The 121,896-nt window shown below is 47.4% G+C and overlaps 2 protein-coding genes across 7 annotated transcripts; one reads left to right on the top strand and one right to left on the bottom strand.

Moving 5' to 3' along the window:
- Nucleotides 1–5,564: 5,564 nt before the first annotated feature.
- LOC144491420 (DNA-directed RNA polymerase II subunit RPB4) lies at nucleotides 5,565–25,517 on the bottom strand. Its single transcript, XM_078209218.1, has 4 exons — nucleotides 25,432–25,517; nucleotides 11,419–11,599; nucleotides 9,933–10,028; nucleotides 5,565–6,019 (listed from the first exon to the last, which is right to left on the bottom strand). Exons 1-4 carry the CDS (start codon nucleotides 25,502–25,504, stop codon nucleotides 5,941–5,943), a joined length of 429 nt encoding a protein of 142 aa, XP_078065344.1. The 5' UTR covers nucleotides 25,505–25,517; the 3' UTR covers nucleotides 5,565–5,940.
- A 30,855-nt stretch (nucleotides 25,518–56,372) lies between these two features.
- LOC144491421 (serine/threonine-protein kinase PAK 2-like) lies at nucleotides 56,373–114,790 on the top strand. Of its 6 annotated transcripts, none has more exons than XM_078209222.1 (16): nucleotides 56,382–56,708; nucleotides 65,199–65,280; nucleotides 88,284–88,489; nucleotides 93,902–94,002; nucleotides 97,879–98,023; nucleotides 98,150–98,184; nucleotides 99,491–99,601; nucleotides 100,337–100,472; nucleotides 102,540–102,603; nucleotides 102,852–102,900; nucleotides 105,397–105,509; nucleotides 105,803–105,920; nucleotides 108,133–108,232; nucleotides 110,403–110,599; nucleotides 111,980–112,117; nucleotides 112,865–114,790. In XM_078209222.1, the coding sequence occupies exons 3-16, from the start codon at nucleotides 88,303–88,305 to the stop codon at nucleotides 112,949–112,951; spliced, it is 1,581 nt and encodes a 526-aa protein (XP_078065348.1). In that variant the 5' UTR covers nucleotides 56,382–56,708; nucleotides 65,199–65,280; nucleotides 88,284–88,302; the 3' UTR covers nucleotides 112,952–114,790. The 6 variants fall into 6 exon arrangements, with proteins under 6 accessions (XP_078065346.1, XP_078065348.1, XP_078065347.1 ...); XM_078209221.1 differs by lacking the exon at nucleotides 65,199–65,280 and adding an exon at nucleotides 65,742–65,856 and having other exon boundaries at nucleotides 56,466–56,708; XM_078209220.1 differs by lacking the exon at nucleotides 65,199–65,280 and having other exon boundaries at nucleotides 56,373–56,708.
- The last annotated feature ends 7,106 nt before the right edge of the window (nucleotides 114,791–121,896 follow it).

The raw sequence follows: 121,896 nt of genomic DNA on the forward strand, positions 1-121,896 counted from the left end.
ATGCCAGGCAACAGAACCGAACCCTATGTAGCATCTATGGGCAATGGATGGTCGAGCAGTTAAGAGAATCTCGACCAGGTTAGCAGGGGGAAAGTTCTGTCCTGGATCAGTGATGAACAGATTGAACACCTGTACCGGGGAAAAAGACACCCCAATGTCACTAACTGTCAATTACGGCAATTGACCAAGGTCTGGTCTAACGATAGTTGTAGAGGAACCCCGGGGACTGGACTAGGAATGGTGCTGGGGATCCCAATAATTTTAAAAGATACGGTCGGGTAGAGACTTTTTGAAGCCGAAAATATAGGGATCATTAAAGGAAGGATGTGGATGGGATACCAGGGGACTCTACTGTATGTGGTTGAGAAAGGAGGGAAGCTCATAGGCACCAGTCTGGAGAAATGTGAACACACAGACAAAATGGTCGTGTGCCCATATCTGGTGTATGAAAATGAACATGCCCTGTGTGGATTCAGAACAACCACTGACCTAAATTATACATTGGAAATTCAGGATGTCACCTGAGTAGCTTAAAAGGGGGAAGGAGCATTTTGTATTACAACCTTGCTAGAAAATTACCAGTATGGGGCAGCCGTTTGTAACACCCAGAACACTACCTTTTGCATTAAACCACAGATTCCCGCTAGGATAGGATTAATTGAGATGGTAGACATACACAGAAGAGAGAAAACACTAATAAATGCTAGCGAGAAATTGAGACAAAGCCTGGGAGACTATTTTGAAAAATTTGATACTGGGATAACACTTCTCCCCAAGAAACTTCAACAAATTCGGACACAATTGATCACAGCACACAAGACCTTTGTCAAAGTGGTGCAACAAACAAGGGAAATAGAAAAGAACATTAGTGAAATTAGAATCACTACATGGTGGGAGGACCTCTGGGATTGGGCTTCAAATGTCCAAATCCACCCATGGGGCCACATTCTGTCACACCTGACCGTAATAGGAATCCTACTTATGGCAGTGTACCTAACCATCCTCACATTCATAATCGCCTGATGGAAGAAGGAATTTCTGCAAAACTTGGACTTGGCAAGGGCCATCCGACATCGGGAGAGGCTCTACAATCAAGAGCCTTGATACTCTCCCATCTATACTTAATATGTATAGTCACTTGTCATTTTGTACTGTTTATTGCTTTGTATATACCCGATTGATGTATTGTTTCTTATTGTTTTTTTAAGTTATTTTACTTCATTTAAATTTGTTGGTACTATTGTGGGTTAGGGATGATGCTATCAATCCCAGATTCGGGATACTTGCTTGTGAAGATGGTTTGGTAAGAATTGAGAGATCCGGTTCGCTGACGCTCATTGAATCAAGAGGAGGGAATGTGGTAATATAAACAGGGCCTAGTTTTAAAGCTAATAAAATTGGATATCCTAAATTAAAGAATTGGGCATATTAAAATCAAACACAATCAAACCTCAGGCAGGCCAATTGTACAAATACACAAACATGTCTGGGCCTGACCCATCAATCACCCATCAAAGGTCATTGCACTCTACTGATACTTAGCAGGAGATCATTGCACCTCATTGAAATGCACCGGCCTATCATTAGAAGCCCAGATCGGGCCAGACTTTCTGTCGCCGAGAGTTCATAAAATCCTACAGTGCAGAAAGAGGCCATTCGGCCCATCGAGTCTGCACCAACCACAATCCCACCCAGGCCCTATCCACATATCCCTACATATTTACCCACTCACCCCTCTAACCTATGCATCCCGGGACACAAAGGGGCAAATTTAGAATGGCCAATCAACCTAGCCCGCACATCTGCAGTTTACATGTAAGCAACAGCATGGAGATGGACACCTGGGAGTAGGCCCCCGGTGTCCTGTCAGGCAGACATCAAGAAACCCACTGGGTATTAGAACCCCCTCCTGGGACCTCATTGGCCAGAAGCCAGAGAGGTTTCTGGAAAGGCAAGCAGGCAAGGGGATAAAGGAACACATTTTCAGACACACCAGCAGCGAAGACTCGACAAGGGAGGCGGCCTTGACCATTCGGAAGACTGACCAGAGAAGGAAGGAAGGAAGAAGCTGCAATCAAGACTCACCTTCGTGACGACGGACCAGAGGGACTCAGAATCAAGCCTGCAGTTTAACCAAACCATCTTGCGGGTAGTATACTTGAATCTGGGGTATCCTCTTGTTTTATGTGGGTAATTTAAGGGTTAATAGTGCTGTTATTAATAAACTTGTTGAACCTTTACTTGTGTTTGTCCTTTGTCCATCTTGCAAATAGGGGCACCGGGGTAAAACCTTGTAGTAAGCAAACTGGTCGGAAGTATCCGAGAATTAACAGGTACAATAAAAGTCTGCCTTAAACCAATCTAAATTTTGTAGATAATTTCTCCTTTAACTTTTCTTATTGCAATGTTTACTCCCAAAGCGCTCACCCACATGCCGCTCAGTGACCTAATCTATTAGCTGATAGTACTATCAAGTTATGCCACCACCCTTGTAACAGACAACATTGATTTAAACTGGGAGCTAAAGTACAGAGATTGGGGTTATGAGAGAATCAGAAAAATAAAAACTATTATTTAAATCAAAAGCCAGGATAAAGCAAGGAATATGGGTTAAGTTGAGGGGCAAAGCAAAACTGAAGAAATGTTTTAAACTCAGGGCACAGAATAATATATCAAATGGGCGGCACGGTAGCACAATGGTTAGCACTGCTGCTTCACAGCTCCAGGGTCCCGGGTTCAATTCCCGGCTCGGGTCACTGTGTGTGTGGAGTTTGCACATTCTCCTCGTGTCTGCGTGGGTTTCCTCCGGGTGCTCCGGTTTCCTCCCACAGTCCAAAGATGTGCAGGTTAGGTTGATTGGCCAGGTTAAAAATTGCCCCTTAGAGTCCTGAGATGCGTAGGTTAGAGGGATTAGCGGATAAAATATGTGGGGTAGGGCCTGGGTGGGATTGTGGTCGGTGCAGACTCGATGGGCTGAATGGCCTCCTTCTGCACTGTAGGGTTCCTATGATTCTATGAATTTATTCCAAAGCTCAGGAGGTACATTTGGAAAGGGGAGTTCATTTTAAAAAAGGGACATTGGAAAGGAAAGTGAATTGAGAACCAAGTGAAACCATGGGTTTATCAGAACTATAGAATCATGCAAGTTTCACCATGGGAGACTTTGTCGACTTGCCTCACTGCTTCCACACTCTATCCCCGTACCTGACTGCTGTGCATCAACTGCTGACTCAGCTAATATAACAAGAAATTTTGGGATTTAACATGGGATAAGCTGTTCTGTGATGAAACATCCTCAATCTCATCTGAGAAAATTTAAGTTGAAATATTGGTTAAGAGAGCAAACCTGAATGGCACACTTAATGATGCTTTCATTCTCCCCAGGTTAGATTTCAGTTCATTCCGAGGTGCTGAGATTCCTCAACAAATATTTAGGAAAATAAACAACATAAGTATAGCTTCCAAATCTTTTACCGGAACCCCAAAATATGGGATTTTAAAATTCATTCGTATCACTAGATGGCATCAATCATGGTCAGTATAAATATAAATGTCAGTATATAAAAGTAAATAATAGTATATAATAATAAATATATAATAATAGTATTAAATGTCAGTATATAAATGATTTGGAGGAAAATGTAACTGGATTGATTAGTAAGTTTGTGGACGACACAAAGTTTGGTGGATTTGCGGATAGCAATGAGGACCATCAGAGGATACAACAGGATATAGATCGGTTGGAGACTTGGGTGAAGAGATGGCAGATGGAGTTTAACCCGGACAAATGTGAGGCAATGCATTTTGGAAGGTCTAATACAGGTAGGAAATATACAGTAAATGGCAGAACCCTTAGGAGTATTGATAGGCAAAGAGATCTGGGTGCACAGGTACACAGGTCACTGAAACTGGCAATGCAGGTGGAGAAGGTAGTCAAGAAGGCATACGGCATGCTTGCCTTCATCGGCCGGGGTATTGAGTTTAAAGATTGGCAAGTCATTTTGACGCTTTATAGAATCTTAGTGAGGCCGCACTTGGAATATAGTGTTCAATTCTGGTCGCCACACTACCAGAAGGATGTGGAGGCTTTGGAGAGGGTACAGAAAAGATTTACCAGGATGTTGCCTGGTATGGAGGGCATTAGCTATGAGGAGAGGTTGGAGAAACTTGGTTTGTTCTCACTGGAGCGACGGAGGTTGAGGGGAGACCTAATAGAAGTCTACAAGATTATGAGAGGCATGGACAAAGTGGATAGTCAGAAGCTTTTTCCCAGGTGGAAGAGTCAATTACTAGGGGGCATAGGTTTAAGGTGCGAGGGGCAAGTTTTAAAAGAGATTTACGAGGCAGATTTTTTTTTTTTTTACAGAGTAGTGGGTGCCTGGAACTCGTTGCCGGGGGAGGTAGTGGAAGCGGATACGGCAGTGACTTTTAAGGGGCGTCTTGACAAGTACATGAATGAGATGGGATTAGAGGGATATGGTCCCCGGAAGCGTAGGGGGTATTAGTGAAGTCAGGCAGCATGGTCAGTGCAGGCTTGGAGGGCCTGTTCCTGTGCTGTAATTTTCTTTGTTCTTTGTAAGTGAGCACCAGGGAGGGCTGTGTTTATGAGGCAGTGACGTTAATACTGAAAGCATTGTTTGGTTTGAATATCAGATTCTGCTGGAGCTACTCATCCTCAAATAGACCTGGCAAACAAATTAAATTCTGGCTTCCCCCCTCCCCCCCACCAAATTCAACTGTGTGCACGTTAATCCCTCAATCCCAGTCTGTGCCAATGCAGTCACTCACAGCTGAGGTGGCAGAGTGAGGGGCACAAACAGACTTATCTAACCACTTTACTTGGGTGGCACAGTGGTTAGCACTGCTGCCTCACAGCACCAGGGACCCGGGTTCAATTTCAGCTTCGGGTCACTGTCTGTGTGGAGTTTGCACATTCTCCCTGTGTCTGCGTGGGTTTCCTCCGGGTGCTCTGGTTTCCTCTGCAATCCAAAGATGTGCGGGTCAGGTTGATTGGCCATTCTAAATTAACCCTAGCGTGGGGGGGATTAGCAGGGCAAATGAGGGGTTACGGAAATAGGGCCTGGGTGGAATTGTGGTCAGTGCAGATATGATGAGCGAATGGCCTCTTTCTACATTGTATGGATTCTCTGTGCAGCCCCTTCCTGGTGGATACTGGATGATGTCCCACACATCAATTAAGCCACTATGACTCACTGTGTGTTCACAGATCAGAAATAAAGCAGTGAAGCCAAACACAACAATGCCTTCAGTATAGAGAGACACTTTGCATTTGCTGGTAGCTCTTCCTCTCTCATTTTCCTGTTGTATGCTGTTGAAGCACTGGTTAGAGGCAGTCCTACTCAGATACTATATCTGTACAGATAAGTGTGCATGTGGGATATTAGGGCAGTTCAATAAAACACAGCTTGTTTACAAAAGGTACCATGTGCCCTACTTAGCTGCCATTGTCAATAGATCATTGCTGTGACTCAAATCTATTCTCAAGGATCAACTTCCTTTCTCTTCTGACTTCTTTCAAACAGAATCAAATGTCAACCGCGATCTGACGTGTGCGTCCTCACTTTAATAAAACAATAATTAGAAAATGTCCTATGAGAATTTGTTACAGGATTTCACTGTCAAAAGAAAAAATTGACGTACAAAATATCCAGCATCTAGACATCTGAATGAAAAAAAAGATCTTTCCTTCTGGTGATTCCAGAGTATATTTTACACTCTGGACCTCATGAAATGTGCGATTGATTGATTCTGGATCTAAAACTAATCCAAAGGTTTATCAGGTTCTTTGATGTCACCAGCCTGGTTGAGCTTCAGCCAATTGCCTCTTCATCTTCACTCAATCCATGGCAATGGGAATCATCAGCACCAGTGTTCAGCTGAAGAGCATGAGGAAGAGCTATGGCTTAGAAGAAGCTGGTGTTAATACTGAAAGCTTCGTTTGGTCTGAATATCATCAAGGATCTGCTGGAGCTCCTCATCCTCAAATCGACCTTCCAAGCTGAAATTCAAAATGTAGAGAACGGCAGGGATGAAAGAGAAAGACACGAATATACTGCAATCACCATCACAGAACAAAACCATCTATTCCACATGCATATTTAAAACTTGCCAAACCCTCAGCAAACATATCTAACAGAGGTCAAACAAGAAATGTTGACACAGGGTCATTGGTTTCAAGCTCAGTATAGCTGATTCACAGCATAAGCACTTATTTGTTCGGGTAGATGTAGAGATGGAAGCGTCTCTAAATGGCTCAGTTTGCCAAAGAATTGGGTTGCATGGTTTTGAGGCGCAGAGCCCGATTTGGGTTTGACCCTCACTACATGTTGATTAAGCTGACCTCTGCCAGGTGGAAGTAACTGAAGGCTGCAGCCAATAACAGTTTCCCTTGCTGAAGACAGGAGGGGCATAAAGCAATTAGGATTGTGTTCCTACACATCTAGTAACCCACCAGGAAGTGGTTGAGTTCAAGTGGGAACATAATTAAGGTGAAGACTGACCACTAGAGCACAGAAGCTGCTGTGATCAGGGGTATGGTTCTCCTGCACAGATCAATGATCGAGGAGGGAGTAAAAATTTCAAGGCAAAGGGTCAATCAGGACCAAGTGCAGTGGAACATGTCTGTTTTGGTGATTTCAAAGCTAATCCCCCTTGCTGCTTTCTTACTCTGGAGCCAATTGACTTGGCTCTTTTAAGTTGGTCGAGAGAACCAGAAAAATGATGATGATCAAGTTGTCACAATAAACTGCAACTACCAGAAATGTCTTCCAGAGATCCATATATATATATCGCCACTTTATAACGATTTGAAAGGATATTGCGCACAACTGGTTTAGCCATCCACTGCTAGATCTGGCTGGACTACATAAAACACTATGGAGCCCTACTCATCTACTAAAACTGTTTGAATCCGGGATCATTCTGGAATGCAAAGTTAACCCCCAATTCTTTTATCAACTACAGACCATCTGACTAAACCCTTCTCCCCTCACCTCCAACAAGTGCCAGTAGCTCTTATTACTAAGATTGAGACAATCCAAACAGCTGCCTCTGCCATGTCACTCTCTTCCAGTGAGCCACCAAGTAAACTTCCTTTAATGCTCTCCCCAGCCCTCGCCCTGAACTCTCATCTTTCCCTATTTCTCTACCTCTCCTCGTGTCCTTTGAACTCATCTTGTACATAGCACCCACTTCTATTTCCCTCCATCCAATTCCCACCAAACTGATCACTCAATTTCCCCTCTTGGTTCTCATATTAGCTGATATTGTTAACGGTTTCTTCTCTTCCCATGTTGTTTCTCGCTCCTTTCAATCTGCCACCATCACATCTCTCCTCAAAAACAACCTTTGACGCAAGCGTCTTTGCAAATAACAGTCCCATCTCCAACTTCCCTTTCTTCTCCAAAGTATTTGGTGTTGCCTCTGTAATCTGCGCCCATCTTCCGAGAACCCCATGTTTGAATCCCTCCAATCAGGTTTCTCCCCCACCACAATATTGAAACAGCTCTTATCAAAGTTACAAATGGCATCCTATGTCACTGATGAAGTAAACTTTCTCTCCTCATCCTTCTTAACTTTCTGCAACCTTTGACACGACTGATCACACCATCCTCCTCCAATACCTCTCCTGTCATCCAGCTGGGAAATACCACTCTCATATGGAACCTTCTAATCTATCTAATCATAACTAGCCACTTGTAATAGCTGCTTTTCCTGCAACTGCCACTGTTACTTCAGGTGTGTCCCCATCCCCAAAATGATCCTTGCCCATCTTGGCAACATCTGAAATGACAGCATTAGTTTTCACATAAATGCTGATGAGCAGCTCGACCTAATCAGCACCTCTCTCAACTCCTCCGTTATTAAATCAGAATGCTTATCTGACACCCAGTTCTGGAGAAGCAAATATTTTCTCCATTTAAATACTGGGAAAACTGAAGCAACTATTTCTGGTTCCCAATCCAAACTCTGTTCCCTCATGACTAATACCATCCCTCTTCCTGATAATGGTCTGAGATAACACAATTTTGGTATAATATTTGATCCCGAAATGAGCTTCTGACCTCATTATTTGTGTCATCACTAAGACCGCCTTTTTCCAGATCCGTGACATTTCCTGACTTCCCTATCTTAGCTCATCTGGTGCTGAAACACTCATTCATCTCTTTGTTACCTCCAGGTTTGACTAATCCAGTGCACTCCTAGCTGGTCTCTCACATACTACCCTGCGTAAACTGGAGGTCATCCAAAACTCTGCTGCCCTTGTCTTAACCCATTTTCTTATCAGTTCTGTACTTGCTGATCAACATTGATTTTAAAGCTCACACCCTTGTTTTCAAATACAAAAATGGCCTTTCCCCTCCCTCTGCATCTCTTCCGAGATGTCTACGTTCCACTAATTCTGGCCTTGTGCATTCACAATTATAATTGCTACACCATTGGTGGCCATGCCTTCAGTTGCCTGGGCCCTAAGCTCTGGAATTGCCTCTCTACATCTCGCTTTCCTCTTTTAAGACTCTTCGTGAAACCTCTCTCTTTGACCAAGGTTTTGGCCATCTAATCTAATATCTCCTTGTGTGGTTCGGTGTCAGACTGTTGTATAATACTCCTGGGATGCATCTTTATGTTTCATTATGGTAAAGGCACTGTATAAATACAAGCTGTTCTTGGTGGGTTTTATCGATACTCAGCTGCAGGAAGCTCTGGATGATCCACAATTTTGTCAGAAAAACTAGTTGGGAAGAACACTTTATTCAAAGTTGACGATGGATAGCTATATCAAGGCATTATCACAATACAGGTGGAATCTGGCCCCATGTTTACAAGAGGAGCAGTATATTATTGAAGAATAGAACGGATCCCTGGGGGCACCACAGAGGTATGGTGCAAGAATAAAATAAGCCATTGCAGGAAATGTGCTGAATGTGAGACGTTATAAAGGACGTGGCATGTTCAAAGCTGCTACCATGGAAATGGATAACACCACAGAAGTGCTGGGAGGATGCTGTGTAGTCAAATTCCTCAAAAGCCATGAAGAGGTCGAGGTGGGACAGAATACAACGATAGTAGTCACACAGGATATCATATATAGAGAGGATTAGAGAGGCGGGTTGAGTAGGACAGAAGATCTAAAAGGAAACAAAAGAATGCCACAACTAGAGTATTGTTGAGGGCCTTCTGACTAGTATTGGCCTCTAAAGAGTTAGCGGAGCAGCAGATTCTGAATGCATCTGCCCATCTAAAAATGTTCACTACAACTTCTAAATCTTTTATCGTAACCCCAAAATAGGGGATTTTAGAATTCATTCGCACCATTCAGTTCACCGCAGAAAAGACAATGTGACTAATGACAAGGGTCTATCAGCTTGTGGATCATGGAATGATCATAAGCCTTGTCTTGGAACTGCAAACACTAATGCATGAATCACCAAAGGACTTGCCAGAGATCTTCAAAAGCATTTCATTTTAATTTCATTTCACTCTGGAAACTAAAAGTTAGACAATACAATGTATTTTGCTTGGCAGAAAATGGCGTCAAGCAACAAGTTTCCAAAGTCTCTGCTGTAGTTCACAACATGGTCAAACTCTTAACTTCTTGTGCTTGTCACTTTTTTTTTTCATCTTTTTTCTTTACATAAAAAGGATTTGGAAAATGAGCTTGTTTTAAAATATCACTTTTAAAGCAAAGCATAATCACAAGTTTAAATTGTGTCCCAAGATGAAAGATAGTTAATGTGCCAATGGAAGACTGTAAGCCCTAGCAATTTATTAACCTTGTCTTGGTAATCGATAAACACCTGGCATCCATTGTGCTGGGCTGTCATCCATTCCCTTTAGGCCCAAATAACCCAGTTATAGGAAAACAACCATAAAGCTTGATCAAAGTCACCACCTCAGAACAGAGCACTGACCTGGGAATGAGAGCTTTGGCCTCCTCAGCCGTTTCGGGACACAGGTTGGCCAGACTGGCCAGCTCAAATTTGTGCAATTTTTTCTGTAATAGCAGACTACAAGAAAGAGAAAACGAAAGTTATACTTCAAATAAAACCCAGAGATGAACTCACACTCAACTCAATCTTTCCACAAGAACCCATTTTCCTATTTGGATTCTGTACCACCATTTCCACTGAGCAGAACAGTCACCTATAGACATTGCAGGTTCATTTGTCTGGCTGATTGGGATATTTGTTTCTCTACCCAACCCCCTGCCCTATCCTTGGATGACAGGCAGAGGGTGCGCACTGAGGCATCTGGCAGCATCAACCAGGAACAAGCTTGTAACATGAATGACATGGACAGAAAATGGCTAATATGATAAACATTGTGAAAATAAAATTGAGAAATTCAGCTGACCACTTAATTGTTCTTTCATGGCATGTAATTGGACATTGTCCATCCTTAAATGCCCTTGAACAGAGTGGCTTGCTCAGCCGTTTCAAAGGGCAGTCAAGCGTCAATCACATTGCGGTGGGTCTGGACTCAAATATAGAACAGATTGGTTAAGGATAGCTGATTTCCTAAAGGACATTAGGAACCAGATGGTTCAATGATAGTTGTCATGGCCACCATTAAAATGACTAGCTTTATATTTCAGATTTATTAATGTAATTTAAATTCCTCTAGCTGCTGTACATGAGCCTGGCCTTTTGGATGACTAGTCTAGTGACATTGCCACTACACCATCATCTCCCCCACGTGATAAGGGATTCCTCTGCACTTACTAAATGGAACCGCAAAGCTATAAGGAAAGAAGGGTTTGTCTGTGATTAAGCACAGAGAAGCTTAAACAAGAATGAAAAAAAACAATTGATTACTGTACGTGTAAATTTACAATCATAGATAAAATAATGGGTAGAAGACAAATTACTTTGGGGAGAATAAACAAACTATTGAAGGAAAGCAACTCATGCTGCTAGGTATCAAGGGAAGTCTCCTCAAATCACAATTGAGAGATTCCAGCTGCACACAAGGAGGATCAGTGGTTCTAGGGTATAAACACTGCTAGTCTAAGTGGACAGCTTGAACTTACAAGACCGGTGATCAACCCGAGCATCTAAAGCTTCAGGTGAGCATATGGACAGGTTATCAGTTTACAAAATTCTACAGTACAGGAGGCGACCTTTTGGCCTATCACGCCTATGCCAACTCTATGAAGTAGTTACCCAATTAGTTCTCATCCCTCTGCTCTTTTCAATAGCCTTGTTATTCTTTCTCCTCTTCAAGAATATTTATCCCACGCCCTTCTGAAGGTTTTATGTGATTACAATGGCTGATGGATCAATGTGAGGGAAGACGGAAGCCTTTTTTTCTTAAAGCTTTGAAGCTGCTAACCCTACAAACAGGATACACACCGCATATTGTAATTCACTGAACATTTTGAAATCCACCTGTACTGACCTCCTGACACTGGCGATGGTCTCCCTGTTTTTGAAGCGGCTGAATCTGGCTGTGTAGTTTAATGTTTTCATGAAGACTTCAGAGAGCTCCTGTTCGTCCTCTGCACTCTCATTCTGCTGCTTCCTGTGCTCCAGCAGCATGTGTACTTCAGAGTTCAACAGGGTCTCCGAGCTTTCAAATTCTGAGAACACAAAAACCATCCAAATGGAACTAAACCTTCCGTCAGTTGCCCCACTATAACCCTCTCAACAAATCGCTCCCTCGAACGGTACGCTGCTGGAGCCCCAGTAACTAGCATCTGGCATCGGGTTTACTGCTTCTGTTCCTGTTTATTGCGTTCCATACGTAAAACACCCACAATCAGAGTGGTTAGAACAGTATTGTACCCAAGCAGAGGGGGACAATCAAAGGATGAACTCATCAGATCACACCCACGCACCCCCATACTCTGAGTGTTTGCTGGGCAGTAAATGGTACATATACTTTGGGCAGAACCCAATTAATAAAGGTACCAAAAAAGTGTCAAGTAAATAAAGCTTTTCTTAAATTTAAAAAGGTCCTGAAAGAGGCGTGATAACCACCACAAGAAATGGCATTGACCACATTGCAGCATTATTTTCATTCTGCACAGTGATCAGGTGCCCATGTCATGTTTCATGTGACATTTTCTAAAATTTCAATCGTGAAATTAAGCAAATAAAACACACACAAAAGTGGGGGTTACTCAGCTGGAAATAAAACAGCCCAAAGGAGAGAATGTGGTTTTTTTCTCATGTCGAGCGAAGGTACAGAGTTTCCTTCACATTGTTCAGTTAAAAATCACAACATCTGTTTACTGTCAAGTCCACATTGGCCAGAGATTTAAAGGGTGAGTGGATTGGGGGGGCTTCATGGGAGAGGAGAGTGGTGTTGATGGGGCAAATAAATTGCTGAGGGAGCCTCAGGGGGGAGGGGCAGGGAGAAATGGAGGGGGTTGGGAGAAATGGAGGGGGTTGGGAGAAATGGAGGGGATGGTGCAACCACCATTCCCCCTCAAAACCCCTTGCTCCCTGCCCCTTCGCTCCAAACGCATCAATCCCTCTCAGCCCCTCAAATTCCCCTTCCCCCCCCCCCACAAAACACCCCAAACCCCCTTGCTTCCCGCAACCCCTCTTCCATTTCCGAAGCCTCCTCAGTTCCCCAAACCCCCTCACTTGCCCCAACTTTCCACAAAACTCACTCGCTTACCCCAACTTTCTCCAATTCCCTTCTGACCACCAACTTTCCCCAGACCCCCTTGCTCCCCCATTACTCAAGCCTCCTCACTTGCCCCAGACCCCCTTTCTCTGAACTGCCTTGCTTTTGCCAACACTCCCTGAATCCCCTCCCTCCCCCCTCTGACTTTCCCCAACTGTCGCCCCCCCCCCCGACTCTCCCCAACCCTCCGCCCCCCCCGACTCTCCCCAACCCTCCCCGACTTTCCCCAACCCTCCGCCCCCCCACCCTCCCCCCGACACTCCCCAACCCTCCGCCCCCCCGCCGATTCTCCTCAACCCCCCGCCCCCACCCCCCCGACTTTCCCCAACCCTGCGCCCCCCACTGACTCTCCCCAACCCTCCGCCACCCCAACCCTGTACCCCCCCCGACTCTACCCAACCCTCCGCCCCCCCGACTCTCCCCAACCCTCCGCCCCCCCCGACTCTCCCCAACCCTCCGCCCCCCCCCCGACTCTCCCCAACCCTCCGCCACCCCAACCCTGTACCCCCCCCGACTCTACCCAACCCTCCGCCCCCCCCCGACTCTCCCCAACCCTCCGCCCCCCCCGACTCTCCCCAACCCTCCGCCCCCCCCCCGACTCTCCCCAACCCTCCGCCCCCCACCGACTCACCCCAACCCTCCCCCCCCCCCCGACTCTCCGTCTCCCCCCACCCCCAACACTCCGTCTCCCACCCCCCCAACTCTCCGTCTCCCCCCCCCCCCCAACTCTCCGTCTCCCCCCCCCCAACTCTCCGTCTCCCCCCCCCCCAACTCTCCGTCTCCCCCCCCCCCCCCCAACTCTCCGTCTCCCACTCCCCCCCCCCCCCCCCGACTCTCCGTCCCCTCCCCCCCCCCCCCCGGGACTCTCCGTCTCCCCCCCCCCCAGACTCTCTGTCTCCCCCCCCCGCCCGAACTCTACGTCTCCCCCCCCCCCCCCGACTCTCCGTTTCCCACTCTCCCCCCCCCCCCCCTCCCGGACTCTCCGTCTCTCCCCCCCCCCCCCCCCCGCCGGACTCTCCGTCTCTCCCCCCCCCCCCACGGACTCTCTCCCCCCCCCGGACTCTCCGTCTCCCCCCCCCCCCACTCTCCGTCTCCCCCCCCCCCCGACTCTACGTCTCCCCCCCCCGCCACCCCGGACTCTCCGTCCCCCCCGTCTCTCCGTCCCTCCTGGACTCTCCGTCTCCACCCCCCCCCCCGGACTCTCCGTCTCCCCCCCCCCCCGACTCTCCGTCTCCCCCCCCTCCGACTCTCCGTCTCCCACCCCCCCCGACTCTCCGTCTCCCACCCCCCCCCGACTCTCCGTCTCCCCCCCCCCAAACACTCCGTCTCCCACCCCCCAACTCTCCGTCTCCACCCCCCCAACTCTCCGTCTCCCCCCCCCCCAACTCTCCGTCTCCCCCCCCCCCCAACTCTCCGTCTCCCACTCCCCTCCCCCCGACTCTCCGTCTCCCACCCCCCCGACTCTCCGTCTCCCACCCCCCCCCCGACTCTCCGTCTTCCCCCCCCCAAACACTCCGTCTCCCACCCCCCAACTCTCCGTCTCCACCCCCCCCAACTCTCCGTCTCCCCCCCCCGCCCAACTCTCCGTCTCCCACTCCCCTCCCCCCGACTCCTCCCCCCCCCCCCCCCCCGGGACTCTCCGTCTCCCCCCCCCCCCCAGACTCTCTGTCTCCCCCCCCCCGAACTCTACGTCTCCCCCCCCCCGAACTCTACGTCTCCCCCCCCCCCCGAACTCTACGTCTCCCCCCGCCCCCGAACTCTACGTCTCCCCCCCCTCCCGACTCTCCGTCTCCCACTCCCCCCACCCCCCTCCCGGACTCTCCGTCTCTCCCCCCCCCCCCGGACTCTCCGTCTCCCCCCCCCCCTCCCCCCCCCCGGACTCTCCGTCTCTCCCCCCCCCCCCACGGACTCTCCGTCTCCCCCCCCCCCCCGGACTCTCCGTCTCCCCCCCCCCCGACTCTCCCGTCTCCCCCCCCTCCGACTCTCCGTCTCCCACCCCCCCGACTCTCCGTCTCCCACCCCCCCCCGACTCTCCGTCTCCCCCCCCCAAACACTCCGTCTCCCACCCCCCAACTCTCCGTCTCCACCCCCCCAACTCTCCGTCTCCCCCCCCCCAACTCTCCGTCTCCCACTCCCCTCCCCCCGACTCTCCGTCTCCCACCCCCCCCGACTCTCCGTCTCCCACCCCCCCCCCGACTCTCCGTCTTCCCCCCCCCAAACACTCCGTCTCCCACCCCCCAACTCTCCGTCTCCACCCCCCCCCAACTCTCCGTCTCCCCCCCGCCCAACTCTCCGTCTCCCACTCCCCCTCCCCCCGACTCCTCCCCCCCCCCCCCCCCGGGACTCTCCGTCTCCCCCCCCCCCCCCAGACTCTCTGTCTCCCCCCCCCCCGAACTCTACGTCTCCCCCCCCCCCCGAACTCTACGTCTCCCCCCCCCCCCCCGAACTCTACGTCTCCCCCCCCCTCCCGACTCTCCGTCTCCCACTCCCCCCCACCCCCCTCCCGGACTCTCCGTCTCTCCCCCCCCCCCCGGACTCTCCGTCTCCCCCCCCCCCTCCCCCCCCCCGACTCTCCGTCTCTCCCCCCCCCCCCCACGGACTCTCCGTCTCCCCCCCCCCCCCGGACTCTCCGTCTCCCCCCCCCCCACTCTCCGTCTCTCCCCCCCCCCCCCCCCCCCCCCGACTCTACGTCTCCCCCTCCCCCCCCGGACTCTCCGTCTCCCCGTCCCTCCTGGACTCTCCGTCCCCCCCGCCCCCCCGGACTCTCCGTCCCCCCCGGACTCTCCGTCCCCCCCACCCCCCCACCCCCCCCCCCCCGGACTCTCCGTCTCCCACCCCCCCCGACTCTCCGTCTCCCACCCCCCCCCGACTCTCCGTCTCCCACCCCCCCCCCGACTCTCCGTCTCCCCCCCCCAAACACTCCGTCTCCCACCCCCCAACTCTCCGTCTCCACCCCCCCCCAACCTCTCCGTCTCCCCCCCCCCCCCAACTCTCCGTCTCCCACTCCCCTCCCCCCGACTCCTCCCCCCCCCCCCCCCCGGGACTCTCCGTCTCCCCCCCCCCCCAGACTCTCTGTCTCCCCCCCCCTGAACTCTACGTCTCCCCCCCCCTGAACTCTACGTCTCCCCCCCCCCCGAACTCTACGTCTCCCCCCCCCCCGAACTCTACGTCTCCCCCCCCCCCCCACGAACTCTACGTCTCCCCCCCCCCTCCCGACTCTCCGTCTCCCACTCCCCCCACCCCCCTCCCGGACTCTCCGTCTCTCCCCCCCCCCCCGGACTCTCCGTCTCCCCCCCCCCCCCCCGGACTCTCCGTCTCTCCCCCCCCCCCCCACGGACTCTCCGTCTCTCCCCCCCCCCCCACGGACTCTCCGTCTCCCCCCCCCCCCCGGACTCTCCGTCTCCCCCCCCCCCCCCCCCCCGGACTCTCCGTCTCTCCCCCCCCCCCCACGGACTCTCCGTCTCCCCCCCCCCCCCGGACTCTCCGTCTCCCCCCCCCCCCCACTCTCCGTCTCTCCCCCCACCCCCGACTCTACGTCTCCCCCTCCCCCCCGGACTCTCCGTCCCCCCCGTCTCTCCGTCCCTCCTGGACTCTCCGTCCCCCCCGCCCCCCGGACTCTCCGTCCCCCCCACCCCCCCCCGGACTCTCCGTCTCCCACCCCCCCCGACTCTCCGTCTCCCACCCCCCCCCCCGACTCTCCGTCTCCCCCCCCCAAACACTCCGTCTCCCACCCCCAACTCTCCGTCTCCACCCCCCCAACTCTCCGTCTCCCCCCCCCCCCCCCAACTCTCCGTCTCCCACTCCCCTCCCCCCGACTCCTCCCCCCCCCCCCCCCCGGGACTCTCCATCTCCCCCCCCCCCCGGACTCTCCGTCTCCCCCCCTCCCCCCCCCCCCCCCCGACTCTCCGTCTCCCCCCCCCCCCGGACTCTCCGTCTCCCCCCCTCCCCCCCCCGACTCTCCGTCTCCCCCCCCCCCGGGACTCTCCGTATCCCCCCCCCCCGGGACTCTCCGTCTCCCCCCCCGACACTCCGTCTCCCCCCCGCCCCCCGACTCTCCGTCTCCCCCCCCCCCGACTCTCCGTCTCTCCCCCGCCCCCCGACTCTCCGTCTCCCCCCCGCCCCCCGACTCCCCCCCGCCCCCCGACTCTCCGTCTCCCCCCCGCCCCCCGACTCTCCGTCTCTCCCCCCCCCCCCCGACTCTGTCCTCCCCCCCCCCCCGGCACTCTCCGTCTCCCCTCCCCCCACCCGGGACTCTCCGTTCCCCCCCCCCCGGGACTCTCCGTCTCCACCCCCCCCGGACTCTCCGTCTCCCCCCCTCCCCCCCCCCCGACTCTCCGTCTCTCCCCCCCCCCCCGACTCTCCGTCTCCCCCCCGCCCCCCGACTCTCCGTCTCCCCCCCGCCCCCCGACTCTCCGTCTCCCCCCCGCCCCCCGACTCTCCGTCTCTCCCCCCCCCCCCCCCGACTCTGTCCTCCCCCCCCCCCCCGGCACTCTCCGTCTCCCCTCCCCCCACCCGGGACTCTCCGTTCCCCCCCCCCGGGACTCTCCGTCTCCACCCCCCCCGGACTCTCCGTCTCCCCCCCTCCCCCCCCCCCGACTCTCCGTCTCTCCCCCCCCCCCCCGACTCTCCGTCTCCCCCCCCCCCGGGACTCTCCATATCCCCCCCCCCGGGACACTCCGTATCCCCCCCCCGGGACTCTCCGTCCGTCCCCCCCCCCGGGACTCTCCGTCCGTCCCCCCCCCCGACTCTCCGTCCCCCCCCCCCCGACTCTCCGTCCCCCCCCCCCCGACTCTCCGTCCCCCCCCCCCCGACTCTCCGTCCCCCCCCCCCCCCCGACTCTCCGTCCCCCCCCCCCCCCGACTCTCCGTCCCCCCCCCCCCGACTCTCCGTCTCCCCCACCCCCCCCGACTCTCCGTCTCCCACCCCCCCCCGACTCTCCGTCTCCCCCACCCCCCCCCCGACTCTCCGTCTCCCCCACCCCCCCGACTCTCCGTCTCCCCCACCCCCCCCCCCCCGACTCTCCGTCTCCCACCCCCCCCCCCCCCGGAACTCTCCGTCTCTCCCCCCCCCCCCCCCGGACTCTCCGTCTCCCCCCCCCCGGACTCTCCGTCTCCCCCCCCCCGGACTCTCCGTCTCCCCCCCCCCCGGACTCTCCGTCTCCCCCCCCCGGACTCTCCGTCTCCCCCCCCCCGGACACTCCGTCTCCCCCCCCCCGGACACTCCGTCTCCCCCCCCCCCGGACTCTCCGTCTCCCCCCCCCCCGGACTCTCCGTCTCCCCCCCCCCCCCCCCGCCGACTCTCCGTCTCCCACTCCCCCCCCCACCCCGGACTCTCCGTCTCTCCCCCCCCCCCCCCCCCCGACTCTCCCCCCCCCCCACTTTCCGTCTTCCCCCCCCCCACTCTCCGTCTCCCCACCCCCGACTCTCCGTCTCCCCCCCCCCCCGACTCTCCGTCTCCCCGCCCCCGACTCTCCGTCTCCCCCCCCCCGAATCTCCGTCTCCCCCCCCCCCGACTCTCCGTCCCCCCCCCCCCCGCGACTCTCCGTCTCCCCCCCCCCCTCGGACTCTCCGTACCCCCCCCCGACTCTCCGTCTCCCCCCCCCGCCGACACTCCGTCTCCCCCCCCCCCCCCCTCGGACTCTCCGTACCCCCCCCCCGGACTCTCCCCCCCCCACCCCCGACTCTCCGTTCCCCCCCCCCCCCGACTCTCCGTCCCCCCGTCCCCCCCCCGGACTCTCCATCGCCCCCCCCCCGGACTCTCCCCAACCCTCCGCCCCCCCGACTCTCCCCAACCCTCCGCCCCCCCCCGGACTTTCCCCAACCCTCCGCCCCCCCCCCGACTCTCCCCAACCCTCCGCCCCCCCCCGACTCTCCCCAACCCTCCGCCCCCCCCCGACTCTCCCCAACCCTCCGCCCCCCCGACTCTCCCCAACCCTCCGCCCCCCCCCGACTCTCCCCAACCCTCCGCCCCCCCGACTCTCCCCAATCCGCCCCCCCGACTCTCCCCAACCCTCCGCCCCCCGCGACTCTCCCCAACCCTCCGCCCGCCCCGACTCTCCTCAACCCTCCGCCCCCCCCAACCCTCCGCCCCCCCCGACTCTCCCCAACCCTCCGTCCCCCCCGACTAACCGCCCCCCCGACTCTCCCCAACCCTCCGCCCCCCCCCCGACTCTCCCCAACCCTACGCCCCACCGACTCTCCCCAACCCTCCGCCCCCACCGACTCTCCCCAACCCTCCGCCCCCCCAAACCTCCGCCCCCCCCCGACTCTCCCCAACCCTCCGCCCCCCCCGACTCTCCCCAACCCTCCGCCCCCCCGACTCTCCCCAACCCTCCGCCCCCCCCCGACTCTCCCCAATCCTCCGCCCCCACCGACTCTCCCCAACCCTCCGCCCCCACCGACTCTCCCCAACCCTCCGCCCCCCCAAACCTCCGCCCCCCCCGACTCTCCCCAACCCTCCGCCCCCCCCCCGACTCTCCCCAACCCTCCGCCCCCCCCGACTCTCCCCAACCCTCCGCCCCCCCCGACACTCCCCAACCCTCCGCCCCCCCGACTCTTCCCAACCCTCCGTCCCTCCCGACTCTCCGCCCCCCCGACTCTCCCCAACCCTCCGCCCCCCCGACTCTCCCCAACCCTCCGCCCCCCCGACTCTCCCCAACCCTCCGCCCCCCCCGACTCTCCCCAACCCTCCGCCCCCCCCGACTCTCCCCAACCCTCCGCCCCCCCCGACTCTCCCCAACCCTCCGCCCCCCCCCGACTCTCCCCAACCCTCCGCCCGCCCCCCCCGACTCTCCCCAACCCTCCGCCCCCCCAACTCTCCCCAACCCTCCGCCCCCCCCCCGACTCTCCCCAACCCTCCGCCCGCCCCCCCCCGACTCTCCCCAACCCTCCGCCCGCCCCCTCCGACTCTCCCCAACCCTCCGCCCGCCCCCCCCGACTCTCCCCACCCTCCGCCCGCCGCCCCCGACTCTCCCCAACCCTCCGCCCGCCCCCTCCGACTCTCCCCAACCCTCCGCCCGCCCCCTCCGACTCTCCCCAACCCTCCGCCCGCCCCCCCCGACTGTCCCCAACCCTCCGCCCGCCCCCTCCGACTCTCCCCAACCCTCCGCCCGCCCCCTCCGACTCTCCCCAACCCTCCGCCCGCCCCCCCCGACTCTCCCCAACCCTCCGCCCCCCCCAACTCTCCCCAACCCTCCGCCCCCCCCCCGACTTTCCCCAACCCTCCGCCCGCCCCCTCCGACTCTCCCCAACCCTCCGCCCCCCCCAACTCTCCCCAACCCTCCGCCCCCCCCCCGACTTTCCCCAACCCTCCGCCCGCCCCCCCCGACTCTCCCCAACCCTCCGCCCCCCCGACTTTCCCCAACCCTCCGCCCGCCGCCCCCGACTCTCCCCAACCCTCCGCCCGCCCCCTCCGACTCTCCCCAACCCTCCACCCGCCCCCTCCGACTCTCCCCAACCCTCCGCCCCCCCCGACTCTCCCCAACCCTCCGCCACCCCCCCCGACTCTCCGCCCCCCACCCGACTCTCCCCAACCCTCCGCCACCCCCCCCGACTCTCCGCCCCCCCCCCCCGACTCTCCCCAACCCTCCGCCCCCCCCGACTCTCCCCACCCCTCCGCTCTCCCCCGGACTCTCCCCAACACTCCGCCGCCCCCGACTCTTCCCAACCCTCCGCCCCCCCCGACTCTCCCCAACCCTCCACCCCCCCCCCCCCCCCGACTCTCCCCAACCCTCCGCCCCCCGGACTCTCCCCAACCCTCCGCCCCCCTGGACTCTCCCCAACACTCCGCCCCCCCGGACTCTCCTCAACCCTCCGCCCCCCCCCCGACTCTCCCCAACCCTCCGCCCCCCCCCCGACTCTCCCCAACCCTCCGCCCCCACCGACTCTCCCCAACCCTCCGCCCCCCGACTCTCCCCAAACCTCCGCCCCCCCGACTCTCCCCAACCCTCCGCCCCCCCCCGACTCTCCCCAAACCTCCGCCCCCCCGACTCTCCCCAACCCTCCGCCCCCCCCCCCGACTCTCCCCAACCCTCCGCCCCCACCGACTCTCCCCAACCCTCCGCCCCCCGACTCTCCCCAAACCTCCGCCCCCCCGACTCTCCCCAACCCTCCCCCCCCCCGACTCTCCCCAACCCTCCGCCCCCCCGACTCTCCCCGACCCTCCGCCCCCCCCGACACTCCCCGACCCTCCGCCCCCCCGACTCTCCCCGACCCTCCGTCCCCCCCGACTCTCCCCGACCCTCCGCCCCCCCCGACTCTCCCCGACCCTCCGCCCCCCCCGACTCTCCCCAACCCTCCGCCCCCCCCCGACTCTCCCCAACCCTCCGCCCCCCCGACTCTCCCCAACCCTCCGCCCCCCCCGACTCTCCCCAACCCTCCGCCCCCCCGACTCTCCCCAACCCTCCGCCCCCCCGACTCTCCCCAACCCTCCGCCCCCCCCGACTCTCCCCAACCCTCCGCCCCCCCCCCGACTGTCCCCAACCCTCCGCCCGCCCCGACTCTCCCCAACCCTCCGCCCGCCCCCTCCGACTCACTCCAACCCTCCGCCCCCTCCGACTCTCCCCAACCCTCCGCCCCCCCCGACTCTCCCCAACCCTCCGCCCGCCCCCTCCGACTCTCCCCAACCCTCCGCCCGCCCCCCCCGACTCTCCCCAACCCTCCGCCCGCCGCCCCCGACTCTCCCCAACCCTCCGCCCGCCGCCCCCGACTCTCCCCAACCCTCCGCCCCCCCGACTCTCCCCAACCCTCCGCCCCCCCCGACTCTCCCCAACCCTCCGCCCCCCCGACTCTCCCCAACCCTCCGCCCCCCCCGACTCTCCCCAACCCTCCGCCCCCCCCGACTCTCCCCAACCCTCCGCCCCCCGACTCTCCCCAACCCTCCGCCCCCCCAACTCTCCCCAACCCTCCGCCCCCCCCGACTCTCCCCAACCCTCCGCCCGCCCCCTCCGACTCTCCCCAACCCTCCGCCCCCCCCGACTCTCCCCAACCCTCCGCCACCCCCCCCGACTCTCCGCCCCCCACCCGACTCTCCCCAACCCTCCGCCACCCCCCCCGACTCTCCGCCCCCCCCGACTCTCCCCAACCCTCCGCCCCCCCGACTCTCCCCAACCCTCCGCCCCCCCCGACTCTCCCCACCCCTCCGCTCTCCCCCGGACTCTCCCCAACCCTCCGCCCCCCCCGACTCTCCCCAACCCTCCGCCCCCCCCGACTCTCCCCAACCCTCCGCCGCCCCCGACTCTTCCCAACCCTCCGCCCCCCCCGACTCTCCCCAACCCTCCACCCCCCCCCCCCCCCGACTCTCCCCAACCCTCCGCCCCCCCCGACTCTCCCCAACCCTCCACCCCCCCCCCCCCCCCCCGACTCTCCCCAACCCTCCGCCCCCCTGGACTCTCCCCAACACTCCGCCCCCCCGGACTCTCCTCAACCCTCCGCCCCCCCCCGACTCTCCCCAACCCTCCGCCCCCCCCCCCGACTCTCCCCAACCCTCCGCCCCCACCGACTCTCCCCAACCCTCCGCCCCCCGACTCTCCCCAAACCTCCGCCCCCCCGACTCTCCCCAAACCTCCGCCCCCCCGACTCTCCCCAAACCTCCGCCCCCCCCGACTCTCCCCAACCCTCCCCCCCCCCCCGACTCTCCCCGACCCTCCGCCCCCCCGACTCTCCCCGACCCTCCGCCCCCCCCGACACTCCCCGACCCTCCGCCCCCCCGACTCTCCCCGACCCTCCGTCCCCCCGACTCTCCCCGACCCTCCGTCCCCCCCGACTCTCCCCAACCCTCCGCCCCCCCCGACTCTCCCCAACCCTCCGCCCCCCCCGACTCTCCCCAACCCTCCGCCCGCCCCCTCCGACTCTCCCCAACCCTCCGCCCGCCGCCCCCGACTCTCCCCAACCCTCCGCCCGCCGCCCCCGACTCTCCCCAACCCTCCGCCCCCCCGACTCTCCCCAACCCTCCGCCCGCCCCCCCCGACTCTCCCCAACCCTCCGCCCGCCGCCCCCGACTCTCCCCAACCCTCCGCCCGCCGCCCCCGACTCTCCCCAACCCTCCGCCCCCCCGACTCTCCCCAACCCTCCGCCCCCCCCGACTCTCCCCAACCCTCCGCCCCCCCCGACTCTCCCCAACCCTCCGCCCCCCCCGACTCTCCCCAACCCTCCGCCCCCCCCCGACTCTCCCCAACCCTCCGCCCGCCCCCTCCGACTCTCCCCAACCCTCCGCCCCCCCGACTCTCCCCAACCCTCCGCCCGCCCCCCCCGACTCTCCCCAACCCTCCGCCCGCCCCCCCCGACTCTCCCCAACCCTCCGCCCGCCCCCTCCGACTCTCCCCAACCCTCCGCCCGCCCCCCCCGACTCTCCCCAACCCTCCGCCCCCCCGACTCTCCCCAACCCTCCGCCCGCCGCCCCCGACTCTCCCCAACCCTCCGCCCGCCCCCTCCGACTCTCCCCAACCCTCCGCCCCCCCCCGACTCTCCCCAACCCTCCGCCCGCCGCCCCCGACTCTCCCCAACCCTCCGCCCGCCGCCCCCGACTCTCCCCAACCCTCCGCCCCCCCGACTCTCCCCAACCCTCCGCCCCCCCGACTCTCCCCAACCCTCCGCCCCCCCGACTCTCCCCAACCCTCCGCCCCCCCCGACTCTCCCCAACCCTCCGCCCCCCCCGACTCTCCCCAACCCTCCGCCCCCCCCGACTCTCCCCAACCCTCCGCCCCCCGACTCTCCCCAACCCTCCGCCCCCCCCGACTCTCCCCAACCCTCCGCCCCCCCCCGACTCTCCCCAACCCTCCGCCCGCCCCCTCCGACTCTCCCCAACCCTCCGCCCGCCCCCCCCGACTCTCCCCAACCCTCCGCCCCCCCGACTCTCCCCAACCCTCCGCCCGCCGCCCCCGACTCTCCCCAACCCTCCGCCCGCCCCCTCCGACTCTCCCCAACCCTCCACCCGCCCCCTCCGACTCTCCCCAACCCTCCGCCCCCCCGACTCTCCCCAACCCTCCCCAAACCTCCCACCCCCCGACTCTCCCCAACCATCCGCCCCCCCGACTCTCCCCAACCCTCCGCCCCCCCGACTCTCCCCAACCCTCCGCCACCCCCCCCGACTCTCCGCCCCCCACCCGACTCTCCCCAACCCTCCGCCACCCCCCCCCGACTCTCCGCCCCCCCCCCGACTCTCCCCAACTCTCCGCCCCCCCCCCGACTCTCCCCAACTCTCCGCCCCCCCGACTCTCCCCAACCCTCCACCCCCCCCCCCCCCGACTCTCCCCAACCCTCCGCCCCCCGGACTCTCCCCAACCCTCCGCCCCCCTGGACTCTCCCCAACACTCCGCCCCCCCGGACTCTCCTCAACCCTCCGCCCCCCCCCCGACTCTCCCCAACCCTCCGCCCCCCCCCCGACTCTCCCCAACCCTCCGCCCCCACCGACTCTCCCCAAACCTCCGCCCCCCCCGACTCTCCCCAACCCTCCCCCCCCCGACTCTCCCCGACCCTCCGCCCCCCCGACTCTCCCCGACCCTCCGCCCCCCCCCGACACTCCCCGACCCTCCGCCCCCCCGACTCTCCCCGACCCTCCGTCCCCCCCGACTCTCCCCGACCCTCCGCCCCCCCCGACTCTCCCCGACCCTCCGCCCCCCCGACTCTCCCCGACCCTCCGCCCCCCCGACTCTCCCCGACCCTCCGCCCCCCCCGACTCTCCCCAACCCTCCGCCCCCCCCGACTCTCCCCAACCCTCCGCCCCCCCGACTCTCCCCGACCCTCCGCCCCCCCGACTCTCCCCGACCCTCCGCCCCCCCGACTCTCCCCGACCCTCCGCCCCCCCCGACTCTCCCCGACCCTCCGCCCCCCCGACTCTCCCCGACCCTCCGCCCCCCCGACTCTCCCCAACCCTCCGCCCCCCCCGACTCTCCCCAACCCTCCGCCCCCGCCGACTCTCCCCAACCCTCCGCCCCCCCCCGACTGTCCCCAACCCTCCGCCCGCCCCGACTCTCCCCAACCCTCCGCCCGCCCCGACTCTCCCCAACCCTCCGCCCGCCCCCTCCGACTCTCCCCAACCCTCCGCCCCCTCCGACTCTCCCCAACCCTCCGCCCGCCCCCTCCGACTCTCCCCAACCCTCCGCCCCCCCCGACTCTCCCCAACCCTCCGCCCGCCGCCCCCGACTCTCCCCAACCCTCCGCCCGCCGCCCCCGACTCTCCCCAACCCTCCGCCCGCCCCCTCCGACTCTCCCCAACCCTCCGCCCGCCCCCCCGACTCTCCCCAACCCTCCGCCCGCCCCCCCGACTCTCCCCAACCCTCCGCCCCCCCCCGACTCTCCCCAAACCTCCGCCCCCCCGACTCTCCCCACCCCTCCGTTCCCCCCCGACTCTCCCCACCCCTCCGTTCCCCCCCGACTCTCCCCAACCCTCCGCCCGCCCCCCCGACTCTCCCCAACCCTCCGCCCCCCCCCGACTCTCCCCAAACCTCCCACCCCCCGACTCTCCCCAACCCTCCGCCCCCCCGACTCTCCCCAACCCTCCGCCCCCCCGACTCTCCCCAACCCTCCGCCCCCCCGACTCTCCCCACCCCTCCGTTCCCCCCCGACTCTCCCCACCCCTCCGTTCCCCCCCGACTCTCCCCACCCCTCCGTTCCCCCCCGACTCTCCCCACCCCTCCGTTCCCCCCCGACTCTCCCCACCCCTCCGCTCCCCCCGGACTCTCCCCAACACTCCGCCCCCCCCCGACTCTCCCCAACCTCCTTCACCATCCCCTGTTCTCTCGCCTCTATCCGCCGAATATCTTCCCTCGCCCCGCGGTACCTTTCGGAAACACCAACTGGGAAGCGTCCTCCTCCACATCCCCGACCCGGGCTTCACTCCCGCAGGCCGCCATTTTCAACCCTGGCTGACTCGGAAATAGACCTGTGGTGGAGCCGCATGCGCAACAACTCTGTGCAGACTTCGTATCGCCATGTTTGATACTGGCGGAAGCCGGTTGCTAAATGAATAATGTAGCTGTTGCCTGGAACCGACACCTTCCTCTTTAATTCTTCTTGGAATGAGGAACGCAAGCTTATCATGGTTCTAAATTACTGTGTAGGTTGAGTTCTATGGGGAAGGATAAAGCGTGTCCTCTCAATTTTTTGCGTGGGTAATGTTCGATCAAAATCCTGCACCATCCCCTCTGTGCATCCAGGTCTTTCTCCGTGGTTGTGTGATATGAGTAAGCTCGTGTTGTGCTGACTCCAGAAGTTATGGTCCTATGTCACTCCAGTCTGGGAATTTAGCTATCTCTGGCAGCGTGAGTATTAAGCTTTTGGGGCAGAAAATATTTAGGAGAATAGTTCAAAGGATGAGTGACCTTGACTTAGATAGGAGAAACTGGGGTTGTTCTCCTTTAAGAAGAGAAGGTTGAAAGAAGATTTGATAGAGATGTTCAAAATCATGAAGGATCCAGATTAGGCAGCTGGGGAGACATTGTTCCCTGTTGGTGAAAGGGTTAAGAGCCAGATGACAACTGATCTAAGATGATTGCAAAAGAACATGGGTAAGAACATTCTTATGCAGCAAGTAATTAGGATCAGGAGTGTACCTGAGAGTGCAGTGGAGGCAGTTTCAATCGTGGCTTTCAAAAGGAAATTGGATAAGAACATGAAGGGAGATATTTTGCAAAGCAGCAGGGTAGGGACAGGGCAGTGGGATTAATCAAATTGAGCCGACACAGAGTTGACAGGCTGAATAAAAGCAAATTACTGCGGATACTGGAATCTGAAACCAAAAGAGAAAATGCTGGAAAATTGCAGCAGATCTGGCAGCATCTGTAAGGAGAAAAAAAGAGCTGACATTTCGAGTTCAGATGACCCTTTGCCAGGCTGAATGTTCTCCTTCTGTACTGTAAACATTCTGTGATTGTATGGGCTCCCAGTTTAACAAACTGTGCCAACCAATTCGAGTCATTGCGATGAGAATTAGACAGAAAAGAAAAAAACTCGCATTTGGAATCATAGATTGGCTACAGCACAGGAAACCATTCGGCCTGACATGCCTGTGTCAGTTCTCTGCAAGAGCGACTCACTAGGCTTAAGCCCATCTTTTCCCTGTAGGCCTGCAAATATTTTCTCTTGAGAAATTATCTAATTCTCTTTTGAAAATCATGATTGAATCTGCCTCTACCACATTTTCAGGCAGTCCATTCCAGACCCAAACCTCTTGCTCACGTCACCAGTATTTCTTTTGCCAATCACCTTAAATCAGTGTCCTCTGGTTCTTGATCCTTTCATCAATGGGAAGAGTTTCTCAAAGGAGGGGGAGGCCTAGAAATGGAGAGGAAACAATGGAGAGAATGCAAGAAGTAGGAGCTGGAGTAGACCATTCAACCTGCTTGATTTGATAAATAGAGTTGCCTCTATTTCACTTTCCTGTCTGCTCACCCAATAACTATGAGCTCCCTTGTCAATCAAAGTCTGTCTAATTCAGCCTTGCATATATTCATTGAGCCAGCCTCCGCTGCTCTCTGGGGAAGAGAATTGCACAAACTAAGGACCCTTTGAGAGAAATAAAAATTCTCCTCATCAGTCTTAAATAGGAGACCCTTTATTTTTAAATTAAGAAACCCGAGTTCTAGACTCCTCCACAATGGGAAATATCAATGTCTGGTTGCATTATGATTGTGTCAAACTGTCTCAGAATCATATATGTTTCAATAAAATCATCTTCTATTTTTCTAAACTCCAATGGTATAGGCACAACCTGTTCAACCTTCATTCATCCCAGGAATCAGTCAAGAGAACCTTCTAATGAAATTCTATCCTTTCTTAAGCAAGGATACCAAAACAGTACAAAGTATTCCTGATGCAATCTACACCGCTGTAACAAGACTTCTCTACTTTTATATTCTATTCCCATTACAATAAAAACCAACATTCCATTTACCTTCTTAATCATTTGCTGTAACTGCACATTAATGTTTTGTGATTCATGTACCAAGATACCTGGATTTTTCTCTACTAGAGTTTTGCCATCTCTGTCCGTTCAAATAATATACTGCTTTTCTATTTTTCATGCCAAAGTGGACATATTCACATTCTCATATTATACTGCCATCTTCTTGCCTGCTTACTAAATCTATCTGAATCCCTTTGTAGACTCTTTATTGTCCTCTTGATAATTTACTTTCCAAATTATCTTATGTCATCAGCAAATTTAGCAACCATACATTCAGTCCCATCATTCAAATCATGTATATAGATTGTAAATAGTTGAGGACACAAAAATAATTCATTTATCCCTACTCTGTTTCCTGTTAGTTAGCCAATCCTCTATCCATGCTCATATACTACCCCTGACACAATGGGCTCTTACTTTGTGTAGTAATTCTTGATGTGGCACACAGTATCAAAAGCTTTTCTGTAAACCCAAGTACACCACATCTATAGGTTTCCCCTTAACCACCTTGCTCAAAGAACTCTAATAAATTAGCCAGACACCATTTCCCTTTCACAAAACCACATTGACTCTGTCTGGTTGTATCATGATTTTTTAAATGACCTGCTATTATGTTCTAATGGATTCTAGCACTTTCCAGTCTGGCTAACTGGCCTATAATTTCGGTCTGCCCCCTTTCTTGAATAGAAATGTTACATCTGTGGCTTTCCAATCCATCAGGACCTTTCCAGAAACTAGGACATTTCAGAAGATCAGAATCAATGCATCTACTATCTCTGCAGCCACTTCTTTAAGATCCTGGGATGCAGGTCATCAGGCCAGGTGCTTGTCAGCTTTTAGTTCCAATAGTTTTCCCAGTACGCCTTCCCTAGCGACTGTAATTATTTTAAGTTCTTCCCTGCCTTGATTCCTCTTGATTTTCAAGTATTCTTGGGAATAACAGAGAGAGGAGTGAGAGACGAGGAGGGATTGGGGTGGGGGGGTTGGTGATGGATAGAAATGGAGAGGGAATAACAGAGAAAGAGGGAGGGTTAGAAATAGAGAGAATAACATAGAACGAGGGATAGACTTGCAGAGTCCAAATGACCCTTTGTCAGTCTGAATGTTCTCCTTCTGTGCAGTAAACATTGTGATTGTATGGGCTCCCAGCTTAACAAACTGTGTCAACCAATTCAGGTCGTTGCTATGAGAGTCAGACAGAAAAGAAAAAAACTCGCATTTAAAATCGTAGATTGGCTACAGCACAGGAAACCATTCAGCCTGACATGCCTGTGTCAGTTCTCTGCAAGAGCAACTCATTCGGCTTAAGCTCATCTTTTCCCTGTAGGGAGAGAGAGGGGGAGCAGTGGAATGGAAATGTAGGAAACAGAAAATAGAAGCAGGAAGAGGCCATTCTGCCCTTCGATTCTGCTCTGCCATTCATTATGATCATGGCTGATCATCCAACTCAATCGTTTGATCCTGCCTTCCCCCATATCCTTTGATCCCCTTTGCCCCACATGCTATATCCAACTGCTTCTTGAAAACATACAATGTTTTGGCCTCAACTACTTTCTATGATAGTGAATTCCATAGGCTGACCACTCTGGGTGAAGAAATTTCTCCTAATCTCTGTCCTAAAATGTCTACCCTGTATCCGCAGGACTTAGAGAGTCTGGTGAAATGCTGCAATGGCAATAATCTCTCCCTCAATCTCAGGAATATAAAGGGGATAGTCATCGACTTCAGGAAACATAGTGGAGGACGTGCCCCTGTCTATATCAAAGGTGATGAAGTGGAGATGGTCGAGAGCTTCAAGTTTCTCGGTGTTCAGTTCACCAAAAATCTGTCGTGGTCCCTCCACACTGATACCTTGCATTAAGTTGATGTTTCTCGACATGCTAGTTATGACTGTAACACTACATTCTGCACTCTCTCCTTCCCTATGAACAGTATAGCTGTATAGCGTGCAAGAAACAATACTTTTCACTGTATATTAATATAGGTGAAAATAATAAATCAAATCAAATGCTATAACTAAGAAAGCCCGCCAACACCTCTACTTTCTCAGAAGGCTAAGGAAGTTTGGCATGTCCACGATCACTCTCACCAATTTTTACATATGCACCATAGAAAGCATCCTTTCCGGATGCATCACAGATTGGTATGGCTCCTGCTCTGACCAAGACCGCAAGAAACTACAAAAGGTTGCGAACATAGCCCAGTCCATCACACAAACCAGCCTCCCATCCATTGACTTCATCTACACTTCCCGCTGCCTCAGGAAAGAAGCCAGCATAATCAAGGACCCCGTGCACACCGGACATACTTAAATCATAGAATCATAGAATCCCTACAGTGCAGAAGGAGGCCATTCAGCCCATCGAGTCTGCACCGACCACAATCCCACCCAGGCCCTACCCCCACATATTTTACCCGCTAATCCCTCTAACCTACGCATCTCAGGACTCTAAGGGGCAATTTTTAACCTGGCCAATCAACCTAACCCGTACATCTTTGGCCTGTGGGAGGAAACCGGAGCACCCGGAGGAAACCCACGCAGACACGAGGAGAATGTGCAAACTCCACACAGACAGTGACCCGAGCCGGGAATCGAACCCAGGACCCTGGAGCTGTGAAGCAGCAGTGCTAACCATTGTGCTACCGTGCCACTCTTCAACCTTCTTACACGGGGAAAAAAATACAAAAGTCTGAAAACACGTACCAACTGACTTCTTCCCTGCTGCCATCAGACTTTTGAATAGTCCTAACACATACTAAGCTGATCTTTCTCTTCACGCTATCCTAATACATGTGACAATAATCAAACAATCAGACTGTGATTCCTGGTTCTGGAAACCCCCACCATTGGGAACATCCTTCTTTGGAATGGAGAGGGAATAACAGTGAGAGAGGGAGAACAGCAATGGATAGAGTCCCTGAGAAAAAGGGGGAGAGACTGGAATGGAGTGTTACAGCTTTAGCTCAGTGGGCAGCAGTCTCACTTCTGAGTCAGGGCCCAACTTCAGAGAACTTGAACTCAAAACCAAGACTGACACTCAGGTGTTAATCATAAGGAATAGCTGCACTGTTGAAGGTGCTGGATAGAATTTTCCCCTCCTGCCAGTGGCAGGTTTTGTGGTGGGCAGGAATGGAAAACTTGGAGGGATTCCCAGTCGGATTCCCAGTAGCTGGAAAACAGATTGGAATTTTTCCCTCGCCACTTTCATGGCTGGTTAATGGCGGGTCAGGGATGCCAATGACTGGTGTCGGGAACACCATTTGCATGAATTACCATGTCGTGAATACTCATTAAATATACTACTCGACAGAATCACATTCCGCCTTCCAATCCTGCCAGTGGAATTCAGACCGGTCTGAAACACATTTGAGAATTGAGTGGCACGCATTGGTCAGCCCTCACTTCGCTCGTGACTTTGAGATGAGTACAACACTCAAAGTTTACCTGCAGCAGTGCTGCTCCAGTTTCTACGCAATAGCAGTGTGAAAGCACACTGGTGGGGTGTAGGGGTGGTCTGCTCACCGTGGATGCCTCCATTCTCCAGCAGGACACCACTCTGCAGTAGCTCTCAGGCAGGACTGCACTCTTAATAGAGATCAATATTGCAACTGGGGGAAGGAGGCGATGCTAAGGAAAAGGTGAGGGATATATGAGGGTGCAATGGGGTATAGACGGTTGGAAGGTGGGTGTGGATAATGGACACAGAGGGCGAAGGGGCAGCATGGTGGCACAGTGGTTAGCACTGTTATCTCACAGTACCAGGGACACGCATTTGATTCTGGCCTTGGATAACTGTCATGTGGAGTTTGCAAGTTCTCCCCATGTCTGCGTCGGTTTCCTCCGGGTGCTCTGGTTTCCTCCCACACTCCAAAGATATGCAGGTTAGGTAGATTGGTGCTGTTAAATTGCCCCTTAGTGTCCAAAGCTGTGTAGGTTAGATGGATTGGCCGTGGTAAATGCACGGGGTTATGGGGAAAGGGCAGAAAGGAGGGCCTGGATGGGATGCTCTTTCAGAGGGTTAGTGCAGACTCAATGGCCTCTTTCTGCACTGTAGGGATTCGATCGGATTCTTTGAAAGAGTTGGGAGGGGACAGGGGAGGGGGAACAATGACAGACAGAGGGGAGATTGAGGGAAACGGGAGCCCGATATGGGAGGCCAGAATAAAGATACACAAGACGTGGATGGTGAACTGTATGAATGAAGGGAGGATGTACCTTGATTCCAGGATAGGAAGGGGGGGGGGGGCGGGTTATGTTAGTGTGGGACAGGAGGGATGGGTTGGACAAAGCCTCATGGCTGAGGGGGAAGGGAGACTGTGTTGTGATTAGTCACGAGGGAACGGGGAATTTATTGAAAGACAGTCAATGTCCATGGCCAGGGGCCAACAGGTCAGAGTGAGAGATTAGAGGCTGTCCATCGGCCCTGTGGATCTCTCAAGGTGAGCAATTAAAGGCAGTCCTGGGGCCAGACTTCAGGGATGTACATGGCATGCATGTCATACACTCGCTCCAGGGAGGAGTAAGGCCTTTGCGCTCAACTGCGATAAGGCACAACTTGGTGTGCAGGGTGTGCTCACGGTCGGTAGTGATGGGATTGTCTGGCTTGGTACCAGGCTGTAGATGGGATGATCATGGATCAGGGAGAAATCTGCAGTCTGTAAATGGGGGACTCTCCTATATGTGACCATGCACACAGCCTCGAGATGGGGAGGGGTGAGGTTCTCATGGGACATGGAGACGTCAACAGTGATGGGTCAGGGAGGAAGACTGGAATGTCCACCACAACAACAGTTGGACCCAGGGTTGTGGGGGGAGGCTGGAGGATAACCAGAGGGAGATCTACCTGCACACCATGAGGTTCCAGAAAAATTGGAGGGGTCTGAGGCAGTATGGGAGGAGCAGTAAGAAGTCTCACAACACCAGGTTAAAGTCCTTCAGGTGCCACTCACCTGATGAAGGAGCAGCGCTCCGAAAGCTCCTGCTACCAAATAAACCTGTTGGACTTTAACTTGGTGTTGTGAGACTTCTAACTGTGCCTACCCCAGTCCAACGCCAGCATCTCCACAGTACGGGAGCAGCACATTGCTGGACTAAGGGACCCTTTCAGGGGACACTCTCAAACCTTGGGTCACAACATTGAAATGGAGTCAGAGCTGAGAGAAAAGAGGAAGACTTCAAAGAGGAAGGTGTCATTGGAGCCAATGCTATTTGGTTCGCCTTAGTGAGGAACTGCAGGAGTCATTGGCTTCAATACAATTGCTCCATTTCAGTATTATCAGAGAGGAATGTGATAACAGAATAGAAGCAAGTGTTAAGGAGGCACGGCTGCTGCATATCTGTCAGATCATCAATGAAAGCCTTGAATATGCTTTCTCCAATTGGCATGGAGAATGTGGCGTAGGACATCCAGTCGTAACTCATGTGCAAGTTAACCTTAATCAGTATACCAGATCAGCAATTGCAGGAGTAAGTTGGGTAAGGTGGCGCATTCAATGAACGCATCCAAACTTCTTCCAACATCTGTGGGATTGAGATGTCAAATATTAGGTTTGGCATCTTGGTCACCAAGATCCATGAGCTTGCACCTCAGCTACAAGGCTGTATCAGCGAAAAGCTGATAGCACAGACACAACTCTCTGTTGCAAATAAGAAGGTTTACTATATTTGTCCAATATTCATTCATCTGTTGCATCTATCCGTTCACAAAGAAAAGAAGGATGCTGACTACTTGATGGCAGTGATCAATTGAGGGGGAGAAGGAGAAGTCCAAAGATGTGCAAGTTAGGTTGATTGGCCACACTAAATTGACCCTAGTGTCAGGGGATTAGCAGGGTAAATATGTGGGGTTACGGGATAGGACCTGGGTGGGATTGTGGTTGTTGCAGACTTGATGGGCCGAATGGCCTCCTTCTGCACTGTAGAGATTGTATGATGATTCCATGAATCAGTTCCATGGTCCAGGGGAGTTCCATCAAGAACCAGAGGATGAAGAGCTTAGACCCGTTCCATAGATGTGACTCATGTGACCAAGGATCTACAGAAGACATTCCTATCTGGAAATGAGCAAGAGACAATGCTGTGCAAATCTGCACTTGTCAAGAGTTTGGTGAATCATGTCTACCACATTCTGCAGGAGGATCTAATGCCTCGTGGACTGAGTGGACATTCACTGCCAATGATCTTGAAGGTAACCAGTGCATTCAATTGTGTTGCCTGTGGTTCATTCCAGGGATCCAGAGCAGCATCTCACAATCCTCAGCACATAAATGTATCAAGGAAGTGACAGATCCCCTCTACAGGAAGGCTCATCATTAAGTGAAATTCACACGCAAAGAAACTAACCAGGCTGCTAGTTTTCATGGCCTTTAGCCTGCAGCTATCTCAGGCTTCCCTGGAGTGCAGGGTGCAATCGATTGCACACATGTGGCTTCAAGGGCTCCAGGGCAGCAGCACCTGTTGTTCATTAATAGGAAAGGATTCAATTTCCTGAATGTTTAACTGATGTGCGATCATCAGAAGCACATCATGCACATGAGAGTTCCCATGGCTTATACATCCTGAATCATTCCCAGATGCCTCACATATTTGAAGAGCCTAAGTGATACAGGGCTAGCTGTTTGGGAATGAGGATACTCAAATGATAGCTCATGACATCTGTGCTTCGGAGGTGAGGTCAACGTGGCGCATATCTCAACACGATCCATCATCGAGCAGACCATTGGCATCCTGAAGATTCGCCTCTGATGTCTGGACTGCTCAGGTGGGGCTCTGCAGTATTTTCTGCAGGCTGTATCGTGCACAATCGTGGTCTATTGCGCTCTTCACAACCTGGCACTTCTAAGAGGTGAATCCCTCACCAGAGGGAGACATGGAGGAGGCTGAGAGCTCCTCAGACAATGGAGAACAGGAAGGGCAAAAAAACTGAAGAGGGAGGTGAGGGTTGGCTTCCATGTGCGGATACAATTGAAGGACACTATGTGGAAAACATCCCCATGCCACACTAATAGCCATAAGATTCCAGGAGTAAGATGCAGACAACAGGAGGCAGCCACATTCTTTCCATCACTTCGTGCCATGCCTGTGCACCAAAAGGCCTTTAAAACCAATAACATCGAGAGCAAGCTCAGCATTTGGATTTGCACCTTCAACCCTCGTGACTCATCAGGCCGTAATCTTTGGATAGGTCAGTGGCAAATAATGTATCAGTGCATTATATGAAGTGAAAGTCAGCACAAAGGGCAGTCAAAGGACTTGATGCAGTCGTCATCACGTTAATGAGAAACTTCAGCGGACACAAATGCACGCATGGTTGGGGAGATCATCATGACAGCAGGTCTTCTGCTCTGGCACTACCAAGAAGAAATAAATTGCAGCTAACTCTCCAAGGCTATTGAGCAGGCCTACCTCCATGTTATCTTGGAAGGAATAAAGGTTACTAATGCATTTAGCACAAACTTCCAATAAAGAGTTTGAGATATCGAGAGTTGAGTAACTATCATGGATCAGGCAGACCTCACTTGAGGTCACAAAGGGAAGTGATCACTGAGGGGGAGCATGGCTGCCCCTCACAATAAGAGGCCACATAAATGTATATGCATGACACTTTCAAATGATTAGACCACTTTCATGAACAGCAAAAAATCTGCATGATATGTAGAGTGATGGAACTCCTGTGACCCAGAAGTGATTTCAAAACTTCTTAATTTTCCTACTCTTGCCGCTATATCTGGGTGCAGCCCTAACATCCACAGCAGAGGTAGAGGTAGCCTGCTGACTGCTACACCTTATTGTTTAATATGACCATGGTGTTGTCCTCCTGAGGCCCGAGGCCTGCAAGGCTCCGGCCTGATAATGGTTTCCTGCTCAGGGGCAGATGCACCCTCCTCAGCCTGACCAGGTGGAGTTGATGGGGTCACAGGCAGAGGGCACTTGGAGCAGAAGGACACTCTTGGAGTGTCCTGTGGAGGCTCCAAGGGTGCCTGGCTGAAACCCTTCCTTCATTTGGATGCCTGAGGACCCCTCCCCGATTCCTTGAAGAGAAGAGAGCACTTGAAGGGAGATTGAGGTGTCTCCTTTTCACCTGGCCTCTGATGGATCGTACCAATGCCTATAGTGATAGAATGCGAATCCAAGTACATATCTAGTACAGCCTGCTGGACCAGGGTCTCCCAAGGTGGCCATGGTGACCTTAAGGTGCTTGCATGTTAAAGCCACGGCATCAGACAGAAAGTGGACAAACGCGTCCATCCTTTGCACTAGTCTGTTGACTATCTCACAACTCGATCTGATTTTCCACCGCCTGTCGTTGCATCTCCAGCACTTTTCCGCGGCCATTTGACTCAGACTCAATGGGTACCTAACCTGCAGCAGTCTTCCGAGTGCCAGAGACCAGGGCTGTCACTTCCTCCGACTACTGTGGAGACGTGTCAGTGAGGTGTCCTCCAGAATGTGATTCCTAGCTTAATCTAGAACTATGAGCCACAGAGTTGTGTGTCTCTGCGCTGGTGGAGGGTGCAAGTGAACACAGCGATGTATCTTCTTCTGGTGTCTCCTCTGTAGCCTCCTCTGAGGTGGGCTGGGGGATGGGGCTTATGTTGGCCCTGCTGGTCTGCCTGGACCCACTAGTGCCTGTAAGAGAAAGAAGGTAGATTAAGTTCCTGAACATGCTGAATAGAAGCTTGCATGTTACTCACTGTGAATGTCAGGGTGTGATCAACTCATGAAGGGTTCATCCTTAGTTGGTTGCTGGGAGAGGCCAATCTCACCTTTCCCACAGGAGTGATCCCCGTTTTTTACCTGCCTGCAGGGTGGCATCTTCCTTGAAGTGAGTGAGCTCCTGGATGACGGCTGTCCCAGGATCTCCAGGATCTCTCCCTCCTGTTGTGGGCAAGCTTGGCATGAATTAAGACAAATGTATGGAATGTGATGAGAATGGATGGAGCACAGGCTGGGAAGCAAGAATGCCTCCTGTATGTGATCAGTAAGGGCTGGTGGAGTTCGTGCAAGATGATAGATGAAATGTTGGTGATGTTAATGTGCCATGAGGCAACCTGATTTGATTTGATTTATTATTGTCACATGTATTAGTATACAGTGAAAAGTATTGTTTCTTGCGCGCTATACAGACAAAGTATGTCATGCATAGAGAAGGAAAGGAGAGAGTGCAGAATGTAGTGTTACAGTCATAGCTAGGGTGTAGAGAAAGATCAACTTAATATAAGGTAGATCCATTCAAAAGTCTGATGGCAGCAGGGAAGAAACTGATTGAATTAAAGCATTGTTACAGGGTTTAAAAGAGTAAAAGCACATTTTTAAAAGCATAGAACGAGAGTAAAAGATAGAATTAGAGGGTACGCTGGGCACAGCTTGCAAAAAGTCACCATGCTCTGGGGCCATCTTGGAATTTTTAAACATTCAGTGCTGATGTCTGCCCCGCTAATATTGTGTGAGATCCCTGAGCAGTGTAACCCTTTTGAGTGCATGATGTCATGATGAGAGTGAAAGATTGGAGTGAACTGAAGATTGACTCATGCTGGTAAAGTGAATCATTCATCCTCTCCCTGCACTAGATGGTGTTTCTCGGGTGCGTGCCCAATGAGCTGACCTCCCTTGCAACTACCTCCCATGCCGGCGAGGTGAGGTTGATTGGTTCTGCAGCCAACCATTGGATAGTAGACATCCTGGTATTAGCGCATTCCTCTTGACAAAGCCTCGAGGAAACTGTGGCTAAATCTTGGTGCAGTCTTCTTCTTGTGTGCAGCTATCTCAAGACATCTCTTAAGACAGCTGGGCTGGAGAGAGTAAATGTGTCTGTTCAGCTCGTGTTTAAGAAAGATGTCAGGACCTTCAACTGCATTAGGTAATGCCAGAACAAGTGAATCCGTTCCCAACTTGCCATGTGATTCAGAGAGATACCTATACATAATTAATTAGCTTCCGAGCACAAAATTGGGCATGGTTTTCCGCCACTCCGACCAGCGGAAAATGCATCGCAGAACTTGCCCTGCATGGGCCTTCATTTTACCTGCTGTGTTTCGGATGAGGCATTAAACTGAGGCCCTGTCTGCCTTGAGGCAGCCATTTGGACTGAGGGGAATAGGAGCAGGAGTTGGCCATTCGGCCCCTCAATCCTGCTCCACCATTCAATGAGATCATGGCTGATCTGATTGCGGCCTCAACACCACTTTCCTGCCTACCACCATACTCTTTTAACTCCCTTGTTAATCAAGAAACTATCTAACTCAGCTTTTGAAATATTCAATAAAAATGCTTACACGTCTCTCTGGAGAAGAGAGTTCCACAGACTCAAAACCCCCTGAGAGAAAAAAAATCTTCTCATTTCCATCTTAAATGGAAGATCCCTTCTTTTTAAACAGTGTCCCTTAGTTCTACTCTCTCCCACAAGGGGAAATATCCTTTCAGCATCCATCCTGTCAAGTATCCTCAGGACCCTATATGTTTCAATTAGATCACCTCTCATTCTTCTAAACTTCAATTAATACAGACCCGACCTATCCAATCTTTTCTCATAAGATAACCCCCCTCATTCCAGGAATCAGTTGAGTGAATCTTCTCTGAACTGCTCCGAAGGCAGTTATGCCCTTTCTTAAATAAGGAGAACAAAACTGTTCAGGGTACTCTAGATGTGGTCTCATCAATATCCGATACAAATGTCATAAAACACCCCTGCTTTTATATTCCATTTCTTTTGCTATAAACAACAACATTCTATTTGCCTTTCTAATCACTTGCTGTACCTGAATACTAACTTTTTGTGATTCATATACCAGGACGTTTTAGAGTTCTGCAATCTCTCTCAATTTAAACAACATGCTGCCTTTTATTCTTCATGCCAAAGTGGATGAGTTCACATTTTTGCACATTATACTCTTGCCTGCCAAATCTTTGCCCACTCACCTAACTTATCTGTACGCTTTGGCAATTCCTTATGTCCGCTTTACAAATTACTTTACTAACTACCTTTGTGTCATCAAAATATTTAGCATCCACACTTTCAGTTCCATCATCCAAGTCATTGATATAGATTGTAAATAGTTGAGGCCCCAGCACTGATACCTGTGGCACACCACTTGTTACATCTTGCCAACCCAAAAATGACCCATTTATGCCTAAGCCTTTTAACTACCCAATTCTCTCTCCATGCTGATAAATTACCCCCTACACCATGAGCTCTTATGTGGCATCTTATCTTTTGGAAATCCAAATATACTACATCCACAGCTTCCCCTTTATCCATGTTGCTTGTTACCTTCTTAAAGAACTCTTAAGAAATTAGTCAAACACAATTTCCCTTTCACAAAACCCTGTTGACTCTTTCTGATTGCATTGCGATTTTCTAAATGTTCCATTATAACCTCCTTAATAATAGATTCCAGCATTTACCCTATGTCAGATGTTAAGCTAACTGGCCTGTAGTTTCCAGCTTTTTGTCTTGTTCCTCTCTTGAATGGAAGAGTTATATTCACCATTTTCTAATCTGAAAGAGCCTTGACAGAATCCAGGGAATTTTAGAAAAATAATTATCTCAGCAGCTGCTTCTTTTTAGACCCTAGGAATGAAGTTCATCAGGACCTGGCAACTTGTCAGCTTTTAGTTCTAATAATTTTCTCAGTACTTGTTAAGAGGGGAAATCCCCCACGTGAAGGTCAGGACCCTGAAGTGGGCGTAGAGGCACATGGGCACTTAGGATCGTGAAGCACAAGTGACAAAGGTCATTTAGCATCAAACTCTGTAGTGGGGAACAAACACAGAGTTTCCCACTTGTTTGCATAAAAGTTTGTGTACTTGTCTGTCACGTTGTAAAGTGGTGTGGAAAAGGAGCTGATCACTCTGACCTAGAGCCGGACTCCGGTGGAGGAAACACGTTGCCGAGGAGGTAATCGTGGCCTTGAGTATAAATAGAAACCCTAACGGTGGAGAAAACACGTTGCTAAGGAAGTAATTGTGGCTGGGGTAGTGAGTATAAATAGAAACCCTAACGGTGGAGAAAACACATTGCTAAGGAAGTAATCGTGGCCGGGGGTGTAGAAGTCTGTGAGATGACAGATAGAGAAACTAAGTGGGGACCTGCGGGTTCTCTTATTGATAAATATATGACAGACAGACATGCGCTGATTAAGGAGATGCAAAGGGATGGCTGGGATGTTTCTCAGACCTTAGAACAACAGAGAAAGTGGGTAGATGGGGAAAAGAGAGACAAAACAAAGAAGGCAGGGATATTATTAGTACATCAATTAGCTGGACTAATTGGACAAGTAGTCACCTCCACTAAAAAGTGGAACGAAGATAAGGATAAGATTAAAAAATTAGAATCCAGAGTAAGGGAATTGGAGAAAAGGAATCGAGTATTAGAGGAGAATCAATGGGGAGGGGAAACTGTTCCTCTGCCCCCTTATGAGTCCACACAACAGGGATCAACCGCCCCTCCAGAGGAAGGGGAAGCGCTAGAACACAACTTGGCGTCAGTAACCCGAGGGGGAACGGACGCGCAGCCAACAGCAAATTACAAACCAATCACCCCGGGCAAAAGACAACAGATAATGGCCTCCCAGGGTAAACTACAACCTAGAAGCGCAAATACGAAATTTTGGGAAGAATTAGATACGGTTTGGACACCAACTGCACCAAAGGGATATACACCAACTGGTCAGGGCCGCATGTCCAGCGGACAAATGGAGGCAGGTAGCCGGAGGGCCCGCCATTCCCCCAGCACAAGACTACAGTGGGGGACGTTGGACACATGCAATAGCCCTAACAGCAGAAATAGATGTCCAACAGGCACCCATCACCCTGTTTAAAACAGAAGTCCAGAGAGTTTTAGGAAATGCTCCTACTAATTGGAGTAGAATCACAACAACCAAGCAACAAAAGGGGGAAGGAGCTTCTGAATACGGGGAACGGTTGTTCCAAGTATACCAGGAATGCTCAGGCCAAGGAAACCCAGGCCGTGGGGATCGAGCCTTCATCCAGGCTTTCAAGGATGGGCTCTCCAGCGCTCACCAAACCATCCTAAAAATGGGAGTGATCATGTCCCAGGATTATGATGAACTTGTGGAATGGGCTAGTGGCGTACTTGGAGGCGGGGAGGAGAAATCTCAGACGAGGGTAAGACAGGAAAGAGTAGCCACCTACGGTAGCGGGAACGGAACTAAGCCCAAACTGACCTGTCACAATTGTGGCCGACAAGGGCACTTTGCAAAGGAGTGCTGGGTCCCAAGGAAAGGAAATAAATTTGGAAACAGTGGGAGACATTGTAATCATTGTAATAAAAATGGACACACGGAAGCAATATGTTGGGACAAACATGGAAGACCCCCGCCCCGATCCATGTCCACAGCGGAATTGGAGGAACTAAAGAACCTCTGAGGTCAGCAAGGCTGACGGCCTGCAGCCCCCATTCATAAGGGTAAGAAGGAGGGAAGGATCTATGTGTCTGAGGCAGGCAATGTGAGAAGCTGTTGGACACAGGAGCATCCATATCTGTCACCGACCTTCCCTTACCCACTACAAGTAGAATGATTTATCTAACAGGGATAGGAGGGAACAAAACACCCGCCTACCTGAGCGAGACCACGTTAGTAGAAATAAATAATTTGTATATACCTATGAGATTCTATGTATGTAAAAATAACGAGGATACAATAATGGGAAATGATTTAATGAAGGAGTATGAGATTTTGATTGACTGTGGGAAGGGAGAATTCATCTGGCCAAAACGGGACGGCCGGAAAACCGGAATAGGAAAACTCACAAGTCACTTTGAGACCATCAAGGTGGCAACAGCCACCACCAGAGATTGGCGACTAGAAACAAAGGGGTTTGGAGCCTCTATGCCTCTGTCCCCGGAGTATGGGCTGAAATGAAATCAGACACTGGCCTAACCAAAACTGACCCGATAAAGGTGCCCGGACCGGAGCATAAGCCCCACCGACAATACCCGATAAAACCGGAAGCAAAGGCAGCTGTAGTGGAGATAGTTAAAGGGTTAGTGGAGAAAGGAATCCTGAGGGAAACTACGAGTACCACTAACTCCCCTACCTGGCCAGTGAGCAAACCCGACGGAAGTTACAGACTCACAATAGACTACACCGGCCTCAATAAAGTCACATCCAAATTGCACCCCATTGTAGCAAGCCCCTCGACAATCCTGAATGGATCGTCACCGGAGCATAAAACCTTTACAGTATTGGATATAGCCAATGGATTCTGGTCCCGACCCTTGGATCCCGAATCCCAAGACAAATTCGCATTTACAGTGGGAGACAAACAGTACACTTGGACTCACCTACCGCAGGGATTCCACAATAGCCCCGCTATCGTCCATCGAGTAATGAGTGACATCCTGAACAGGGTAGAACTACCAGAGGGTAGCACGATTCTACAATACGTGGATGATATATTAATAGCCTCAGAATCTAAGTCAGGACATCAGGGAGCACTATACCTAGTGTTGAATGAACTGAAAACCGCAGGGTTAAAGGTGAGCCCCAAAAAGGCACAAATCGGGAAAGCACAAGTCCTGTACCTAGGACACTTAATATCACAAGGGCTTAAAGAAATGCCAACAGACTGAAAGAAGGCAGTACAACAAATGACGCGGCCAGTCACCGTAAGAGGAGTCAGGAAGGTGCTGGGACTGTTTAACTATAGCCGAAGTTTTATCCCGGAATTTGCAAAATTGGCAGAGCCTATACAGAGACTAGTTAAAGGGGTAAAGGCAGCTTTAAACTCCGTAGAATAGGGACCTGAACAAGAAGAGGCCTATGATAAGTTAAAGGCAGAACTGATATCAGCCCCCGGACTGGGACTACCAGATTCCAATAAAGATTTCCACATACACTGTAATAATGAAGGGGGTTTCTACTCTGCAGTAGTAATGCAAGATCATGGCGATAAACGGAGACCCATAGGCACAGTAGCACAGTAGTTAGCACTGCTGCTTCACAGCTCCAGGGACCTGGGTTCGATTCCCGGCTTGGGTCACTTTCTGTGTGGAGTTTGCACATTCTCCCCGTGTCTGCGTGGGTTTCCTCTGGGTGCTCCGGTTTCCTCCCACAGTCCAAAGATGTGCGGGTTAGGTTGATTGGCCATGCTAAAATTGCCCCTTAGTGTCCTGAGATGCGTAGGTTAGAGGGATTAGCGGGTAAAATATGTAGGGATATGGAGGTAGGGCTTGGGTGGGATTGTGGTCGGTGCAGACTCGATGGACCGAATGGCCTCTTTCTGTGCTGTAGGGGTTCTATGATTCAAAAAAAATACTATTCAACAGCAGAAGGGCCGGTAGTAACCGGACTGCCAAGGTGCCTTAGATTGTGCCACCTGGGCCGTAAAGGTTAGCGAACCGATGGTAATGACAGGAAATATAATCCTCCACACCAAACACACCTTGGTGGAAATGCTAAATACAGGAAAGTTAAGGTCCGACTCGAACATAAGAAGGGCTAAATGGGAAGCCGTCCTCCTACCTCCCAGCAAATTAGTTATAATAGTAAGGGATACAGGAGATAACCCAGCAGAAGGAATTTTGGATACAGGAGAACCACATAACTGTGGAGACATAGATACGGGTGTAGAGGAAGGTAGGGTAAAGGATGTACCTTTAGCAACAGCTGAGGAGACCCTTTTTGTAGATGGCTCACGTAAATACGTGGAAGGATCACCCCGGACAGGATGGGCAGTAGTAAATGACAAATTGGAAACGGTAAAGTCAGAAAGAATTGACGGAGGTCTATCCGCGCAGGTGGCGGAACTAGTAGCACTCACAAAGGCACTAGAATTGTCCGAAGGAAAGACGGTAAACATATATACTGATAGTAGGTACGCATTCGGGGTAATACACGATTATATGACGGCATGGGATAGAAGGGGGTTTGTAACCATGGGAGGAACTCCTATTAAACACCAACAAAGGATCGAGGCATTGCTAAAAGCCAGCAAAAAACCCCGAGAAGCGGCAGGAATAAAAATTAAAGCGCATCAGAAGGAACCAGAAAGGGATAACCCAGATTGGTTAAATTATAAAGGGAACCAAGCCGCAGATAGAGCAGCGCAATTAGCATTAGAGCAGGAGGCAGTTGGCAAGCTGCCAATAGCAGTAACGGGCCAGACAGGAGACTAAATAGATATTCGGGACTTACACGAGGATACCTCGAAAGAGGAAAAGGGGAAGTGGGAAGTACAGGGAGCGAACAGAGGGACTGATAACGTTTGGAGACAAAATGGCACCAGAGTGCATACAAAACATCCTCTTGGAACTACGCCATGGACTCTCACATGCGGGAAGAGAGGCCATGGCAACTAGTATAGGAAAAGAATGGTGGTGGAAAGGAATGGGAAGGGACATAGCCCGACATTGTCACCGATGCGTGACATGCGCGCAATACAACCCCGGTCGACCCATAAAAATTAAGACGGGACACCAGCCCCGACCAAAGGGGCCCTGGGAACATCTGCAAATAGATTTCACAGGGCCACTACCACAATCCCACGGCAAAACCTATTGTCTGGTCATTATAGATCAGTTTACCAGGTGGGTAGATTATAGTTCCCTACTAAAAATTGTACTGCTACCACGGTGGCTAGAATATTGGCGGAGGAGGTAATCCCTAGATGAGGAATACCCATACAAATTGATTCGGATCAAGGGACGCACTTCACCGGAAAGGTGGTAAAAACAGTGTGCCAACTGGTGGGAATAAAACAAAAATTCCACATCCCTTACCACCCGCAGAGTTCTGGAATGGTGGAACGCATGAACAGAACCCTTAAGAATGCCCTGGCCAAGGCCATGCAAACGTCAGGAAAAACGTGGACAGAAGTATTACCCACTATATTAGTGAGGTTAAGAGCCACCACAAACCGAACAACTGGATTAACCCCTTATGAACTAATGACAGGACAGGCGATGCAATTACCAGAAAGCATCATAACAGGAGGGGCCAATGTAGGTCCACTAAAAGACAAAATTAAACGATATGTTTTGGAACTAAGCGCCCAACTAAAAGGGATGCGTGAATTAATAAAGGATAATCAGGAAGAAAGAGACGCACAGAGAGAGCTTGAAATGCTCCCTGACGTCCCAACAGCGGGAAGTCGCGTCTTGGTAAAAACATTACCTGAAAAACCAGGGTTTGCACCAAAATGGAATGGGCCATATGAGGTCATAATTAGTGGAGATACCTGTGCCTGTCTGGACATAAGGGCGAAAGGTATATGGAAACATTGGACCCAGCTGAAATTATACAAAGAAACGAATGAGTGATATTAAAGTGACCAGAGTGCTTTCCCCAAAACAGGTGACGACTACAAGCAAGATTAACTGACGCGTTCGGGTTGGCAATACAGCCTTTGGAAAGTTAACATAGAGTAATCAGATTGATACTTGCCTGTTGCGAACATGTCTAAGATCGCGTAAATGATTGCATTACTCTATGTTGTCGCGATTGTAAGATTGACAGGGCTAGAAGATAACTTATTCTACAAGGCTCATGTACATTTACATGGTAATCGAACGGTGTGTTACCCGCTAGCCCAATCTGTAGAGGCCCTATTGTGGCCACCCCTGGGTGGACCCCCCATGACTTATATACGGCAGATACCTCAGACGCACCCTGTAAAGGACAAACAGGTAAATATAAAAGGGATATACAGGGAAGATGTGTGGAACTAATAAACCCCACAGATCCTGTGTGCAGGGGGCTCCAGGGAGTGGGAGGAAGAGTATGCTCAGATGATGTAAGCTACCCACTTTGCTTCTCGGGGCAGGGGGATGTGCATATGCCTTGGTCCCCAAGAATGTTTCCTGTGTACAGACGCAGTGTGTCCGTCAGCACTGTCAGGTAAACAGAGGCCAGTTCACTTGTACCTGTAACGAGCAAAGATGCCTGAACGTAACCGTGGGGAGGCAACACATTTGTGGTCAGTGCAATGGGACTCATGTCAGCTCAGCCGAATGGACATAGCCGTTTGATACTTACCAATTAATAAGATCAGGCAGAAAGTCAAAGATGAGACGCAAAAAGCCAGTCTGCAGGTGCAACAGGTGATCAAGAAGGCAAATGGGATGTTGGCCTATATCGCAAGGGGGATAGGATATAAAAGCAGAGATGTCTTGCTGCATCTGTACAGGGCATTGGTGAGGCCGCAGCTGGAATACTGTGTGCAGTATTGGTCCCCTTATTTGCGGAAGGATATATTGGCCTTGGAGGGAGTGCAGAGAAGGTTCACCAGGTTGATACCGGAGATGAGGGGTATTGATTATGAGGAGAGACTGAGCAGATTGGGTTTGTACTCGTTGGAATTTAGAAGGCTGAGGGGGGATCTTATAGAGACCTATAAGATAATGAAGGGGCTGGATAGGGTAGAGGTGGAGAGATTCTTTCCACTTAGAAAGGAAGCTAGAACTAGAGGGCACAGCCTCAAAATAAAGGGGGGTCAGTTTAGGACAGAGTTGAACATTACGGCGCAGAACAGGCCCTTCAGCCCACGATTGAGGAGGAACTTCTTCTCTCAGAGGGTGGTGAATCTCTGGAATTCTCTGCCCACTGAAGTGGTGGAGGCTACCTCGTTGAATATGTTTAAATCACGGATAGATGGATTCCTGATCAGTAAGGGAATTAGGGGTTATGGGGATCAGGCGGGTAAGTGGAACTGATCCACTTCAGATCAGCCATGATCTTATTGAATGGCGGGGCAGGCTCGAGGGGCTAGATGGCCTACTCCTGCTCCTATTTCTTATGTTCTTATGAACCGAGCAATTGGCGGTATATACAGTTCGTACAGACCAATAACCAGGATATTAAATGCTACCGGGCCAAGAAGGGGAATAGCTGGCTCGAATGGTTATTGGGGGGATCCTGGGGGTCCTATTTAATGCACGGACTGATTATTCCCGTTGCAATAATAATTGTATGTTGCTTAATTGTCGGATGTCTTAATGTCTGCTGTAAAGTCATGATGACTCGGATTGTGCCAGGGGCCAGTGTGGTCACCGGAAAAGAACACCTGATGGGAACTCCCGAAGACACCGAGGACGATGACAATGAAGGAAAGAGCGAGAAGGTGGACGTCTACCTGTGAACGCACGACCTGTTGGTTACGGGTCAGGCATATCAATTGCCAGACCCGTTGGTGTTGTTGGTCTATGGATTATTAAATCATAATCCTGACCAAAAGGGAGAGTTGTTGGAGTAAACTCAAAATTAAAGTGTACAAGATGGTTACCTGGCACAAAATGGACTCTAGGAAAAGACATTAAGATGTGCTGACTTGGGCGCAGACATTGCACAGCGAGTTAAAACCTGTTAGTGTCTAAATTACTGCAGGAAATAGATCAGACCTTGAGGCACCTTAGCTTGAGATAAAGCAGAACCAGAACAATGAGTTTTGGTAATGAGATCAGTCACTGATGGAATGCATAAATGTATCTACTCTATGTATAACGATGTGCAGACGGCTAATGTCCGTACTTGTCTATTATTTGAAAATGTATAAAAGATGCTCAACTGTAAAGTTGAGGAGGTGACTGCGTGCACTGCGGAGAGCCCAGCGCTTCTCCCAAAGCTTTGTCCAAATAAAACTGCGTGTTGAATCTTTAAGTCCGACACCGAGCAGTGATTTTCCCACAACAATCCCATCCTCTTTTGAAGGTTTCTATTGAATTTGCTTCCAAGTGCATGAGGAATAAAAGATTTAATACACACATGTATTTGATATCATCCATCTAAAGAAGGAAAGCATAAAATATCATCACAAATACAGAAGATAATGTTCCTAAGTGATTGCGTTACCTAATTAAGGAGTTAGTGAGAATGAGAAGGAAGGCCCTGAGCACCAAAAAGTAGCCCTTGGTAAAATCTCAAAAAGAGCCTCAAAAAAATGTTTGACTTCTGAAGCCAAAAGTTACAAGTGTGAGAAGTGGAGTTTGTGATCACGATACAATGAGAACATTTGTAGAGGGAGACTGTAATGGGTGTGGCGATGCCAACCATTTCACAATTACCCTGGATTCTTCAGGAAATGAAGATCAATCTCCAGGACACTGCTGCATGAAGACCTGGAGAAAATCATTGGGACATTAAAAAAGATTGGGTTTTTTTGTTGTTTTCTTTGAACATTTCTCTTTACTAGATATGAAAATATTGAAAATTGGAGAAAAAAGGCTGTTGACTGATAATCTCTCCTACTGACGTTAGTCTAAGAGGTCTGTAAATTCCAGTTTTCCCCCCTCTCCTTTTTTTTTTAAAATAGTGGGGTTACATTTGCCCCCTCCAATCTGCTGGGACTGTTCCAGAATCTACAGAATTTTGGAGATGACAATCAGTGCATCCACTATTTCCATGGCTACCTCCTTTAGTATCTGGGATATAGATTATCAGGCCGTGGGGATTTATCGGCTTTCAATCCAGTTAATTTCTTTAGCATTGTTTATTTAAAACTAATATTACAAATGAAAGTCAATCTCCAGGACATCGCTGCATGAAAACCTTGGACAAATGTCTAAGCATCACCCAATTGGGCAATGAGTCTTTTTGCTTTCCAAGTGGCGTAGGAAGGCAGTGCACCACAAGGATGAATGTGCCAATTAATGACTGGAACATGGGGGCAAACGATAAGATGAAACTCCAGGAATACATTTAATCACAATAGGCAACCGTAGAGGATGGGTGGGAGTGAACAATGGGTTAATGGTTAGTATGAGTGTTTGGCTGAGGGGTGGCTGAAGAAAACAGAGAGTGGGAACTGCATGGTGTGTCGGTCAAAGGAGTGTTGAACTGGAGAATGCTGGGGAAGGCAGAGAGTGATGGATGACACTAAGAAGGTGAGATGACACTCACCTTTCCTGACCTGAGTAGGTCATTAAACCTTTTCCGACACAGTATTCAAGTCCTGTCCTGTCAAATGTGTAAAAAAAAAGATTAGTGAAGATAAATGCAGATCCCTTGCATTCTGAAACAGAAATATTTATTATGGAGAATGAGGAAATGACAGAGCAATTAAATAACCAGAGTGGCACGGTGGTACAGTGGTTAGCATTGCTGCCTCACAGCACCAGGGACCCAGGTCCAATTCCGGCCTCAGGTCACTGTCTGTGTGGAGTTTGCACTTTCTCCCCGTATCTGCGTGGGTTTCCTCCGGGTACTCCAGTTTCCTCCCACGGTCCAAAGATGTATGGATTAGGTTGATTGGCCATGCTAATTTGACCCCAGTGTCAGGGAGATTAGCAGAGTTTATCTGTGGGGTTACAGGATTAGGGCCTGGGTGGAATGTGGTCGGTACAGACTTGATGGACTTATTGGCCTCCTTCTGTAGAGATTCTATGATTCTATGAAACTTTAGTTCTGTCTTCACAGAGGAAAACACAAATAACTTTCCAGAAATGCTAAGGAATAAAGGGTCTATAAGGAGGAATGAAAAGAAATCAATATTAATTAAGGAAAACAATGCTGGAGAAATTAACAGGATTGAAAGCCGATAAATCCCTAGGGCCTGATAATCTACATCCCAGAAACTAAAGGAGGTAATCATGGAAATTGTGGATACGCCAATTGCCATCTTCCAAAATTCTGTAGATTCTGGAACAGTCCCTTGGAGGGTGGCAAATGTAACTGCACTATTTTAAAAAAAGATTGAGAGAAAAAACTGGAAATTACAGACCCGTGAGACTAACAGTAGGAGGGAAAGTGCTAGAGTCTATTATAAAGAATACAAAAACAGGGCACTTAGAAACTACCAACAGGATTAGACAAAGTCAACATAGATTTATGAAAGGGAAATCACGTTTGACAAACCTACTGGTGTTTTTGAGGATGTAACTAGTAGAATAGTTACATCCTCAAAAATAGTGGATGTAGTGTATTTGGATTTTCAGAAAGTTTTCGATAAAGTGCCACAAAAGAGGTAACTGTGCAAAATTGAGGCGAATGGAATTGGGGGGTAATATATTGGTATGGATTGAGAATTGGTTAGCAGTCAGGAAGCAGAGAGTAGGAATAAACAAGTCTTTCAAAGTGGCAGGTGGTGACGAGTAGGGTCTGCAGGCCCTCAGCTATTCACTATATATATATATATATATATATGATTTGGATGAGAGAACCAAATGTGATATTTCCGAGTTTGCTGACAACACAAAACTTGATGGGAATGTGAATGGTGAAGAGGATGTTCAGAGGTTTCAAGATGATTTAGCCAAGTTGAGTGAGTGGGGGAATGCATGGTATATGCAGTATAATGTGGATATGTGTGGCATTATCCACTTTGGTGGGCAAAGCAGAATGACAATGTATTATTTAAGTGGTGGTCGATAGGGGATTGTTGATGTAAAAAGGGACTTGGATGTCCTTGTACACCAGTCGCTGAAAGCAAGCATGGAGGTGCAACAAGCAGTTAGGAAGGCAAATGGATATGTTGGCCTTCAGTGCAAGAGGATTTGAGTACAGGATCAAGGATGTCTCACTGCAGCTGTACAGGGCCTTGGTGAGACCACACCTGACGTATTGTGTGCAGTTTTGGTATCCTTACCTAAGAAAGAATATACTTGACATCGAGAGAGTGCAGCAAAGTTTCATCAGACTGATTCCTGGAATGGCAGTATTGTCGTATGAGGTGAACTTGGGTTAACTGGGGCCTGTATTCTCTGGAGTTTAGAAGAATGAGATGGGATCTCGTTGAAACATATAAAATTTTGACAGGGCTGGACAGAAATGTCTTCACTCAGAGGGTGGAATTCTCCTCCACAGAAGGCTGTGCAGGCCAAATCACTGAGTATATTTCAAAGGGAAATAGATTTCAAGGAATATGGGGAGAGCACAAGAGTATGCCATTGAGATAGAGGATCACCATGATCATAGTGAACGACGAAGCAGCTTGAGGGGCTGAATGCCTACTCCTGCTCCCATTTTCTATGTTTCTATGTCCTGGACTCCTGTCACTGACCATCTCTGCAATTTCCAGCCAAGCTGGTTTAATTTGGGTTGCTGGCCTCTTCCTCCCATCCCGAGTAAGAAGTCTCACAATTGGGAGGTTTGCTAGTATGGTTTGGGTGGGTTTAAACTAATGTGGCATGGGGTGGGAATCAGAACAGTAGGCCAGCAAGTGTAAAAACTTGTAAAGTGTAAAGGATGAGCATGGTATCAAGGCCAAGCTGGCTAAGTGGAAGAGCAGGCTGGGAGAGGTTGAACTCAGTGGGCCCGGAGGTCTGGAGTGCATTTGCTTCAATGCAAAGAGTATAACAGGTAAGACGGATAAACTTAGAGCCTTGATTCTTGCGCAGAACTTGGATGTGGTAGTGATAACAGAGACTTGGTTAAAAGGACAGGACTGGCAGCTAAATATTCCGGGATACAAGTGTTTTAGGTGAGACAGAGGGGAAGGTAAAAGAGGCGGGGGAGTTGCAATACTGATTAGGGAACATATTACAGCTGTACAGAGGGAGGACATCTTGGAAGAATCATGTAATGAGACACTGTGGATAGAACTCAGAAACAGGATGGGGGCAGTCACTATGATGGGGGTGTACTACAGGCCTCCCAACAGCCCACAGGAAGTTGAAGAACAGATGTGTAAGCAGATTCTGGACAGATGTAGAAATAATAGGGTTGTTGTAGTTGGAGACTTTAATTTTCCTTATATTGATTGGAAATCCCTCAGGGCTAGGGGTCCAGATGGTGAGGAATTTGTTAAATGTATTCAGGAAGGTTTTTTGGAACAATTGTGGATAGTCCGACTAGAGAGGGGGCCATACTGGACCTAATACTAGGGAATGAGCCCGGCCAGGTCATCAAAGTTGCAGTGGGGGAACATGTGGCGGACAGTGACCACAATTCCGTAAGCTTTTGGGTACTCATGGAAAAGGACGAGTGTTGTCCTAGGGAGAAGGCTAATTACAACCGGATTAGGCAGGATTTGGAGGCTGTTGTTTGGGAGAGGCTGTTTGAGAGTAATCCATATTTGGCATGTAGGCGTCTTTTAAGGAGCAGTTGATCGGAGTGCAGGACAGGCATGTGCCCATGAAAAAGGACAGGAAAGGCAGGATTCAGGAACCGTGGATGACCATGGAAATTGTGAGTCTAGTCAAAAAGAAAAAGAATGCATACATGAGGTCGAGGTAACTAAAACACTTGGAAGAATACAGGGAAAATAGAAAAGAGCTCAAACAGGAAGTTAGGAGGGCAAAAATGGGTCAAGAAATGTCCTTGACAGACAGGATTAAGGAGAATCCAAAGGCATTTTATACATAAATTAGGAACAAGAGGTTTGCTAGAGAAAGAGTTGGTCCACTCAAGGACAAAGGAGGGAAATTATGCGTAGAACCAAAGGAAGTGGGTGAGATCCTTAATGCGTACTTTGCATCAGTATTCACAAAGGAGACACGTCGATTGATGGTGTGTTGAAGAAATATGTAAACCCTTTAGAACAAGTCATCATTATGAGGGAGGAAGTGTTCAATGAATTAAAAAGCATTAAGGTAGACAAATCCCCAGGGCCAGATGGCATCTATCCCATCTTACTGAGGGAGACAAGAAATGAAATTGCTGGGCCTCTAACAGAAACCTTTGTTTCCTTGTTGGCTACTGGTGAGGTCCCAGAGGCTTGGAGGATAGCCAATGTTGTCCTGTCATTTAAGAAGGGTGGCAAGGATAACCGAGGTAATTATAGGCCAGTGAGCTTGACGTCAGTGATAGTGAAATTGTTGGAGAAGATTCTTAGAGATAGGATTGAGACACATTTGGAACTGAATGGTCTTGTTAGCAATAGACAACATGGTTTTGTACGAGGGAGGTCATATCTTTGAGGAGGTGACAAAAATAATTGACGAGGGAAGGACTGTGCATGTTGTCTACATGGACTTGAGTAAAGCATTTGACAAGGTCCCTCATGGCAGGTTGGTGCAAAAGATTAAATCACATGAGATCAGGGATGAACTAGCTAGATGGATTCAGAATTGGCTTGGCCATAGAAGACAGAGGGTAGCGGTGGAAGGGTGTTTTTCTGAATGGAAGTCTGTAACTAGTGGTGTTCCGCAAGGATCAGTGCTGGGACCTCTGCTGTTTGTAATATATATAAATGACTTGGAAGAAAACATAGCTGGTCTGATGACCAAGTTTGCGGATGATACTAAGATTTGTGGAGTTACGGATAGTGATGAAGATTGCCAGAGAATACAGCAGGATATAGATAGGCTAGAAAATTGGACGGAGAAATGGCAGATGGAGTTTAATCCGGACAAATGTAAGGTGATGCATTTTGGTAGATCAGTTCAGGTGGAGCTATAAAATAAATGACAGAATCAGCAGGAGCATAGACATACAGAGAAATCTGGGCATGAAGGTCCACAGATCCTTAAAAGTGACAGCACAGCTGGAAAAGGTGGTGAAGAAAGCATACGGCATACCTGCCTTCATTGGACGGGGCATTGAGTATAAAAGTTGACAAATTATGTTACAGTTATATAAAACGTTGGTTCGGCCACATTTGGAATACTGTGTCTAATTCTGGTCACCATACTATCAGAAGGACGTGGAGGCTTTGGAGAGAGTACAGAAAAGGTTTACTAGGATGTTGCCTGGTATGGAGGGTATTAGATATGAGGAGAGATTGAATAAACTGGGATTGTTCTCCCTGGAAAAATAGAGGCTGAGAGGTGACCTGATAGAATTTTATAAAATTATGAGGGGTATAGATAGGGTGAACAGTTGGAAGCGGTTTCCCAAGGTAGAAATGACAATTACAAGGGGGCACAAGTTCAAGGTAAGGGGGGGGGGGAAGGTTCAGTGGAGATATGCGGGGGAAGTTTTTACACAGAGGGTGGTTATGGCCTGTCAAGTGAGGTGGTTGAGTCATACATTAGCGACATTTAAGACTTATCTGGATAGACACATGAACAGACAGGGAATAGAGGGATACAAGCGGTTGGTCCAGATAACACAACGTGATCGACGCAGGCTTGGAGGGCCGAAGGGCCTGTTCCTGTGCTGCACTGTTGTTTGTTCTTTGTAACACCAAGTTAAAGTCCAACAGGTTTATTTGGAATCACGAGCTTTCAGAGTGCTGCTCCTTCATCAGGTGAGTGGAGGTAGGTTCACAAACACGGCATATATAGGCAATGACACAATTACAGGATAACTACAGATTGGAATGTGAAGAATGGTTGGAATGCGAGTCTTTACAGGTAATCAAATCTTTACAGGTACAAACAGTGCTAGTGGAGAGAGGGATAATCACAGGTTAAAGAGATGTAAATTGTCTCAAGCCAGGACAGTTGGTCGGATTTTGTAAGCCCAGGCTGGTGGGGTTACAAGTCGTGTGACATGAACCCAAGATCCCAGTTGAGGCTGTCCTCATGTGTACGGAACTTCATAGAAAGTACTGGTTTTCATAGAAACCCTACAGTGCAGAAAGAGGCCATTTGGCCCATCGAGTCTGCACCAACCACAATCCCACCTAGGCCCTATCCCCATATCTTTTACCCGCTAATCCTTCTAACCTACACATCCCGGGACACTAAGGGGCAATTTAGCATGGCCAATTAACCTAACCCACACGTCTGGATTGTGGGAGGAAACCGGAGCACCCGGTAGAAACCCACGCAGACACAGGAAGAATGTGCAAACTCCACACAGACATTGACCCAAGCAGGGAATCGAACCCAGGTCCCTGGAGCTGCGAAGCAGCAGTGCTAACCACTGTGCTACCGTTCCGCCCCTAACTTGGCTATCAGTATCTGCTCAGCGATTCTGTGTTGTCATGTTCTTGACGGCCACCTTGGAGAATGTTTACTTGAAGATCGGAGGCTGAATGTCCTCGACTGCTCAAGTGTTCCCCAACTGGAAGGCAACACTCCTGCCTGGCGATTGTTGCGTGGTGTCCGTTCATTTATTGTCGTAGCTTCTGCTTGGTTTCGCCGATGTACCACGCTTCGGGACATCCTTTCCTGCAGCGTAGGAGATACACTGTGGCACTCCTTACTGTGCCTACCCCAGTCCAATGCTGGCATCTCCGCATCTCCAGAGGAAAGAGCATCTCCCATTTGACCCTCACTGTCTCCAGCATCAGCTTCAGGGAAGCGTTAGAGAACCAGGGGACATTCTTCCGTGTGTTCCCTCCATTTCCTTCACTTAAACAACAACATTTCTTCCAGCCCTACATTGGGATCCCAGTGAGAGTGAGTGCCACGCTGCATTTCACGGCCTCTTTTAAGGTCAAACCAAATAAACAAACTCAAATTAAGTCAGGACAAAGTAAAAGGGGCAGCTCCCCAAAAGGAGGGGGAACAGCCTGAACAAAAATCAAAGTACAAAGGGAACTTAAAAACATTAATTCATAATGTGATTATTAGGGTCGATAACGCACCCCAACCCCTGCGGTGCCCAACGGGTGCGGAAGGCGTCAACCGCGCCCGTGGACACCGCATGCTCCCTCTCCAGGGACACCTGGCCGCACACTTAGCCGCGGTAGAGGGGCAGACAGTCAGGATGGATGGCCCCCTCGATCGCCCGCTGCCTGGACCTGTAAATGGCGCGTTTCGCCAGGCCCAGGTTCACAAGGAGGTCGCCATCCCGACCCTCCCCTCTCCGCACCAGGTGTCTGTAGATCAGGAGCGTGGGACTGAAGTGCAAACAAAACATCAATAAAAGGTTTTTGAGGAAAACAAAAAGGGAGTGCAACCTAAGACACAAAACATAGACATGGTCCACGGACTCCACAAGGCCACAGAAGGGGCAATCTTCGGAGCCCGTGAACCAGTGAATCCTACGATTGTGCGGCACTGCTGCATGCTCCATCCCAGGTCCTCGATGTAATTGGGGGAGATCCCTCCGTAGAGGGACCTCCACTGGGGACCTCCGCTGCCCGACGGCAACAAGGCCCGCCAAGGTGTACCCGGGTGACAAGCGGACGCGGTAGTGGAAGGTGTGCAGCAGCTACGTTTCATGGCCTCTTTTTAGGTCAAACCGAATAAACAAACTCAAATTAAGTCAGGCCAAAGTAAAAGGGGCAGCTCCCCAAAAGGAGGGGGAACAGCCCGAACAAAATCAAAGTACAAAGGAAACTTGAAAACATCAAATTAAAATGTGATTATTAGGGTCGATAACGCACCCCAACCCCTGCGGGTCCAACGGGCACGGAAGGCGTCAACCGTGCCCGTGGACACTGCATGCTCCCTCTCCAGGGACACCTGGCCACGAACGTAGCCACGGTAGAGGGGCAGACAGTCAGGATGGACGGCCCCCTCGATCGCCCGCTGCCTGGACCTGTAAATGGCGCGTTTCGCCAGGCCCAGGAGCAGGTTCACGAGGAGGTCGCCATCCCGACCCGACCCTCTCCGCACCGGGTGCCCGTAGATCAGGAGCATGGGACTGAAGTGCAAACAAAACATCAATAAAAGGAAAACAAAAAGGCAGTGCAATCTAAGACACAAAACATAGACATGGTACACGGTCTCCACAAGGCCACAGAAGGGGCACTCTTCGGAGCCCGTGAACATTACGGTTGTGCAGAACTGCTGCATGCAGCACCCTCCACCCCAGGTCCCCAAGATAATTGGGGGAGATCCAGCGGGGACCTCCGCTGCCCGATGGCAACAAGGCCCGCCAAGGTGTATCCGGGCGGCAGGCGAGGACGCGGTAGTGGAAGGTGTGCAGCAGCTGCGTTTCATGGCAACAGGAGCAGCAATGGTTTCTGGGAAGCGGCCAGTCGCAGTGCGTTCTGGAAGATGTGGTCCTCTTCGTCCCGGCGGAGGACCAGACTGCTATCCCACAATGCAGCGTAGAAGACAGTCGCTGTGCATGCCGGGAATTGTAGTCCATTCTGGCGCAATTTGCCTGAGGCCGGGCGTGCGGTGGGGGGACCGAGTGCAAGACTACAAATCCCAACAAGCAGCAGGAGGTCGGTCAGAGCGCGCCCGAGCACGGAGCCCAACAGCCGGCCGTGAGACAAGGAGGAGTCGGTATCGAGGCTTCGCCCTCCCGGCCCTGCCCACTCCCCTCCCGGTCCGTCCCCCGACTTGGCCGGGCCGCGGCTTCACTTCCGTTTCTCTCCCTCCGCCATTCGGCCGAGGCTCGCCCTGAGTGTCCCTGCCCGCCCGCACAGGGGGAGCCCCGAGGCTGCACTGCCGCAGATACAGCCTGCCATCTGGGTGAGTTTGGGCCACCTCCTTTACCGCACCTGCCGCGCTAGAAGGAGCCCGCGGGTCAGAGAGGGAGAGGAGCGCAGCGCGGGTCAAAGGAAAACCCACGGCACTAGAGGGACTGTCCCATGGAGAGCGGTGAGGGTAGGGTAGGGGAGCGGTGAGGGTAGGGTAGGGGGGCGGGTAGGGTAGGGGGGCGGTGAGGGTAGGGTAGGAGGGGGGGCGTGCGTGAGGCAGTGAGGAGGGGGCTTATGTGAGAGGCTTGGGGAGGTTGTGTGCGGGGTTGAGGTGAGAGGCTGGGGGGTGGAAGAGAAGTGGGTGCGTGTGAATCTGGGGGGGGGGGGTTGGAAAGGGGTGTGTGTGGCTGTGGGCAAGAGGGGGTAGGTGAAGCTAGGAAATGGAGGGATGTCTTGTGGGGGCGGTGTGGGTGAGGACAGAGGAGCCTGTTGGGGAGGGGATGGAGGGTTGTGTATGTGTGCGAGAGGATTTGGGGGTGTCTCAGGGAATGGAAAGTGAAAGGGATAAAGGGTTTTGCGGGTAGGGCTGTAACTGGCTGATGATTGTGGCAGTTTGAGGCGATCCAAAGGTTGAGAAGTGGTGACCAGTGTCTCAGGGACACAATGTGGGCATCTTTGTTACTTTCAGCCAGGAGTCTGGGGGTGGTGGCAATGGTGTGTTCAGATCTTAAAATTGGGGAGGGTATCTTTAAATCAGTGAAGGTATTCTAGTGGATTTTATGTAGGAGGAACTTGTGGGGTGGGGCGGAATGTGTCTCTGAATTCGGGACAAACTGGTGAGTTATCTTGTTCAGGAAGTGAGCTTATTTAAGAAGTTGGGAGAAAGTGCTATCAGTGCCTCTGTCTTGTGGAACAATTTTGAAATTCAGGTATTTGTACTAACAACTGCATTGAATCTACCATTTCCTGACTCCACAGCACTGGGAAACTTTGAGCGGAAGTGCAACAGAGCAGAGTAACTGAATAAGAGGTGATTGCAGTATTAGAATCTTGTACTGAATTTTTGCAAGAGACCAGAATTCTGAAGGAAGTGGTTAATGTAGTATTCAGTGCTGTGTCTGTATGCAATAGGTTTGAAATAATCATTGTGCTTAATTGGGATGCCATAAATTCATTTGGTCTGATTGTTAGTGTGTGTAGTTACACTATCTGAAACATTTACTTTGAAGGGTCTGTAGCAATCGAGCTACTGATTTTATCAAGAAACGTGATTTTGATTAAAATCTGGAGCAAGGAGTAGTTGTTGGACCGGGGAAAATAAGGATTGCCGAAACTACATGTATAAGCATTCCTTCAAGGATGACTGTCTCCCTTTGGTCTGATAGTCACAGGCAGAAAGTATTTGGTGACTGACACTTTGCTCATTACACAGTTGAGCTGCTAAACGGAACTATAATTTACAGCAGCAAATATTGGTGTTGTCAGGCACGGAGCAAAGCAGAGGATTCGTGTTCAGTCGAGACTCTAATATTTGATGCATTCCAAACAGGGCAGACAGGCCTGAACCTGCACACTCTCTCTCTCTCTGATTTAGTTCCTCAAATTTTCATGGGCTACTTCTGTTCAGAGTACGAGGATGTGAAAACGAAGGGACTGAAATCTCCGTTTCTGCTCATTTTAGTGAAATCTGTATGACTACTTATTTTCTGATCAAGGTCAATAAAAACTGTGTTGCTTGTTTTCAAAGAACAAATGTTTGCACCTTTTCCATCCTCCTGGTCCCAACTAAGAATTTTAATGTTTTAAATGTTGCAGCAAGATTCCACAAACAACATGGTGGCACTGTAGTTAGCATTGCTGCCTCACAGCGCCAGAGACCTGGGTTCAATTCCAGCCTCAGGTCACTGGTCTGCGTGGAGTTTACATTTTCTCCCCGTGTCTGCGTGGGTTTACTCCAGGTGCTCCGATTTCCTCCCACAGTACAAAGATGTGCAGGTTAGGTGGATTGGCCATGCTAAATTAACCCTCGTGTCAGGGGGATTAGCAAGGTAAATATGGAGTTATAGGAATAGGGCGTGGGTGGGATTGTGGGCCGTACAGATGCGATGGGCTGAATGGTGGCCTCCTGCAATGTAAGGATTCTATGGACAGTGAGATAATGGATAGTTTATCTGTTTGTTGGTGCTGTGAATTAATAGCAACATAGGAATTAGGAACAGGAGGAGGCAATTCAGCCCTTTGAGCCTGCTCCACCATTTAACGTAATCATTTGTTGATCTTATCCTGGTCCCAACTCCACTTCCCTTGCCTGTTCCCCACTTTTCATCAGAAACATATCTATTTCTTCCTTGAATCTGTTGACTGATTCTGCCTCCATTGCACTCAACGGGCAGAGTTCCACAGATTCACAACCCTCAGAAGTAGTTTCTCCATCTGTTTTGAACCTACCTCTTGTCACTGTATATCTATGACCTCTTGTTCTGGACCGTCCCACAAGGGGGAAGCACAGTAAGCGGTCTCAACACCAGGTTATAGTCCAACAGGTTTACAAGGGGGAACACAGCGTCCACCTTATCAATCCTCTTTAGCGTTTTATATACTTCAATTGGACCCTACCCCCTCATTCTTCTGAACTCCAGCAAGCACAAATCCAAGCTATTCAACCACTCCTCGTATGACAACCCTTTCATCGCTGGAATCAGTCTGGTGAAACCTCTGAACAGCCTCCAGTGCCACCACATCCACCAGAAGAGAGAAATGTTCTCGAGGACACCTCGATAGTGAAATGGGATTATTAATATCCACCTCACCAGGCAGATGGCACCTCAACTTAACATCTCACTGGAAAAAGGGCACCTCTGTCGCTGTTGAGTCTTGATGGTGTGCTTATTTGCTTATAGTGAGACTTGAACTCTCATGGCTTCCTGACTCTGCAAGTGGTGTGGACAGAGCCAAGCTGTTGTTTCAGATTGGTTACATCTCCGAGGGAGGCCATTTGACCCATTGTTTTTAAGGCCATATGAAGGACCAATTTACCTGTTGCCTGTCCTGCCTTTTCGATGTACCCCTGCAAATTTGTCAATATGTTTACTTCCATTGACTTATCACCTTCATCCTTGTTATACTATACTCGGTGGTATTTAGAAGGAAAAAGAGGTGATCTTATTGAAGAATGTAAGATTCTTTGGACCCCAACATGGTAGATGCTGAGAAGATGTTTTCCTTCACGAGGGAATCTAAAACTAGGGGTACAGTTTCAAAATGGTGGGGAGGGTCTCCCATTTAAGATGGAGATGAGGAGAAATTATTTTTCTCTGAAAGTCATTAGTGTTTGGAATTCTCTTCCCCAGAGAGCAGTGGAGGCTGAGTATATTCAATGAGCAAGACAGATTTCTGATTGACAAGGAAGTTGAGGGTAAAGAGGACAGACAGGAAATGGAGACAAGGCCACAATCAAATCAGCCATAATCTAACTGAATGGCAGAGAAGGCTCGAATGGCTGAATAGCCTACTATTTATTACAATCTTTTCTGGCAGCTTCTGCTAGTGTTGAGATCACTGCTTACAAAACAAAGTATGACTGTGGTAATCGGGAACTGAGGACCGTTTGTGATAAGCAGGTTCATTGGGTTTTGGTCCCATTCCAGGTGGTGGTGTTAGCTGATGGAATTTGGAGGAAGTATGGGACTAATGCAGTGAATGTTTTAGTTTGGTCTGAGGTGTTGCAGTTTGATACTGGTGTCTGTAGACTCAATACCAAAACAGTGCTTGCAGAATGTGCTGGAACTGTCTTAGCTGCTCAGTGAATTGAGTTCAGGGTCATTAAACGATAGCTTGTATTTATATAGCACGTTTTTAAATAATGGAAAGTCCCAAAGTGCTTCAGGAGCATTATAAAACAAAGTATGACATCAAATCACGTTTAGAAATAAGTCAGATGACCAGAGGTAGATTTTAAGATGTGCCTTTAAAGAAGGAAGGTGAGGTAGAGGCAAAGAGGGTGTAAAAGGAATTCCAGAGCTTGGGCCGAGACAATTGAAGGCATGGCCACTGATGTTGGAGCAATTCTGATTTGGAATGTACAAGAGGCCAGAATTAGAGGAGTGTAGATATGAGTGTTGGAGGGCTGGAGGAGATTACGAAGATAAGGCCATGGAAGAATTTGAATACACGGATAAAAATTTTAATATCAAGATGGGCCAATTAAGGTCAACAAGCATGGGATGATAGGGGAATGGGACTTGCTTTGAATTGAGACACTGGCAGCATAGCTCTGGATAACATCAAGTTTACCGAAGGTCGAACGTGAGATAGCAGCCTGGAGTATGTTGGATTAGTTGAGTTGAGAGGTAACAAAGGCATGATGCTGGCTCAGGTGCTGGTTTGATTTATTGGCAATGACAGGTGTGAGTAGGCCTCAAGCACGTGGCCTGTGAAGGAGCCAAGAGTGTTGTGCTGCTCTTTTGCTGTCCCTAATGCAGTTTTGTTGTTGTGCCCGGGCAGGATGTCATTAACAGGAACTGACGGCTCTCTGTGCTGTTGTGTACTCACACAGCTTCCTCTTTAGCCTCTCTTGCACAAGTGGAGAGTTTTTGAGAGTAGGAAGTGAGGTTCAGGAGAAACGTTGATCATTTACCTGGAGGCAGCTAGAGGAAGTCTAAATGGCGTAAACTCCCTTTGGACTTTGTGCTGTTCAAAACAACATGCATAACTTGCTGGCTTGACTGCAGAACCACCTCTACTTCTAACTCTGTTTGAGTGAACGACTTCCTTTGTATCTTGCCGTTAGGAACCTGCCTGTACATATTCTCGAGGCCAAAGGTCAGCATTTTCTAGCAACAGTTTTCAGCAGTGTTTGAAAGCGATAGACTGTCTAACACTAGTTTGGCCCATATCCTGTCAGCGACAAGCTAATTGCTTACTGATTGTTATAGCTTGTTCCAGTACATTCAAGGTGGTTGGAGATTGCTTTGAGATAGACATTTTGTTGCTGGTGTTCTGTAGTATACAGAAGCTGCGATTTGTATTTTGTTGCTAAAAAACTCTTATTCTCTTAGGTTGGTACTCTGTTTGCCTCTGAGTCAGAAAGTGGTGGCTTTGAATACCACATCAGGATTTGCAGTGCTACTTGGAGATTGCAGGCACAGGAATAAGCCTGCCTGCCTGATGTTTGTGTTTATCCTGCATTTGAGTCATAGTCCGAATGGTATGTCCCATTAATTCTCCTTTTCTTTCAACTGCCCATCCAACCTGCAGTATTTGTAAATATTGACATTTGTTTTGCAATTGGGCAGTGTTTCTTTGACTCATTGAAATGGGCAGCAGTGTTTCTTATTCAAATACTGGATTTGGTAGTTTTTTAAAAGTCAGGTGGTGAATTGGGGCACTAGCAGATTTCAGTTGGCCACTTTGAGTCTGGAATTTAACTGAAGAGCCTAGCTGGATTATATCTGGTGTAATAAATATCTTGGAGTGATATGGCAAATGTGTCAGCTTGGCTCAGTTGGCAGAACTCTTGCTTCTTCAGAAGGTTGTGGATTGGAGTATGTGAGGGTTTTGAGCTCAAAGTGGATTCATGTTCCTGTGTGAATACTGAGGGAACGCTGATAAGATCTTAATGCAGTTCGCTGCTTCAGTGAACTTTGACCCTGCAGAACTATTCCTGTCTCACCTGCAGCACCAGGAACAGATGAACTGGCCTTTGTTCTTAGTAGTTTGTGGGATGTTGTTTTTGCTTATACAGCAATAATCATTGTGCTTCAAAGATATTTGTGACACAGCAAAATAAGTGTTATTATAAAAGTAGCCTGGAATTTAGGATTTTCAATAGCTTCTTTCATAACCACCAGATGCCTCTGTGCTTTACAGCTAGTACTTTTGAAGTGCATCCACTATTGTAATGTAGAAAATATGGCAGGCAATTTGCACAAAGTAAGCTCCCATAAATAGCAATATGATGTCCAAATAATCTGTTTTATGATATTGATTGAGGGATAAATATTGACCAGATCACAGCTTGCCTAAGCCAATGATCTTTTACATCTAAGCAGGCAGACAGGGCCTCTGTTTAAAACCTCATCTGAAAGACAGCACCTCGAATAGGGCAGCGCTGCCTCAGTACAATATTGGAGTATCAGCTTTGATTTTGAAACCCTGGAGTGGGACTTGAACCCACAACCTTGTGAATCAGAGGCACAAGTGCTCCCACCTGAGCCAATGGTGCCACGAGCAAAATGCAGAGTCAAAATTAGAGTTTGGCTGTGACAGATCCCCTCCCCTCATGGGGCTTGCTGAGTCTGGTATGCACTTGCCCAACTGATTCACTTTCTTGGATAGCTTTGCTGCTGTTAACATTTTCACACTTTAACCAGCTGGTTCTCTACTTGCTGCATTCCTTGTTGAGCTGTCTGTTCCTGTTTGTTACTTCCGGGTCAGGAACTGGTAGATTGACGCTTCTGGAGTTACAAGACTGCTGCATGCATTATACCATAGATTTTAAATATACCTTAGATTTGGAAATTGGCAAATGTTACACCGCTCCTCAAGAAAGGAGGGAGAGAGAAAATGAAGTAGTACAGGCCAGTTAGCCTAACACCAATTACTGCAATAGCTATGAGCTCTGAAATCAAAATCATTCCTGCAATAGTACCGAAGATTTATACTCGAGAACTTGCAGTGTCCGTAGCCAAGCTGTTCCAGCGATAACATTGGCACATACCTAACAACAGCTATGTCCCCTCCACAAAAAGCAGGACAAACTTAACCCGTTCAATTACTGGCCCATCAGTCGCTTCTCAATAAGACAGAAAATGCTGGAAAAACCCAGGTCTGGCAGCATCAGTGGAGAGTCTGTATGACAGCCATATGGACTCAACGTTAACTATTTTTCTCTCGATGGCTGCTGCAAGACCTATTTTTCAGCACTTTTTTTTTCAGATGTCCAGCATATGCAATATTTTGTTTTTGCTTTAGTCTACTCTCAATCATCAGCAAAGTGATGAAAGGGATCATCGACAGTGCTATCAAGCGGCACTTATAAACAGCCTACTCACGGACCCTCAGCTCCTGACCTGATTGGTTTAACCATCTGCAACAGAAGAGCTAAACTCCAGAGGTGAGGTGAAAATGACTGGACTTGACATGAAGATTGCATTTAATCAAGTGAGCCAGCAAGGCGCCCTGGCAAAACTGGAATCAATGGAATCAAGAGGAAAACTTGCCACTGATTGGAGTCATACTAGCACAATGGCTGTGGTGTTTGGAGGTCATCTGAGTTCTAGGAGATGACTGCATGAGTCCTTCAGGATACGGCCCTAGGGCCAACCATCTTCAGCTGCTTCATCAATGATCTTCCTTCCATCACTGACTGCACAATGTTTAACACCATTTGCATTTCCCCCAATACTGAAGCAGTCAGTGCCCAAATGCAGCAAGACCTGGATAACATTCAGGCTTGGGCTGATAAGTAGCAAGTAACATTTGTGCCACACAAGTGCCAGGCAATGATCATCTTCAACGAGAGTGAATCTAACCACCACCCCTTGACATTCAATGGCATTACCAATACTCAATTCCCATCTGGTTACCATTGACCAGAAATTGAACTGAACCAGCCATTTTAATACTGTGGCTACAAGAGCAGGTCGGAGGCTGGAAAATCTGCAGAGAGTGACTGACCTCCTGACTCCTCAAAACCTGTCCACCATCTGCAAAGGGTAAGTCTTTCTTAAGAGTTTCTCTAACCCTTAGAGTTTCTCTCTACTTGTCTGGATGAATGGAGCTCCAACAACACTCGAGAAGCTCGGCACCATCCACGACAGAGCAGGCCACTTGATTCGCATCACATTCGCCATCTTTTAAGAAGTTACCTCCTCCACCGCTGACACGCAGTAGCAGCAGAGTCCCCCATCTACACGATGCACTGCAGCAACTCACCAAGTCTCATTCAAACACACCTTCCAAGCCTGTGACCTCTATCACCTAGAAGGACAAGGGCAACAGACATGAGAACACAAGCTACAAGTTCTCCATCAAGCTGATCACCATCCTGACCTGGAGCTATATAGCCTTTCCTTCACTGTCACTAGCTTAAAATGCTGGAATTCCCTTGAAAACAGCACTGGTAGGGTAGATAGAGTAACCAGTTGATGTAATATACCTAGAGACATTTGCTGCACAAAAGGTTGAGACAAAATTAGGGCTTATGAATTTGGGGGTAATATATTAGCATTGATAAGAGGATTGGTTAATAGCTTTTAATAAAATGGGCGTTTTCATGTTGGTTGGCAGTGAATTAAGTGCTGCAAGGATCCGTGCTGGGGCCTCAGCTTTTTACAATCTATTAATGATTCGGATGAAGAGACTAATGTGTCAAATTTGGTGAATGCCAAGCAAGGTGGAAAGCTAAGTTGTGGGAAGGATGCAGAGAGGCTGCAAAGAGATATAGATGGATTCAGTGAGTGGACAAGATGGCAGATGGAGTGTAATGTAAGGAAGTATGATATTCTCTTTAGTCTTAATCTTATGCTTTTTATTCATAAAGGTGAGAAACTTTCAAGTGTTGATGTTCAAAGAAACTTGGTGTACTCATGCAAGGAACATAAAACGAGCAAGCAATTAGGAAGGCAAGTATATGTTGGCCTTTTTTGTAAGGGGCTCAGAGTAGAATGATGAACAAGTCTTGATTCAATTGTACAGGTTCAGAAACATAGAAAATAGGAGCAGGCGGAGGCTATTCGGCCCTTTGAGCCTGCTCCACCATTCATTATGATCATGGCTGATCATCCAACTCAATAACCTGATCTCGCCTTCTCCTCCCCCCCCCCCCCCCCATATCTTTTGATTCCCTTTACCTCCAGTGCTATATCTACCTGCTTCTTGAAAGCATGCAATGTTTTGACTTGTGGTAGCAAATTCCACAGGCTGACCACTGTGGGTGAAGAAATTTCTACTCTGTCCTAAACAGTCTACCCTGTGTCCTCAGACAGCCCCTGGTTCTGGATATCCTTCTTGCATCTACCCTGTCTAGTCCTGTTAGAATTTTACCAGTTTCTGAGATTTCCCTCATTCTTCTTCTGACCTCCAGCGAATACAATCCTAACTGACTCAACCTCTCCTCGTATGTCAGTCTTGCCACCCCAGGAATCTGTCTGGTAAACCTTTGGCTGCACTCCCTCTAGAGCAAGAACACTCTTCTTCAGGTGAGGAGACCAAACTGCATGTAATATTCCAGGTGTGGCCTCACCAAGGCCCTGTAAAACTGCATCAAGACAACCCTGCTCCTGTGCTCAAATCCTCTTGCTATGAAGGCCAACATATCATTTGCCTTATTTATTGCCTGCTGCACCTGCATGCTCACCTTCAGTGACTGGAGTACGAGGACACCCTGGTCTTGTTGCACATTCGCTTCTCCTAATTTCTGGCCATTCAGATAGTAACCTGTTTTCCTGTTTTTGCTACTGAAGTGGACAACCTCACATTTATCCAAATTATACTGCATAGAAATCATCATAGAAATCATAGAAACCCTACAGTGCAGAAGGAGGCCATTCGGCCCATCGAGTCTGCACCGACCACAATCCCACCCAGGCCCTACCCCCACATATTTACCCGCTAATCCCTCTAACCTGCGCATCTCAGGGACAATTTTAACCTGGCCAATCAACCTAACCCGCACATCTTTGGACTGTGGGAGGAAACCGGAGCACCCGGGGGAAACCCACGCAAACACGAGGAGAATGTGCAAACTCCACACAGACAGTGACCCGAGCCGGGAATCGAACCCAGGACCCTGGAGCTGTGAAGCAGCAGTGCTAACCACTGTGCTACCGTGCCGCCCCATTCTTTTGCCCACTCATCCAAATCACACTGAAGGATTTCTGCATCCTCCTCACAGCTCACCCTCCCATCTAGCTCTGTGTTATCTGCAAATTTGGTGATATCGCATTTAGTTCCCTCACCTAAATTATTCATATATACTGTAAATAGCTGGGGTCCTAACATCAAGCCTTGCAGCACCCAACCATTCACTGCCTGCCATTTATAAAAAGACCCATTTATTCCTATTTTGTTTCCTATCTGCCAACCAGTTTTCTATCCAGCTCAGTACACTGCCCCAATCCTTTTGTGCTTTAATTTTACAAACTAATCTCTTATGTGGGACTTTGTCGAAAGCCTTCTGAAAATCCAATAAACCACATCCACTGGCTCCCTCTCATCAACTCTTACCAGTTACATCCTCAAAGAATTTAATTAAATTTGTCAAAAATAATTTCCCTTTCATAAATTCATGCTGTGTCCAGTCTTGGCACTGTTTTCCAAGTGTTTTGCTTTAAAATCTTTGATGCATTCTAGAATTTTCTGTTTTCTTTCGACCCCCCTTTTTTTTAAATAGTGAGGTTACATTAGCGACCCAAACTATTCCAGAGCCTACAGAATCTTGGAAGATGACTGCCAATGCATCCACTATTTCTCAGACAACTTTCTTGAGTATCGTGGGATGTAGATTATCAGGCCCTGGAGGTTTATTAGCCTTCAATCCCATCAGTTTCCCTGACACCATTTTTCTACTAATATTGATCTTTAGTTCTTCCCTCTGGCTAAATCCTGTGTTCCCCAACATTTCTGCTATTTTCTCCTTTGTGAAGACAGAACCAAAGTATGTGTCCAGTTTGTGGTAGGACCTCCTCTGAAATAGTGTGTGCAGTTTTGGTCTCCGTATTTAAGGGTAGCCAATGTTGTGCCTTTGTTAAAGAAGAGGGGGGCAAGGAAAAACCTGGGAAGCCTGTTGGTGATCTGGACACCTAAAAACTTGAAGCTCTCGACCATTTCTACTTCGTCCCCATTGATATCCCAGGACATTGTGGGAGGCTAGGGAGGAAATTGCGGGTCCCCTAGCAGAGATATTTGAATCATTGACAGCCACAGGTGAGGTGCTTGAAGATTAAAGGGTGGCAAATGTTGTGCCTTGGCTTAAGAAGGGCTGCAGGGAAAAGCCTGGGAACTACAGGTTGGTGAGCCTAACATTTGTGGTGGGTAAGTTGTTAGAAGGTATTTTGAGAGACAGGATCCACAGGCATTTAGAGAGCCAAGGACTGATGAAGGACCGTCAGCATGGCTTTGTGAGTGGAAAATCATGTCTCAATTTAAGAGGTTTTTGAAGGAGTAACCAAGAAGGTAGATGAGGGCAGTTCAGTCAATGTTGTCCACATGGACTTTAGCAAGGCCTTTGACAAGGTACCGCATGGTAGGTTATTGCCTAAGGTTAAATCTCACGGGATCCAGGGTGAGGTAACCAATTGAATACAAGATTGGTTTGATGACAGAAGGTAGAGGGTTGTTTTTCAAACTGGAGGCCTGTGACCATCGGGTTGCCTCAGGGATCAATGCTGGGTCACTATTATTTGTTAATTTTATTAATGATTTGAATGAGAATTTATGGGGCATGGATAGTAAGTTTGCAGATGACACCAAGATTGGTGGCATAGTGGACAGTGAAGAAGGTTACCTAGGATTGCAACAGGATCTTGGCCAATTGGGCCAGTGGGCTGATGAATGGCAGATGGAGTTTAATTTAGATAAATGTGATGTGATGCATTTTTAGGTGATCAAATTGGGGCAAGACCTACTCAGTAAATAGGGCATTGGGGAGAGTTATAGAACAAAGAGATCTAGGGGTACACATTCATAGCTCCTTGAAAGTGGAGTCAAAGGTGGACAGGGTGGAGAAAACTGCATTCAGCATGCTTGGTTTCATTGGTCAGAACATTGAATACAGGAGTTGGGACGTCTTGTTGAAGTTGTACAAGACATTGATAGGGCCACACTGGTCACCCTATTGTAGGATATTATTAAACTAGAAAGAGTGCAGAAAACATTTACTAGGATGCTCCCAGGATTTGATGATTTGAGTTATAAGGATAGACTGGGACTTTTTTCCCTGGAGCATTGGAGGCTTAGCGGTCATCTTATAGAAGTCTATAAAATAATGAGGGACATAGATCAGCTAGATAGTCAATATCTTTTCCCAAAGGTAGGGGAGTCTAAAACTAGTGGGCATAGGTTTAAGGTAAGAGGAGAGAGATACAAAAGGGTCCAGAGGGGCAATTTTTTCATTGAGGGTGGTGAATTCTGCAACAAGCTGCCAGAGACAGTAATAGAGGCGGGTACAATTTTGTCTTTTAAAAAGCATTTAGACAGTTACATGAGTAAGATGGGTATAGAGGGATATGGGCCAAATGCAGGCAATTGCGTCTAGCTTAGTGGTTAAAAACTGAGCGGCATGGACAAGTTGGGCTGAAGAGCCTGTTTTCATGTTGTAAACATCTGACTAAGTGATATACTTGCATCAGAGGTGGTACAGTGAAGGTTCACTAAAATTGGTCCCTGGGATAAGTGGGTTGTCTTATAGGCTGTGTACATTGGGCTTACATTCTCCAGAATTTAGGAGAATGAAAAGTGATCTAATTGATACCTTTAAAATTCCGAAGGGCCTTGATAGGGTGAACATTGAGAGATTATTTCCATTGGTCAGAGGAAAAAGGGTTGATCATTTGGGGTTGAGATGAGAAATTACTCCACTGAAAGGGTTGTGAAAGTTTAGAATTCTCTACCCCAGACAATTGTGGATGCTCTATTGTTGAATTTAAGGTTGGGATAGAGAAATATTTGGTCTCGAAATTAAGGGGGGTGGGCTGGAAAATGGAGTTGCAGGTCATGATCAACCACAATTGTATTGAAAGACAGCAGGCTTAATGGGCTAATTGGCTTACTATTTCTTGTTTATTTCTGTGACTTACAATTGGACTTTTACAAGAAATATAATTTAAAATCTTAAAGAATGTATAATTTAAAATCTTAAAGAATGTATTTAACCTGCTTAAACTGCAAAGCTGCATTGGTACTTGAGCTTTGTGCTTGTTCCCTATCTAGTCCCTGTATTGGGAAGCCTTTTTATCTTGCTGTCTGAAGATGTTGACCCTTGTTTGGATCGTGTTTCATGAGTGTCAGCAGCTCCCTTTCTGCTCCACTTGCAATCAATTTTCATTTGAAGCCTAACCTGTAGCACTCATTGGTTGATTCCAATTCCGTACTTGCCTCCTGACCACCAGCACCAGGCAGAGTTTCAGGAGCAGACTCTTGACTTCCTAACCCAGGAGCTCTGAAGTCATTGGTAATGGACCAACCACTGTGGCTAAGCTAAGCTTGCAAGAGTCCGCAGTTTGAACCTAGGATCCCAGCACTATAATGCGTTGTAATTACTTAATGGTCTGTTGAGGGAGTTGTTTCCTGTCAACCTGGTTCCTTTTCTCTTGCAACACACTTCAGTTTGCTCACTGAGTGCGTTAACAGTGCTGGTCGTAGTTGTATCAAAATCGAAGCTCTTGCCTATAAGGGATTATTTACTGAATTCCTTCTTGCTGATCAAGGTGCATGTCAGATTAAAGGCTGGTGCTGTTGGCTGGGGTTGGAAACTGCAAAGAAAGTTGTGCTCGAGTCTGGGCTGATTAAACACAAATCGGGACAAGGCCTCGCTGGGCATACTGTTTGCTACCTTTGTCTGTGGAGTGTTGAGAAGTGATCTATGAGTCAACCCATGCCATTCAATTCAAATGGCGCAATTTGCAAATGCTGCTTAACTGAAATGTAACCATAAAATGTGTTAATACACGACTCAGTCAGTGTCTGAAGAGCGCAAGCAAATTAATGTTTTAGGCGTAACAGGTGATTGACATCCTTTTTGAAACACCGCAGATGCTGGAAATCTATAGGAAATACTGGAAATATCTAGCGCATTTCTGGAGAGTGGAACAGAATTAATGTTCCAGTTTTGATTAAAGATCATTGACCTGGAACATTAACTCTGTTCCTCTCCACAGATGGTGTTTCTCTCTCCACAGATGCTGCCTGACCTGTTGAGTTTTTCCAGCTTTTTAAAAAGTAGTTGTTTTATTACCACTAACTGTTGAAAACTTACCTTTCAGGGGCGGGGCCGCTTTACCACTCCTTTGGACTGCTTGGGTAGCCTGGGTGGGGGATGCCTCGTACGGACTTGCATTGGGTTACCTGCGTTCAGCTTGTTTGTCACTCTGAAGCTATCAGGCGTACAAATTAAGGTAGCAAGTGGTCAATAAAGTAAACAGCCATGTTTCCCTGATTAATATTAAATCAAGAGTTAGTGCAGGAGATGTATCTTTTAATATGAGAATGATATTTGTAAAAGCTTGCAAGCATTTAAAATATACTGCTTATTTTTCTGTTCAATGTTAAGTTAATGATTCTGCTAGTTTGTAGTTTAAGCTGTAGGGTTAGTTACTGTAGGTGATATTGTGCTATGGCACATGATATAAACTAAAATAACCTGGAGTGAAATGAAAGTACTACAAGCAGTAGACCATACAGCCCATTGAGCCTGCTTTGCCCTTCAGTACAATCATGGCTGATCTTGGACTTCAATTCCACTTTTCTATCCACTCCTCATAGCCTATATTTTCCTGAAAGACCAAAAATGTTTATTCTGGTCTCAAATATAATCAATGATGGCACATCCTCAACCCTCTTGGCTAGAAAATTCCAAAGATTCACAACACTTTGAATGAAGAAATTTCGTTCATCTCAGTCCTAATTGATCTACCTTCGTCCTGAGACTGTGCCCCCTTGTTCTAGATTTCCCATCCCCATCCAAGAGAAACAACCCATTTCTCCCCTCTTGAGCCCCTTTAGAATCTTGTAGGTTTCAAAGCGATCACCTCTCATAATTCCAGAGAATACTCAGCCTCTCATCATAGGGCAATCTTTGCATCCCAGGGGCCAATGTAGTGAACCTTTGCTGTATCACTTCCAATGTAAGTATATCCTTCATTAAATGTGGGAACCAAAACTGCATAAGCTATTCAAAATGTGCTTCACCAAACCATTGACAAAGGTTCTCAGTTTGACTCTTGTCTCGCTGGGTTTAAAATTTTATTTATTATTGTTACAAGTAGGCTGAAATTAACACTGCAATTAAGTTGCTGTGAAAATCCCCTAGTCACTACACTCTGGCGCCTGTTCAGGTATATTGAGGGAGAATGTAACATGGCCAATGCACCTATCCAGCTCATCTTTTGGACTGTGTAACGATATAGCACAGGTAAAGACATGCTCTGGATCATGGAGTCCATTGACGAATGGCAAATGACACTGAGCCCCGAGAGAAAATACATCCTGCGTATGACTTTTAATTTTACTTTTCAATAACCTAGTTACTCAGCTCTTGGTAGACAATCTGCCTTTAAATAAAGGGATAGATTACAGCCAGGAATTCAATATAGTCAATCAGCGCAATATGTTAAGACTGCTCAACCTAGCCCTGTTTTAACACTTGTCCTATTTTCTCCTGCTTGCATGAAGGCACCTGCCCCAAGCATCTGGTGTTCTTTGGCCTGCTTATAAATTGCTACACGATGTAACCACCACCCCCTGAACCCTTTCTGCCCTGGGAGGCAAGTGCTTGATCTAAAACCACCATCTCCTCTGAAACAAGATTTTGGCCTTCACAGGACACAATCCCTGACCAGAAATTTAATCAGGACAAGGGCGATGGTTATACGAGGAGGATGAGCTACTGAGGGTAGTGTTTAAAGGAGTTTATATTGAAGCTTTTATATATAGAAATAAATTGCAGCTAGCTACAAAGAAATCATCTATCCAGAGGAGATTATGGTAAGAAATGCTATTTCTAAGAAAAGTGTTTACTTGAAAACATAGAGTGCAGTCGACAGTAAGGAAAACGGAGACTGAGGGATATATTTGATACTGTCAGCAAATAAGCCTTGACATGTGAGACAGCTGCAGCCAGACCCATCAGATCCAAGTGCTGGATGGTTGCTTGTCTGTACACAACATTAGGTGTGGGGAAGAAGCATTCACTTCCCTCAGTCTGATAGGTGTGAGTTGCTTAGTCAGACATGATGTGTCTTGTTCAGTTGCTTCCTGTTTAGTGAAGCTTTTCACCACATTATAACATGCCTGGCAGGAAATGTTGGAATGTTCTTTCAAACTCCTGTGGAATTGGAGGAATCTGATGGGTGATGGATTTGTGGTTTTCTCCCATTTCTGAAGGCACTGACTCCTGTTGGAATCTTGTTCTGTAGCTATTGGCAACTGCCAGTGTCTGGGCCAGGTAGCCATTCTTCTATGTACGCTATTCTATGTATACCCAGACTATGAGCATTAGATTAAGACTACAGTACAGAATCAAGCCATTTGGCTTCACTAAGCTGTGCTTCAAGTGAGCTTTCTCCCACTGAGCCATATTGGCATACTCTTTTATTCCTTTCAGCATGCTGTATGATGTGGCTTTCTCTTAAATGCATCTATCATTTGCTGTTCGTCACTGGACTCCATGATCCAGAGCTTGCCTTTACCTGTACTTTATTGTTGTAAATATAGCTACTCCACACACAAGTGCTTTTCACATTCCAACCAGTACAAAGTGTCTGGTGTCTTTATTTTTTCTACCAAAATGCACCATCGAAAATGCCGTGTTCAAAATATTTTGCCAATTACACCCTATTCTGCAACGTTTATTGATACCTTGTTGGATTTTGGCTGCCTCCTGTGTGAACTTGCACCTAAATTTGGTGTCTCCCATCTGCCCCTCAATTTTTGAAATTGTGCGAAGTGTTGGAGCTTATTGACCACGGAAGGCCTCTTAGCTAACTTCGCCTCTGTCCTAGCCCAGTGTCTATTCAAGGATGCTTCCCAGTGGCTAGCACAGGATTTCCCTTCCGTCTCGAGGCGCCGAGCTAAGTTGTGGCATTCTGAGCACAGTCAGCTTGGCGCTTACTTGGGTCACATGTAGGTCATTGGTCTTTTCACTCAATTATTGGAAGCATTGGCCAACTTTGTTTTTGAATCAATGTTACCGTCCTTTTAGAGTCTTTAATATGTACCTGAACTTGTAAATAAATATCAGAGAGCCTTGAGTTAACATTTTCAACTGAAGGGTGGCACCTCAATACGGCTCATTATTGAATTGGGTTTTGAGCTGAAACCATGAAGTGGGGCTTGAACACAATTATTTGTATTAGAATATGGGCTGATTTCTCAGTCACGCTCGTAGTCAGCCACGAAGGAAGTTGTCTCTGGGATTACTAAGCAGCCAGATTGCTTGTGGTCAGCACTCAGTCTCACAGAGAGACAACACCTTCAGGAAACTTAAGTTTGGGGAGGCTAAAAGCATATACAGAGGGCTCTTATTGTCTAGGGAGATGGGTCTGGGGGAAGGTAGGGCTCTGATTTTCTAGGACCATGGGGCTGGGGGGTAGGGTTCTGATTGTCTAGGTCTATGGTGTTGGGGTGTGCAAGCATGGTTTCCTGATCAGTGTTATGTTGAGAGTTAGATGAATACAATACTTTTCACTGTATCCCAATGCATGTGACAAATCAAATCAAAGAATCTTTGTTTTTGATACGACAAGATTTACAGTTGCTGTAAATGTTTTGCTTATTAAATTATTCTGTTGGTTTGCCTAACAAGGTGTTTGTTCTTCCTATTTAAATTGAGATTATGTCAAGATATGTTGGAGGACCTGATAAAATGGGGTACATTGAATATGGTTCTTGGTTTGACCCTTGTATCTCTCTAACTTTACCCAAAATAGAGGTGAAGACATGTTCTGGAACCTAGGAAACATGGAGATCAGTGACAAGAATGACATGATACTGAGTCTTTATGGAAATCTGTACTGGATTTGCCTTTTATTCTCAGACTGATGACCTGGTTGTTCTGGGGTGACAATCAGCCTCATCAATTGGTGTCATTAGCTTTAAAGGAAAGGGTCAGTCACAGCTAGGATTGTCCTCGGTACGTGTCAGGATAATGTGTCACATGGAGCTAATGGTGTTCCCATGCTCCCATTGCCCTTGTCCTTTTGGATGTTGGTGTTCGTGGCTTTCGGAGTTGTTGCTAAAGAAGCCATTGAGAATTGTGGTGCCTCGTTTTGTAGATGGCACGCGCTGCTGTGGGGGGCAGTGGAGCAAGTGGAAGTTTATGGTGGTGGATAGAGTGCTGATCAAGGAGGTGGCCTTGCCTGCCTGGTTGAGCTCATGTTTGTTGAAGAGCACTCATCCAGACAAGTGTGGATTCCATCACAGTTGTAACCTGTGCATTGCTGTTCTTGTAGTGGTTTTGGGAAATCAGGAGATGAACCACTCAACATAAAAATACCCCAGCCTCTGACATCCTCCAATAGCCACATATTGACATGCTTAGTCCAGTTGGCTTTCTGCTCCATGGTGACTCAGGAATTTGGGGATTGTATTGCTGAATGCCAATGGGAGGTTGTTAGGTTTCCACGTGTTGAATATGGTCACTGGCACTTTTGGGAAGTACCATTTGTGCCATGCTTAGCAGCGCAATATGTGAATGTTGTCCAGGTTTTGATCTGTGCAGACATGGACTGCTTTGTTATCTGAAGCATTGCAGATGGAGTTGGACATTGTATTCATTAGTAAGCTGCCACACTTGTGACCTTGTTGGAGGGAAGGTCATTGAAGAAACTGATGGTGATTGGGCCTAGGACACAAGGACACTCTGGCAGCAGTGGCCTGGCATGAGATCTTTGACCACCAACAAACAATCTTGGTGCCAGGTGTAACTGCACTGGGGAATTTCCACATGATCCCTATTGACTTCAGTTTTATGTAATCTTTTATAATACAGCACAGAAGGAGACCATTCAGCCTACTATACATGTGCTGGATCCACTTTGTCCCACTCCCTGGCTTTTCTCCATAGCTCTGTTAAATTTTTCTTCATCTTCAAGTATTTTCCAATTCCCTTTCCAAAGTTGTTATTGAATTTCCTTCTACTCCCCTTTCAGGCAGCACATTGCAGATGATCATCGTGCACTGTGTATGGTTTTTTCTCATTTTGACTCCGGTTCCTTGGTGCCACACTCTAGTGAAGGCTAATTTGATGTTGAGGGCCGTTCCCCTCGCCACACCTTTGGAACTCGGCACTCACGTTCAGTAAACAGGTAGACTAAATCGAGGTTGATGCTTGATAGTCATATCAGGAAGGGTGGAGCTTGGAATGCTGCCATGGATTAGAAATCATAGAAATCATAGAAACCCTACAGTACAGAAAGAGGCCATTCGGCCCATCGAGTCTGCACCGACCACAATCCCACCCAGGCCCTACTCCCATATCCTTACATATTTACCCGCTAATCCCTCTAATCTACGCATTCCAGGACACTAAGGGGCAATTTTAGCATGGCCAATCAACCTAACCCGCACATCTTTGGACTGTGGGAGGAAACCGGAGCACCCGGAGGAAACCCACGCAGACACGAGGAGAATGTGCAAACTCCACACGGACAGTGACCCAAGCCGGGAATCGAACCCAGGTCCCTGGAGCTGTGAAGCAGCAGTGCTAACTACTGTGCTACCGTGCCGCCCTTTGGATTGGCTGGGCCAAGTGGCCTGTTTTTGTGCTATATCTTATTAACCCAAATTGAGTAACATTGAGCAGATAATTAGTGAGCAACTGCTGCTTGATAACACTATTGACTCCTTCCAGATAGAGAATGGCCTGATAGGGTGGTATTGGCTGGGTTGGATTTGTCCTGCAAATGTGGGCAAGACAGACCTGGACAATTATCCACATTATGTAAATATCAGTCTTCTGACTACTGGAATGGCTTGGCTCGATCTGGAGCTCAGGTATTCACTACAGCTGGGATTTTATCAGGACCCATGTCCTTTGCTGTCTCCATTGTGCTCTGCTATTTCTAGATATTATCTGGAGTAAATCTAGTTGGCTGATGACTGGCATTTGTGATGGTGGGTACCATAGGAGGAGGTCAAGAAAAGAGAGAATGACAACATGTTTATTTATATAGTGTTTTGTGACCTCGGGCTGTCCCATTGAGTATTTTTAAAATTTTAGTGTGACAACCAATTTGCATATTGCAAGGTTTTATAATGACCAGCAAACCTTTTTTTGTTATATGGTTGAGGCTCTAAGGGATAAATATTGGCCAAGATACTGTGATGAACTCCCCCTAGTCTTTGAAATTATACCATAGATATTTCATGTTCTCTGAGGACAGATAAGGCCTTAGTTTAATGTTTCAGCTGAAAGATAGCACCTATGACAGTATAACACATTACTACGACTACTGCATAATGTAAACCAAGATTTTGTGCTCCAGTCTCGAGCCCACAGCCTTTTTACTTGAGGTGTGTGTGAGCGACAGGGAGTGATGGCTGATGAGGATTATTCACTATTTCTGACTAAAGATAGTTGCAGGTTTTTCAGCCTTGCCTTTTGCCCTTGTATCATTGAGAATATTCATTGAGCCTTCTCTATCCATTAACCTTTTGGCTGCCACCATTTGCAATTGGATGTGGCAAAACTGCAGAGCTTTGACTTGATTTGTTGGTTGCAAGACCTCGTAACACCGTCCGTCGTGTATTACTTCCTCTTTGGTACAGGTTACGAGTCCAATAGCATAACTACAATGTTGCTGTACATGCACAGGAAGTAATCTGAACCTAGTCACTCTGCAGTTGGCTGGAATGTGCATGTGTGGTTGATGCAGTGGGACAGATGCCATGATTCTGTTTGCTGTCAGGACCAAAAAAGGTTGGTTTGAGAGTAGACTGCGATGGGTACACTTCAGTGAGACCCCGATTGGCTGCTGCTTCTGTGTTTCTGTTCCGTGACTGTACAGGAAAAGCAGTCTCCGATGTGGTTAGGCCTTTGTGAGTAGCACACATTTGACTCACATTAACAGCGTCAGCAAAGTGTGGAATACTTGAAAACACGACCCATTCTCATGCTGCCAAAAGAAAGCTTGAGCTGGGTCAACTTTGCATGTATTAACTATTCTGACTTGATATTTTGATTGTTTTGGTTATTAGTGTAGTTACATTTGTATAGTACATTGTCACAGTTAACACTTTCAAGTGAAAACAGAAACTGCTGAAAAAATTCAAATCTGGCAGCATCTGTGGAGAGAGAAACCATTAACATTTCAAGTCTGTATGACCTCAGATTTGAGCTCAACTCCAGACCAATGTTAACTCTGTTTCTCCCTCCACAGATGCTGTCAGACTTGCTGAGTTTATCCAGCATTTTCTGTCCTTATTTCAGATTTTGCTTTTGGGTTAGCATTTTGAAGCACTTCCTATGAGCTAATTTGTTTTTCTATATTGTGCTCCTGTATTCCAAAGTTTAACGCACTACTTGTCTAGACTCGTTTCAGATATTTAACAAGATTTGCGATGAATTTTGTGAGCAAATTTAAACATTTGTTTACAGTGGGTCTCCCCTGGCGTTATTCAGTCATCATCACAGCTTAGGAGAGCAGCATAGTGGAGAACATGCCCCTACATCAATGGGGATGAAGTAGAAATGGTTGAGAGCTTCAAGTTTTTAGGTGTCCAGATCACCAACAACCTGTCCAGAGCCCCCCCCCCCCCCCCCCCCCCCCCCCCCCAGGGAATAGCAGATTTCCACTCCATCTGACGAAGGAGCAGCGCTCCAAAAGCTAATGGCATTTGCTACCAAATAAACCTGTTGGACTTTAACCTGGTGTTGTTAAAACTCTTACTGTGTTTACCCCAGTCCAACGCCGGCATCTCCACATCAGAAAAAGCAGCCAGCATAATTAAGGATCCCACATACCCTGGATATACTCTCTCCCATCTTCTTCCATCCAGAAAAAGATACAAAAGTCTGAGGTCACGTACCAACTGACTCAAGAACAGGTTCTTCCCTGCTGCCATCAGACTTTTGAATGGGCCTACCTCGCACTAAGTTGATCTTTCTTTACACCCTAACTATGATTGTAACACTACATTCTGCACTCTCTCATTTCCTTCTCTATGAACGGTATGCTTTGCATAGCATGCAAGAAACAATACTTTGCATACTAATACATGTGACAAATCAGATTGGAGACAATTTCTCTTCATTTTAATTGGTGTTTTTGAGCCATTCGGAAAGGTATGACAATTTATCATCTCTTGCCGAATTTAAAGTGGCGCGCATGAAGGGAAAGAGATCTGATTGTGATTCATCACTCTTGGGGAGATGGTGGCATAAAGAACAAAGAACAATACAGCACAGGAACAGGCCCTTCGGCCCTCCAAGCCTGCGCCACTCGTGCCCACTAGACCATTCTTTTGTATCCCTCTACTCCCAGTCTGTTCATGTGGCTATCTAGATAAGTCTTAAACGATCCCAGCGTGTCCGCCTCAATCACCTTGCTTGGCAGTTCATTCCAGGCCCCCTCTGTGTAAAATATGTCCCCCTGACATCTGTGTTGAACCTTGCCCCCCTCACCTTGAACCCGTGACCCCTTGTGTTCGTCACCTCTGACCTGGGAAAAATCTTCCCACTGTTCACCCTATCTATACCCTTCATAATTTTATACATCTCTATTAGGTCGTCCCTCATCCTCCGTCTTTCCAGGGAGAACAACCCCAGTTTACCCACTCCCTCCTCATAGCTAAGACCCTCCATACCAGGCAACATCCTGGTAAACCTTCTCTGCACTCTCTCTAAAGCCACCACGTCCTTCTGGGAGTGTGGCGACCAGAACTGGACGCAGTACTCCAAATGTGGCCTAACCATCGTTCTATACAACTGCAACATCATATGCCAACTTTTATTTTCTATGCCCTGTCCAATAAAGGCAAGCATGACATATGCCTTCTCTTCTGAAATGTTCTAGCAAGCCATTCAGTTCAAGTGCAACTGAGGATGGGCAACAAATGCTGGCCTTGTCAGTGATGCCCACATCCCATGAAATTTTTAAAAACTTGTGACTGTCCTGATCAGAGTAAATGAGGATGATTATTTATTGTTCCAACACCAGATGTTCAATGTCCAAAAGGAAAGGTGCACCAAACTGGAGATTTAAGCAAAATTACAAGCCAAAACACCAGGGGAAGACAAAATTCAGTGATTGAGAGAAATTGAAACCTGAATGTGTTTAGTGTTTGTGAACGGATGCAAATTTGACAGCACCAGATTCACTGGTTATTTGGAGAATGACTGCAGTTACTGTGGCTCATTGAGAAGTGAGGAAGCACCTGGACCCAGCCCAACTGGCTGACCCACTCCTCATCTCTATCACTTAGATAATGAATTTGCCACGTGGGAGGGTGTGAAGTGGAATCTACTTTCCTGTAGGACAGCAACTTATACTTTAAGAAATGTATAGGTGGGGAGAAGATGCAGCATACCATCTCTTTATTCTGAGAACAAGATTTGAGTTGTAGTTATGCAGGCAATCCATAACAAGCCAGTTATGGATTTGCTGGATATCTAGTTTTGTGAGGTTTGTGCACAAAGTATTCAAGAAAGAATATATTCAATGGACCCCTGAAGTGGTTCTTTATTCAGCGACAAGATGCTGTACTAGATAAGTGTCACTCTGTAAATGTGAATTGATAGCAATGGGGGAAAGGGGGTTTTGTCATATGAATATCTGCTTTCTTAATCAACAGGTTCTGCAATAATTGGTCATTTCTGTATTGCTAGCCTAATACCTTGCTGCTTTAGCACTGGCTATCAGGTTGGTTTGAAGTCTTGCTGCAATAGTGGTACCAGTGAGCGTGAAGAGGTTAATCAGTGCTAAATCCCAGCCCTTGTATATCTTGGAACACATCCACTCTCTTTGGCTGTCATTGTGGTCAATGCATGCTGCTGTTGACGAGCTATTGGAATCCAAATGTTACCCTGTGATGGGTCCAGTGACAGGGCTGCAATTGTTGATTGTACATGTAGGCAGATCCATCACATTTAATCTTGTGCTGGTTCTCACTGTCATAAGACAATGGCATAATAGCACACCTCAGGATGATAAACTGGTGCTTTATAGAGGCATGGTGGCAATCACACAAGAGTACTTGTGATTGTGACTTTGCACAGCTTGCCTCTGCATTCCAAGCAATTTGTGCCAATCTGACGCTAACTGAAGTGTTAAGTGACCGTTTTGTAGATTGAATTAAAGTAAAAGATGGCATCTCCTGCTGCTGACAGATGCATATATACATAGCACAGCCTCTTGCGTATTGTTCTACTTCATCCAGTATCGCATTGTGGTTTCCTCAATGTTGATTGTGCGACTACTTGCTGAATAGCTCTGTTCCGTGTACAAACATGGCTCGTGCTTTAATTCCCACTCCCATACTCTTGGACGTCATGTAGTTCTCTGAATATTCAAGACAGGCAACGAATGTATGGTGGATCTGTTGGGGTGGCTGGTGACAATAAACCTTTTGTTAGTATCCTACACCCAATCTTAGTTGGATGATGGTAGCAGGATGGAGAAGATACCTTGGGCTGTTTGTTTTTTTTTGGTATGGTGGACTTGTATGTTTTAAAACATATATTTACTTGGATTGTATCGGTTCGTGGAGATGATAAATTGTCATACCTTTCCGAATGGCTCAAAGACATCAATTAAAATGAATTGAGATTCCATTGCTGTCCTGATTACATAGTGTGTCCAAGCCATTTGGCCCAATTAATCCAAGCCAGTGTTTTATGCTCCATTTGAACCTCCTAAACTTCCTCAGCTAAATCTACTATTGGAATCCTTTATTCCCTGCTCCCTCACTAGCTTCCTCTTAAATGCATTGATACTATTAATTTCAACCACTCCCTTCTACATTATTTGGGTAAAGAAGTTGCTTCTGAACTTTGAATTAGATTTTTTTCATGGCTCTCATGTTGATGGCCTTGTCCCCATGTAAGGATTCTCTGTAACCATTCTATCAAACCCTTTCATAATTTTTAGGACCTGTATTAGGTCACCCCTCAAAGCTTTTTTCAGAGGTGCAGTTTGCCAATCCTTTGCTAATATCTATACTCATGCATTTCTGGTATCATCATTAGTCATTTACTGTGTACCAGTCAGCTATGAATAAAGGCCAAATCTTCACTGCACATGCATTTATATAGCTGGTATTGACTGTAATGGCAGAGGAGGATGGTATCCTTCCATCCAGACTTTTGATGGGATCAGGAAAGAGAATTGGATGCTGGTTGTTCTACATGATTCCCCTCTGCCCTCTTGCCCAAGATATTCAGCATATCTCAATGTTGTCATTGAGGCAGATTAGAGCCACAATATCATTGAAGCAATGATAGCTCCAAGATCACAGGCATCCTTGCTTGAGCATATGTTGCTGCTGTTTGATTGTTACAAAGTCCTGGAAATTCTGATGGAAATTATAAAGGGACCACCACCCTCAAGAATGACAACATTTCAGGAAACTGGCCTCACCAACATTTTTTTTCAGGCAACTAAGGTTAGATATTTAATGAATTTTGCCATTATTGCCATTGAAAGTAAAGATTGATGTATCCATTGAGGAACATGTGTCCTTTTGAGCTGGGAGAGCTGAGGATGTATTATCCATGAAATAATACGTTTTCTGTTTGGAATTTATGATGTGAGATGTGGTGTAGTTTTGGTTGAGGGTCCTGGTAGCTGATCTTCCTTCAGTCGTTGGAAGTAAATATGTCACAGTTGAACTCCCTGTTCAAAAGATATCAGAGTGCCACACAAGTGGTTAGCAAGATTAAGGCTCATGGGATTAGGGTAATATATTCACTTGGATTTGGAGATTGATTAGCAGACAAAGCAGAGTAGGAATCAATGGAGCCCTTTTGGATTGGTGCATTGTGATTATGAAGAGGTGAGCAAGGCTTGGTGATTGGGCCTTTATCTCAGAGTCTGAATGCATCCAACTTTGCTGATACAAAGGTAGGTGGAAAATAAGCTGTGAGGAGGATTTAAAGAGAATACAAAACAGGTTAAGTGTGACACACAAGGTAGTAAATAGAATGGGGCAGTGTGAAATTTGCCACTTTCATGGGGAATATAGAAAAAGAATATATTAAAGATGAGAGATAAAGAGTTTAAAATGTGAGCTGATCTCGGAGACATTTGAGGGAGCTTGACAAAGGTAGATGCCAAGTCTGTGTCCTTGGCTGGAGAATGTGGAACTCTGGGTCATAAACTCACATTAAAGGGTCAGTAATTTAGGACTGAGATGAGAAATTTCTTCATTCAAAGACGTATGAATCTTTGAAATTCTCGACCGGAGAGACAGCTGTGGATGCCATATTGTTGAGTATATCGAATAGATATTTGGACACTAAGGGAATCAAGAGATATGGAGATCAGGTGGAAGTCAGCCATTATCTCGTATGGCCTACTCTTGTTCCTGTTTGCTATACAAACTCCAAAGTTTCATCTGTTCTAGATACTTATCTGACTGTGACCTTATTTCCTTTCTATATCTTAACTTTCTGGTACGTTTAAAGAAGCCAATTGAGATTTTGCAATTGAAGGATGTGGTACGAATTCTGTGTATGCAGTTTGAGTAGAACGTAAAACTGTCACCAGATGATGCAGTAAGTGCAAATACTTACGAAACAGGTGCAAGCAGACTCTTGGCGAAGGTTGGGTACGTGTTTCAGGCTCTGGGGCTTCATACAAAAATAATTCGTTTAGTATGTGGTAAAAATCTTATCTGTTTGTCGGTACACTTCTAATCCAGTGGAACACTTATGCACTTCTCGGGGTGCTGCACTGTCAGAGGTGCAAGCTTTCAGATGACACCTTAAAATGAGGCCTCCTCTGCCTGTTTGATTACGGTAGCACAGTGGTTAGCACAGTGGTTAGCACTGCTGCTTCACAGCTCCAGGGTCCTGGGTTCAATTCCCGGCTCGGGTCACTGTCTGTGTGGAGTTTGCACATTCTCCTCGTGTCTGCGTGGGTTTCCTCCGGGTACTCCGGTTTCCTCCCACAGTCCAAAGATGTGCGGGTTAGGTTGATTGGCCAGGTTAAAAATTGCCCCTTAGAGTCCTGAGATGCGTAGGTTAGAGGGATTAGCGGGTAAATATGTGGGGGTAGGGCCTGGGTGGGATTGTGGTCGGTGCAGACTCGATGGGCCGAATGGCCTCCTTCTGCACTGTAGGGTTTCTATGATTTCTATGAAAAGACCCTGTGGCATTATCTCAAAGAATAGGGCAGTTTTTCCTGGTGTGCTATTCAACAATTAACCTTCAACTGACATCTCAAAATATTGTTATCTCATGACTGTGGGAGCTTGCTGTGTGCAAATTGACGTTGTAACATGTCTCTATACTTTAAAAGTACTTAACTGGCTTTGAAGTGATCTGAGGTATTCTGGAGTTGTGAAAGGTGCTATTGAAATGCAGGTCTTTTCTTGATAAATTCCTGTGCCGGCATTTATAATGGAAACTGTCTTTGTAAGTGCACCATTTGTCAACTGTCGGTAAAGACATGAGCAATTTCTTAGTACATGTTGCGAGATTAACTGTAGTTTGTTTACTTTGGAAAAAGTTACTTGGTGTAAGATATTCAATAGCTTATTTGTTCTCTGCCAGAGCCTGCTATTGTTAGATTATAGGGCCAGTGACTGCTGTTAAAACCATTCTTATTCCATGAATTTGAGACTGGCGACAAAGAGCAGAGTGAAAAGGCTTGGGGAGGTGGGAAGGCAGAGGGACTGTGTGGTGCTTGTTGGGAGTTATTCTGGATTCAAGTCCGAGTTTCCTATAAGGAATTTCATGGTGAAGTGGCATGTTGATCATTGGTATTTTGCATTTTTGGATTTGCAGAGAATCTGCGAATATTCTTGGCATAACATGGGTTAAACATGCATTGCTTTGTCCGCATTAAATGCAACTTGTAGTCCAACCTTCGCCATTGGATAAAGGACAGATTCAGATGAAGGGTAAAGGTAGAGCTACCTTATAAAAGCAGTGTGAATGGTGGCCTGAATCTGGAGTGAAGTTAGTGGGGTGGAGCTCGGCAATTTCAGAGGGCAACCACACTGCTGTGGGTCTGGAGTCACATGTAGGGCAGACCAGGTAAAGGTGGCAGCTCTCCTTAGAATTTGTGAATGAGATGGGTTTTTACAACAATCGCTGATAATTTCATGGTCACTATTACTGAGACTTATTTAATGGAATTTAAAGTGCATCAGCTGCATGGGAGGATTTGAATCCATGTCCCCAGAGCATTTGTCAGGGCATCTGAATTCCTAGTCCAGTGACATTACCACTACACCACTGTCACCCCAAATACTCTATCTTCAAGTTCTCATTAAACCATCTGCCAATCGTAAATTGGTGTTCAGGTAGCGTATAAGTTGAGTAGATTGAGAAGATTTGTTGCTGTCTGCACTATATGGTGCTTGTCATTTTTCAGTTCAGGAGCCAATAGGCAAATTTAATAATTTAAATTTCTATTCATTATGATGAGGTTGACACATCACAGCATGTGATGTGTTCCAGTAAGTCGAAACATAACACAAGTGTTCCGTTTGATCTGATATTGGACAGCACCATGAAAGACTTCTCCATACAGTGAGCGGGTAGGATCTGGAATATGCTGCCCAAGAGTTGGTAGAGGCAGGTTTAACTGAGACATTTAAGGGGAAATTGGATTGTAATCTGAAAAGGAAGAATATTCAGAGTTATGAGGAAGTAGTGGGGGAATGGCTTTCGGTAACTTGCTCCTACAGGGAATCAATACAGGTATGACTGGTCGAATGGCCTCCTGTAGTTCTATGATTCTATAATTGTGATCTGTGACTGTAATTGGGGCCTTTGATTTGCACCAACTGAATGTGAAATTCAGTCTTTGTTAATGTGAGGTTTATTGGTGGTCAGATTTTGAGATTGCATCAAACATTTCCAGACATTGAAGTCAGTGAATCCTTTGGTAGATAGGCTGCTGGGTAGAGGTAGCAGCTTCCTGCTTAGTAGTTTCCAGTTGGCCGATCATATACTTGCAATTCTTCCTGTAAGTAAGGGTTTTTTGGCTGCAGATCAAATGGTGACTGTGTGCCAGTTGATGCTTTTTCCTCACATCAGCGTATAATAGTGTTCACGATGTTGACCTATCAGTGATTGGTATGATGATCACTCTGAGTTCAGTATGTTCTGACGTAATATGCAGCAGAACCTGTGTGCGTGCATGGTACCTATACCTAATGCACTCCACACTAACTAAAGGCTCTTCGAAGCTATGAAAAAAGATTGACTTATATATTTCAATGATTACACCATTGCTTTAAGAGCAAGTCACACAACTTGATCATGAGGTCATTTAGGTGTTTCACAGGTTTCTGTCTTAGTTTCATATTCTGTTCTGTGCAGAGAACATCTTTCAAACTATTGTTTTACTTTGAATCTATGCATGCAAACCACATCTTTTTCTTAAAATGCACAGTTAGGACATTACAAATTTCCTACACATCCTGGGCGATTGCTGGAACTGCAGTTGGTGTGTGCACATGTACGATTGTGAAACAGGTGCATGGTGGTATGATTTTTTCTTGGAACCCTAGTTTGTGCTAAATTTGGTTATGGCTTTTGAATGATGTGTAGTGTCCCTGTCATCCTCAAAACCGAGGGAGGTGAGGACAGTTTAAATCCACCTATTGCTACCCTGGCTGAGACCAAGTAATGAACCACAGATTGAAGCTGAAACCAGAATGAAATATGCAGCCATATCCCACAGACCCCATTATTGGACTGAAGCACTATCTTGACAGTGACAAAGTAGAGAGATGTTCCGAGTTGGAGCCCCTGCTGTAAGCTTCTTGCACATGAGAATCCTGATTTAGATTGGGATGACCAGCTGTGTAGAACACCAAATAACCAGATTAATTGCAGGCATTTCAGTTCAGACTCCTGAAACACAGTGAGAGAATCCTTTCTTGACACCAGCTCAAACTGGACAATTTGTTCAATTGTTTTGCTCCAGTTGTATGTTTGTTTTGGCTCGTACAATTATGCATTGGAGTGTGAATTGGTGAATAAACCTGCCAGGGAGCATTATTGTCTTTTGCCTATTGCCAAAATTGGCCCTTGTCCTTAGTCAGAAGCATTTCTGTTTAAGGAGTCTGCATCCAGTCTGGCATACCACTAGAGTATACTAGAGTATGAGAAGCTCCCCAACTCAAACCATATATCCCAACCTGGGATTATGACTTTGACAGCCATGTGTGGTACTTAACCAAACGCCCTGCTCTTATTATCTGCGTACCATCTATGATATCATCTGGGCTACAAAGATATAGACAGAATGATCAAATGGGGCAGATGAGTGGCAGATGGAATTTAACTCTGAAAAGTGAGAGATGATACACTTTGGAGGGGATAATTTGACAAGGAAGAATTCAATGTGTGGCATGAAACTGGACGTGCTGTGAAACAAAAGGACCTTGGGCGTGTTTGTCCATAGATCTCTGAAGACGGAAGGACACAGTAGGGTGATGAAAAATGCTTTTGGGACACTTGTCTTTATCAATTGAGGCACAGATTACAAAAGGGAAATCATTTTGGAGTTGTATAGAACTTTGGTGAGGCCACAGCTAGAGTACTGTGTGCTGTTCTGGTCACTACATTATGGGAAGGATGAGATTGCACTGAAGGGGGTGCAGAAGCAATTCACCAGGATGCTGCCTGGAATGGGACATTTAAGTTATGAAGAGAGTTTGGATAGGCTTGGGTTGGTTTTTATTGGAGCAGAGAAGGCTGAAGGAGAAGACTCGAGGTGTATAGGATTGTGGGGCATGGACAGAGTGAATAGGGAGCAGCAGTTCCTCTTAGTTGAAGGATCAGTCACGAGGTGACATAGGTTCAAGGTGAGGGCTAGTAGGTTTAGGCAGAATGTGAGGAAAACCTTTTTTACCCAGGGGATGGTGACAGTTGAGAATGCGCTGCCTGGAAGGTTGGTCGAGGCGGGTTACTTAAAAGTACCTGATTGAGCACGTAGCCATAAATGTTATGATGGGCCAAGAGCTGGTGAATGGGATTAGGTGGGAGGTCAGGTGTTTCTCGTGTGTTGGTGCAGACTCAATGGGCAGAAGGGCCTCTTCAATACTGTATGATTCTATGATAAACAAGTATAAGGTTATTGCGCTCTCAAAATAATGCTGTCGCAGAACAGGCAGTCTTTACAGGGCATTTGGTGTTCAAAGTTGTAATCACTTGTAAGACTGCTTGCCGAGAGCTACAATGACCAAGAGATTTAGGCTAATGTTTATTTCTCTGCACAGAGCAGGGGCGTATGACCTTAAAATAGAGCTAGGCCATTCAGGGTTGATGTCAGGAAGCACTTCTTCACACAAAGCATAGTCGAAATCTGAAACCTCATTGGATTTTATTCAGCAATAGCATTGAGGCATATGGAACTGAGATGGGTTTGTGGTGTTAAGATGCAGATACGTCAGGATATGATTGAATTCTTTGGTGGGATGTGGGTGTTATTGGCCAGGCCAGCATTTAGTTCCCATCTCTAACTGCAGCTCACCACCACCTCCTCAAAGGATATTAGAGATTGCCAATAAATGCTGGCCTTGTGACACTCAAATCCCATGAAAGAATATAGAATCTTGATTTGCTGAGCCACTTAATGTCGTGATCGCCGCTTATTTTTTACTGAACACTCTGCAGGAGGAATGTTTGGGCCTTTTGTAGCTGTCCTAAGTCAATAACACTGTCTTATTTTTACAAGTTCTCTTCTACCTGTTGAGTTGCCTGTCAATGCTAACCATTGTCATCTTTTCCTAGGGTTGCATAATCTGGAATAATGTCCAATAACGGAGAGTTGGAGGACAAACCACCTGCACCCCCAGTACGTGTGAGCAGCACCAGCTTCCCAATGGGCAGTAAGGATGCCCTGTTGGCCAACCACACTGCCAAGCCACTGCCATCTGTACCTGAAGAGAAACAGAAGCGGAATAAACTCAAGTTTTTCTCAAACACTGGAGAAAAAGGTATAGCAGGGAATCCAGCAATGGGGCCGGGGGAGGATGCTCGGGGCCGGTGTGGTGGGTACGTGGTCACTGTAGGCAAGTATGCAGTGGGAAATATGCAAAGTGGACGTGGGATATAACGAGGGTGTTGAGGAATTAAATCTGCGTGTAATGAATGGTAATGTTTGGGCGTGCAGCAGGTAACATGGAGGAGGTACTTGTACTGCATATGATGCAGGGAAGGGGTATAGTGCATACATTTATCACGGCTGGAGGGGCTTGACCAGAGCTGTGTACTACGACAGGCAACTCTGCCTTCAAAGGAGGTGGCACAGTGGTGAGCACTGCTGCGCCTCAGTGCCAGGGATCTGTGTTCAATTCCAGTCTTGGGTGACTGTGGAGTTTGCATATTCTCAGTGTCTGTGTGGGTCTGCTCCAGTTTCCTCCTGTAGTCCACAGATGTGCAGATTAGGTGGATTTGCATGTTAAATTGCCCCTTGGTATCTAAAGATGTGTAAGTTTTTGGTGGATTAACTGTGGTAAATGCATGGGCTTACGGGGGTAGGGCAGGGGTGCTGGCCTGGGTAAGATGCTCTTTCGGAGAGTTGATGCGGACTCTATGGGCTGAATGTCTGTCTTCTGCACTGTAGGGATTCCGTGGTAAAACCCTTTGGGTCACAATGCACTTCATCCAAGTCATCATCCCCAGTTTTCAATCTAAACCTATACCTGTCAGAATTTCTCTGGAAGTAGGCAAAGCAGAGATTTGTTTTATTGTAGTTACAGTCTGAATAAAGATAGTGGTGTTGGGTTGACTCAACAGTAGCTGTAGTCTTTCTGTTTGGTGACTGTGTATTTGAAAATGGCATTGTTGGATTAAATTTAACAATAAATGGTGCACTTCTGCACGATAGTGTCCAAAAGGACTTCAGTCAAAAACTTCACATTACCAACAGTGTCAGCGATCTGGCAAAACATCCCAATGATTCAGTGCTGTGATTATCTTTGTGATCTTCCTTTAGGGAGAGGACAGGGTGAAGGAGGATGAACTTTCAGTAGCAGGCAGTGCCTCCACCTGCACCACCATGCAGACAATTACTGGCTTTTCCAATGATTCTGGAATCTTATCCCTTGAACTTAGCACAATGAACTGTTTGTGCTGTTCCTCTGCTTCATTATTCTCCATCTTCAATGAAACCTCTACAATGGGAGGCGTCCCATCCCCCATTTCTTTATGCATGCTGGCAGTTTCTGTTGCTCGAGATTGACAGATTGATCCAAGTGTACATATTTTTGAGTCACAGCCGAGTAACTGGTAGTGGGCAAGAGAGGGATGGGACTCTGAGGAATATATAAAGACACTGCAGTCCAAGTATGGTCAGAAATTTCATGCAGTAAAATATCAATGATATTTTAAATAGCTATGATTGAGATTAAACAAATTTAGGTTGAAACCTAGATTGAGACTGATTTCAATTAATATTACATAGAATGGCATAGCAATGAAAGTAAGAGTTTTAACACCAGGTTAAAGTCCAACAGGTTTATTTGGTAGCAAATGCCATTAGCTTTCGGAGCGCTGCTCCTTTGTCAGATGGAGTGGAAATCTGCTCTCAAACAGTGCACAGAGACACAAAATCAAGTTACAGAATACTGATTAGAATGCGAATCCCCACAACCAACCAGGTCTTAAAGATACAGACAATGTGAGTGGAGAGAGCATTAAGCACAGGTTAAAGAGGTGTGTATTGTCTCCAGACAGGACAGCCAGTGAGATTCTGCAAGTCCAGGAGGCAAGCTGTGGGGGTTCCTGATAGTGTGATGTAAACCCAATATCCCGGTTTAGACCGTCCTCGTGTGCGGAACTTGGCTATCAGTTTCTGCTCAGCAACTCTGCGCTGTCGTGTGTCGTGAAGGCCGCCTTGGAGAACGCTTACCCGAAGATCAGAGGCTGAATGCCCGTGACCGCTGAAGTGCTCCCCCACAGGAAGAGAACAGTCTTGCCTGGTGATTGTCGAGCGGTGTTCATTCATCCGTTGTCGTAGCGTCTGCATGGTTTCCCCAATGTACCATGCCTCGGGACATCCTTTCCTGCAGCGTATCAGGTAGACAACGTTGGCCGAGTTGCAAGAGTAGGTACCGTGTACCTGGTAGATGGTGTTCTCACGTGAGATGGTGGCATCCGTGTCGATGATCCGGCACGTCTTGCAGAGGTTGCTGTGGCAGGGTTGTGTGGTGTCGTGATCACTGTTCTCCTGAAGGCTGGGTAGTTTGCTGCGGACAATGGTCTGTTTGAGGTTGTGCGGTTGTTTGAAGGCAAGAAGTGGGGGTGTGGGGATGGCCTTGGCGCGATGTTCATCTTCATCAATGACATGTTGAAGGCTCCGGAGGAGCTGCCGTAGCTTCTCCACTCCGGGGAAGTACTGGACAACGAAGGGTACTCTGTCCACCGTGTCCCGTGTTTGTCTTCTGAGGAGGTTGGTGCGGTTTTTCAGACACCATCAAACTCACCATGGGACTACTGTCTTGAATCGGTTGCATTCTTGGACACACGCATCTCCATTAAGGACGGCCACCTCAGCACCTCACTGTACCGCAAGCCCACGGATAACCTCACGATGCTCCACTTCTCCAGCTTCCACCCTAAACATGTTAAAGAAGCCATCCCCTACGGACAAGCCCTCCGTATACACAGGATCTGCTCGGATGAGGAGGATCGCAACAGATACCTCCAGACGCTGAAAGATGCTCTCATAAGAACAGGATATGGTGCTCGACTCATTGATCGACAGTTCCAATGCGCCACAGCGAAAAACCGCACCGACCGACCTCGGAAGACAAACTCGGGACACGGTGGACAGAGTACCCTTCGTCATCCAGTACTTCCCCAGAGCGGAGAAGCTACGGCATCTCCTCCGGAGCCTTCAACATGTCATTGATGAAGACGAACATCTCGCCAAGGCCATCCCCACACCCCCACTTCTTGCCTTCAATCAACCGCACAACCTCAAACAGACCATTGTCCGCAGCACACTACCCAGCCTTCAGGAGAACAGTGACCACGACACCACACAACCCTGCCACAGCAACCTCTGCAAGACGTGCCGGATCATCAACACTGATGCCATCATCTCACGTGAGAACACCATCTACCAGGTACAAGGTACATACTCTTGCAACTTGGCCAACGTTGTCACCTGATATGCTGCAGGAAAGGATGTCCCGAGGCATGGTACATTGGGGAAACCATGCAGATGCTACGACAACGGATGAATGAACACCACTCGACAGTCACCAGGCAAGACTGTTCTCTTCCTGTGGGGGAGCACTTCACCAGTCACGGGCATTCAACCTCTGATCTTCGGGTAAGTGTTCTCCAAGGCGGCCTTCACGACACACGACAGCGTAGAGTCGCTGAGCAGAAACTGATAGCCAAGTTCCGCACACATGAGGACGGCCTAAACCGGGATGTTGGGTTTACATCACACTATCAGGAACCCCCACAGCTTGCCTCCTGGACTTGCAGAATCTCACTGGCTGTCCTATCTGGAGACAATACACATCTCTTTAACCTGTGCTTAATGCTCCCTCCACTCACATTGTCTGTATCTTTAAGACCTGGCTGGCTGTAGAGATTCACATTCTAATCAGTATTCTGAAACTTGATTTTGTGTCTCTGTGCCCTGTTTGAGAGCACATTTCCACTCCATCTGACGAAGGAGCAGTGCTCCAAAAGCTAATGGCATTTGCTACCAAATAAACCTGTTGGACTTTAACCTGGTGTTGTTAAAACTCTTACTGTGTTTACCCCAGTCCAACGCCGGCATCTCCACATCATAGAAATGAAACACAGCAACAGGCCATTTGGCCCAACTGCTCCATGCTGGTGTTTGCTCCACAAGTGTCCTTTGTGACGCTAAGTTTGGCTTCCCCTCAAGTGAAAACATTTTCTCTCTAAGCCTAGCCGATTAAACCCTTTTATAATCAACTTCTATCAAACCACACATCAGCCTTCTCTTTTCTAGAGACATACACAGTGGTTAGCACTGCTGCCCCACAGCACCAGGGACCTGGGTTCGATTCCTGGCTTGGGTCACTGTCTGTGTGGAGTCTGCACGTTCTCCCTGCGTCTGTGTGGGTTTCCTCCAGGGGTGTTCAGGTTTCATTCTACAGTCCGAAAGACGTGGTGGTTAGGCGCATTGACCCAAACGGGCACCGAAATGTGGCGACTAGGGGAATTTCACAGTAACTTCATTGCAGTGTTAATGCAAGCCTTCCCCACACATTTACCATAGCTAATCCACCTAACCTACACATCTTTGGACTGTGGGAGGAAACAGGAGTACCTAGAGGAAACACATGCAGACGTGGGGAGGACATGTCAACTCCACACAGCCACCCAAGGCCGGAATTGAACCCAGGTCCCTGGTGCTGTGAGGTCGCAGTGCTAACCACTTTGCCACCATGCCCCTGGGGGTTGGCTAGGGGGCTTCAACATTGATAATGAGTAAACTAATCTCCATGCTTGAGTGGTTTGCTTTACTTTTTGACATGTTGGATGATTGAGAATTATGCTGAGCCTGTTGAGAATGAATCTTTCATTGCTGTGCAAGCTGAAAAATTGTTTGAGTCGGATAAATTAATACACAGAAAATTGACCAATTAAAATATATATATTTCATGATACTTATTTTCTCTTGGAACACAATAAGAGGAGATGGCTGTATGTTGCATACAATTGTGATTCAACATGACCTGTATGTGACGTTTTGACATGTGCCTTTTTTAAAATTCATTTTTGAGGTACGCAACTTGTGCCAAGATGGTGTCGGTAGTTCACTTGAGAAAACATTGAGAATCAACCATGTAATGTGCTACTGAAGTGAGCTGTAGACCAAACTGGGGTGGGATGTCACATCAACTTCCCTGAATGAGAATGAGCTAGGTGAATAGTTTAGTTTATTTATTAGTGTCACAAGTAGGCTTACAGTAACATTGCAATGAAGTTACTGTGAAAATGATGGTTTTTCAACAATGCTTCCTCTGGTGCCGGCTCACAAATGACTCTGCTTCACAACTCGTGATAAGGGACTTGGTGTGTGAACTCTCACCTCTGTTCCAAGTTCAATGATCAAAGGATATGGGGGAGAAAGCGGGAAGAGGTTACTGAGTTGGACGATCAGCCATGATAATGAAGAGCCGAATTGCCTACTCCTATTTTCTATATTTCTATAACCACCACCATATCTGTTTGCTGTGTTGTGGGGTGGCATCCATATGGAAGGTGTGTGACTGAGTTGTGTTCTTTTGCTGGATCGGTGGGAATTCATCCATTCACCTTGTATCATTTGAAATTCTCTCTTCTTTCAGTTGGGTCCATCTGTGTTATGTTGGTTGATTGACAACTGCTCAGGGTTTTTGTTGTTTGTACAGGGAATAAGAAGAGGGAAAAAGAACGGCCAGAAATATCTCCACCGTCTGACTTTGAGCACACGATCCATGTTGGTTTCGATGCTGTGACAGGGGAGTTCACTGTAAGTACATGATAAGTGCAATGAATTTTCTCATTGTGACCATTTTGGCTTGACTGCCAAGCAACTTGCAATTGGCCCTATTCCAACAAATGTGCTGGCAGCCACCTCCCATTGCATCAATCTGTAAGGGTCACGCTAGCCTTCTGTCTTGGGAGGTTTGTAATAACAGTCACCAAGTGCTTCTGTCCTGCCAGCTGGTTACCAGCTTGCTGCAGCAGGGTTTACCAGATAGCCATTGGGCATTCTCAAATGTTCTCATCTTCTGACATTATAGCCTCAGGTTAAAATTGCACAAGAGAAGATCCAGGGGAGATTGTCAAAAATGTTGCCAGAAATTAAGAATTTTAGCTATGAGAAAAGATTAGATAGGCTGGATTTGTTTTGTTTAGAATGAGGGGAGATTTAATTGACCAATATCGAGGAGCCTAGATAGATTGTTCCTATCCACGCCTTATTTCAATTCGTACAAAAATCAATAATCAGCAGGTATAGATTTGAAGCATTTGGTAGAAGGATTGGAAAGAATTGCAAAATCTATTCACCAATGAGGTCTGAAATTCATTGCCTGTAAGTTGACTAGAGGGAGAATCACTGATCACATTTGAAAAGTACTTGGGCATTATTGTGCACTTTGAGCTAGAAAACGGGATTAGGCTGGATAGTTCATTTTGCAGTTCACACTGACTTGATAGGCTGAATGCCTGTGTCCTATGCCATATTTTTTTCCATTCTTCCACCAGAGCACAGTTTTATTTGTCAAACAAAGTCCCTATCTTAGCCACATTGGTTAGGTCACTCCTCAACGTTCCAAACTCTGGAATAACTCGAGCTTATGGAACCTGTCCTCATAACTTAATATATCCCATCTGAAGCCACTATGTCCTTCCTGAATGAAGTGCAGTTTCCAGAACTGATGTGCTCCAAATGGGGTCTGAACAAAATTCAGTAAAACTGAAACATTACTTCCTCTTCTGTATTCTAGCCCCTGAGTTAGTCTAGCATTCCTTTAGTCTTTGTGATTGGTGCACTTCAGCCAATGTAGCCTTTCAAATTTATCTCCTGAAAGGGGTAAATAGAAATTTTCAGTCAAGATTTGCTTCCTGGCCCCATTTTGTTGTGGGCAGGTGTTGAATGATCATAAGAAATAGGAGCAGGAGTAGGTCAAATGAGCCTGCTTCACCATCCAAGATGATCATGGACTGAGCTGATTGTGGCCTTAACTCCATAACCCTTAACTCCCTTGCAGTAAAAAAATCTGTTTAATGCAACTGTGAATAGTCACAGAGGTTTACAGCATGGAAACAGGCCCTTCATTAAGTTAGTCCCAATTGCCTGCGTTTGGCCCATATCTTTCAATATCCATTTTGCCATGTAACTATCTAAATGCTTTTTAAAAGATAAAATTATACCCGCCTCTCCTACCTCTGGCAGCTCGTTCCACACACTCACCACTTGTGAAACAATTGCCCCTCTGGACCCTTTTGTATCTCTCCTCTCCTCCCCCCCCCCCCCCCCCACCTTAAACCTATGCCCTCTAGTTTTAGACTCCCCTACTGTTGGGAAAAGACATTGACTATCTACCTTGGCTGTGCCCCTCGTTATTTTGGCTACCTCTATAAGATCACCCCTACACGCCAGGGAAAAAAGTCCCAGTCTAGCCCCATATAATTCAAAACATCAAGTTTGGGTAGGATCCTAGTAAATCTTTTCTGCATTCTTTCTAGTTTAATATCCTTTCTATAATAGGGTGATCAGAACTGTACACATTATTCCAAGTGCGGCCCTACCAACGTCTTGTGCAACTTAAACAAGACATCCCAACTCCTGCATTGTGTTCTGATCGATGAAACCAAGCATGCTGAATGCCGCCTTCACCACTCTGTCCATCTGTGACTCCACTTTCAAGGAGCTACAAACCTATATTCTGAGATCTTTGTTCTATAACTCTCCCCAACGCCCTACCATTAACTGAGTAAGTCCTGCCCTTGTTTGATCTAGCAAAAATGCATCACCTCGCCTTTATCTAAATTAAACTCCATCTGCTATTCATCAGCCAACGGGCCCAATTGATGAAGATCCCATTGCAATCCTAGATAATCTTCGCTGTCCACTATCCCACCAATCTTGGTGTCATCTGCAAACTTACTGACCATGCCTCCTATATTCTCATCCAAATCATTCATATAAATGACAAATAACAGTGGACCCAGCACCAATCCTTGAAGCACACTGCTGGTCACAGGCCTCCAGTTTGAAAACAACCCTATATAATCACCCTCTGTCTTTTGCCATCATGGCAATTTTGTATCCAATTGGCTACCGCACCCTGGATCCCGTGAGATTTAACCTTGTGCAACAACCTGCCACACGGTAACTTATCAAAGGCCTTGCTAAAGTCCATGTAGACAATGTCGACTGAACTGCCCTCATCTACCTTCTTGGTTACCCCTTCAAAAAACTCAGTCAAATTTGTGAGACATGATTTTCCACTCAGTCATGTTGGTGGTCCCTATTCAGTCCTGCCTCTCTCAATGCCTGTAGATCCTGTCAGTTAGAATACCTTCTAACAACATGTCCACTACAGACATTAGAATGCATTCATTATTCCAACTTTCACCACTCTATGGAAGAGAATTCCAAAGACTAACAATCTTCTGAGAGAAGAAATTCCATCTCATCTCCATCCTGAAAGGGAGATACTTCATTTTTAAACTATGGCCCAAGTTCTGGATACCCATGCAAGCGGAAACATCCTCTCAACACCCCTGTCGGGCCCTTTTGGAATCTTGTGTTTCAAAAAGATCACCCGTCATTCTTCCAAATTGTTGGAAGTGTAAGCCCAAACTGCTCAATGTTTCCTCAAGGTAATCTCCTCATCCCAGGAATCCACTAACAATCCAATGTGAGTTGTAACAAGATTTCTCTACTTCATTCCCCCTTGCAATAAAGGCCAAATTCCATGTGCCTTTCTAATTACTTCCTGTTCTTTGCTAACCCTCTGCACTGCTCTCCATTTAAACAATGCTCTGCTTTTCTATTCTTTCTATCAAACACCATTGCCAAATTTTTGCTCACTAATTTAACCAATGTATTTACAAAACAATCTATTTTACAAAACCGGGTTTTGTATCCTCTTTGCAGTTTGCTTTTCAACCAAACTTTTCATCGTCAGCATTTTGGGAATAATACAATCAATTCCTTTTCCCAAATCATTAATAAAGATAATAAATGGTCAAGGCCCCAGCACTGATTCCTGTGACACTCCACTATTACAGCTTGCCAACCTGAAAATTTTTCCCGACACTGTTTATTGTTTGTTAGCCAACCTTCTACTCATGCCAACATATCACCTCCAACGTCATGAGCTCTTATCAGGAGTAGTAACCGTTTATCTAGCACCTTTCCAAATGCTTTTTGGAAGTCTGGGTGCACCACATTTAATGGTTCCACTTATCTAGCCTGCTTGTTACATCCCCTCAAATCTCTAGTCACTTGGTAAAACAGTCTCTCTTTCACAAAATTATGTTGACACTCAGGCAAGAGAATGTGTGAATGGAGACCAAGCATGAGCTCTTCATGGTGGGAGAGTTGGTGGTTGAGCTCTTGGCACATTGCTCTTGTGCACAAATTGCTTTGTAGCCAATTGCAGCATGCTGTTGACAGAGGCTCGGGACCTGGTCGAATACTGGCTCCCTGACTGCAAAAGGCATCTGGAATGGAAGAGCAAATGTGTGAACAGTACCTCCAGTGCATATTGGGCAGTCTGACATTTTCATGATTTAGCTGACTAGAGTTGGGTTTATTCCTGGTGCAATCTTTGTATATTCCAGTTCCCACTGCTACAGCTTTATTTGAAGTTGGTGTGGTGTTTTACAGGGAATGCCCGAACAGTGGGCTCGGCTATTACAGACATCCAACATCACCAAACTGGAACAGAAGAAAAATCCTCAGGCGGTGCTTGATGTGCTCAAATTCTATGATTCCAAAGATACAGTGAAACAGAAGTATCTGAGCTTCACAGGTAAGGCGATGAAGCAGAGACCAAAAGGTCGGATGAGTAAAAGTTACGTTTCCTGTCTAAGGTCTTGAATGATCAGACTATGTGGACAAGAGGTGTAAATTTGTTCCTTTTCTTTCTTTCAAACAGAACAACCAGATGGGTTTCCTGCAGTCACACCTGCGGTGAGTATCTTGTATTTTTGGTATCTTGTCTTGCATTGTGTCACACATTGCTTCCTCTGCCTGTTTTCAGGTGGCTTCTGCACATTATAGAATCATAGAATCCCTCCAGTGCAAAAGAAGGCCACTCATTCCATTGAGCCTGCACTGATGACAATCCCACTCGGGCCCTATCCCTGTAACCCCACATGTTTACCCTACTATAGTCCCCTGACACTAAGGGGCAATTTGGCATGACCTATCATCCTAACCCACCCATCTTTGGACTGGGGGGGGAAACCGGAGCACCTGGGGGAAACCCACGCAGACACGGGGAGAACTTGCAAACTCCATGCAGACAGTTACCCAAGGACAGAATTGAACCCGTGTGCCCTGCTCTCAGGCAGTAGGCTAACCACTGTGCTACCATGCTGCCCTTAAGATTAGGGTGCCCTATAGACCACTTGTTGCTCCAGTATGTTTAAGGTCATTAATGCTAATGAACCATAATGCCTGATCATTTGAGGGCAATGCAATGGAAATGTGCTGTAAAAGCAGAATACAGGATCTTGAATTGATTAAATGAAGGAACACTGCATGGAATTTCGATTATAAATGTTGGTTACCTGGATTTGGAGACAGACTTGCCCAGCATCTGCATCTCCCTCTCAACCTCTTAGACTGAATACAAAGGAAGGGTGGGGGACCACATGTCTGGAGCTTACTCGATTGCAGGAGTTGCCAGAAGGTGTTTGCTTAAAGGAATCACCAGCTACCTATAGCACTCCACTCCAGTGCCTTTGACTCTCCTGAGCTGGGCCCACAGTGCAATGCGTACTGGTTGACCCATAACTGGGGACATAGATGATATGGTAGGGTATTTCTGTACACTGGTGAGCCTGTATATTGCATTTCTTGGGGTCCATAGAGGTCCCCTGCCATTCAGCCTAGGGACCTGGGCTCCTTAGTTACCATGTGCCACTGTAGAGGTGCAACAGCAGGCCTTGGTGTTGTAGAAGTTGTGTTCCGGCAGGAGAGACTTAACAGACTTTGCCCCCCCCTCCCCTTGCAGTAATATAGCCAGCGGTAGTGGATCACTCAATTGCACTTGATGCATAACATTCCGCTGTGGCAAAACCACAGGGTAATGTTACACATTATGACACACAAATAGGGAAGAGGGATAATTGAGATGCTTATTAGCCTTTATGGGGGAAGGAATACTTGTGTTGCGGCTGGAAGGGACTGTGATGTATATACATCACAGATATAGGAGGAATGCAATGTAGTTTGTATGCAAGTGTTATAAAATGTAATTTCTTGTCTTTAGCGTAGTACAAAGGGCACAGAGCCATCAAATGTGCCAACTGTCTTGGAGGAGGATGACGATGACGAGGCCCCACCTCCAGCCATTGCACCGCGGCCAGAGTGCACCAAGTCTGTGAGTATTGTTAAACCAAGAGATCACTGTCCCTGCATCAGGAAAACTCCCTTTTGGCGCTGTCCACCTAATCTTGCTTCGGTGCTCTTTGCATTTCCCTTTGAATTCTGTCCTAACTAACATGCTTGACTGTCCAGCTATTAATAAGAATGCATTCAATTGTCAACCCATTGTAGTAAAATGTAACTGCTGACCTTCCTCTTTGTTTCTCATACTAATCCCAAACTTTATACTCCCTTTATGAATTAATCAACTGGTGGAAATTATATTTCAATTTTACCCTCGGGCACTTCTATTAGAACCCCCTTTAGCCTCCACATCTTGAGTGAAAGTGGTCCTAGATTTTTGAGCAGTTCATCATAACCTCGTGGCTTCGTTCTTGGTATCTTGGTCGTGATGCTGTATCTCTTCAGTGGATTTAATGTGCCTCCAAAATGCCTCCACTATGGATATCATAATGCATAAACATCTGTGTTTTGTGTTCAGTGCACTGACTTGCAAATTCAGGGTCCCGTTTTGTTCTTATGGATTTTCCACCTGCAATCTTGATTTTAAAATCTGTTTTTACACCTCTAGTTATATAGAAATTATAGCAGGCCATTTAACCTAACCACTCCTGTTGGTGTTGACATATAGTTCTAAATGTATATATACTATCTTTTCCTCTGCGTCTGTGTAGTATTACAGTACAAATCTGTATATTAGCATCACCTCATTGCACTATTTTCTTTTCAGGTTTACACGCGGTCTGTGATTGATCCAATCCCACCTCCTGCCAGCAGAGAACCTGATGGCGATGGCACTTCAAAGGGACTGGACAAAACAAAAAAGAAGGCAAAGATGACAGATGATGAAATAATGGAAAAACTGAGTAAGTGCTCAGTTTTTAACTCCAAGATGAGAGCCTCTGCATCAATTATGTTGTCTTACTGCAGTTGTCAGATGTGGGTATGAAGCAAGGTGTTTAGCAGCCATGTTGAACTGGTACTGATGGTTCTGGTGTTATATGAGCCAGATCAAGTAGCAATCTCTCTCCAAGAACATTTGCAGCTGAAGGAGTTCATGGAAAACTTCATGTTTGTGCTATAAGTATGACCTGCAAGTCAGCATAATGACGGAGATAATGTGATGCTGTCGTTCTGGCTGGCGATGAATTCAATGTTGGGTAAGGATGACACTATGGGCACTGTGTAGAAACAGTATTGTATGCAGTTCTGCGATCCACATTTTAGGCAGGATATGATAGTACTGGGAAGGGTGCAGAGGCAATTTACCAGGATGTTGTCTAGGCTGGATAGTTTTAGCTATGAAGAGAGATTGCATAAACTGGTGTTGTTTTTGTTGGAGCAGAGGAGACTGAGGGGAGACATGATTGAGGTATATAAAATTGAGGAGCATAGAATAGAGAGGAAGAAACTTTCCCCTTGGTGGGGGGATCAATGACTAGAGGGGCATACCTTTAAGGTAAGGGAAGGAGGTTTGGAAGGAATGTGAGGAAAAACCTTTTCAATCAAAGGGTGGTAGAGACAGAGACCCTCACAACATAAAACTTATTTAGATGTGCACTTGTGATGCCAAGGCATACAAGACCATGGACCAAGTGTTTGAAAGTGGGATTAGAGTAGTCAGGTGGTTTGTCTTTGATCGGCACAGACGTGATGGGCTGAAGGGTATTTTTCTGTGATTCAACTGAACTGAAGCAATCGACCATTGGAATTTCAGATATAAAACAAAAGTCCTGAATGAGCTTTACTTAACCGTTGAGAACACTTTTGATTTTCATTTTGAATTAATCAGCGGAATTATGAAAAGTTGTACATTTCTGGTGTCCTGCTTTAATTACTTTGTTTAAAGACTGGGGTGTCAGGTGAATGTAACCATTCTGCGGGTAATGTCAACTCTTTAACACTGTAGTTATATACAAATGAATTTGAGTACATGCTAAAGCTCACACCATCTTGGCCTTGAGCATCAATTCCTATTTTAGGATTTGCTCAGAATGCCAGCTCAGCACAATCAGAGTGCCCCACTGATTCCTGAATAGTTGCCTCTATCTCAAATCTCGTTAAAATGCAACAAGCAAATTCTACATTTTTAGTAAAAATGGCGCAGGATTGTATTTGATTATGGTCTGCTGGAAAGCTGTGGAGATTGACCCTGACTGCGTGAGTTCTCTACACTTGGACACAGTTGGTAATGCTGATGCTGCTGGCTGCGATTTGAGTGATGGATTTTTGGGGAGATTGACGCTGACTGTAGCTGACACCTGTGCATTAGGAGAGGTAAATTAATGACTAATTTGAGCACTGAGAGTCAGGACAGTGAAAGTTGTGGTAAGCTACATTGGAATTCATTTCTGAACACTGACCATCGAGAAGAATGTGTTGACTTTACAAGGAGATCTCCAGAATGATGCCAAATGAAATTTGAAGGGTTTGTAGGTTAAGCTTGTATTTCTTGGATGATCTAATCTGGGTGCTAAAATTCCTTAAAGAAGTTGATAGAGAGGAATTATTTCCAGACACTAGGTCAATTGACAACTTAAACTGAAGAGGAATAGATTTTTGTCAGGCAATAGTATAGAAGTACTCACAACAAAGGTGGTAGATAGATTTGCCACAATCTAATTGAATGGTAGAACAGGTTCAGAGAATTGAATGACTACCTGTTCCTACAATTTTGACATTGAGAACTTTGGGGAGATTTGTAATGCATATAATAGGAGGAAGGAACAGAAATTCATAGTACCAAGAGGTGCAATCCCTGATTGAAGGGCTATTTTCGAGGTGGTAGATTGATTTTGATTATACCAGAGGACTGTATGCTCTCGAGATGGTACAGTTTATCATAACTATCAACAAACTATCATCTGTGGGCTGTTCAAAAGACTAAAGCTGTTATATTTTTTACATTAATCTCATTGTGCATTTTGTTGCAGGAAGTATTGTGAGTGTCGGAGATCCAAAGAAGAAATACACCAGATTTGAGAAAATCGGACAGGGGTGAGTTCTGTTTCTTCACCCACTGTGTGAATCATTGCCAGGTTGAATGTACTAGTTTAGTGTTCAAAGGTGACTAGAGCATCTCTGAACACTTCAATCTCTCCCAAATGGCTCCAGATCATTAGTGGGTTCTCGTAGAGTACAGACCTTTGGGGGCAAGTCTAGAATCCTATTTGTATTTTCCATTGATCAGGCTAGTAATTGATACAGATGTTATGTGACTTAATCTTACATCTGTTTCTTTACAGTGCTTCTGGGACAGTATTCACAGCCATCGATGTAGCAACAGGACAGGAGGTATGTCACTGCTTGGATACACTAAACTCAGTGATTGTCTCGGATGTTAAGCTAACCTCAGACTGCCAATTCCAAACCCAAGATGGATTGTGGGGTGTTTGTTACTGAGCACAAATATATTTTGTATTCACAAGCTGAGTTATAAATGCGAGAAAGGTGCTTCATAGAATCATAGAATCCCGACAGTACAGAAGGAGGCCATTTGGTCCACCAAGTCTGTACCGACCACAATCCCACCCAAACCTTATTCACCTGACACTAGGGTCAATTTAGTATAGCCAATCAACCTAACCCGCACATCTTTGGAGTGTGGGAGGAAACCTACGCAGACACTGGGAGAGTGTGCAAACTCCACACAGACAGTGACCCGAGGCTGGAATTGAACCTGTGCCACCATGCACCCAACCCTTCACTTGGAAGGTGTCTGTTACTGATCTCCAGGAATATGCTACATTTGTGATTTACCATTCATAATCGAGAGTGAAGTTGGTTCATTATGTTTTGTGGGTGTTGTGAAGAATTCTGCAAAGCCAGAAGTGCTGCTTGGGTATACACCGCCCAAGGCGATGTATACCCCCCCTGAATAGGGGGGCATTCAGTTGCATGAAAGGTGATAGTTGCATTAAAAAATAAAAGTTAAAGGAGAAGGTAAAAGTGCAGGTCAGTGATGAGACTGATTGTTAACAGAAAATAAAAGGAACAGAATGTGTGAACAAATTGCACCGAGGAATCATAGTCGAGTAGGAAAATTTGATAACAGAACAAACTTAAAAGATTTGTATCTGAATGCTTGAGGCTTTCAAAATAAAATGAGCAAATAGATAGGAATTGGTGCTAATTACTGAGACCTGGTTGCACGGAAACCAGATTTTGGAATTGAATATCCAAGAGTACTCTATTTCGGAAGGATAGACAAAAAGGCAAAATAGGTGATGTAGCTTTTGTCAGTAAAGGAGGAGATCAGTGCTGTCGTGAGAAATGATGTAGGTACAGGAGATCAAGGATGTAGAATCAGTCTGGGTAGAAATAAGAAATGGCAATGGAACGAAGTTCCTGGTGGGAGTAAGTTATAGGTCCCCAAGCAGCCCTTCCACAGTGGGGCACAGCATCAACAAGGAAATACTGGAGGCTTGAAAGAAAGGAATGACAATAATCATGCGTGTTTTTAATATGCATTTAGGATTAATCAATTGGCAAGAGTAACCTCAAGGGAGAGTTCATTGAATGCATTTGAGATTGTTTCTTAGAGCAATATGTTGTGGAACCAACCAAGGAGCAGGCTATTCTGGATTTGGTATTGTGCAATTATGTCATAGTTAAGTATCCTGTCGGGAAGAGTGATCATGGTATGCTCGAATTTCAAATTCAGTTTGAGGGTGAGAAACTGGAGTTCCACACTAGCATTCGGGAGTTAAATAAAGCAAATTGCATTGATATGAGGATAGATTTGGCCCTAGTGGGTTGGGAGACTAAAAAGTAAGACAGCTGATGAACAGTGGCAGATATTTAAAGAGATATTCAAGTCCTCCAAACTAAAACATATTCCAGAGAGAGGAAAGGGGTGGGGGGGAATGCGTCTGTGGCTGAGCAAGGAAGTTAGCCACGGATGCATTAGGTAAATCTTTGGTTTAAAAAAAGGTTAAATTTAGACATGCCATTTTGCAAAGGCTGGTGGCAGGCTGGAAGTTTGGGAATTTTTTAACGATCAAAAGGTTACTAAAATAGTAATGAAAAGATAAAAGTAAATTATGAAAGGAAACCAGCAGAAAATTTAAAGATAGCAAAAGTTTCTAAGTATATAAAAGGGAAGAGAGTAGTTAAAGTGAATGTTTGTCTCTTGAAGAATGATGGTGGGGAAATACACGACGGATTTACTAAATCAGTACTTTATGCCTCAGTTTTCACAGTGGAGGACACTGGTACCATCCCAGTAGTAACAGGTAATTCAGAAGTTATAAAAGAGAGGAACTTGGAACAAACATCACGAGGGGGAAAAAGTACAGGGCAAACTATTGGCATTAAAGGCAGACAAGTCTCCAGAGCCTGGTGGCCTATATCCTCGGGTCTTAAAGGAAGTGGCAGCAGAGATAGTGGATCCATTGGTTAATATTTCAAAATTCTCTGGATGTGGGAAAGATGCCAGTGGATTCGACAAATGCTCACAATATCCTTAATCAAAAAGAGGGGGAGGCAGAAAGAAGGAAACTATAGACCAGTTAGTTTAACATCTATCGTTGGGAGTAAGTTGGAGGGGCTAAATTGCTTACTCCTGCCTAGTTCTTATGTTCTTATGAGAATATGAAAAAAAAATCCATATTCCTTTCCATGTATCAGTCCACTTAATGAATATGTAATAATAGAACAGAAGGATATGCTGCTGTCAAATTAATGCATGCTTTTTGTCTATATTTGTAATAAGTGTGATCACCTGTGCGGTGGGATGGTGGAGGAGTCAGACAGATGCTGTATTTGCATGTTATATATTTGCTTTCTCAGGTGGCAATCAAACAAATCAACCTACAGAAACAGCCAAAGAAAGAGCTGATTATCAATGAGATTTTGGTGATGAAGGAATTGAAGAACAGCAACATTGTCAACTTCCTAGACAGGTAACTGGGAGAGATGACTATCTGTGCACTTCTGGTCATAATCTGCTTTGTGACTTGCATCCATGTCGTTCTGAAACATGGCATCTCAGGAATTAGTTATTTACAGTCTCCAGTGGCCACGTCTGAAACCAGGGCGTTGTATATGGTAAATCTCTACTGTTGTGTCTCCATTTGCCAGTGTGGTGCACAAAAGGGAAGAGGGGTGTATCCATTGTTGGAGGGGTGTGGAACTTACCTTGCTTTTGGAATTCTAGACAACTGAATTACTGAAACTTTCTTTCATTTTATCTTAGCTACCTGGTGGGTGACGAGCTTTGTGTTGTGATGGAATATCTGGCTGGCGGTTCACTGACTGATGTGGTTACAGAAACCTGTATGGATGAGGCACAGATTGCTGCAGTATGTAGGGAGGTAAGGGCATGATTGAAAACTCTTTCCAATTCTTCCATGTTCCTTCTTGGAAGCTGCCAACTCCAACTATTCATCATTTGTGGTCCTACTAAAAGGAATGTTGACTGATGGTATAAATTGCTTTATTTTGATTTGTTTACATGCAAAGAAACTAAAATTCTTGACAGGTCAGTCAGTAAAGCAGGTTCAGGTGAGCTATTACATCCCTTCAATTCTGCATTGTGGGGTTCTGCTTCTCTCCCTGCTTCCTCACTTTGAAATCCAGGCACTGACTCGCCCATGCTGTTCCAGCATTTTCAGTTCTTATTGCCACATCTGTAGTGCTTAGAATCCCTGCCATTGACATTTGCCAAAACCCATGGAACACTATCTTTTATTTGCAGGACATCCTGTGAGGTGTTTTCCCATCCTGTTTTGTAAAACTTAATGTCCATTTATCTACTCTCCCTCTTTGAAAGGCCCCTCCTTGGCTTTCATCAGTGTATCCAGCTACAATTTGGAGTTTTCTTTCAACATCTCAAAATTTGGGTGCAAAGTTTCCACCATTCTCTCTGCTCTGGCCCCGCTTGGTATTTCATGACCAGAATGAAACGCATTTACTAGATTGAGGAAATTCTTTCTTGTGCAGCTCTGCAGGCTGCCTGATTTTTGAATTTGATTACTCCTCATTCTGAATTTTTAAAAATGAACTAGTTTGTGATTTGCAAAAGAAGACCACATTTATGAAATACCTTGGAAAATATCAAAGATTTATTTATTAGTGTCATAAGTAGGCTCGCAAAATGTTCTGCAATGAAGTTACTGTGAAAATTCCTGAGTCGCCACACTCCGGGGTTTGTTCAGGTACACTGAGGGAGAATTTAGCATGGCCAGTGCATCTAACCAGCACATTTTTCGGACTGTGGGAGGAAACCGGAGCACCTGATGGAAACCTGTGCGGACTCCACACAGTGACCCAAACTGAGAATCAAACTCTGGTCCCTGGCACTGAGAGGCAGCAGTGCTTGCCACTGTGTCATCCTCTCCATCTTGGAAAGAAAAGAGTAAAGCTGGCTTTAAAAGGTGGAATGAAGTAGGGCCAGGGCTGTTGAGGGTGCCACCACCGATGGAAAAACTGGAGGTAAATGGATAAAGAGCGAAAGAGCGCCGGCAGAGTGGAAGGAGATGGTGGAGCCATGGTAGTGCAAAATAATGAAGGGATTTGTTTAGAAAAGAATTTTGAACTTGATAGAATCTCTCTCCATTTGGCTTCCACTAAGTAATGTTGCTCCCATGGAATTCGGAAGTCCTTTGAAGCAAGTAACTATAAAAGAAGATGGTAGGGTATTGGTAATGTCACTTGTCTAGTAATCCAGAGGCCCAGATTATTGCTCTTGGGACATGGGTTCAAATCTCACTACTGCAGCTGGTAGAATTTAAATTCAATACAAGTTTCAGTAATGGTGACCATGACTACTATCACCGATTGTTGTAAATATCCATCTGGTTCTCCAATGTCGTTGAGGAAAGGAAATTTGCCATCCTTACCTGGTCTGGCCATGTGACTCCAGACCTATAACAACATGGTTGACTCTTAACTGTCACTCAGCCACTCAATTCAAGAGCAGTTAGGGATGGGCAGCAAATGCTGGCCTTACCACTGATGCCCACATCCCATGAAAAAAATAAAAACAAGTATAAAACGTTCACCTATAAATGGTCCAGTTAGTAATGACTGATATCAGATTGCAGCTGAGCTGGCATTCGAAGTTACACTTGTCTACAGCCTCCCTATGTTATGGCGGAGATCAATCCGCTTTCTACTCCCGACTGCTGTCAACTGACCTCGACTAGAAAGTACATAGCAAATGAGAATACTTTCAGTTTTCTTTTGCCGTCCCCTACCAAGTTCATGGGTCAGTCAAAATGCCTGCCAGCGGTGGCATTGAGTGACTCCCTGTACAAGGAACCAGGGAGCAATTGATGCCTGTGGAACTGTAAGGGTGTGGTAGGGAGCAAATATTAAGCTGGCAATAAAACATTGCTGACAGTTGTCACCCTGGAATACAGTGCTGGTTTTGCACAGAAATTTCTATATCTGAACACTACAGAGGGATAATCCAATAGCAGTATGTCTGTACATCAGATTATCTCATCATAGATTTTTTGAGCTTCAAGCAAGTTAACCTATTGAGTGCAATTCTGAGCCCAATCTTTGTTATTCCTCCGGCAGTGCCTACAGGCATTGGAGTTCCTGCATGCGAACCAGGTCATTCACCGAGATATCAAGAGCGATAATGTGCTACTGGGCATGGACGGATCTGTGAAGCTCAGTGAGTAACAGTTTTGCCCTCACCCTTGTACTGAAATTCACATTGCCCTGCAATTAAATTGAAGCAGGATTCATCAACTCAAATCCTCAGAACTGTGCAGAAAATGTATTATAATCTGAATTTGTAATTTCATTATTTTTTTCAAGTGTTGATCTCTGTTTGGCTGCTCTTCCAGTGTAGCAGATTCATGAATGAATGAGACGTTGATGTCACACTTGGCATTCTGAATGAAGATTGAGACTTTATCAAGTGTAAATGAAAGAATACAATTACAAAGATATTAACAGATAAAATTAATGGACAGAGCTATTGTAAATTGATTTCAATGTAGATTAATATGAGGACATCCACTTTGACCTAAAATGAATAGAACAGGGTTCTTTCTAAATGGGGAAAATCTAGAAATAATGGCGATCCAAAGAGACTTGGCGGTTCAGATACGTGGATCATTAAAATATCATCTACAAATACCCTGTACAGAAGTTAACCAAAATGCTGGCCTTTATCCCATGACGATTAGAACATGAGGGCAGTAATTATGCTTCTGTTGTTAAGTTATACTTGGAGTATTGTAAACTGTTCTCACAGTTCCACACACTGGTCTTAGGGGGAATATAGTGTAGATTTACCAAAATGGCTGGACTCTTGAGGGTTAACTTGCAAGGAGTGATTGCACAAATTGAGATTGTATTTGTTGAAAGTTAGAAGGTTAACTGGTGATTTGATCAAAGTTTATCTTCAGAGCAGATAAGGTAGATTGAGAGAAGCTATTTCCAGTGGTTTGGGGATTCTAGGTCTAGGAGACATGGTGTAAAAGTTAGAGGCAGGCTTTTCAGGAGTGAAATTAGGAAACACTTCTACACACAATAGTAGAAGTTTGGTATCTCTTCCACAAATTGCAATTATGCAAGATCAATTAAATTTAAATCTGAGATTGGTAAATTTTTGTTAACTGAAGGTATAAAGGAAAGTGAGCCAGAGACAGATTTGTGGTTTTTAGGGCACAGATCAGCCTTAATGGCAAACAGGCTCAAGGAGCTAAAAGGCCACCACTCGTTCCTTTGTTCTTGCGTATTTGGCTTCATTTGTAAATATTGATCAATTGGGCTAGTGGGCTGATGAATGGCGATGGGGTTTAATTTAGATAAATGCGAGGTGATGCATTTTGGTAGATTGAACCAGGGCAGGACTTGCTCAGTTAATGGTAGGGCGTTGGGGAGAGTTCCAGAACAAAAAGATCTCAAGGTACAGGTTCATAGCTCCTTGAACGTGGAGTCACAGGTGGACAGTGGTGAAGAAGGCATTCGACATGCTTGGTTTCATTGGTCAGAACATTGAATACAGGAGTTGGGACGTCTTGTTGAAGTTGTACAAGACATTGGTAAGGCTACTCTTGGAATACTGTGTACAGTTCTGGTCACCCTATTATAGAAAGGATATTATTAAACTAGAAAGAGTGCAGAAGAGATTTACTAGGATGCTACTGGGACTTGATGGATTGAGTTATAAGGAGAGGCTGGATAGACTGGGACTTTTTTCTCTGGAGTATAGGAGGCTGAGGGGTGATCTTGTAGAGGTCTATAAAATAATGAGGGGCATTGGTCAATATCTTTTCCCAAAGGTAGGGGAGTCTAAAACTAGAGGGCATAGGTTTAAGGTGAAAGGGGAGAGATACAAAAGTGTCCAGAAGGGCAATGTTTTCACACACAGGGTGGTGAGTGCCTGGAACAAGCTGTCAGAGGTGGCAGTAGTAGAGGCGGGTACAATTTTGTTTTTTAAAAAGCGTTTAGACAGTTACATGGATAAGATGGGTATAGAGGGATATGGGCCAAATGCGGGCAATTGGGATTAGCTTAGGGGTTTTAAAAAAAAAGGGCAGCATGGACAAGCTGGGCCGAAGGGCCTGTTTCCATGCTGTAAATCTCCTGAGTCTATGACCTGCACAGTTTCCAATGTTTTGTTCCTCACCACCATTCCACAAATTGGCTACTTTAAAAGAAATTGTATCTGCAGCGGTGCAGTAGGAGTATTCCCCCCGCTTATTAAGAAAGTAACCAACTCGAGCTGAATCTCAAATAATTTTCTATAATCTGCCATGTCAATGCTGGTTTCATTACTGAAGCTTTCCAAATGCTTTGCTAATGCCATTGTTTATTTTGTGTCTGTACAGCTGACTTTGGGTTCTGTGCCCAGATCACACCAGAACAGAGCAAGCGCAGCACCATGGTGGGCACCCCTTACTGGATGGCACCTGAGGTAGTGACAAGGAAAGCATACGGCCCCAAGGTCGATATCTGGTCATTGGGAATCATGGCCATTGAAATGGTAGAGGGTGAACCCCCCTATCTAAATGAGAATCCACTGAGGGTGAGTCCACAACCTTGTCAAGAGGCAAAAGTGCATAGGAGAGGCTTAAAACATTTAAACTAAAGTGGTTTATTCTGCAGAAGCAGAAGGCTTGGAATTATTTTTGAAGTGAATTGTGAGCTTGTTCATACTCCAAAATAAGGACTCATAGCTTTGTGAAAACCAAGACAGTTTGGATTTAACTGTATTAATCAGAGTAATGAGAATGGGGAATAGGCTGCACAGAGCAGACAAATAGTGCCAAGATCATGCAGATTTCCATTTGGTTTTCTTCAGATTCAGGAGGCTGTCGGGCACTGAGACTGCTCTTCAGAAAGAACTTGGGGCTCAGTTTCATCTCCATTCAAGCCCTGCACCCTGCTGCTGGCAGCACCATGAGGTGGAGGGAAGGAAGGGTGTGATAAGTGTCTCAACACACCAAGATTTGAAATCTTCCATTAATATAACCATATTCATTTTATGCTCATTGCTTCAAATGCAAAATTCTTTATTCTCACCTGGTGGTATTTTTGCTCTTTGTACATCAGAAATACCTAGCCTAGAGTGAAGATGGGAACAGGAAGTTTCAAAGAGACATTGAGATTAATTGAGTGTGCAAAACTGAGGTCATCTCCTTTGGACCTCAGCAAGATTTCGTAAATAAAGAAACTAAGAATTACGGAGAGGCATAAGTGCAGAGATCACTAAAAACAAGTGGGCAGGTATAAACAGTGTGTGGACGGCTCATGGAATATTGGCTTTTATTTCAATGTGACTAATAAAAAGTAATGGATTCGCCAGAATAATTCCCGGGATGAAAGGGTTAAGTTATAAATATTAGTTTGCATGGACTTCGCACATATTCCCTTGTGCATATAAGATCAAGAGCGATCTAATTGCGGTGTTTAAGAATAGTTCCTCTGGGGTCCAGAATAAGGGGGCAAAACCTTAATTTGAGCTAGTGTGAATGTGCCCCCCCACCCCTGCCAGGTTAATTGGTTTGCTCGGCAAGGCTGTATAAAAGTTCCAGAATCCAGATGGGTAAAATGGAGTTAAGATGCAAATCAACCATGATCAGTTTAGCTAAAGGGCCGACCTGCTATGTTCCAGAGTTCTGCCATTTTCTCTGTTCTCATTTTGGAGCTGGTTAATCTTGTTTTTGGTGAGTTTTTTTTATGAAGGATAGTTTTACCACATGGCTGATTGTTTTCTATACAGCTCAAATCACATGGCAGATGTTGAACCAGACTGTTCACTGAATCTTTGTTTCAAATCTTTACTTAAGTGGGGGCCTTAGCCAATGCTTGGAAGAGGTTTGGTGAGGCTGTATTCAACTATTAGTCTGGACCTGTAGCAGCTCTCGTTAACCTTCACTCCTTTGTTTATCTGTGTCTCTTGCAGGCCTTGTACCTGATTGCCACTAATGGCACTCCAGAGCTGCAGAATCCGGAGAAACTCTCCACAATTTTCCGTGATTTTCTGAATCGCTGTTTGGAGATGGATGTTGAAAAACGAGGCTCTGGAAAGGAATTATTGCAGGTACTGATTGTCCCTTCAGTTGAAATTTCAGATGTTTTCATTCTAGGGTTACATGAGAATTCAGGTCAATATGTGCTTTCACCCCAAAAAAATTGATATAGTTGGTTTGTGCGTGTGTCCCCGTGTCCATGTGTACCCTGGTGTGAACACAGTACATCAACTCTTTATTCACAGCTGCCATAATACTGAATTTCATGGATATACAAGGAGGATCTCTCTGAACCCCAGTAAAAACTGGAACCAGGTTTTTGATTTCCCCTACCTCTAAAATTGGGAAAACCAGTTAAAATTTAAAGTTTATTTATTAGTCACAAGTAGTCTTCGATTAACACTGCAATGAAGTCACTGTGAAAATCCCCTAATTGCCACACTCCGGCACCTGTTTGGGTACACTGAGGGAGAATTTGGCATGGCCAATTCACCTAACCTGCACATCTTTGGACTGTGGGAGGAAACCGGAGCACCCGGAGGAAACCCACGCAGTGAATGTGCAAATTCCACATAGACAGTGACCCAAACCGGGAATTGAAGCAGTGCTAACCACTGTGCCTCTGTGCCGCTCAGAGGAGACCAGAGTCCAGAGTTTTTCCCCACCATTGGGAACACATCTCCTCAGTGTGGAGACCGGTTGCTGTATTTATGGAGTAACTAGAAGCTGGTATTGTTGTTGTATCTGGTATTGTTTTGATTTAACCACAGTCTTTGGGTCTGAGGGCATTCTCATTTCTCTCACTCTGTCTTTCACAGCATCCGTTCCTGAAGCTGGCCAAGCCCTTATCTAGTTTGACGCCACTGATTCTGGCAGCCAAGGATGCGATGAAGAGTAATCGCTAGGAATTCCTCCTCTTTCCCCTTGACTCCTCCCCTGCCCCTCCAAGAATCAGAATCAAGTATCACGGTCTGCATTGACATGGCAGAGCAGCTGCTGAGATCCACATGGGGAATTGTACGTCTTACCGGCCACCCACGCAAGCAAGGTCGATGCTGCTTTTATATATTTTTTCCAAGAAAACATGGTCCCTCTTCCCCCTCTCTACATTTCAATACTTGAATTGCAGAGTGAAAGACTGACTGGATGCCTCTGGAATCTGGACTATCCCCAGGAAGTGGTTTGCTCTGCCAGTTGCTTGTCTCCTCTTATGGACATTATGTACTGTATCGGGTGAGCGGGGCTTTGGGATATTTTGCTTGATGCCTTTTTTTGTATATTATGTATCTCTGGCGGATTGCATTGTTAGAATTCAGGAGAGAAGTTGATTAGCTGTCTTTTTTTAAAAGTACTTTCTATTGTTTGTACTAACAATCTGGAGTTCTGCTGCTTACCTGCAGTGGCAGTCTCTGGGATAACAAGACTCCAGACTCCTCCATACTTGTGATCAGTGTGGTTATTTTTTTTCTTGTTGTTAGCCTTTGTGAGAATTGCCTCAATGACTGGTGTGCGCCTTCGAAGAAGCAGTAAGAGCCTGTTGATCTTTCATTGGTAATAATTGCCCAGGAGTATTGCTGAATTCAAACTTGCATTAAGACACTTGGCCTAATTTATGTTAAGCTTGTGATTTGTTTTTGCAATATAAACTGGTCCTTTCTGTCAGCTCCCCAATATTTGCATTGTCGTTAACATTGGATCCATTCATAGTTGCTTCACTGAATCCCAGGTCCCAGTAAGACTTCTGCTGATAAAAGGGGTTGAATGTTTAGTGTAAGAATTGGCTTGTACATGAGCAGAGTTTTCAGGCAGTATCGTAAAGGAACAGTATTCCCATCGGTGCTACATTAAGGATGGCACAACCCCAACTGCCCTTTGGGTACCTGATAGTCTTATTTATTTTCATTGCTAAATACATTGTTAGCGTGGATGTTAAAAAGTGCCATCTACTTAGAATCACTGTATTCATGCTTCAGGTTTTTGCAAAATGCATCCTCTGTTGATGAATCGCCAGAGTCACCATACGTTCTATGTGCAGCATCTGATAAATCTATAGCCCACATTAGTCTACACTGTAATACATGTAAAGTCACCGTGCGCACCTTCCACACACACATACCTGCACCACTCTGGACTGCACCCAGTTTCCACTGATGTGGATTTGTGCTGCAAACTTACCACAGCATTGCACCCTATTGCATCAAGCCACATACCACACTGGCACAGTGCAATCATCGCATTATCTTTCATGTTATATAGTGCCTGTGTTTAACACAACAAAATTCAGGTGTAGCGATTGGGATACGTATTAGTAGATAGTGGGACACAAAGTTCTACTGTCTGTGTGGGATTTGTAATATTAGCCATAGTAAGGTATTGTCTCCAAGGGGCTGATGGCCGGCTTTAGATGACTGGGATCTTGCATTCACCTGAGCTTGTGGAACTGCTGCCTTTCAGAACTCTGTACACCACCGCAAGAGAGTCATGTACAAGCACAACTGTTCAATGCATTGTGACGACAGCAGTACTGTCAGAGGGCAAGTACTCCGCTCACTGATGGTTCCCAAAGCAGTAAGAGTGTTGGTGAATTTTGTGGCTTGTTGCTACAGTATTAAAAGGAGAAAATCTAACAAAAGGCTGAACACATTTTTGAAAGTGCCTAACAGTAGAGTCTGATGCAATTGGGGATTTGAGATTTCAGACTCTTTTTCTAATCAATACTAAGAATAAAAATTTGTAGAAAAACATATGCAACTTTTGTTTGTGTTTAATATATTTACATTGGTGCAAGCCCAGTTTTGTGGAAGCAAGATCATGTGATATATCGATACAACTTTGAAGAGATTGGGAAAGTCATTGGACAATATATTTTAAGACTTTAGAAAAGCTCTTGACAATCTGGTGTACGCAGATTTGAACAAGAGATTGGCCCCGAAGGATGGAAGGAAAGTTTGACTGCAACAAAAGTTGCATTTATATGGAGTTTAATATATCAAATGTCCTAAGGCACTTCCACAGGTGCGTTATCAAACAAAACCTGGCATTGAAACATATTGGGACCGGTGACCAAAAGTTTGGTCAAAGAGACATGTTTTATGTCGAGTGGTAGAGGTGCAGAGAAGTTTTAGAGTGGAAATTCCAGACCTTGGGCCCTAGACAGCTAAAGTCGTGGCTGCCAATGACCGTGTGAGGACGATCAAGAATCTGCAAGTGGCTCGAATTGAAGGACCAGAGATCTTGGAAATTTGCTGCAAGAAGTTACAAGGATAGGCAGAGGTGATGCCATAGAAGGATCAAAGCTGAGAATTTGAAAGTCAAGACTTTGCTCAGTGGGAGTCACTGTAGGTAAACATGTACAGGGATGATGTGTAAACAAAACTTGTTGCAAGTTAGGTTAGGAGCAGCAGAGTTTTGGATGAGAAGTTTACGGAGGATGCTAGATGGGAGTGCACTCGCATGACAAAGGAGCAGTGCTCTGAAAGCTCGTGATACCAGATAAACCTGTTGGACTTCAATCTGGTGTTGTGAGGCTTCAGAGTGGCTGGGTAGAAAATGGAGTTGGTGGTGGAGATCCAAGAAGATAATTTTAGTCTTAGAAAATTTGACTGAAGGAAATTTCTGCTTGGCAAGCAGCATGACAAATGAGAGGCAGTGGAGTGGCCAAGAGCGGTGGAGCTGTGTAATCAGTGTACATGTGGAGCATACACCATGTTTCAGCATGATGATGGGGATGGGGGCAGGCAAGCGCAGGAACAGAAGCCATTGCAGCTGATTCTCTAGTTATGATTCGCTAGACAAGAATGCAGCTAAGTGCATGGTCCTACCCAGCTAGACAACTGAGGCAAGGTGTTGGATGGGGATGACATGATCAGCCATGTTGGCACAGTAGCACTGTGGTTAGCACTGCTGCTTCACCGCTCCAGGGACCTGGGTTCAATTCCCGGCTTGGGTCACTGTCTGTGTGGAGTTTGCACATTCTCCTCGTATCTGCATGGGTTTCCTCCGGGTGCTCTGGTTTCCTCCCACAGTCCAAAGATGTGCGGGTTAGGTTGATTGGCCGTGCTAAAAATTGCCCTTCGTGTCCTGAGATGCGTAGGTTAGAGGGATTAGTTGGGTAAATATGTAGGGATATGGGGGTAGGGCCTAGGTGGGATTGTGGTCGGTGCAGACTCGATGGGCCGAATGGCCTCTTTCTGTACTGTAGGGTTTCTATGATTCTATGATGTCATAGACTGTAGACCAGTTGAGGAGGAATAGTTTATCATGGTCACAGCTACATAGGATATCATTTGTGACGAAGGTTAGGTCACTGCTGTGGCATGGGTAGAAACATGATTGGAGGGAATTAAAAATTTTGAGGAGATGGGTGATGACAGCAAATTTGAAGGAGAAGGCGGCTGTACATGAAAGAGAACATGAAAGGAAACCAGAGATTATCTGCATTCCAGGATTCCTGGAATAGTGAGCAATTTTGGCAAAGATGAGCAAAGCAGTCAGTGTGCAGCAGAATTTAGTTCAGAGGGTAGATGCTTCCTATCTTGTCTGAGCAGGACATGCTGAGACCTGATGAGCACAATATCTCCATCTTCTCTGTAGCACACTTTCATTTCTCAATGTGCCGAGACAACATTCCAGATTCTTACTGTTCTAAACTGATTAATGACAGAAATATCTGAAGAAGAGAATTATGGTTGTCAGCAATGTTTCTTTTACTATTGCTTTGTTGGTTGCTGCCTGCTTGTTCTACAGCATGGTCCCTGCAAGATTCCTGCATCTGCACGCATTTTGAAGTGAAGGTTGGCTTTTCGTGGTATGCCTGGACAACTTCAGGAGCCTTGATTTGCAGGACTGCACAGTAAGATGGGCTTTCAATGAGCTGGTACAAGCCTGATGGGCTGAATGATTTGCTGTACTCGGTGATTCTTATGGTAAATTCTGTCCCTTTTCCTACGTTACCTGAAAGCGCAGTGCATTAGTGGAAGCAACTACACAGGCCGTGCCTATTACTGCAATGAGAAATGTGAAGCCTCTTTGTCACGAGTATTATGGATGCATTCCTGCCTGATGGGAATGGTTTTCAACATTTCCTTCTAACTTTCTGAAAGACCTGGCCAGCTACTTAATGGGAAAACAACTATTATTGCAAGTAACACTTTTTATGCATAAAGCAATCTGAGTTTCAGTGACATTAATCATCCTCAGACAGTTGAGGCGAGGAAGTAGGCAGATGGTGTAACTGTTGAGAGGGACCAGAGAGACGCAAGTTATCTGTAACAATGAGAACAATTACTTTTTTTTCTGCTGCAGATTGATCAGCCACAGCACAATGAGCTCAAGCATCAATAATCCAATCTGAGTCCTTGACTGTTGGAGCCTGTTTTCACCAAACAAAAAGAGAACTCATTTTAATCTCATTTTTAATGCTAATTTCAACTGCACTTATTGATTCTTCATTTTGATCTCTTTTTATTGTACAAGAACTCGAGGCAATAACATGACAGCAGTTAATTTTTTTTGCTGTTGGGTACAGTGCAAATCAAGCTTGGACTCTTTAATTGTTTTTTTTTAGTATTTAGAATTGTTAGTGATGTAACATCCAGAAATCAAATGGCAGGGATGTAAATCTAACCAAGGGAGACAGAGGGTTGAGTGACCTCAGCTCTAAATCGTTTTCCGAGATAATTTGTCAGTTGAGTCGTTCTGCCTCATTCACAGGAATTTGCAACAAAAATCTCCCGTTTTGCCGAATTAGTAAATTATAAAGATAAGCAACGCGATCAATCCAATCTTCATGAGTGATAATAGGGGAAAGCTGAAAACTAAGCGATTCATTGGGAAATATGATAAGTAAATGCACATGTCCTTAGAATGGCCACACAGTCTCGATTTAACAAATCTAAATGCTGGAAGTGAAACTGAAATCAGACGGCCTTTTACTGGTGTCATGGGCATCACAGCTAATGGGAGTCAAACGATAAGGAAGCTATCTTAAAGCTGCATGATTCTGCTTCGCACTCAGTTTAATCAACAGTGTTGTACAACCCCAAGTCTGACTGGTTCTTCAACACATCGAAGTTACCCAGTGATCCAGCTCTAAAGGTAAAGAGAAGGAGTTGATAATTTCTTGTCGTGCATAGGTTGTTAACGGGAAGATTGTCAATGATAATGTTGGGCGCAAAACCATTCTAACTTCTGACATTGTGACATGTTATGAATATCGGTCATATTAAAAGTTTGGTCATATGTTTGGAAGGTTGGGTTAGTGGTGCATGACCTTTCCTGAGTGAAAACTTAGCTATATTTGATGAATGCCTTTAGAATTCTGTGTCCCTACAGTCTACTTTCAACATTTTGAGAAGATTGATTTGAGGGTCAGGGGGTGGGTGGTGGGATTCGAAGCTTGTGGCCCATTAATACTCTTAGGACTATTTTCCAGTAGCATTGCATTCATTTCGCTACTTTGTACTAACATCCTTGACCTGCTTCAGAGATCACTCCGTTACCAAAAAAAATTCATTTCAAATACTAGATCTCTTTTGGTTCTGGAAATGTAAACTCCTTGGGTGATGAACCCGTTAATTATTCAAGAACAGATTCATCACCATGACCTGCTGGAAACATAGTATGGACAATCCACTGTTGCAAATGCAGAAAATACACAACAGGATAGGCAGCATCTGTAGAGAAAGAAAGGGTTAATATTTCAATTTGGTGACCTTTTATCAGAACTACATGATGCATTTCAATCATAAGATCTTTCCAAGAAACCTAACTGCTTTCGGTAGTTATCAGGATGATTTTTTTGGTTTGTCACATGAGATCTTGGGAAATATGAACAGGAGTCGGCCATTCAGTCCATTGAGGCTGCTCTGCCATTTGTTAAGATCATGGCTGATCTGACTGTGGCCTTAACTAACACCCACCAACATTTCCCCCTCCTCCCCATCCTCCAGATAATCCTTAAATCCCATGTCAATGCAAAAATGTGTCTCAGCCTTGAATAAATACATAACATACACTACTGAGGAAGGGAAATCTAAGCACCAACAAATCTGAGAAAAGATATTCCTCATCTCATAATTCGGAGATCCCTTATTTTGAAACTGCCTCCCCTAGTTCTAGATTTCCCCCAACAGAGGAAACATCTTTCTGGTCTTGATCCTGTCACATCCCTCAATCTTGTGTTTCAATAAAATCACCTCAACTCGAATAGAATAAGTTATCAGCCCATCCTGCTCAACCTTTCCTCAAGACATAGAAACAGAAAATAGGTGCAAGAGTAGGCCATTCAGCCCTTCGAGCCTGCACCACCATTCAATATGACCATGGCTAATTATGCACTTTCAGTATCTCACTCCCGTTTTCTCTCCATACCTCTTGATCCCTTGAGCCACAAGGGCCACATCCAGCCCCCTTTGAACAGATCTAACAAACTGGACTCAACAGCTTTCTGTGGTAGAGAATTCCACAGGTTCACAACACAGTGAAAAAATTCTTCCTTATCTCATTCCTGAATGGCTTACTCTTATTCTTAGCCTGTGACCCCCTAGTTCTGCACTTCCCCAACATCGGGAACATTCTTCTCACAGCAAGTCTGTCCAGTCCTATCAGGATTTTATATGTTTCTATGAAGCCCCCCTCTCATTCTTCTGAATTCTAGTGAGTACAAGCCCAGTTGTTCCAGTCTCTCTCATGTCAGTTCTGAAGATAGATGAGGGCAATGCAGTTGATGTTGTCTACATGGACTTTAGCAAGGCCTTGGACAAGGTACCACATGGTAGGTTGTTGCATAAGGTTAAATTTCATGGGATCCAGGGTGAGGTATCTAAATGGATACAAAATTGGCATCTTGACAGAAGCCAGAGGGTGGTTGTAGAGAGTTGTTTTTCAAACTGGAGGCCTGTGACCAGCGGTGTGCCTCGGGGATCAGTGCTGGGTCCACTGTTATTTGTCATTCATATTAATGATTTGGATGAGAATATAGGAGGCATGGTTACTGAGTTTGCAGATGACACCAAGATTGGTGGCATAGTGGACAGTGAAGAAATTTATCTCTGGTTGCAACAGGATCTTGATCAGTTGGGCCAGAGGCATTTGGAATGGGAAACACCCAGATGGAGTTTAATTTAGATAAATGAATTTTGGTAGATTAGGACAGGACTTAGTTAATGGTAGGGCATTGGGGAGAGTTACAGAACAAAAAGATCTAGGGGTACATGTTCATAGCTCCTTGAAAGTGGAGTCACAGGTGGACAGAGTGGTGAAGAAGGCATTCGGCATGCTTGGTTTCATTGGTCAGAACATTGAATACAGGAGTTTGGACGTCTTGTTGAAGTTGTACAAGACATTGGTACGGCCACACTTGGAATACTGTGTGCAGTTCTGGTCACCCTATTACAGAAAGGATATTATTAAACTAGAAAGAGTGCAGAAAAGATTTACTAGGATGCTACCGGGACTTGATGGATTGAGTTATAAGAAGAGACTGGATAGACTGGGACTTTTTTCTCTGCAACATAGAAGGCTGAGTGGTGATCTTCGAGGTCTATAAAATAATGAGGGGCACAGATCAGCTTGATAGTCAATATCTTTTCCCAAAGGTATGGGAGTCTAACACTAGAGGGCATAGGTTTAAGGTGAGAGGGGAGAGATACAAAAGTGTCCAGAGGGGCAATTTTTTCAGAGGGTGGTGAGTGTCTGGAACAAGCTGCCAGCAGTAGTAGTAGAGGCAGGGTACAATTTTGTCTCTTAAATAGCATTTAGACAGTTACATGGGTAAAATGGGTATAGAGGGATATGGGCCAAATGCGGGCAATTGGGATTAGCTTAGGGGTTTAAAAAAACAAAAGGGTGGCATGGACAAGTTGGGCCGAAGGGCCTGTTTCCATGCTGCAAACCTCTATGACTCTATGCCATTCCAGGAATCAGTCTGGTGAACCTTTGCTCCCTCAATAGCAAGAATGTCCTTCATCAGACCAGGAGACCAAAACTGCACACAATACTCAAGGTGTGGCCTCACCAAGGCCCTGTATAACTATAGCAATGATGTGGAGATGCCGGCGTTGGACTGAGGTAAGCACAGTAAGAAGTCTCAACACCAGGTTAAAGTACAACAAGTTTATTTGGTAGCACAAGCCACAAGCTTTCAGAGAGCTGCTTCTTCAAGTGAGTGGGAGTTCTGTTCACAAACAGGGCATATAAAGACACAAACTCAATTTACAAAATAATGGTTGGAATGCGAGTCTTTACTGGTAATCAAGTCTTAAAGGTACAGACAATGTGAGTGGAGAGAAGGTTAAGCACAGGTTAAGGAGATGTGTACTGTCTCCAACCAGGACAGTTAGTTAGATTTTGCAAGCCCAGGCAAATCGTGGGGGTTACAGATAGTGTGACATGAACCCAGGATCCCAGTTGAGGCCGTCCTCATGTGCGGAACTTGGCTATCAGTCTCTGCTCAGCAATTCTGCGTTGTCATGTGTCGTGAGAACACTTAAACGAAGATCAGAAGCTGAATGTCCGTGACCGCTGAAGTGTTCCCCAACAGGAAGAGAACACTCCTGCCTGGTGATTGTTGAGCAGTGTTCATTTATCCGTTGTCGTAGTGTCTGCATGGTCTCCCCAATGTACCATGCCTTGGGACATCCTTTCCTGCAGCGTATCAGGTAGACAACGTTGGCCGAGTTACAAGAGTATGTATCGTATACCTGGTGGATGGTCTCACGTGAGATGATGGCATCCGTGTCGATGATCCGGCACGTCTTGCAGATGTTGCTGTGGCAGGGTTGTTTGGTGTCGTGGTCACTGTTCTCCTGAAGGCTGGGTAGTTTGCTGTGGACAATGGTCTGTTTGAGGT

Source organism: Mustelus asterias, chromosome 3, assembly GCF_964213995.1.
Source record: "Mustelus asterias chromosome 3, sMusAst1.hap1.1, whole genome shotgun sequence".
Taxonomy (NCBI): domain Eukaryota; kingdom Metazoa; phylum Chordata; class Chondrichthyes; order Carcharhiniformes; family Triakidae; genus Mustelus; species Mustelus asterias.

Bases quoted from the DNA above. Each gene is read 5' to 3' on its own strand.
- LOC144491420 (XM_078209218.1), bottom strand. From the start codon at position 25,504: ATGGCGGCCTGCGGGAGTGAAGCCCGGGTCGGGGATGTGGAGGAGGAC. The intron at 10,029-11,418 runs GTCAGTACAGGT...TCTTTCTTGTAG, and splicing joins ACCATCGCCAGTGTCAGGAG to TCTGCTATTACAGAAAAAAT. The intron at 6,020-9,932 runs GTCAGTGCTCTG...TTTGAATTTCAG, and splicing joins GCCAAAGCTCTCATTCCCAG to CTTGGAAGGTCGATTTGAGG.
- LOC144491421 (XM_078209220.1), top strand. From the start codon at position 88,303: ATGTCCAATAACGGAGAGTTGGAGGACAAACCACCTGCACCCCCAGTA. The intron at 99,602-100,336 runs GTGAGTATTGTT...TTTTCTTTTCAG, and splicing joins GGCCAGAGTGCACCAAGTCT to GTTTACACGCGGTCTGTGAT. The intron at 108,233-110,402 runs GTGAGTAACAGT...GTGTCTGTACAG, and splicing joins GGACGGATCTGTGAAGCTCA to CTGACTTTGGGTTCTGTGCC.